Below are 144,179 nucleotides of genomic sequence, written 5' to 3'. Positions count from 1 at the left end.
CACTAAAGAAAGTGGCGAAAGGAAAAAAAGAACGATTTCAAAGTGAAAAATAATAGTTAATTGTACATATATTGGTCATTTAGCCACTAGAAATGTGTGGCATTCACACTTATTGCATAACTACAGTAGAAGTCCTGCTTTAAGTTTTTTAATGAAATAGACTCACTATGTACGTAATGCAGTCAATCATATCTAGTCTGGTCTACTTACCTTTGGCTTGAAAAGTTATCAAATAAAAAGCACACTTAAATTTGGTTGAAATTTAAATTTACAAAATTTAATTGTTAATTCAGTTTTTAGAACTTTCAAATTCCAGTATTTCTAGTATGTAAAACAAAATCCAGTATAATTCAAGGACTTCCACTACAGTAGACACCTTGTGATATCTTGATTCGAACTTAGTACTCAGCGCCCAACATAATGAAATTTTTAACTTAACTCGCGCCCAAACGTCTGGCGCCCAAATGGCTTCGCGCCCAAACGTCCAGTGCCCAAACGGCGGGGCCCAAACGTCCGCGCCCAAACGGCGGCGCCCAAACGGCGGCGCCCAAACGTCACGTACCGACTTTAAATACAGATCACTACGCTCATTTAAATGCTCGAGATCTGTAATTTTTCAGAAAAATAAATTATCTTACATTATTCCCCAAACGTTCATTGGAATGAGGTCCGTTAAACGTGCTGGCCATTCAGTGGTACTTCGTCTATCAGTCCATTCATTACACTAGGCATTTAAGACGTCTCTCATAATGTTTCCATAGTGAGGAGGTGCGTTGTCTTGTTTCCATATGATTTTTTTTTCATAAGTTGGTTATTGTTCAAATGCAGGATTGTTTTCCAGTGAAATAATCTTGTCATATAACATTTCAACGTAAAATTGAAGAAAGAAAAAAAAAAGAAGATTCAGTAAATGCTAGTGTCAAGCGATTTATGGCTCACTTTGTGGAAGTGGAATTAACGGATGACTTTCAGTAGAACACTTCTTGTTTTCTCTGTATAGCCTTTCATTACTAGCATATGCATGCAAATGATCCGCGTATGAATACGGCTAAATGAAGAAGTTTTAACCGTTGTAGTACTAATTGCAAGTTTCTTGTGGTAATTTTGAAACTCTGTACCGGTGGTTCCCGACCTTGTTCACCTTGCTGCTCGTTTTCTTACACTTTTGCGGTTTCAGATGCAGCATTGAATTTTCAAAGCTCTAATAACAATAATCTCATCCATTTATATTTATTTCTAACAAATTTTCTGTATAACATTTTATAGTGCAGTAACAGCTTTGTTCTTAATGGAGCCTCAGTAGCTCTTTCTTTCTTTTTTGTGTGTGCTTGTGTTTGTATGTTTTTATACGGTATTTAACTCGTTTTTCTTAACAACATTCGTTGATATATTTAATTACGAAAGTAATTATTTCTCTCAGTAGTTTGTGCCTCTCCCCACCAGGTGGAGAGCGCCCCAGGTTGGGAACCACCGAGTCTATACTATGTAAATTCAGTTGGAACAAAGATATCTCTAAGCAGGAAGGAAAAACACATTATTTTCCAGAAAATAAAGAGAAAATGTTCATATATTAAAAAACGTATACACTACAAGCTGTCGCTAACATTTTAATCAGATAAGGAGGAAGAGAAGTTGAAAAACGAAAGAAAAAATTGAAACAGAACTAACCAAAGCACCACGTATATATTCATAAAGTTTCGGCAATGTAACGCAAATATTATTAATATATTTGGTGCTTTCATCAATTTTGTTTATTAATACTATCGAATATTTCCAAAGCTTTAATGAACAAGATACAAGTAAATAAATAAATAAATAGAGCCAAGTTATTGAATCGACCAAATGGGTGTTGTCTTACAGTGTAAGGTTACGTGTATGCTATGTACGTAGGTTTTCTCGGGGTTGTCCCGTTTCCTCCCACTATCTTCATTTCACCATTTCATTCATTTCTCATCATCACCGTTTCCTTTAGCCTAGCCGGTATAAGCGTGGGACTAAAACTGAAATATCTCATTTCATTTCATTTATAATCAAGCTAAAGGTATTGAAGAGTTTAGTGGAAGGAAATAAATCTAATTGAACGATTAGGTTGGTAAGAGTGCAGAAGAAGAAAGAATAATAACTTAAGGGAAAATAAAAATTAAAGAAAAAAAAAACAGTAATGAAAATAATGGGAGACACCAGAGTAAAAAGGGTATAGAGGAACAAAATGGCAAAGGTAATGGCAAGATGATAGGAAACTGAGAAAATATATGAGGTAGGGTATTACAGACAGTTAACTTGAGGCTGCGGTGTTACGATATCTTGGTTATGCAGGCGTATTCCCATCTCATTCTGAGGAACATAGAAGTGTCTTGTAAAAATAATTGGAGTATACTTACACACTGTATGCTGGGAAGAATAGATGAGGAATTTATGCTGGAAGAGTATCCTTGAGTATTGATGTCAGTTAATCAAAAAAGTAGTTCATTTTCACTAACGCAGAAACCAGTACATCGAATGCATTGAAGAATGTAAATGAGATTGGAAGAATTGCAGCTACCGGAATTATGGGAAGTGCTACCTTCGTAAATCGAATGTAGGACAAGTTTTGCAAGAGGGTTTGTTGCATTTCGTTCGTGAAAAGTTTTTCAAAGGACTGTTACGTGTAATGAAGGTGTGGAACCAGAGGAAACATGGAAATGAAGAACGATGCGTTTGCTTGCTGTTCCATGAATAGGTTGAGTATTAGGTTTCATGGAAGTGCCCGTGGTTCCTGAAGATTGTGCTTATTTACAAATTATGTTTATGGTTAAATAGTGCTTGTTTTCAAATCATGTTATGGTTAGAACAAGATGAGCAAGTTGGAATTGTGTGCTAAATTTTCTAGATTCGGGACGCATTTTCAGGAATTCTTCAACAGTTCTTGACATCTTGATTAAGCGGAATATTGGTGTAAAATAAAATTGTGTCTTCGGAGGCTAGGATCTCATTAGGAAGTTGGGGTTCGGTGATGTAGCGAATGATAGGAAATGATTTGTGCCTTTGATTTCTGAGTGGGTAGTCGGATGTGGGGCTGGAAGAGTAAATGCATTTGGTGAAGCTACCAGTACTAAAACAAAGATTCTTCTTGAATTATCATTTTCGAAATTTTAGGAGAAAGATCAAGAGTTTCAGGCGATTTTGAAATGAGGTGCAAAATAGTGGCCCTCGAGTAAACCCTGGTTGGCTAGATAAAACTGAATTTTAGTAAGGAAGTCACTTTTTTTTTTTTTTTTTTTCTGAAGGTCTGTAATGGCTGCGATAGGAAAATTTCAGACTGCAGATCCAAGACCGTATAGAGTATGCAAACCGAATCAGAACGCAGTGTCTGGCAGGTGTAATATTGTGATGTATTTGGCTTTTTTTCCTTCCTTGTTTTCGCTCTACTTCTTTCCCTCCATCTGATCAAGCGCTCTATTTATTTATTTATTTATTATTATTTTAATTATTTTTACTATTAGTACTACTACTACCACTATTATTATTATTTTCTATTGAGATAACGTTTTCGCTATTTTCTGTCATGGTATTAGTTTTTCATGTTCGTTTTGTAATTCCTTTGTTCCAGCTATACATTGTTTCGTAGTTGCATGTTTAGTGAAGTAGGTGGATTAAAGTTGTTGAAAACCTGAACATGCTTTATCTGTGTGTAGGTGTGAGTTCTAATAAAGGTTACTGATTTAAGTAGATCTAATGCTACATAATACCAACAATGTTTAAATTAACATATTGAAACATATTTATTATGTATGTAACGTTCGGTACGATTGAAGCTTCATTTTCAGATGGTTAGAGAAATAACATTTCGGTCGTAGTCAATTATAATTGTGTGTGTGTGTGTGTGTGTGTGTGTGTCCCCCAAATCCATACAGTTTGGCATCGCTGTTACAAAGCTTATCTTACGTTAGTCAAAGATCTCAAATTGCATATACGAAGTATTGTAACCGTCCAAATGTTGTGACATTAGCGTATTTTCCATCTGAGCCTAGAAGTAATCAAAATGACAGAATATGCTGTAAATATTGGAAAACATTGTGTCACTGGTCAGACATCGGCTACTGTTGCAATTATTCCTTAATTTTCTAAACTATACTCAGTTTACTGAAAGTTGTTAGGTTATATTAGGCTTGCGAAAATTTCGTGCATCGACCACAAATCGAACCTGGGACTGCTTATATACTAACTAGTCGGCTACACAATAGCAACCCTTATCCAAACCTTTGTAGTTTTTGAATTTTATATTAATTTCCTCTGTATGAAAAATAAATTAAAGAAAATAGTAAAGGAATATGATCTGTGATAGTTTTCTTTAGTTGGGTACAGTGGAAGGATTGATACGAAAGGAACTCTCGTGAGTGAATTGGAGAACTGTGTTGTAGAAGCTCTTGTATCTTTTACCGCCATTGGTACTAGTACTTTAAAGAGTAGATTAAACAAATTATAAGTGATTTACTAATGTTGATTGTAACAGAGATTCAAGTTGTCCTACAAACACCGTGTGCGTGGGTTTTATCGGGGTTCTCCCGTTTCCTTCACTTTCTTCATTCCACCATTTCATTCATTTCTCATAATCACCGTCTCCTTTAGCCTAGCCGGCGTAATCGTGGGACGTAAAACTTAAGATTTCATTTCATTTTTTCAAGTTGTCCTACTTTTCAATCTGATAATAGATACAAGTATTATTTTTATTGAAGTTATGTTTTTTTTTTATTTTATTTTATTTTTTTAAGATAGTATTTGACCATCTCAACTACTGGAAGGGTTATAACTAGACTTAGGACTTCAAATTGTGAACATTTTGTCTTTTAGAGCGAACACGGACTCTCCAAAAGTACTGGAGGTGTGAAATGTTCCTTCCAGTTGGGAAAGAGAGAATTTTCCAGCACCTTTTATCCCTTTTTTTTTGAGCCCGTCATTCCCTTAGTTTGTCCCCAATTTCCTTTCTTTACCTTTCATCTTGTTCTACTATTACTTAAAATTTGTTGGATTGAATGTGCGAGAATTTCGACATGCAGTCAAGCAGTTTGTCCTTTCTCTGGATCCAGACGACACTGGTGCAATGTCCAAAGCACGCCAACTTCTTCAGTTAAGATTCGAGACTTTCAAACAAAACTTTTTTAATATCTGTGATTGGAAATAGTGACGACTGCCATTAAAAACTTGGAACAACAACGTTTACGGAAAGAATGGCAGACTATCTACTACCGTCAAGCAACAATTAAATTGCTTTTGCTAAAGAAATGCTAGAAGTTACGCATAGTCTTTTAAAGAATCACAATATTATCGAATTTGCAACATCTACAAAATTGGCATTCCGGGTGTATACGAAGTTTGTCCCACTGGTTTCTACAGACAGATGTGGAAAGAAGCTTTAACATCTAGAAACTCTGTTTATTTCCAAATAGAAGTGCGCTTACATTTAACAACATATATATATTTATATGTAGGAAGAAGGGGCGGGAGGTTTATATTGTTTTTAATTACAGTTGAGGGAATTATCATTTTCTCTTATTTTAGTATCTTTCCCCCCCCCCCCTTTTTTTTTCTATGCAAACAACTTTTAAAAGAAATCCTAAACGTGTTTACAATTCAGTAGCTAACAATAAAAAAAAAAAATAAAAATAAAATCTCCAAAGCTCCCAAATTAAATCAAAACTTAGGACAAAAGGATCGATGTAAATGAAAACCGCAATGTATAAAAGATTCTTCTTTGAAAACCCTTAGTTAGTTGTATTTTCTGACACGTGCATCATTACCATTTAAGATTTTTTTAAAACTGTTTAGGTAAGAAAATAAAGGACTTGCACTTTTGGCAAGAACTTATTAGATCGCTTCATAAAAGTGAAAGATTGTAGTTGAAAGACTATCGAAGAACTTATTCATACTAAATTTGAAAGTTCATATCAAGAGTTACATAACACTACACTGGAGGTGAAATACCTGTATAATAATAATAATAATAATAGTGTTTTCTAAAAAATGAAAAACTGAAATAATCTGTTTCCTTGCATAGAATGAGTGTGTTTCATCAGAAGGACATAAAATATGCCTTTTTCAAAACTACTATTGGCCAAAACAACTTGGTAAGGTAACATAAATTGCGTGAAACACTGTGTTCTATAACCATTTCTTCAGTCAGATAAGTGGAAGATACTATAAAGTAAGAAAATTCCATCGAAATTAAAGGAACTAAAGAGTAATGATAAATCTTCAAATGAGGAGGCAACACATAAAGTTTCTTATCTGCTTCTAGAAAGAAAAATAGCCAGAATTAATTTCATCTGGGCAAAAGTAACAGTTAATAAACATAGTGAAAATTACAGGATCATCTCATGTTTATGGAGAGTACAGATATATAAGCATGTGTTGAAAGAATGTATACTAGTAATCCTACTTTTGGACCAAAATTCGTACTTGCTTATCATTAAAAATTATTCAAATCTCTTGCATAACATTCCAACCCGTGAATGAGAGCTTTTAATATAGCGCGCAGTCGAGTAGGTTAGAATACATTATATCTCAACCTATGAAACCCAAAAGGAATCAGTCCCCTCCCGCCCTGATAATGTTATTAATCACAAATAGTGCCGAATTTTGAGTTGTATTCGTACATGAAAATGACTATAGATTTACCATATTACACGTTCACGCGATCTTATCACAGTGTCCTGTTTACCACGTAATACACAGATTAAATAAGACATGTTCAGTAATCTTCTATAGTTGTGAGGATTTAGATCAGTGGCTGTGGTACATAGAGATCTCCATTCGAAGCAGCTGTGTCCATTTCAGTTACATACTCTTTCAATTTAGGTTATGTTAACGTACTTTCGATGGAAAATTTGATAGAATATTAATTAATATGGGAGTAGTAAAGGTTTAGATGAATCAGAGAACAAAAACATATTGAAAAAAGCAAAGGTATGTAAGGAGGAAGATGGGTTTTTTCTTGTATAGAGATTGTGTACATCTGTAATTCTGTTGCGAAGTTCCAGGGTTACGTGTATAACGTATTCAATGAATTACAAATAGCTTTTGTACACATTACGAAATTAGGTTTTGTGAATATTATTGTGATTAATATTTTGGAAATTAGATTATTCATATTTTAAGTACTAACATTGATTTTCTGTATATTTTTGTGTTTAATGGTTGTTGTAGAAGCTTACAATGGTAGTTTATTGGGCGCTTTGGAAGTCTGAAAATTCTAATATAATTTTGTAGAGGGAAGTATTGCTCCTAATGTGCATTAATTTGCGCTACCGGGTGAACCAACTACCTCATTCTTTAGGTAGAAAATAGCATGAAGATATTGCGGTTCTTGATGGGAGTCATGTTATTGCTACTGCAAGTCATGTTACTGCAAATTCAAGAGTTACTGCTACAGGGTGTCTATCGGTCACGAAAGTCACGAAAAAGTCAACGAAATCAGAAAACGGTCATGAAAGTCACGAAAAAGTCACAAAATTTAGCTTTTGGGTCTTTTTTTTTTTCTTTTTCTGTACAAATGTAAGTACAAATTGAAAAATTTGTTTTAAAACAAAGTTCAATACCAAAAATGTCTATCTTCGGCTTTAGACACTACCAAATCGCAAGCAAAGTACTTTTCTATCGCATGGATGAAAATTTGGCCTAATTCGCATTGAAAATATTAGGAAATTTTATGATTTGGTGAAGAAAAGGTCACGAAATTTCATTTTGGAATTTTAGTAGACACCCTGTGCTACAAGCGAACGAAAGAAAGCTTACGTAATGTAATAATGCTTGTATACAGATTTCTGAAGCTGTTTGAAGCTTTCTTCTCGTAGTTTGAAGCGCTAAATTTTTTACCGATATGACTTTTTAAGAGCCATCTCAGGCTCTCATATATATATATATATATATATATATATATATATATATATATATATATATATAATATATTATATATTATATATAATATATAATATATATATAATATATATTATAATTATATATTATATAATATATAATATATAATATATAAAATAATACGAAGAGCAGTCAAAAAGATCCCAGAATTCTGCTGTAGCTCTTTATTACCACAATATAAGTATACATTTCCTTAATCCCCTTCAAAATTAGCATCTTTGGAACACACACGCTTGTTCCATCGCTCTTGGAATTGGTGGACACCGATGAAAGTTCTATTTTGGTATTTTCCAGTGTTCAGGTGTGTCGGTGGTTTTGATCTCTTGTGCGTTGGCGAAACGGAAAAGGCCCATTTTTAGCTTTGGGAAGAGCCAAACATCCAATAGTGCTAAACTGTTTTTTAAGATTATCAAAGTACCTGAAGCAGATTGTCCCCAATTTGCACATTAATTTGATGTTTGCACATGTTGCTCGATCTGTGAAATTGCACCAACTGATCACCATAGATTCTTTCGATTAGCTGCATTACTGGTAGACTGCCTGTTATGACGTGTTAATACTTGTCAAATTCCTAAATAGGAAACCTAAGGACCGTACTGTACAAGATTCATTGTAATTGCATCACAAATGCCAAAAATAGAACACCATTCCAGGAACTTTTTTGACTGCCCCTCGTGTGTGTTTATGTTTATATAGTTAGATTTGAGTTTAACGTCCCTTTCAGCAGCAACGTTATATGAGACATTAACCTACAGCTTAACATAGAATCCGAGCCACATAAGCTCCCGCTGGAAATCGATTCTGGGTCTTCCACGCCAAAGGCGTGTACGCAATCCACATAGTCAAGAGGAAGCTCGAGATTATATATATATTGTACTCATGAGAATAGTTCGGGAAACAGTTTTCCTTTTCCATTGATTAAATTTAGAAACTGATAATCTCTTAACAAAAAATAGAAAAATCAAACTTTTGTCTTAAAACGTGATAAATCTCGTAGAAAGCTCGTTGAATACGAAGTGTACGTATAATTGTGGTTTGTTATTACATCGTCTACAAGCTGTATAACCTTGTTTAGCTTGTAAATTTGTAAAATTTTCTGCCATTATTGAATGAATTATTTATCAAAAAATAGTGTAAAATAATCACACACACACTAAGAGAAAGAGACACTTAAAACTCTTTTCCTAAATACTTCATCAGATAGTGCGAGGAATATGCAAGACGAGAGGAAAGAAAGAAAAAAAGAAAACAGTGAAGTAAAACTGTGCCTCCAGTCCAATGCAAATGCGAATTGCGAATTTAACTGTCCCCACTGGATCCGAAAATTCATAGCGAATTACATCATCGTGTTATTGAAGATTCAACGTGAATGTTGTGTCTTTAAATTTATATCGTACGCTTTTGGAAGCGGTGACATTTTAACACTTGGCATTTAACTAAAGGGAAGTAATTTCAGTTTTCTGTCATAGTACTATATTTTGACTGAATGAAATATCAGTTTGCTCCCGATTAAAGAACTTTTATTCCAAATAAAATAGTACGAAGTTTTTTTTTTTCCTAAGAAAATATTATTCGATATTTCGAATACTTTATCACAGGGAGCATATTATACGTTTGGAAACCGAATATGTCAATATTCTACTTCGTTTGAATTCCATACTGCATATATGTGGGAAATTCAAGATAAGTCGAGAAATGTATTAACCCTTAAAAACGCGCCTCTACTTGAATTACGTTACGACTCATACGGGCTAAATTTTTGCCTGCCAATTACTATGTACTGAAACGTGACATTTTAACATTACTAACCGACTATATTTCGTTTTTTTAAAATAGACCTTCAGGTAAACTTCCTGTGAAAGCATATGCACGCACTATTTTCTGTGGTACACAACTCTGTATTGATTTAGAATTGATATTTCAAGAATGAGGATATTTGAAAATTTTATTTCAACAAATTGTAACATAAAATAGTATTGTCTGCGAATATAGTTTCGTAAGTGATGGATTTATAATTATCAAGCGTTTACTAAATTCTTATAAATTCCTGTATATAGCTTTACTATCTGAACTATCACATCGCCTGTAAATAACTAGCTACATGTCTCTATTTCTGGATTTTACACTGTTCGTTTTACGTACACTAGATTGTGCTTTACAATATTATGGTCTGCGTCTTGCATCTTGTTATTCTTTGCACCAAATTCAATGTTATTTCCTGTTATAGGTTTGGGATCATGGACAAGAGGATTGTCACTTTAAAGGCACTTTTCGTGTGCATTATGTTGTCCAGATAACTTTTTGCGTTCTGTGTTGGGTTGGACTTAGTGGTCTTTTTTCTTCTTCTTTCTTTCTTCTGGTGCATAATATGGAAACTACGTCTTCCTCCAAAATTTCGTAGCTCCTAAAATCACCTTAGCTTCCACATCTATATGCATATATCAATATACAAACAATTTAGAAATAGATTAAAAATAATAATAAGCGCGAACGGGGAAAAGTTTTTCCACAGACGAAAATAATTTCCTTTTAACTAGTTGTAACTGTCCAACTATACAATGTATGAAAAACTAACATAAAAAATTATGTAATGGACGATTCCACTTGAAAATAGGTAAGTTCGCAGTCTGCTTAAATGATAACCTGTCATATTGCAGTAGCATGTGTTACGACACCGACAAAAAAATTACTTCGCGCACGTCCACAATGGTTAAAATAAAGTTGCAAAGAATAATAAATTGTAATAGATAAAATTCTATTAGTTAAGTTCAGTTACATTAAACTTAATTTAAAAAAAAAAAAAAAACAGAAAAAAAAAGAGAACGTATACACTCGGTAGATCCTCAAAAATACTAGGGTAATATGTTACTTTTAATATATATAAAATACGAAAATTTCCAGTGAAGTTGAAGCCTTAAGTTTGTAAATATCCTGTTGCTGCATATATTTAAACCTTTACAATCCTTATTAATGGATTGATACTCGATCAAGTATTCGAAATGTAGGGTATTTTTTTCCATAGGAATACAAAAAGGGTTGGTACTATTTTATTTGGTAATGTTTATTCCATTTGATCTATTAGTCAACTTATATTCCGTTTGTGAGAGAGTAATTTTCATCTGGAGAGCCATGAAGATGATGCTGCCCACTTCATTCATTATACCGTACTCTGTAAGGATAACTATGATGATAAAATCAGGGGTAAAAGTGAGGGGGAGCGCGGGGGAACGGCGTGACGTCATGCGTCCCCCCTACCTTTTCAGGTTCAATTTTATCCCTGGGTAAGATAATATAATGTAAATGGAATTTTTGAAATACAGAATAACAAACATGGGTTCGATTTTCAAGGGAAACTTGTTTTCATTAATTTGAATAATGTTGAATTCATACTTAATTTGATTTTATAGACATAGTAAAATACCAAATCTTTTTTTTTTTTTTTTTTAATATATATTTTCATTTCTTTTACTTGTACTTTTGCCTAGATATTGATTCTATAAGCGTTTTCCACGCTGAGAAATGCATCGTTTCGGCGGCAGACAACGTTTTATTGGCACAAGTTCAGATTAAGAATCCCAGCGTATTGAGATAATTCGCGTTTACAACCTTTCATCGATCTTTGCAATTCGTTGGTCGGAACTAGTGAAGGCACTGCAATTAATTTACGCATACTGAGTAATTCGGCTCCCCATATTTTCTTTAATGTGGAGGCGTCCCCTAAATGGAATTTAATGAAGAAAGATAAAATTAATGATTGCCTGTAAGAGTGCAGAAGATTGAAGGAACAATAAAAGAGGAGACACATTTGTGTACTGTAGCTAATAGGTTTGAAAACAGAAATATGAACGAAAATTTAGTATTATTAAGACAATTTATTATTTGCACTAAACTTCATTGAAAACATTGTGTGTCCCTGGATTACAAATTATTGCCCACCTACACTCTTCACAGCTACTTATGCATTCTTAATTCTTTTCTTTCGTCCCTCTTTATGTGATGAAGCGTTTAGCGAAAGGGATTGTGATTTTACTTGAATTGTGTGTGTGTGTGTGTGTGTGTGTGTGTGTGTGTGTGATTGTTAACTATTTTGTGTTTTGTGTTAAGTAATTCATTTTCTATTCCCGCTTGGAAGTTCCTCTGTTACATAATACTTAGGAGTTAGTTGTTAATAATTTATTTATTTTCATTCTTGCTGGAAAGGCAGATTTGCAACCGTTAGTTAATATTGGCATTTCCTTTATGTAAGTCTAAGGTTCTTTCTTCACAGGACTCCAGCAGTAGTGATGAGGATGAAAAATCATCGAAATCGTCAAAATCTTCGGCTTCGTCCAAGTCCAATGACAGCTCGGACGATGGAAGTTCATCGGATTCAGCACCGGAAACGAAGAAAGTACCCCACAAAGTCGTTAAAAAGGTACCAGAAAAGAAAAAGCGAAGCCGGAGTCGAAGTAAAGAGCGAAGTTCCAGAAATCGTGACATAAAGTAAGCAGCTTTTGATTTATTTTCTTCTTACGAAAACATATTTTAAATGTACCACCACACCTTATACCTATTCAGTTTTCTGTCCGTACCAAAATCTATAGCATAGAAGTTGTAAACAAAGTAGAAACTGTTGAAAGGAAAAATATTTTTTGTGGCCCCGATATGTGCAGTCGCTAGCGTGCATGTAGTTCGCAGGCGAACCGAAGACTTGGGGGGACGGACAACTAATCATCATTAAATTTTAAGCATAACGCCAGAAACAAAAAGCAGCAACACTGACATTGCATTTCCTAAATTCCCGCAGTCGAAAGTTAGATGCTTGACACATGTATATGTAAAATTATAATGAAATATATAATTCATTTTGATTCCGTTGTATGAATTGTGATAAAGTTAAAAGAGCAGCTAGAGTCAAGAAAATACTATTGGTGAACCGCTTGTCTTATATATATGGTTATCAGAGTAATATAAACACTTGTAATTTGCAGCATGTAGAATACGTGTGCAGCGCCTACCCGTTGTTAGTGGTATATTAGGTGCATTTCTAGTACGTTAGGCAAGTAGAACGGAGGGATGTATTAAAGCGGACAGATGGTAGTGATTCAAAATGAAAAACCTCTCTGAGTTTCAGGAAAACCATATTATGGGTGTGCGGTAAGTTGGCGCAAGTGGAACTGTATTCGACAGTCTTGTTTACGAACTAAGAATGGAGTTCAGTCCTTTGAAAGTTCACGGTTAAAAGCACATGTTAAAATTCCGTAAAATTCCTGCGAGCAACGTGACATACATATTTCGAAACCGGTAACACGTTGTGTCGAGATGTTCTGGTGTGCGACGTGATGAATTCACAGGGCTGTATTCAATGTCGTTCGTGTTTTGAAAATAAAATATTTAATAAAATTTTTATAAGACGCTCAGTCTTTTACAGTGTTCTGGTGAATAGATTTTTTTTTTTTTTTAATGTCCGCTGTAATATTTCTTGTTTCAACTCATATATGTATGTCTTTGTTTTCCAGGGAGAAAAACCATGACTCATCTAGACGCAATGGTAATAGTCACAAGGACAAGGACTCACGTCGACGGATGGAAGAACGGAAGAAATCTCCACCGGGTAGAGATAGAGATAGGAAGAGAGATAGAGACAGGTAATAACCTTATTATTAATAATTTTCAGTTTTCTGTTTCTTACTTTATGCTGGTCCATTGCGTTGTCAAACAAGAGCAAATTTTATTTATTTACTTATTAAACTTCCAAACTATGCTGTGCATAAGTGTTGGAAATCTTATAGAACGTCTATGTCCGTCGTCTGTCTGTCGACAGATATCAAAGCAGAAACGAAGAGATGTCAAAAAGTTGTTTTCTTGCAATCTATTCCGCGTCCCAAGAATAGGTTCCATCTACTCGGTTAACTCCTGTTCAAACCGGAAGTAGTAGAAATCGACCATTTCCGGCTTCAACATCTGTCGCCATAGAACAAAAACGGTAATAGGCAGCGAGAAGCGGGTTTCTTGCAAATGATCAGCATCTCAAGACAATATATCACAGTTACTCTTAGTTTAATACTCTCATGGGAATACTGATTCCCATAGAGCAAAAATAGTAAAAGCTATCAAGAAGCGATGTTTTGCAATCGATTGAGCATCCCAAGAAAAGATTTCATGTTCTCCGTTAACCCTTTATTCAGATAGGAAGTGGTTGAAATTGAGATATTTCCGGTTTCAACGTTTTTCGCCGCAGAATGAAAACGGTAATAGGTAGGGAGTTTATTTATTTATTTCAAGAGTACCTTCAGCGGTCTGCCAAAAGCGGAAGTGTGTCAGATTTACTCTTCTGAGTTCAGTACTGATTTCTATAGAGCAAAAACAGTAAAAGCTGTCGAGAAGTGGTTTTGTGCAATCGGTACAATATGCCAAGACTAATCTCCATCTCCTCGTTGAACCTCTATTCCAGCGTTTCCCAACCTTTTTCAACTTGCGGCACACTACGGGCGTAATTGAATTCTCGCGGCACACTCATACATATTATTATTATTATTATTATTATTATTATTATTATTATTATTATTATTATTATTATTATTATTTGCAAATATAAAATACCATGGTAATTTTTTTCTGTGATTACTGATCTTTCTCACAGAGATGAAAGCTTGATCACTGGCCTTCCCCTATACTAATTCATTATATTTATTTTTTATTTTAATTTTAAAATAGAAAACAATTGCAATGAAATAAAGGACTTAGAATTTTAAAAATACACTTTCTTTTTCGAAAACTGTATCCAACCTTTCAGTAAGACCGAAGATCACTAAATAACGAACGAACAAACAAATGTCTTGTACTTTTAACTTTGCTGTTTTAACCAAAACCGGATTACATTATTGCAATCACACAGCTTGCGATGCGTCGAAGTCAAAACACAGCTGTTGAACAAAGTGCTGTTCAGTCATTCACGTGCGAATGAGTGTTCTACGAACGTTGACTTGACGCGTACCGTACAAGTGGTTCCATTTCTCGGTGTTAGTATGACTCTCAATTGAAACGTAACATAGCAGCTAACCGTGGAAATATATACGAGCCGAAATACTGTCTGCTACACAGTAATAGATGTAGACAGTAATTTTTTCCATGGTAGAAATTCATAGTAACGTGAAATATAAAAATATACATTTTTTCCCTATGTCTTCCAATTTGGTTGCTATAGAATTAATAATTGTTTCGATTTCCTCGCGGCACACCAGCGGTCCATTCGCGGCACACCAATGTGCCGCGGCACACCGGTTGGGAAACGCTGCTCTATTCGAACCAGAAGTGGTAGAGATCAACCATTGCCAGTTTCAACATTGGTCCACATCCACATAGAACATAAACAGCAGTAAATAGGAAGGAGCTTTTTTTTTTTTTTTTTTTTTTTTTTTTTTTTTTTTTTTTTTTTTTTTTTTTTTGCAATCGATTCAGCGTTTCAAGAGAACACATCACCACCAGCCGCAACAGTCTACTAAAATCGGATGGTTGAAATTTACTATTTCCGGTTCCAATACTTATTTTTATAGAGCAAAAACGATAAGATATTTAAAGCGGTTTTTCCGACACAGATTTTGCGTCTCCCCCGAATAAGCTTCATCTTGAATTTTCTCTCTCTTCAAACTGGAAGTGGTGAAAATTTGCTATTTCCGGTTAGAACACTACCCGCATAACATAAAACTGAAATAGAAAGCGATAAACAGTTTTTTTATATTGATTCAGTAGCTCGAGAATATGTTACGCTTGTGACTCTTTTCAACCGGAAGTGATAGAAATCAATTAGCACTTGGTTTCAATATTAATCTCCATAGAGCAAAAGGAGGACACGGTGGCTCAGTGGTAGAGCGCTTACCTCTGGAATGTGGGGTCTCTAGTTCAATCCCCGGCCAAGTAATCTCGTGGTGGACAACATCGTATCCGTGGGTTTTCTCGGGGTACTTCCTTTCTTCCCACTCTCATTCCACCGGTTTTTCCATCATTCACTTCCTGTAATCATCGTCTCCTTAAGCCAAAAGGGCATAACGTGGGACGTTAAACTGAAAGATTTCATTTCATTTTTTATATAGAGCAAAAACGCTGAGAGAGAGAGCATCCGATGATCAGGTTCTGTTTTTGATGCTATTCTTCAATTGCAACGAAACACATTGTTTATTTATTGAATTTCAATAGGGAATAAACACTGTACTCCTCTCAGTTACAAAGGCGTACTCAATTTCTGTTACAAAATACAAAGGAATAAATTGAAATAAAATTAAAATAAAGGAAAAGTTAAGATAAATACATATGTGCCGAAGCCCAAAATCTACAAAAAACATCAAATGCTGTAAATCATCCCCACTGGTACTAAATATGTCGGTATATCTGAAATTTATAATTATTGATGTTTTTACATGTTATTCTAACATAATGTCATTTTCACATAGCTCTAAACATTTTATTAATTTTATTAATTTCGAAACTTTAAATGGGAATTCTAATTTATTACATCTTTGTACTTCACTATTGTAAGTAGTAGTAATAGAGTTTTCACCTTTTGTCAGAAGTTCAGTAACTTCCGAAAATAATCCTCAAAGTTCGAAACCATTAGCAGTTCATTATTCAGTTGGAAAATTTCCGGCACAATTTTAATGGTAATCTCCACTTCCTCCGTCATGATGGCATCATCTGTGTAAGATGGTCTCACAGATATAGGGGCATCGGAAGTGGTCATGTGTCCATTGAAAATTGTTATTTCCACTTGGATCTCATAGGATTGCTTTCATTACCGTAAACTGCTTTCATCTTCTCGTGAATTTGTTTCACTGTGTCCTGGAAATTCAGGGACCTTCGTTTCTTGAATGTATCGTTAGAGAACTTGCATTGTTCTCTTGTATTTGATTGCGCCGCAAAATGCAACTCTGTCATCACATAAGGCGAAACTCTCTGTTCTATTTCTTCTTTCACTTTCGGTCATTTGATTTCATCCGTTGTGTAATAGCAGTATTGCCAGTTGTTAATAGCAGTAATACCACTTTTGACCAATCCATGTGAAATGGACTTACTGTATTATTTAAAATTACCAATTGGTTCTAGTAAAATTTGATAGTTATTTAATTTATTATTTTCTATTGTATGTATTTACTTTTTACTGTGACAATGTGTGTTCGGTTATATTTTTCAGTGCATATGATTGATTACCTTTACATCCAGAGCTCTAGGACATAATTTTAAATTCAAAAGATTGCTTTTTGTTACAGAACAAATTTTAGTGTTAATTTCATGAAAATAGGTACAATCTCAGTCTGTTAATCTTTGCCAGTAATTAATTAATGTAAAGAATTTTAAATAAAAATCACTATCAGTATGTTAATATATTTATAATAATGTTTGTAATTTGTTTACTTTTAGACGTCGTTCTCGTAGTCGAGAAGCCCGGAGAAGATCAAGATCCCGCAGTGGAGAACGTCGAAGGAAACCAACTCCAAGCCGTAGTGGTAGGAATAGGCGCTCTAGAAGTCGTGACAGGAGATCGCGTAGCCGTGACAAACGATCTCACAGCAGGGATAGGAGGTCCCGCAGTCATGACAGGAGATCACGAACTCGTGAAAAGTCAAATGGTCGGGAGAGGCGGTCGCGCAGCCGTGATAGGAGATCACGCAGTCGTGATAGGCATCGGCGAAGCAGAAGTCGCGACAGGAAGGATAGGAAAGCTGGGAAATTGAAAGGTAAGTGTATTGTGTAGAAAAGTAAATATTATAACAGCAACTTACCTTAAAAATCAACGTATTTTTTGAAATAATAATAATAATGTAAGGATTGGAAAAGAAATAAAACTATTTTTTTAAGTTTTCTTGATAGCAAACTATAAAATTGAAATCCTTTGGAGCGAAAAATAGTCTAAATGTTCTTTCCTTCTTCAAGCAACCACCCGAAGAATTTTTAGAGCTAAGATTTGATCCTTACAATTGAGAATTCAAAATAAGGCGTTAAGCTTATAGTACTTAAGTGAAAATCGGTCAGTGTCGATATGGCTAATCAATAATATTATTCCCTCGCACCAACAAGTACTTTGATTCTTATATTAAAATTGCATTTTTAGTTTTGCATAAATACAACAAATACATTCCTTGTATATTAGAAGAAAACACATTCCATAAGTGAATAAAACACAACAGAGCGATTTTATCTTTTCAGATGTTTTATGTATCAGGTAGTGTAAAAAATAGTGAGCCTTTTGCACACGAGATGGCGTTAGATCCCAAATCTTAGGGTATATGAGATACAGAGAGGCCTAACGTCATTTGATAGCTGAAGTTGCGCTGCATTTTACAATTTTGTTTCGATAAAGTCGCAAATGGTGCACAGGGCCATGAAGAAATTTATGCTGTTTATGGGCAAGTTGTGCTATTAAAACCAGCAGTCAAAAAAATGGTTCAGTCGCTTACGTTCTAGAAATTTCAATATCCAAGACGCTCCTCGCAGTGGGCGACCAATCACAGCAAAAGTGGATGATATTCTAGGTAAAACATCGAACAAAACCGACATATATATATATGCAGTCGTAACAACACCAATGACCTAAACTTTCATCACTAAAAGGTGTTAACTCATTTGAAGAATGCTGGCTACAAAAAAAGAAACTCAAACATTTGGGTGTCACATGATCTGACTAAAAAAAAAAATTATGTGTGCAAATCTCTATCTACTAAAACATAAAGAACTCGAGCCGTTTCTGAAGTGGTTGATCACGAAGGATGAAAAGTGGATAACCTACGACAAACGTGCAAAATAGGTAAGGTCGGAGCAAAGAGAAGCTCTAGAGCCTGTACCAAATCCCACACTAACACTCAGGAAAATTATGCTGTGCGTTTAGTGAGACTGAAAAGGTATCGTGCTGTCAGGTAGAACAGTATATTTGTCCCTATATTATTTGTCGGCAGTTGGCCCAAGTGCACCTAGGATTTAAAAAAATAAATAAATAAAAGGAACTGGTCCCAACAGAAAGGTGTTATATACCACACTGACAACGCGCAGGCCGCATACATCTTCAACGATTGTAGCCCAGAATACATTGACAATACACCAGAAATTGAGATATCTCGGCTGGCATGTTTTAGTGCATTCATTGTATAGCGCGGACATATCGCCATCAGACTCAGTTGTTACTGTCTCTGTAAAATTCCCTGAGTGGTTTCCAGGTAGTTTCCAAAGAGGACTATAAAAAAAAAAAAAAAAAAAAAAAAACACGTGGCACAAATATTTGATCATAAACCATAGAAGTTCTATAGGGACGGGGATTATGATGTCAAAAAATGGCAGGACGTCGTCGAACAGACTAGTGCATATGTGGCTTCATAATGTTATTCTGAAATCACAATTTTTACCTCCAAAAGCTCAGTACTTTTTAGACAACCTGATATGTATAGGATGTGAGATTTTAACTTTGAGACTACGAAATATTTGGCGGAATAAGCGACAGACGATAAAAAATTAGGGTTTTGGAGCGGGAAGTTCCCCTGTGGTAAAATTAGCCCTCCATGGCGTGGGAACAACTTTGAAAACTTAAGTCGGGACCCTGTTTTTTTATTTATTTATTTATTTATTCCAGATGCGAAGTCTACAGGAAATAAGTAGACTTTATTCCAAGCGTGTTTTCGATTCGTGATAGATGGCGCTGTAATCAGTGAAAACTAGTTTCTCTAAGGTTTCTTCAATTAGAAGCGGCTACGTTTCATTTCACGATAAATCTGCGATAAACAATACCATTTTTTTTTTTTTTAACGTTTCCCCGACTCATGGTAGGTGGCGTGAAATTCTCATTGCATTCGATGTGATAATGAAAGTGTGGTAGTATAATCAGATGCAGCGTACAATGGTACCTTAGAGGCTATCTGATATTTTTTATATTTATGATCGGATGTGTTAAGCTGAACAAGTTAAATAAACAGTAGTGTGAAAAAGTCGGAGTTATATTAAAGGCGTAACAGTCTTGAGTAATTTGAGTAAAACTTGTACTACAAGTAAGATAATTTGCAAGGATCACAATTATATAAATACGAGGTTTAAAAGGATATTATGATCCCCTCCCCCCATGCCCAAGTATGATTACCCACCGCATACTGCACCTAATATCACTGCCACATTTTAATTATTTGGTCTAGGAATTAATTCGTGCGGGTGGACAAGAGATGGCGCAACGAACGGAGCGTCCCACAGTTCCGTGTATCCACACATGTGTTGCAAGCCCCTGTCATCGCGTATCGTTCGTAGTATAGGGCAGTGGATTAAAGCGTCAACAACACCAGTTTGTAGTTAAGTGAACATGGCGCAATTTGTGCCTGATAAAGTGTTTTTGCGGGGTGTCCTGCTGCATTACTTTAACATGCAGAAAAGTGCGACTGAAAGTCATCGTATTTTGGTGGCCATGCTCTAGCTGAGCGAACGTGTCAGAAGTGGTTTGCACGCTTTAGAAGTGGTGATTTCGGCTTGGCAGACCAAGAGCGAGCTGGACAGCCAAAAAAATTTCAAGACGAAGAATTGACAGCATTGCTCGAGCAGGATTCGTGTCAAACGCAGGAACAACTTGCAGCAGCATTAGGCGTTGATCAAACAACAGTCTCCAAACGCTTGAAAGCCATGGAAATGATTCAAAAGATGTCACATTGGGTTCCACATGAATTGAAAGACAGAGACGTTGAAAGACGAAAAACCATTTGCGAATTGCTGCTTCAACGACAGAGCAGAAAGGGGTTTCTGCATCGAATTATTACGGGTGATGAGAAGTGGATCCATTACGAGAACCCTAAACGAAAAAAGGCCTGGGTGAAACCAGGTGAACCAGGTCCATCACAACCAAAACGAGATATTCACTGTGCAACGGTTATGCTGTGCATATGGTGGGATATGAAAGATGTGGTGTACTATGAGCTGTTGCAACCGGGTGAAACTATGAATGGAGAACGTTATCGACGACAATTAATGCGTTTGAAGCAAGCTCTGGCCAGAACACGACCAGAATGGGAGAACAGACATGATAAACTTATTGTTCAACATGATAACGCTCGCCCACATGTCGCAAAACCGGTCAAAACCTATTTAGAAAATGTCGGATGGGAAGTTTTACCCCACCCGCCGTATTCACCAGACGTTGCTCCTTCGTACTACCACTTGTTCGATTGCATAAACAACGATTTGATTGGACAGCGGTTTACTTCTTCAGAAGATATCGAAACATGGGTCTCTGACTGGATCGCTTCCAAGGATGAGGACTTCTTTCGCCACGGAATCCGTACATTGCCTGACAGATGGGCAAAAGTGGTGGCTAGCGATGGACAATATTTTTCTTAAGGTATTTATGTATTTTGTGTTTGTACTACAGCTTCAATGTGTGCGTACCAACCGCACGAATTAATTCCTAGACCAAATATCTAAATTCGTGCTGAATACAGAGCAGTCTTTCATGCGATGTTTCACGATTTGAGAAAACAAAAGGTTGGTACCGTTTATCAGAAATTCATTTTGGGATGAAACGTGGGAGCTCCAATTTGAACAAATCTTACTAAAATTAGTTTTCACTGGTTACAGCACCACCTATCACGAATCGAATCATAAAGGTTTGGAATAAAATTTGCCTATTTTTCCCCTTAGAATTTGAATCTGCAATAAAAATAAAGACTCCTATTTTAAGTTTTCGAAGTTGCTTCTACACTATCCCCAGGTGGGGCTAGTCTTACTTCAAGTGAATTTCCCCTCTAAAATATAACTTCTTAATTCGGACATTTTTACGTCCGATGCCTATATTTTCAGATATTTTGCAGTCTTAAGGTAAAACAAGAAAAAAAAAACTATATTATGTTGATCGACAATGTTTCATTCCACTGCACTCATTAGCGTGCACATTGCTGTAGATAGAATAAAATTACACGAAAAACTTTTTAAAGGATTCGCTAATCGCTGTTACAAACAGCATCCTCTTACACTCCAGGGTTCCTACTGGTCAGGGAAAGTCAGCGAAAACTCAGGGAAAAAGACTGGATATCAGGGAAATTTTATAAAATATATTTTTTCTAACATTATTTGTACACCAATTTCAGTACACAGTATGGAACGTTGCTCATGATTTTATGGGTGGTAAGTGGAATGTATGTATGAGCAATTGATTATTGTCTCTATAGAATAAATGTTCTCACATATAAATATTCAGCGTTATTTATTCCTATTTATGTGTCAACGTCATCCGACACCTGTCATGAAAGTCAGGGGATTTCCTGCCAAAGGTCAGAGAAAAAGATTTCTCCAGATCAGTAGGAACCCTGCACTCACATTTTAAGTATGTTGTTGATAGTTAAAAGATCCCAAGACGTGCAGTTTCACTGGACAATTATTTTAGCTTTTTTAATTGTTCATGGGTGATGTGACTGAACGAGGTTGGTAATAGTCGTCAACTAATTTCCACATATGAACTTCACTTGGTGGTATTTTATGCAAACTACGATGTGAGAGAAAATAAGTGTGAATTAATAAATGGATATCAGTAATGTTTTGTGAATTCAGATGTTTTGTAGTTCTTATTACTAATAAAATTTTTAAAATATTTTTAACAGTGCTGGAAAAGTTAGGAATTGGTTTAAAGCCAGAAGCTTTGACTCCTGCCATGACGCCACAACAGTTGCTTCAAAAGTCAATGGAAGCACAAATTGAGAAAGTGAAGTATGTGACCGGAATAGAACTTCCGAAATATTACAATCCAGCAGCAATGAACCCTGTCAAATACGCCGAACAGATGCAGAAAAGAAAGCTTCTCTGGGGTAATAAGGTAAGTATTCAGAAATGTGTATTGTTTTCAACCAAGAAATTGATCAAAATTTGTTGGAAACGTCCCTTTCTACATCGTGAGTATTTGCAAGAAGTATTTTCTGTCTTCAAATTTTAATGCTTAATTAATTAGAACACGATGCCAAAATACCAAATATTTTCTTCCAGTTGAATGTTAAGCACATGTGTCATTGGTGCGAGTAGTTACTAGTTCGATTCACAGAGACATAGAATTTTTGACAGCTTCGTGAGGCAATCCGAGCATTCCTTGAAGTAGCAAACTTCGAAAAAGCAGGAATAACAGCGTTGGAACATATATTTCTATCATTCATTATCTAACATGTATCATTCAGTTGAATACGCTCCGTTAGGTCCGACCCTCGGTGAACTTAGGTTTACAGTTTTACTAACCATTTTTTTTTTTTGTTTTGTTTCGTAATTCACTAAGTTAGAGGAATAGAATTAGGCATATGTATCTAGTATACAATCTGGTTTTTATAATTATCATATTTCATTACCTGTCTTATCCGTATGAGTAATTTTATTTCATTTTTAGTTTCATAAAAACTACGGTGGAACACTTAGAACAAGCTCAGCTCATCTCTACTTACACTTCCAGCCTCGATTCGTGGGTATTTTCTTAATGGCCTACAACCAAGAATAACTGCAACTGTTCTCACAGTTTCCAAACAACTACTCCGTCAAATTTACTTTTCTCTTCGGTGGCTCAGTGGTAGAGTTCTCACCTTTGGTTCGATCCCACCTCCTGCCAGGTGGGATTTACGGTTGGCAAACATTCCCGTTTCTTTCCAATTTTCCCATTCTACCATTATCACCGATCTCATTAGCACCCTTAGCACTTTATCGCTCTTTGCCTCGCTGTATAGTTGTGGGACTTTTCTTTTTCTATGAGTTTTATTCAACATACTCCATTTTTATTTCTTCTTAATTTCTTTATTTTTATTTTTCAAACCAAGAAGAAAGTGATTCAGGTATGAAAGCTTTGCTGGTGTACATATTTCTCCTCTGCAATGTTGGAATTATTTGAGCAAGAAAAGAAAAAAAAAACAATAAATTGCTGATTTAAAATACTAAAGAAGACAATTGCTAATCTACAAGGTAAAAATGTTATCTTTACAGACAAAATTGCAACTTTAAGAAATAAGATCGATAACGATATATATAACGAAAGGAGAGCATTTTGGAATGTTCGTATTGATATCTGAATGTGTAGTTAATAACAAGATTGAACCGTTGATTCAGTACTATTTTATGCTATTAAAAGAGAAGTTGGGTGGATTTTTTATAACAGAATATTAAAAAAAAACAAAAATAAAAAAAAACTTTGACTCTTCAGCACTTTGAACTTATTGAATTAAAGGTGAGGAATTGGCAAATTTAACTACCAAGAATCACTTTTGTGCATTTTTTGAATTTATTCAAGATTTTCCTTACTTAAATAAAAGACCTGTCATCATTTTGCTACAGTGTGTACAACGTAATCAGTATAGATGTATTGGAAAGTATCTTTTTCTGTTAAGATTAATGCAGAAACAATTATATGTGAAACTTTGAGAATATTAGATGAGAAAAAAAGCGTGTAAATTTGTCCTACAACCTACTAAATAGTTGTGTATGTCTGAGAAACATGTTAAGTCTATTATATTTGGTAAGTCCCCTATCTATCTATCTATATATATATATATATAATCTTATCATTATTTCAAGGAGTCTCGTATAAGAGTGAGTACTAGTACGGAGTCTCCATTAGGGAAGGGTTGGAAAGGACTGCGTATAGTCTTGGTACATTTACAAACACTTGCTTCACAATGCTTGGGCTGATTTCACTGCAGGTCTTCTTGTAATAATTTATATTCAGTCGTTCCTATAACTCGAAATCTTTCTGATAATTTGCGTGTAAGTTGTAGAAATTTTCAACTTTTCTTTTATATATTTTCAGGACAAGAAGGAAGGAGAATCAACAACCAGTAAGTGGGAAGGAACTACATTTGCCCAAGATCAAGACGGAAAACTTACAGCTAAGTTTAAACGATTAATGGGAATCAAGACTCCTGGGGAAGGTAAATTTCGTATTTCTATTCTTCGTTTCACGTTTTCTTCCCGGTTTCTATTGTTTCTGTTTTTGGTGAGAGCTCCTTTGTGGCTAAGCGGTTAGCGTACGCGCCTTTGGTGTGGGAGACCCGAGTTCGATTCCTGGCGGGAGCTCATGTGATTCGGATTCCACATTAATCGGTAGGTCCCGTCTCATATAGCCTCACTGCTAAAAAGAACGTTAAACTCAAAATTAACTCAATTTTTTTTTTTTTTTTTTTTTTTTTTTTTTTTTTTTTTTTTTGTGAGGTGTTCTGCGGTTGCATAAGTAAAGTAATCTACCTACAGAGTACTGATCCTGAAGTTTTGCTGCCGTCTACTATTAATCCAGTGTTCTCGGAATTGCTGCCAGAGTGAATATTGCTGTGCTGAGCTTTCGTTACTATACAGCGGTAACATCATCAGAGCTATGAGAGTACCTTCCACTAACAGAAACTTCTCAAGGGTAGGAATATACAGCCATCTCAGGAGGAATTACGTTACACTCTTGTAACTAGGTACATGGCGTTTACTGTTTCTGGATAGTTGCATCCTTTTTTAACGAATAAAAATGATTTATCACTACACGACAAAAAGAGAATCACGATACAACCATTGGAAATTTGACGTATAGAACTCAACAGCCGGATGGCTAGCGTTTACTTAAAACTTGTCTTACACCTCTGAATTTACGAAGTGCGCGTAAATCGTATTTTTCTCTTTACACCTGATTCATCGACATTTTATATGGATATATCAAGAACACCACTTACTTTATTTTGCAACTCATTTAAAACTTAATTAAATCTCATCATATTCTAGTTCTAATTAACATAATTTTGTTAATACTTCTACTAGTTAGTTCTGTTCTTGACTTCATCGCTTATTCTAGTTGACAGTCTTCTGTTTATAAGTTATGTTGACTGTATTCCGGTATTTCTTTTGAAAGGCGACGCTGTTACTGCTCGTTTCAGTGTACACTGAGAAGATCCAGTTTTTGTCCACGATATTAAAAGTCTGCGTCGTCGTTGTTATACCGCCAATGTATAAATGATCCGTGATTGACGTGTATATTGCACATATTCTTCCTTTCCGTTAATACTTTTCGAATCATGAATGTTGCGATCCTCACATAAACTTTCCATACACATAGTGTGAACAACGTAACTTGACGCGCCGTTGTAGCATTTAAACTAATTAATAACAAAACACTGAAATTGTGTACGAAGCAATGTCAGAAGATGGAGGACGTTTGACATACATTGGAATACCACTAGATTAACAGTTCTGCCTACTCAAAGTTACATTATTTCCAATGGCGCTATGCTACGTATTTATGAACTACTTGACCATATTTCAAGTATTTGTTCAGTGTTATATCCCACAGATTTGCTTCTTTGATTGCAGGAGATAATGAGAAGTAAATAAATAAATAATCGAATGAATGATGAAGGGACAATACGTGACATCAATTTTTCGAGCGTGAATCGATTCCACGATAAACAGGCCTTGCGTTCACCAGCAACCGGCTACATGTCAACTAGATTTTACACTTAGGACTAAATATCTGTAGCTATTCTTACCCTCTTATCTACTGTAATTAACGCAACGACGACTTCCACCAGAACTTCAAAATTAGTACTCTTGATATCGAATACTGTTTTTCTTATCAGTTAACCTAGGATGTTCCGTTACTCGTAGCTTGATACCAATGTTTTATCATTCAAGTGGTGGCAGTTTTAGACAATATAAAATGTCATATATTGAATTAAAGGAAAACAGGAGCTAGGCGGTAGGGGAATCATCGTAAACAACGAAAATAGAAATAATATAAATTTGATCCATCTGGTAGCTTCTATAAGCGACATCTGAAATTAAACAGTAGTGCTATGTGTACACGATTTTCTTTCACAAGCAGAGTTTAAGGATGTCAATGATCTTGTTAAGATGGACCGTTTCCGCATATAATTTTGTATGTGAAAAATGACTTAAGATGTACAGATAGTGATTTTCTGCGACGGACAAACGCACACTGTTCTTTGTATGAACTAGACTGATGAATGTTGAGAATACTTTAGACCTACTCTCTGTTTTTATTTTAAATATCATAACTGTCAGTGAATCGTGCACAAAAACTTGATAGCGAAATATATTTATTCATCTACTGATAGTAAAAAATACAAAGTAAGTGATAGATCATTTACTATTATCGTATTCTGTTATTGTAAATTCTTTCTTTTCTGCTCATGTCGAATTTATTTATTTATTTTAATTTTTTATTAACAGGTACGCCGGGACCATCACAAGGAGAAGCCACTACTCCTGCTCCAACGGAAAATAGTGAAATTCTTAAAAAACAAGAGGAACTGTTCTCGTCCATGGAAAAACAGTATGAAGTTGCACGTGTTGCCACACATACTCAGCGTGGTGTAGGACTTGGTTTTGGTTCTTTCCAGTACCCTCGATAATATTGTCTCTAAGAAAATCACCGAACATGTTTTTTGTGCTATTCATGTTTCGTCAAAATGACATCGTAGTGAGGAATAATTGCGCAGCTGATCAGAAGTAACTGATTGAGAATGACTTTTTGAGTTACCTCGTGTATCAGGTTGCTTGCGGTATCGTGCGTGTGGAGATTTTTGTCAGAATGAAGATGATACCCTTCTCTTATTTTCATCTTTGTAAACTGTTTTGCGTCATTCCACGTTATTATGTGTGTGTGCAAGGATGTAATTTGTTTTGACCTGTGATGAACTTAAAGTTTTCTGTGTGTAATGTGGTGTATACGCGAGTGTATGTGTGTGTGCTTTCTTGTTGAAAAGGAAGTTCAAATGAGTCTAAACTGTTCCTTTAATTGCTGCAAGATCATTGTACCTGTGAATTTGTATGTTGGTAGAAATCACAAAAGGCAGCAATCCTTTTATTGTGCAAAATGCCAAATGAATACTAATATGTAAATGTATTTAATTGTTAATGAAAGTTAAAGAAAAAAGAGCTATAAAACGATATTTTCAGAGTCAGTTCCATATTTCAGACTAAGATAGTTTGTGCTACTTAATTTATTCCGACTTCACATATAATTTTAACTTTTAGTGAAGAATTCGAAAAAGATTAATTTCGAAAATGATTTATTTATTTCAGTCTTTGTATTTTCTTATTGCATTGAACGTACTAAATCTCTTGCTTTTAATCAACAAGAATTGTATTTTCGGATTATTCGTCTTTTGCCGTTATTTTTGAAGAATTCGTAAAATTGAAACTTTCCTTTTTTTTTTTTTTTTCAGTCCCTTCATCTGTGTTTTCTCTAATTTTCCGAATATTATAAATTTGATCCTTTAATAGTCAACTCCGTCTCGGTGTGTGTATTCTGTAGAAATTATCCAATGGTGAGAGTTGAGCTTAGAAATTAAAATACGCTATATTTTTTGCAAGTGTAAACTTGTATATATTATTTGTTACCTCATATATTTATACTGAATAGAAGTTCGTTCAGAGTTCTCAGTACGAGAGAATTAAAAGCAATTGCTTTGGTTTGTACTCGTTTATTAGTAAGATTCCACTCAATCGTGTGGTAAGAAAGTGTATTTGATTATTCTAGTGGATTCAGTTTGTGTATAGTGACACATCACCAATTGGATTATTTAATAGATGGTCCTTAGCTAAACTGTTTTTTAAATCAGGGAGCTAGTCTCAATAAGTGTATCAAGTAGCACAAACTAGTTGCATCCTTAAATCCTGTGAATGTTTACATTGGTTGATGACACTGCAACGTGTGTTTGGATTAAATATATACCGAAATAGCCATTATTTTGACGAATACTTATAAAAACGCTTTCTAAAAGTTGGCTTTTATTTGTTAGCTTATGAATAATGAGAGAAATCAAAGTGATTTGTCCTAATCACAGTGCGTTTCACAGATTGTTTCTTGTGATTAGAGTAAGTTAAAAGATCATGCTTATGAAAAACGAATATCAAAATAATGTCTACAGCGCCCATATTTTTTGAAGAGTGAAGAGATTCCACAAGTAGTTTGTTTATATTTATTTTTGATTTCCTATTACAGTTCATTCGTACATTGGACAATATTGTGTTTAGTTCTAATGAAAGTTGCTTTCTGTTAAAAGAATAAGTGTTTAAAATACCAAAATTATGTGAGAAGAAAATATTTCTTCAAAGATTCAAGTTCGCCGGATTAAAAGTATGAAATATTAAGTTCTGTGTGAGATGTTGCTTATATTCTCGCTTAACACATTACGTTGTTCATTTCTATATTTATCTATGTTCAGAGCCAAACGATTTCGGTTTCTTAGGTTTATCGTTTAAAATGTTCGGAACCATGTATAATAGGTATTCTAAAGTGCGTTGCACACCACTATTAGTTCTTGACCTCACTGTATACTAGTACAGTCTCTTATATGAACATTTTATTATTATTAATGAAGACATCCAATTATTTTCAGAGAATTGCGCAAAAAGTTAATATTTGCAAAATTACTCAGGAACAAGGCATCATTTTTTGTTACCGAGTGATAAATAGAAACTAGTTACATGCTCGTTTCGTTTTTCCTTCATCAGACACATATATAGCAGTTCTTTTGTGAAATCATGTTTGTTTTTTCCGTAAATTCAGTTGATTGAAATAGTTGCTGCATTCCGATAAAGAACTATTTTCAGCAGTAGCGTCTGGATATTAATTTTCTGTAGTAGTTCCCTCACTCATTAAGAATTTCCTGTGATCAGTAGAGAGAAATTCGTATTCTCTAATACTTATTTACGTATTGGGTCTCAATTAATCCACTGATAAAATGACTTCTACAACATTTTTGTAGGTGGCAAATATATTGCAAATTCTCTTCTTGTGATGAAAGTTAGTACAACCTTCAGTTTGAATTAAGTGCTCCCATTATTCATTGTTATATATAGGAACGATAAGGGTACGTTTTTGGTTATAATTGTGGAAACCCTTAAAATTGAGCTCGCTTTTATGGAAATCGAAAGGAAACAGTATAGGCAGATTAACATCGTTTTTGTACTTAGTATAAAGTACAGTTAAAGAAACCTAGGGTATATGCGCGTGAATTTGAGTTAATGCGTTAACAAAGTGAAACTGACATTTTGACTTACTTCATTTGTTGATGTAAATATTTCAGTAACTATTGTAGTAACAAAGTACGACGATAATAATATGAGTGCATGTATATATAAAAACTGTACTTGTAACATGCCGTGTGATATAGACATTTAGAACTCTGTCATCTTGTATCATTTATTCTTCAATATTAATTATATTTACAAGTTCCTTTCGTTTGCAGTCCGTGAATCATAGTGTAATTATAACTGATAAAACTATAGGAAAAACCAAAGGTGAAGCATAGTGTAAGTACCCTAATTGTGACATAATCTGTTCTATGATACTTTTGTAGTTAACTTGTGTGGGTACCGTGTGTTTTAACGTTCGTTTTTTTGCACCTTATTCACAGTTAGAGAAGTTACAGATGACAGTTTATTTTGTTTTTGTACTTACAAAGAAGTCTGTCTACCACTGCCTTGTCTGAAAAAAAGAAAAGTGTTGAAAATAAATCTATATTTGAAAGTGAAATATAGTTTTCTTTCACTAGTGGTTTGTTAACAAAGTTCACTTAGTATTTGATGGTAAGCGCGGGTAGACCTGGGTTCAGTTTTTGTGGGAGTAGGGCCGTTTTTACGCATGGACTAACACATGCCCCGGGGCGGCAAATTTTGGGGAGCAGCCGATTTTGTCGTGTAGAATATGACACTGGGTTTGTGCAGTTGTAAATAGCCAAGCAACAAGAATCAATTTCGCTGGAAAGAGGTAATGAACGTTTTGATTATGTCTTTATATTCGTTTTTTTTTTTTTCATTTTTTTTTTCATTTCATTTCATTAATACCATATTATTTTATCGTAATTTCAGAACCTTTCCATTGTTGATTAACTTTCAGAATTATCTACAGTACGTCAGTCCAGCCAGCGCAAGAAATTTACGAGTTTCGTAGTCGACACAAATTTGTATCTTTATTCTTGAGCTTGTTAGTTTGAACATTTTAGTTTACTAGTTGCCAGCTTAGAGGCAGTAAACTATATGTGACTGAAAATTATTTCTTACACAAGTATACGAAATAGATTAAACAGAATTGAGTATAGGAACAGTCTAAACTTAGATAGAACATGTTTTCCAACTTACTAAAAACGATACAGGGGCTCTCAAAGTTTCTGCATGGGTATTTGTCAATGGTGAGGGGACCTGGGATGGCGTTGATCGGCTAAAATATAAATTATACCCTGAGTGAGGAAAAAAAATGGTGTTACTTCAGTATTGAAATGTAATACCATAATTACATATGGGTGGTTGAATTAAGTGGGAATCAACTTCGGTATAAAGAAACTAAAATAATAGCGGTTGCATATCAGATGGCTGGGCATCGCTCTTTGTCCGATGTAGTACTAGGGACTTAACTACTCTTACAAAGCAACGTCTCAGTGGTGATTTTCTTTAGGGGGATGCTATAAATTCGAAGATTTATTGCCGCAAAATCCTTATCCTCACAAGCGTGTTCTTTCCCGTGCTAACTTAACCCTGTCGAGACTGTTTAAAAGACTTTTAAGGTTTTAGTAATCTCAAAGATAAAAATTTTATTCACCATGTTTTTATTTGCATGAATATTAGTAGTGTGTGGAATGGTGGGCCTATTTTGCGGTGAAGCGGCTTTCATTGTTCGACACAACTTGCATTGTGTCCACCTTTTGCATAGTAAGTAAAAATAAATATAAAATGCGATTTTGATTAAAGATTCATCTAACTTTCGAGCGACAATAAGCAAGAAACTATGGTGATAGTGAAGAAGAGAAAACAAAGGAAAGTTCGAGATTTCAACCGATTTACACGTTTCGTGGTCATGCTGGTAAAGTTATTTTTAGATGTTAGTTCGTCCCGATGTATACACTGGTGTAAAGATCATATCTTGTTTAATTTATGCAAATGGAAGTTAAATTTTAGGTTAATAATAATATGAGAGAAAGAAAGGTTGATTCATTTACATTGAGCCGACCTGGAATGCGCCACTTACGTTGGAAATTGCGTATTTCCACCATCAGTTGTATTCGATCTGCAGGCAGGGCCGGCCTTAAGCCGATTGGACCGATTGCACCCAATCGGGTCCCGCGCTAGTGCCGTATACTCTACTGTCCAGTCTAATCTACTCTTCACTGCCGTTTTAACAGCATGTTAGGCCCCAGATCAAACAAATGTGTTGTGGTCTCTATAACTAAATTTTGTTCCTAATACATGCAATTAATACATTCCATTCTGATCGCGGGACCTCCGTTCAAGTAGCTTTGGTGCGTCAAGTACACACAACAACATATTGCAGTACAGGTACGGTACATCCATGGACTCCAAAAGAGGGGGTATGTCCTCTCACTAACAAGTAAATGAATAGTTTGTATTAAATTTCCGGGCATAAGCAAATATTTTTCTGAATTTAACGCTGCAGTAGTTTATTTATTTTTTACGTTTACAATTTCTGTTGTAAAAATAGATATGTCCAGGGAGTATTCTGCACACCCATAAATTTCCTTACACACACTGCTGGGCATAAACAGTTTTCTTTGAGTTTGTGTAAAAATGTATATCATTCTGGGTGCACTCTCTCTTTTATTTTGAACACCCAATTAAGTAACAATTTCTGGTGGTCTTAATAATTAGACCTACGTCATGTAAGACAATCGTGAATATCGAAATCATCCTCAGTGCAATTTCTTTGCGTATCCTTTCTCTTATTATAGCTATAATAAAAATACAAAAGCAGAGGACAAACTTTACCCTCTCCTGTACTAAATAGGTGGCTGCTTATGAAGGTTCGTCTTCTAACACGAATAATCCAATGGAAAATATGCCATTCATCTTCCATCAATTCTTTAAGGTTTGTGATCGTATCATCACCACTTCATTTTGTCTGCAGTCGATAACGATTTCAAGCTGATTATACTTTTCATAAGTAACTACCTACGATATTCTCACTAGCGTACATTAGGTTTCCCTGATTTGAATTCTTTTCAAAATATACAGCTGTTAAGAAATCTTTGAACCAATGAGTTCATATCAATGTGCATTTCATTATGTCTTACAAATATAAACTTATGGAAATATAGACTTCATCATTGTATTTCTAGTAAAATTATAGACCAATTTGGTACTTTACATGACGCCCTTTCTATTTAAAAAAATGTCGAGCGAGATACAAGATGGCCGACTTCAAGATGGCGACCATGATAAGTATACCCTCAAATAGATGTTTGCTTCCTCCCGGTGTCGGTTAATGTGTTTTGGTTTTCCATCCCTTTACCCGTTTTACAAATAAAATGAAATTTTTAAGCACATTGTTATGGCTTATTTTGATCAATCAGGATTTTTGCCACTGCGGCCATCTTTATAGATGGAAGCACCTTAAATTTTGCTTACGCTCGTTTCTTGATATTCTATACTTCTCCTCAAGTGTGGTCAAAAAACTAAATTTCGCCATCGATAGGTTTACTTGTAAGAGAAGAAAACTACAGGGCCACACAATAACGGGCTTCCATTATCTAGTCAAACTCTTCGTGAATATTTCTAAAATCTATGCCAATTGTTTAGCGTTAGTTGTGAGGATTTAAGAGTGAAGTTCAGAAGTTAACCGTTTTCCAGATAAAGGACCGAAAATAATCGGGAGTAACTGTGTGTGGGGGGGCTAACTTCCTCAAGTTAGCTCCCCAGCCGTCACCAAAAAAAAAAAAAGTCTTAAAATTCGTGTGTTGTTTAGTTACATTTATGATAGTGAACAATTATACTTGTGACCGTATTCAGAGGGCCATAGACGGGAGAAAGAGGGAAATCCCACCTCTGATCACATAGTATATCAAAAGTGTTTAAAATAACTCACAATTTTGAATTGTGATTCAATATATTTTATTTCCTTTCAAATCATTTTTAGTACTCAAAGAGCATGTTCCCAACAAATTCCGAATTCTTCCGAAGTAAACTATGAAATACTGGTACAGAACCTTCTTGAAAAATTAGAATATTTCAAATTACATTCCTGTAACCAAACTACCTCTATAAAAATTGCTTCGTGAGTACCTTAGGATTCTAAAACATGGATTTTTAGATAGCGTAATATTAGTCCTAAGTGAAGTCTTGACCCGACTACGGTAGGTCCCATAGTTTTGGAACTATGGGCCTTCAAAGTTATTTTTCATGTTTTCGGAAACCTGTAACTCCGAAAGGAAGCATTTGTACATCCAGGTTGGTCTATACTTTTTGTCTTATCTTGGTGTCAGGAATCACTTCCCGAATTGTTGTAGGTGTTGTTTTGACATACATAGTTAGGTTGGTTCTACAGACCTTAGTTCAAGTTAGTTGTAAACCGAGGGCCTCGCACCATCTAAAGCCGGCCCTGTCTGCAGGCTTCCTCTACTGACTATTGAGTTTACATTGCAGCTGTACCATTGGTATTGCATCTCACTTCTTTTAACAGGCTTTCCACAAGGCGATGAGTGTAGACTCGACGATGGACAGGCGCCACTTGAGGAGTCCGAAAGCACAAGAGTCCATTGGGCTGACATCTTGACTCTTGACAAGGACGTCAGAGAAGGAGAATTACCGCAAATCCTGTTTCCTGTTCCTTACAGCGATAGAATTCCAGCGATATTTTCGCCCTATGACAGGATGCCTTGTCTTGGTGCAATTCAACCTGGTCCACGTCTTGTCCGTACAATGCCGGGATTTCATGTTAGTACATGTAGTCAGGAGATGAGTCTAGTAGCACGCAGCATTGATTTTGATGTTTCACTCCACCTTTCGGAGACGCAATGTGCACCCGTACGAGAAACCGACCATAATCATGAATACTTTCGGAATAACGGTTCTAGCTGCTTGCGTCGGTATATTTCCGTATAGTACGATTCACAGTGGCACGACCTACACGAAAATTATCGTACGCATTGACACATTTCTACGACACCGTCAACTCTCTCTCTCTCTCTCTCTCTCTATATATATATATATATATATATATATATATATATATATATATATATATATATATATATATATATATATATATCGGGTGTTGCAAAATAAGTGTTACAACTCTTGGGAGGTGACTCCTGCCACTGAGACAAGAAAAAGAGTTCTCTTGAACTTTCGGCTATCGGACATAGTTTCGGATCTACAAGGTGCCGAAAGCGTGGGAAAATGACTTTCGGACGCCAATAGTTCGGAAACTATCCAACGTAAAGAGGGCGGGTAAAAATTCACTGAAGAAGTCATACCTGCTGTATTGAATTTTGCATGTTTCACAATCCTACCATGCGCGCGCAAGGGATTCCCCAAAGAAAGTAGGGAGTCCCGGATAATCAGCCAAATGAAAATTGTTCTAAATGGATATGAATTGATAGGGTTTCTACCAGATAACGATAATTCGTTTGCATTAAGTCGATATCTGGAACAAATACAAAATGGCGGATACCTTCATGCCCGTCGTGTGTGGTTGCATAATCGCTAGGTATGGATGCTGGGCAACAGTGACGTTCTGAGTATTAAGTGTAGCGAATTTGTACTCAAATGCTCTAGAAAGACATCTAAAATGTTGGTAGAGCACAACAGATGAAGCAGGGTGATTCACATGTGTGGAAACACTCCACGAAAAATGCCCAGAAATGTACTCGTACTCAGTAAATATTAGGTTAAAAGCATCGGAAATGTAAGGATTAGCGTCAAGTACATGAAAGCCATTACCAATTCACCAATAATATTCCCTCAAACCGATGCAATATTATGTGCACGGTTGCATACCAATAGGGATGCAACAACTGAGGCCAAGTTGAAATTGTGCAAGGGGACTCACTAAGAAACTGGGTAAACTAAATGAATGTTACTAGTGGGATCGCATGATCGATTGAAATGTGGCCAATGTGTGTGTTGATATAGACATGCAGCTAATGAACAAATGTCAACCTGCGTCGGACCTGCGAAATAGTGACCCATTGCACTTGTTTCGAACCATAGTGTCCAAAATGCATGATGAATGATCTTTCTGGTACTGTGAGAAATCACTGATATGAGGTTCAAGTGGTTTAGGAATTAGGCTGAGCAGGTTACTCATCACCAGAAACATCGTCTCCCTTCCGTCTCGGGCTCTTGTCCATTCACTGTAGACCTCTTCACCTCGATATCCGATACGAGATCACCGCTGTCATCCGAGTCGTCATTGTTGCTAATCTCCATGGGTTCATGTGACAGGATGTTTTCTATGAACATCCGCTGGATCTTAGCCAACTAGTTATGTTTCAGGATTAACTTGCCATTTGCGAGCCTGGTAAATGTTGATACAATTCTTGAAAAGGCATACTTCGGTAGGTGAATCTTCAGAATCTACGCGTTGGAGTTGCCTTTTGCGGCCATCAGTCATAGTGACCACATTTGCTTTATCGCGGCAGTAACTGAGGAATGTTGATGTGTGAAGATACAGCTGATACGAATATTATTCCAACTTGCAGAACAAAACGAGGACTCCTAATCTGTGCAGTAACAAACATTTAACAGCTATCTTTAGGATTGCTGGTCTCTATATAGTACGAGAACTCCATATTTAATAGGCGAACAGAAGAGATCCGAGCCTATTTTTGTGACCTCGGGGTTCCAGCCCGATATCACATCACGTCTGTGCTCAGGGGACCAAGACCTTTCCAACGTCACCTACATCCAACAGCTCCATGTTTAATAGGTGAATAGAAAAAACCCGAGTCCAAAATTTTGGGACCCCAATTCTAGAGCTTCGGTTTGATTGATGGCGGAACAGCATTAAATGCGCTACCATGGTTCAGTTCCCGTCCTCTCTTTATGCCCCTCCCGGATGCGTCATAATAAGACGTAAATCCTGTGGTCGCTCGACAGGAGCTTCTAAGGTAGCTAAAACGATAAAACTATTTTTTTTTTCGTCTATGTGAAAATCATTCAGATGCAGTGCTCCACTATATCCTCCGGTTATCATTGGCAGCCTGTTAACAGCAGTTTAGATAAATAATTCCTTAATAAAACAATTTGGCTTAAAATATTCACAACTTTCTTATTATCATTGAAAAGTTATTTTCAGAACATTCTAAGTGTACCGAAAATCTTTGATTATATTCATAAATGTGTATTGTTTACAGAATCAGTGTTCGTAGTTTGAGGGAAATTTTCGTGGATAAGTGTGACAAAAAGTTAAAAAGAGATTTTCTTCCATAAAATGTAAAAAATCAGGGAAATTCTCGCGTATGTGTGTGTGTGTTCACACTTGTATAATTTGCACTAAGGATGGTTAAAATTTTCCGTATTCGGAAATTTCACTTTCCGGATTTCGGAATTCAAAAATAGTTCCAAAATTCGAAAAAACGGGATTTTTCCGAAATCCGGAATTTTTCCAAAATCTGGATTTTTTCGATTTAACTTTCTGATTTCGGAGAGTAAAAGTTCCGGAATTGGCCATCCCTAATTTGCAACCATTGTTGGTAGGGTGTATTTTTTTATGTAAAAAAAAGAAGGAAAAAGTAAAAAACAAACTAGAAGCAATAAACATAGGCGCCGACTTGAAGAAAATATTGGGGGATCCAACCAATGAATAAATATATCATCATCGTATTCAACCGTTTTCAATTAACTGCTTGATGAAGGCCCCCTCCCCCCCAAATCTTGATCCGCTGCAAAATTCACACTGCATTGATCTTCATTTGTCAGGTCAGTGTTGCCAGAGTGTTGGTTGAAGCTTCAGTGCTCTATTCAACACCAGTCTGAAAACCGCCTTTTCTATCGAATAAGAAGGCTGTAGGGATGGCCACGAGCGACTTCGAGCGAGTTTTCTTTGAAACCAGACTCGACTCGAAACAGACATATTTAAGCTCGACTCGAGAACTCGGCTCGAAAAATTTCCTCCAACTCGACTCGAATTCAGGTCGAGTTTCGAGTCGAGTCGAGTCGAGCCAAATTGAGCTAAATTTTATGTAGTTTCAAGTACTCTCTTCAACTATCCTACATAGATAGTGTGATTATTATCAATGATACTACTGTTACTACAGTGGTGCCCCCCCCTTATGTCTATGACGCACCCCCCCCCCAATTGTCTATCCGTAGGTGTTCTTCCATGAAAAAAAATCTTTTCGATTAATTTTACCCCCCTCATCAAACATATTTATATAGATTTTAACCCCCCCCAAATATTTCAATGACGCAGTTTGCGTCATAGCCCCCCTTGTGGGCACCCCTGGTTACTACATATTATTATTATTATAACAACACCGTGTATAAACATGAAAGATAGATGGTTTCTATCTGAATACTAAAAACTAATTGACTGCCGACCTCGGTAGTCGGGAAGTCTACGAGTCATGGCCATCGTTCACGAGATTCTGGATTTGAGTTCCGGAGAAGCAAGGATTTGGCTAAGGCCAAATATTGTTAAAAGTTATAGGGCGCTGGCCAACAAAACTGCTCGGCTCGGGCTTAGGGTTGTCGGCCTGGGTGAGCCGATGTAAGCCTATGGCTCACCCAAACCGTGACGAACAAAGCTGATAGCTCAGTTGGGGCGAATCGATGGCTCATCCCAACCATGCCGGCTCGAGCATTTCGCTCCGTTGAACTAAGCCGAGCAAGTTTACATCACTACCCGGGTTGAGCTTATGTTTGGGCTCAAAAATTCGACCGTGCAAGTTTCAGCCTTGATGATAAGAACTAAAGTATATACTTAAATTGGTGCTAACGACATTTGAGGCCTCGTTATAAAATCCTTTGTCGTCTCGTTATCGAGACGAAACGAGATACAGGCAGTGTCCCCTCTCGTGAACAATACTAAAAGTATTCCACTTTATCGCTTACATTTCTCATGGCTTTTGCTTTCCAGCCTAATCATGCCATGATTTTAAAACGAGTTGAACGAGCGAGCCATTTATCAAACTCGACTCGACTTGAAACTCGATCTACAAAACAGCGACTCGGTTCGGAACTCGACTCGAGAAAATTACGTTTGAGTCGACTCGTACCCATTCCTAGAACGCTATTCCTAACGTTGAATTAAAGGAATGACGAAGTTTACAACACAGATTCTTGCTCCTCTTTAATAATTAATCCTTGGCCAGATTATATTGGAGGGGCGAGGACCCTACCTCTAAATATTGGGGGGGCCAAAAGTGTCCTGCCCCCCAAAAGTCGGCGCCTATGGCAATAAATCAATGTGGTTGACACTTTCTTTAATATAGCTAAACTTTATTCTATGATTTCTGTCTCTGGCATCTAAAATTTGGAGAGGACATCAAAAAAGTTATTTAAATAGTACTACCTAGCCCAAACTGATAATTATCTTCGATTCCACTTGTTACCTTTCTGCTTACCTTCACGGACCCCCTAAGGTACATCAAGAACTCTTTTATATTCGTGAGCTCCCTCGTGGCTAAGCGGTTAGCGTACGCGCCTTTGGCGTGGTAGGCCCGGGTTCGGTTCCCGGCGGGAGTTCATTTGGTTCGGATTCCACGCTAATCAGTAGGTCCACAACTCATATAGCTTCGCTGCTGAAAGGGACGCTAAACTAAAATCAACTCAACTCTTTTATATTCGTTTCACAGCCTGAATATTATATTCCAAATAAATATAGTTACTATTATTTATGTTATTCTGTCGTTAGTAAATAAATTAAATTAGAATAAAATATTGAATGTTTTGTACTTCAAAATATTGGGGGACGCGTCCCCCCGCCAGAGACGCCCATGATTTCTGTCATAGGAATTAGACATTCAAGAAACTAGGGAAAAACTGATAATAAAATTGAAAATTTTGTGTCAGTTGAGGGAAATTTTCATAAGGAAACCTACGAACACTGTACAGAATGACCTTTGACTGTACAGAATGGCATTCGCATGACCTCGGAAAGCGTCACAAATGATAAAATGCATTTGACGTACGTTTACGTTGGTTTTTAAAATATTTATAACAGATAAATTTGCTTTCTTGAAGTGATAGAGAAACGTATATTCATTCCATTACAATTACAATTTACTTTTTATAAGTGAATGTACACGACCACAAGAATTCCGATAAACAAATTGTAAAGATGAAAGACTGGATGTGTATAATGTCTTTCGAGAAAACTTTTTTATTTATTTATTTAGTTTAATTTAACGTCCCATGTTTGTACTCGGAATTTAAGGGAGGCGGTGATGATGAGATGGTCCATTTTACACACTTTTGAAGATATGACAACTATATTACATTATTATTTGCATTCTTTTAAAAAGCAAAAAAATGGTATGACGTCATTTCCACATAATCTAATACTTTTTTTTTAAATGAGCTTTATTATATGTTTTGTAATGACTTTATTGAATGGTCCTCTTAAACCTTAGCTTACCCAAATTTTGTATGGTTGCGTGAAATCAAACACCGGATCTTGTATTTAATTTTGTTTCCATTATTGCATGAGACAAGTTTCTGGTCTACTTAAATGTTAGCAGTTATCCATCAAAATTTCGATCGTTGAAATTTGAACGTATGTAACAAGTAACAGTGTCACGTGTATACCACGTGAAGGAGTTTGGTTCGCATGGTATGCTATTTTCTTAATTAATATTGAAACCGGAAATGGTAGTATTTTTATTTTAGTGGAAAGATTGGAATGGAGATGGATTTGAGCGCTTAATTCATTGCAGAAAACCGCTTTACGCTATCTTTTACCGCTTTTAGTCCATAACGATCAAGGCTCACTGTGATTTAGTGATACCACAGCGTTCACCTCTGATGCGTGGGATCCCTTGGTTCGTTTCCAGGCCATGCGAAGTAGGCTTTGTGGTAGACAAGCCGTGTGCATGGATTTTCTCCCGTGTCCTCCCACTTTCTTCAGTCTCCCGTATCATTCTCTCCCATCATTATCGTCTCCTTTAGCCTTCATGGCATAACCGTGGGACAAACTAAAAATATCATTTCTGTAAAGATCAATATTAAAACAAGAAGTGTTTGATCTCTGCCACCTAATCCTTTTAGGATTTCCACTTTTTGAGGTAAATTTTGGACTTTCACTCAAACAGCTACTGCTTCCTTACTGTTTATCGTAGGATCATGGTTCATACCTCGTTTTTTCTTCTTTTTTTTCAGGATAGAGTATACTTCCCAACAGTACCACTCGCTTGTCCGTATTATACACCAGAAACGGGGAAAACCGGAAGATATTTTTTAAAAATCGAAATTTTTGCTCCCTTCTGGGCCGGGCCTGAGTTAACGTAGGGATCTGATCTTTATATATATATATATATATATATATATATATATATATATATATATATATATATATATATATATATATATATATATATATATATATATAAGAATACACTGTTACGTACATAATACGTGTGCAAAATTTCAATCTTGTATCTTGTAAACTAAGGTCGGGAGAAATTTTTGAAAGTCTGAAGGTGACTCATATATATATATATATATATATATATATATATATATATATATATATATATATATATATATATATATATATATATATATATTCCATAAAGAAAGTTGCAATTGACTGTTATCCCCTTCAATTTACTCCCCTCACCTATCTATACACCGCTGCATACGTGCCTTCCATTGTTCAAAGCAATGCTGTAGGTCATCAGATGTCACCTTGTTCAACAACTCTGCCGTTTTTTCGTTTCACGTCTTCCACAGACTGAAAATGTGTTCCCTGCAATGCACTTTTCACTTTTGGGAATAGATAAAAGTCACAGGGAGCCAGGTATGGGGAATACGGAGGATGGTCGAGCACAGAAATGCGCTTGGCTCCTAAAAATGCTTCACAGTAAGGGCATTATGGGTAGGCGCATTGTCTTGGTGGAGGATCCATGCATGGTTCCTCCACAAATCCGTTCTCTTCTTCCTTATTCCTTCCCTCAGCTTGATAAGGACTTCTTTGTAGTAGGTCTGATTCACCGTTTGACTCTGAGGCACCCATTCAGTCATGATGATACCCCTGGTATCGAAAAAAATGGTGAGCATTGCCTTTCCTTTCCACTTGCTCATTCGTGCTTTTTTCATTCTTGGCGATGTGGGAGTCTTCCAGTGCATGGATTGACGCTTAGTCTAGGGGTCATACTAGAAAATCCGTTTCATTACATGTGATGACACGTGTTAGCAAGTCTGGTTCTGCTTTAAGTCGTTCCATGACGTCACAGCAAATGATCTTTCGAATATCTTTTTGTTCCTGAGAGAGGGTTTTCGGGACAATTTTTGCACAAACTTTTGTCATGTTTAAATTGTCAAGCAAAATTTGTCTTACTGTCTCTTTGTTAATGTTCGTCATGTCTGCGATCATCCAAATGCTCAGACGTCTGTCTTTCCGCACAAGTTCATTAATTTCATTAATTTTTTGAACATTTTCTTCCGTTCTTGAACCCAAAAGGCGGCCGGGTCCTTCATCATCTTCAACCTCCTCCCTACCTTCTGAAAATCGTTTGTGCCATTCGAAAACTCGCGCACGTGACACAGCATTATCACCATTCACCTCTTTTAACATTGCACAACATTCCATCGGTATTTTCTTAAATTTCACCAGAAATTTGATGTTAATGCACTGCTCAACCTTATTGTTCACCATGGTTCCGGCACTACTACAGAACACTGTCCTCTTCATTCAAGCCTGCAAAGAAAAGAAAGCTTTTAGAATCATGAAACAAACAGTAGCTACTCAAGATCAACAACACATCATTAGCTACCTCCCCCCCACACACACACACAATCCTGCGCGACAGGAGGTGAGCAGTCTTGTTATTTAATTGCCACACCTCGTATACAGGGTGACTGGTAATTCGATGCATTCGTTGTAAGGGGATATTCTACAAGTACTTTGGAACATTTTCAGCTATATGAACCGGGGGTCGCAAGTCAATAGTTTTTTGAGTAATTTGCATATGTGTGATTTCTTTGAAATTTGCCGGCTAACGAGAAGTGCGCGAGAAAGTTTTACCCTGCCCCACTTCTACATATCGCAGAGCACTGAAATTTTTCATGTGTAATCCTGTATACGTATGTAGGTCATGTGGTAATGTACAGCTCGTAACTCTGCACGGTTGCTGTGTTATAGGTCCGAACGTGAAGGAAGGTGTAGTGGTCCAAAATCCGTTACTGCACCTTAGAAAGCAGCATGGCAACATCACAGAAGTATTTGCCCCTGGAAAATGACTATATAACCGCTTTCCGGATCTGCCCCCTTCTGTTTTACCAATGAGTACTTTCAGGAGACCTGAACTTACCTGATAAAGACACCAAGAGACATTTCCAAAAGGAGATTACAGATCTTTTTCCAGATTGCTACCGGTTTCAATAATGAGATGAGCATTAGGTACCGAGAGGTTCGGATGTCTCGTTTCGAAATCCTCACGGACGATCAGATGGTCGCTCAGACCACAGCACACACAAACACTATTTATATATGTAACGAAAACACATGGAGTAAGATGACACTATGCTTATTTATTGAAATACTATTTTTAAAAAAATAATGCAATAGATAACTCAACTATTCACTCAACACTGAATATATATAGTTATTTTCACTATGTAATAACACTTCGCTTTTTCACTACACTATAGCCCCTTTATCACGTATATAAATAATTAAAAAATCATGATTGAGATTTCACTATAGATGCTTTTCTCACACCATTAATGCACATGGGAGATTAGCACTGTGGGAGTGACGTTGGGATGATCCCACGAAGTAGTTTGTAGCTGCTGCACAAATCCACAAAGTTGACGTTAGTCTTCAGCAAACAATGTAGACAGTTGTCAAAATAGAATGTTGGAGGTCGCGTTTACAACTGATACGCACTAGGTATGTGAACCTGGGACTTCACTGATTGGGGCTAGCCGTAACTAGGTCCTTGACTGGCTAATAACGTATGCTCCTCAACATAATGTGATGTCCAATGCAACGTACGTGGTTGCTGTTTCGAAATACGGAGTAACACTCCTCGAACTGCAACGTTCGAGATCCGAACCGAATTGACCAACTGGTCAATGTTGGCAGTTCATTCTCAAATACCTGTATGTACATGCAAATTGAATGTCAAAAGAATTAGCGTTAATTTTCAGTCCACTGCAGGCCCGTATCCAGGGGGGTCTAGGGAGACCAGGCCCCCCTAAAATTTTCACGGTAGCCTTGCAAATGAACTATAATATTTTTGGATCGGCCCTCCCTAATTTCAGCCGGGCCCCCCTACATTTTTGGGCTGGCTACCCTTCTGGACCACTGGCCACGACGCACAAGACATTGCGATAACTTGGTTGTGGGAACGTTCAGATAACGAGCTGGCTGAACGATATGGTTGGCGACGATTTGGGGTTTGGACACCTGGTTTGCTCTGGCTCGCAGTATTTCCATAATTGATTGGAAGATACACTTAATTCAGTTCCAAATAACCATAGAACATATTAATAAGTGCATATTAATAAGTGAGGTAGAAACACTGAGAAGCTTTGTTGCTTACTAAGATATTCTCACAGTGAAAAAAAGTTTCAGATACACACACACACACACACACACACATATATATATATATATATATATATATATATATATATATATATATATATATATATATATATACAGATGGTGACCAGAAAAATGGAAACACCTGTAGTTGGCAACACGTCAGATGTATGGGTTGGCAGTGGTGTCCTGGCGCCCGCAGCGCCTGACCGCTGGTGGTGTTGTGTTAGGTCGGTCTCCATACTACGTCAGGCGCAGTGGAACAGCAGTGTCCAGTGGCTGCAGCAGACGAAGGTAGTGTAAAATGGGAGACCTCTCAGATTTTTAAAGAGGGCAAATTGTTGGTGCGCGGTTATGTGGAGTGAGTGTGACGGCAGTGGCTACTGTGTTAGGTGTGTTGCGTGGGATAGTGTCGAAGGTGATGACGGCCTACACAACACACGGGAAAACCACATAGGGGAAGCGGAACAGTGGGCGGAAGAAAATCATGAGTGACAGGTCACGCCGGGTATTAAAGCGCATTGTCACGCATAACCATCGTGCCACTGCGGAGCAAGTGACGGAGGAACTCAATCAGCACCTCCTCCACCCTGTTTCGACAATCACAGTCCGCCGCGAATTACATGACATGAACTTACGGGGTCGTGTTGCACGGGCCAAACCGCTCATCAGGGACCATAACGTTTTCGCACGCCGCACACGGGCCGTGTTTGTGTGGAGAACGCCCAAAGAAGCTTATGATCTGCAGTGTCTCCGCCCAACTGTGAAACATGGCGGCGGCTTGGTGATGCTGTGGGCCGCAATACCATGGTTTTCATTGGGTCCTGTGGTCACACTTAGCGAACGAATCACTGCCAACGATTATGTCGCAATTTTGGGAGACCACTTGCATCCTATGATCCGGATGTTGTTCCCGGACAATGACGCCATCTTCCAGAATGATAATGCACCCATTCACACAGCTGGCGTTGTTGCAGCGTGGTTTGAGGAATATCGGGATGAAGTTCAACACCTCCCCTGACCCGCCCAATCCCCAGATCTCAACATAATTGAACATCTGTGGTCCGTCTTGAAAACACGACTCCGGCGACGATTTCCACCTCCATCCTCTCTCACAGAACTGGCCGATGCCCTGCACGAGGAAGGATGTAAAATTCCACTTGCTAACGATTATGCCTTCATCCCACGTCGCATCAAGGCTGTTCTGAAGGCGAAAGGTGGCTTGACACCATGTTAATCTGGTAAGTTGCAATTTCGTTCAGGTGTTTCCATTTTTCTGATCACCATATCTTATATATATACACACACACACACACATTTATATATATATATATATATATATATATATATATATATATATATATATATATATATATTATTGGATGAAGAAAGACTCCTTTGTCCTATTGCGTGGGAAAGAAACCAGTTCTCACCGAAGGAAGAAATTATTTCGTCGAAACGAAGTATAAATTTCGTCCTTTCAAAATATACAGAGCGTCCATAAAAATAATATCTATAACCTGGTGACGGTTATAACTGCATGGTTGGGAAGAAATGGAATGGTGTGCGGTTAAGAGAAAACACGAACTATGATGAATATCATACTCAGGGTCGTGCGTCTCTCTGGCCAACATTCTAGCAGTAAACGGGTGCGTTGTTTTCCAGGAGACGGACACCTTTTGTCAGCAGACCATGCTCTGGGTTTTCTCAGCATCACAAAACACACTCATCAGTGAATCATAGTATATCCTGTTAATTGTAGTACTATTTGCCTGGAAAGCAAGTAGTAATATCCCACACTGATCCCATATACATATGGTCATCATTTTGGTCGCTCAGAGCTGAACAGAACTTCCTTTGGTGGTGGTATGTCCGCACGTTGTCATTGGTTTGACTATGTTTTCCCTGGTTTTCTTCACTCCCACCAACGTAGGCTAGGATGGTACCTTCTAGAAGGCTCATTCTTTCCCAAATCCTAAACCCCCTAAAAGTCCGATGTGAGCCCAGTGTTGGAGGTCCGAACCCTTCCTTGAGTCATTTCCTTGCATAAATACGTAAAGAAATAAATAAGGAAATAGCAATCGAATACACCAACTTTCTACTTGGTTCAATATTCGTGAAGTCCCTGACATTTAACATCCAATACCTTCCAAACGGTACAAGCTACGGTAAAGTTCTTTTCACCAATGAATTTCCGAGAAAATTGTACATAAATTTGATGTGTCACATGCACCTATTCCCATTTGAAAAACCGAAAGTGGAATCCAGTATGGCGGATCCAAGATGGCGAACAGGGTGGGTAACATGTGTCAGAGAAGCAGTACTTGATCCAATTTGTTTTGCATATGCCCACATATCTAAGGAAACTAAAAGCAATTTTGTCCGAGCGTTATAGTACCTAGGTAGTGTATGATTGAATTCCGGATATATGAAGGCCCATAAATATGCATGTTACTCGTATAAGCCGCTAAAATTAGTACAGTACACATTAGGGTGCGCAGAACTTTGCATTTGTATCAATTTTACACGAGTCTCGAGGGGGCACCTTGCGAATGTACCTTGTCAGGCTCATTTTATGTAAATATTAAACATGTAACATCTAAGATAGAATACCAAATAATTAATAGAACCTGTGTTTCTTAATGTTATGAGCGAGTTTGGCAGAACACGAAATTGTCAACTGTAGATGAAAGGTTTGTATTTTAGTAGGTACTATACTCTTGCCCAATATTATATATTAGTAGGTAGCACTAGCACAGACTGAGATACGAAAGGAAAGATAGGGAAGATCCTTGGATCAATTTCCTCTGATTTCTGATGTCAGCAGACTTCAGTTCTTGAAAATTAACAGTTCTTGCATTTTTTGAAACAGAGCGACCTAAATACAATTTTTCGCATCAGAAGTAACAAACGTAAGTGTGTTTTACGATTGTTAATGTAAACACACCTTTCTTTAACTAGATTGAAGTCAGAGATTGAGATTCAGAGGCCATCATTGACAGAGATCAGGGAGGAACAGTTGTCCCCCCCTGAGTTTGAGATTTAGGGTAAAGGAACCCAAGGGCGCCGATTTCTCTGTAAATTTGAGGGGGCATAATTCAGATGCAGAAGGTATATATATGAGGAATTTAAGACAAGTTGCATTCAAATTATGCCAAATATTGTATATTCATAAATACAATAGGGGGCCTACATGAGCTTTGAGGGGGCCCGGGCCCCCAGGATCAGCGCCCTTGACGGAACCTAATTTGGTGATAAATTTACGTTTTTTGTAAGTAACCTGTCTCTGCATACTAAGTGTTGGTGAAAAATGGTTGCGGTATTAAGTCTTGCATATAATACGTATCATAACTAATTAATTTTATTCGAATGCATGTGAGAGGAGTTATATTGTAAGTGCTTATGTAATTCTATTGCTTTGTTACCTAAGTTGATGATACGGTACCTAATTCGGTGATATGAGTTCTTAATTTGGTTATAAATTAACACCACACATAAACATTATAAATTGTTATATTATCATTCACTCTTCATTACATATTGTAATTATAATGTCATATGGAACACCGTAGTCACGTGGTCCCGGGTTCGATTTCTGGCTGGTGCTTCTCCAATTTTCGGCGTCCACCCAGCGTCGTGAGGCAAACTGGGGAGTCATGTGAAAACAAGACGTAACGGCCACTAAGTCTGAAAAGCTCCTGATGAATCTGTTAAGAGACAGGGCGTCACAGCGCGCTAACCATGCGCTCGGCGCTAGCCTGGACCGTAGTTCAGCCGGTCGCTAGCAGATGGCGTTGGAGGGCTCACGCCCTCAAATGACTATTACACCAAGTGTTTGTTTGTTTGTTTGTTTTTTAAAATTATTTTTGACACATTATTTACAAAATAAGCCAAACTTAAATATAAGTAATTAAATTGGATTTTAGAAAATAGGGAAGGTATAGAAATGTGTTTATTTCTATTTGTAACACCTTTGACAAATTGGAAATATGCTACATAAAATATGGAAATATAACAAATTATTTTTTAAGTATTCTTATTACGATAATAAAGGTAAAAAAAAAATATAAAATAAGTTTTGAATATAGCTATATTCAAACACCACTTATTAACTAAATTTATAAATTGAATTAAAAATATTTTCAAATGAGACATGTCTAACAAGCCTAATAGCTTCAGAAAGTTTCTTTGGTTTAAGTAGACCAGCGTTTCCCAACCTTTTTCAACTTGCGGCACACTTCAGGGTAACTTGAATTCTCGCGGCACACATATTATTATTATTATTATTATTATTATTATTATTATTATTATTATTATTATTATTATTATTATTATTATTATTATTATTATTATTATTTGAAAATATAAAATACTGTAGTATTTTTTTCTGATTACTGACATCCTTCTCACAGAGAAGAAAGCTAGACCACTGTTTTTTCTTCGTGGTAAATCATTATCCTTATTTTTCATTTTAATTTAAAAATAGAAAACAATTACAATCAGATATAGGGCTCAAGTTGTTAAAAATACACTTTTTTTTTTTTTTCGAAAACTGTATCCAACCTTTCATTAAGAAGGAGGATCACTAAATAACGAACGAACAAACGAATCTCTTTTACTTTTAAAACACAAATATAGGTAATTCGTATGCATGTTTACTTTGCCGGAAGGATTGAATAATATTTTAAAATTTCAAGTTACGAAATAGTCTGCAACAATAAAGAAGCAATAATAGTCATAACAATGATAACAAATACTTTTTTTTAAAATTAGAAATGTACAGAAAAATGTTCTACAGAAAAGTAACACAGTATGAAACTTTAAATTTTAGATTCATAGTAGTAATTTGAAATACAAATATACCTTTTTCTGTATGTCTTGCAATTTGATTGCTATAGAATTAATAATTTTGTTCCGATTTCCTCGCGGCACACCACTCTGCCGCGGCACACCGGTTGGGAAACGCTGAAGTAGACCTTTAGAAATATGTAGTCCTATACCCTGACCGGTGAATGATGGTTTCTGACAGATCTGCACAAGGTCACGGCAAGCGAGCAGAAGACAGCAGGTCAATCAACCCTAGGCTCAGAACCTGTCCACGCCTCCATGGTAACCACCGCACATTGCCAAACTTTCACTACTCACCCCCCTCCCTCTCTTTTGTCGCCCGTTCAGTCAAGTCCCTTTGGTTATCTTTTGTTTAGAACTTCGCTTTGGCGTGTTGTGTGAATATTGTGTGGGTTCGTTAATTTTTCTTTTTGATTCGTATAAACGTGGACCTTGAGAGAAACTGACAAGTGCAGGCAGAAAGGAGAAATGTGTTGTTTTAAATAATCAATCTCGGGGACTTGTGTATAATTTGCGGGAATATTTTGAGGCAGAAAGGGAAAATGGAGGACCATTACTTCCACTTTCTAAGGTTGTTTAGAGAGTGTCTGCAACTTTGCATATCGGAACAACCACAGTGACAAGGATCACTAAAGAAAAGTGCCCAGAAATTTTGAATGAGCCGTCAGGGGTGTTAAGAACTCCGGGAAAAAAAATTTAAAAAAAAAATACCTTCAAGAGTGACAAATCTGGATGCATTTCAAAAAGATGCGATCCGCCGGCATCTTTATAATTACTATCAGCGAAAACAATTTCCCACCCGGAGAAAACTACTTGTTTCACTTAAGGATAGTGGTTTCTTCGATGGGGGTAAAACTAGTTTATCGTTGGTATTGAAAGGTCTTGGGTTCAAGTGGAAGAAGTATTCAGGGCGAAAAGTTTTGTTGGAAAGAACAGATGTTGTTGCCAAAAGATGCCAGTTTTTGCGGGACGTTTTACAAGAGCATCGAGAAGACATCGTGTGGATAGATGAAACATGGGTTAATGCAAATCATAATAGGTCGCAGGGGTGGACGGATGATACCATTGCAGGCACAACGAAAACACCTCTTGGAAAGGGCAGTCGTCTCATTCTGTTACATGCAGGTTCATATGAGGGTTTCATACCGAATGCCTTACTGCTGTTTCAGTCAAAAAAAAAAAAAAAAAAAAAAAACTAATGACTATCATGAAGAGATGACAGGAGAAACATTTTATGATTGGTTTGTCAATTCACTCCTTCCAAACATAAAACCCAACTCTGTCATTTTGATCGACAATGCATTCTATCATTCAGTACAACTATGCAAAGCCCCTACATTCAGCAACAAAAAAGCAGAAATTTTAGATTGGTTACAAAAGAATAATATTCCAGATTTCAACACATCAATGACAAAAATCGAACTTATTCAAATAGTAAAGCTTCATAAATACAGATATGTACAATACACAATAGACAAAATAGCCAAGGATAATGGGCACAAAGTAATTAGGATTCCTCCGTATCATTGTCATTTTAATGCTATTGAAATAATTTGGGGTCAAGTGAAGGACTTTGTAGCAGAAAACAACAAGTTGCTCACGTTAACATTGTGCGAAACCTCGTAGAAGAAGCTATACAAAAAGTTTCACCCGAACAATGACGAAAAGTAATTGATCATACATGGGGCGATATAAAAAGAGCGTGGGAATCGGAAGGTATTTTGCAAGAAAGAGCAGTAGCGGCTCGTAGTCTGTACAAGCACCGGTTGCAATGTTGTAATATCAAAGGTATGTAGGTACGCGCAAGTGTTCCCATCCCCCAGCATTCTTGAGTCTTATCCAAGAAATATTCAGGAAATATGAAGAGGAAAGTCTTTTAAGCTCTATTTGTATATTATTGATTAAATTATTTCTCTAATATTAATTTAATATATAAGCTATTTCCTTTTTTTTCCAACATCTACTATCAATGTATGTTTATACACTATTTATATACGAAACCTCTACACTCATGTTATTGAACACGAGATAAATCGAATATATAGTGTGTGCTGTAAGCCATGAATGATGGCGTTAATCCGAAAAGCAGAAACATGGCAAGAAAATTGCATGCACGCAGTTAAACAAAATTATTTAATTATATAAACTATGCATTATTTTAGAATGGAAGGTCTTTCTTCGATCTTTCGGGCTTCAAATTTCTCTATTACCTTATTGAAATCTGAAATGCTGCTCGCCAAGTTTCTCTGAATAGAAAGCATCGCTACCGCAAATATTTTCCGCTTTATTTTCTTTAGGGTCCAGAAACACCTCTCTCCTCCGACAATATGCATTTTTTTTAACATTTCTTTGTATAAATATACGGAACAAAAAGTCCATTTTCAGGAACCACGTATTTTTTGTCTGTAAAGAAGCATGAAATCTAAGATGTTTTCCTTTGAAAATGAAAAAAAAAAAATAGTTTAACATTCCAACAAATTAGGCTAAAGAAGACAGATGAGTATTGGAAGTGAATGATTTGATATTAATTTATGCTCTCCGCCGGAAATCGAACACGGAATCATGTGCACGAAAGACACAGAGCTAGGAATTAGACCAGTAGTAAGACATTTTCTTCTTGAAGACTCGATTGACGCCCCCCCCCCAGAATAGGATTTTTTTAAAAAATAAATCTTATCCCAAGAATTTTCACCTATGTATTATAAATGTTAAATAAAATCTATTGACTTCTAACGACCGCCCCCCAAACTTTCAGCCTGGATCCGTCCCTGCTACCACCAGACTTATATTTGTTCTTTGCGAGTTTATGTTTTGTGAATAACTTCTTTCTTCCACGCATCTGTATCTTCCTCACCCTATCAATTGAGTCAAGCGCTGCTAAGCGGAGGAATTCGTAACTATTACAGAAGCTGACCAGTTGTGGCAGAAATTGCAACCGCAAGGGACCAATACGGGAAGATAGGAGCGTTGCAAGAATAAATCCACTTCCCCATGTTAAGAGATAGGAGCTCGCTGCCATATGCTCAATGTTACTGCTTCCAGTGGCAACGTTCGCTGCCACCGGAAAGGTAAATCTCTCTCTTTCTTTCCGTTTTTTTAATTGACTTTTTTCAGAAATGCATCAATACTGTTTTGCGCTCAAGAGCAAAGGTTTATTTTTTACTGATACACTACTTTAACACTTAAAAATATTTTTAGTATTAAAAAAAAAATGTCCGGTTGCACAACCATGCAACATATAGTACCAGCCGCCACTGAGAAAGAGTAGGCAGACTTATAATAAACGTTGGAGATAGTGACAGCAATAGTGATTCTGAGGTTGAAACATCTGAAGAGGAAAGTGTTCCCTCGGGCGAGAATGAATTATTCGAAGATTGTGGTGCTTTCCCTCTAGAGGAGCAGTGACAGTGTGTAGGAACATTTTTCATTATGTATATATATAAAAAAAGAAGTGCTACATTTGGTGTATATTATATTCGATGTTCGCTGTAGGGTTTTTCACACTAAAATTTATTTTCTTTCTTACATGCAATGTAGATTTCAACTCTATCGTATTGCTGTTATCGTATATGAGCGACTAATACATAATTAATATTATACAATATATTGTGTTTTTTATTCGTTTTTCATTAACAATTAGTACGAAATGTTAAAAATCCCGCCGCCCGCATAGTTCGGTCGCCCTCAACGATTCTCCCCTTGCGCGAGAAGCACATGGCAACACCGCACTCCTCAGTTGTCCTCGCGAGCTGAGCTGTCAGAAATCATCATTCACCGGCCAGGGTATAAGTGCTTCTAACATTAATGACAGGGCGAAATATTGAATGTGAGCTACATTATTAAAAGAAAATAATCATATAACAAGTTTTGAAAGCCTAACACTTATGGTTAATCCATACGAAGTGGTCCGGAATAGGTCGCTCGACCATCTCCGAAAATTATAAAAATTTGAGTATGATGAACCTTGTTTATGAGAAGGTCAATAACACTATTCACGTTGTCGTATGTACAAGTGTTCGTGAATGGCGGTCATCTTTGTTGTCGGTGGAGTACCAACTTTCGCATTTGTAAGCGTTTACGGAAACTACAGTTGCTCAGGACGTACGAATCAGACAAACACCAAACGAAAACAAATGTTTACAGGAGAGACTGAGGTACACGAACAATATAAACTTTTACTTCTAAATAAATATGCAGGGTTGCAAACCAATAGATGAAATCACCAGAAAAACTACATAAAATTATACTTTTAGAGGGGTTGTATTTTGGAATGACATAATGTGACGGGTTCATAAGTTTTGTGCTGAATACTATTGCATGTAAAGAGTCTTCAGAAATGTCCACAACTATGATACTAGTGACACTGTAGATTTATGGGGGTCCGAAAATTGAAGTTTGACCTAAACTGATCTGAAATAGCCTAGATTAACCTAATGCGAACAGAAAATACCGAAATTGTAACTTCTTTTTTTTTTTTTTTTTTTTTTTTTAGAACAAATAGCTGGACCCCTTCTGCTAAACATTGTCCGGGCTTAATGCCGCGGGCTCGACACGAGCCCGTGCGAAACTCTACTCCTAATACCCAATGAGCAAAAAGACTCACAGCCAGCGTTGCCAGATTACACAAACAAATTTATCATCACAATAACTAAAAATTATCGAATATCAGAAGAAATTATCGTATTTTTCGTGCACACACAATGTATAGGGTCTATATATATATATATTGTGTGTGTGTGTGTGTGTGTGTGTGTGTGTGTGTGTGTGTGTGTGTATGTATGTATGTATGTATGTATGCAGTGGCGTATTTATGATTTTGTTTCGGGGAGGCTTTGCCTGAAAAAGTGAAAATTCTGCAAAATATTTCATATACTTTACTATAGTAAGTAGGATTTTGGGGGGGATTAAGCCCGGAAGCCCCCCTAAATACACCTCTGTATGTATGTATGTATGTATATATGTTCCACACATGACTTATAAAGCTGTGTAATGGTAGGGAAAAGTGAAAAAAAAAAAAAAAAAAACAGGATCATCAATTCCCTTGTTCTCCTTGCCCACCAAAAAGAAAACCGAGTTTCACTATGATTTTATGATCATCTTGCTGACCTGAGATTTGTCCGCTGAAGGGGTTGTGGATTCAAAAAGGAAAATGTCATTTTGTTTGCTCTTTCGTTTTACAGTCGATATTTTTGTTCCTGCCCATCTCCGCACAAACAGCTGTTCTTCCTTAAGCACAAAGAAAATACCAGTGGAAAATGTTCATTCTATTCAACTCTAAAATTATCGTACGTTCTATAATTATTATTTTCTATCAACCGAAGCGCAAAATTATCGTATGTTTTGATAATTATTGTACATTCTGGCAACGCTGCTCACAGCATAAATTTCTTTATTTCCTACTAGCAGCGTTCACCCCGCTTCGCTGGGGTCACCCCGGAACGCAATAAACCTTGTTACTTAGATAATTTTTACTTTTTCGCTTTCAAGTGATATGATAAAAACCATAGTAGATTGCAGTAAATGTTAACATTATATCGCCTGTCATTTATGTTAACCGCCGAGTGACACGGTCATGCGGGTTGCATATAAATACGTTTATTTTTACCTATGATGAACTAACAAAGGATTTGTACGTTATGGACACTTGAATGGTCAATTATCTCAAGACACTGGTAATTGAAAATTAAAGTGATATGATAAAAACCATCTAGGGTCCAAATCCTAATAACCCCCCAAAAATGAAAGAAATTGGTTCAGCCGTATTAGCGTGATGAGGGAACAAAGGATTTGTGCGTTCTCTTTTATATATAAGATTATTTAATCTTAGGCATGGTAAAATATTCAAGAAATATGTAATTAATTTGTGGAACTATTTCCTAAAGCAGAATAAAAGTTCTTGTTCATTACACAAAAAATATTTCATGTTTAATGTAGTGACTTTTCAAGAATGTATATTATTACACTATGGTATTAAGTATCTTCGAATGTTGGCTATGGCTACATTGATACATGGTGTTTATTGGACGAACAACCAAGTATATGTTTGCTGTGTTGTCATGTAGGTACTGGCAAGGTTAGAATTAAGGAAAATGACAAATAATATGTGTGACTAAGCGTTTTGTTAGGTATAACACTAATGGAGTGAAAATTTATGATAAATTCATTATTGATATATAGTGACATTGTGTAAGTGAAATTGTTCGTGTAGGAGTGTGGTACGTCATATGTTGTAATATCTATATAATTTTCTTCAGAATGTTCGAAGTGCTTAATAAATGCTTTTATTATGTTGGGGAGCAACTAGTACTTTCATTTTATTTGCATTTAAGGTATATTTCTGCAAAAGCACACAAAGTGATATGACTTTAAGTAGGCTACGGAGGAAATAGTGTAATCATTTCATCAAAACTGTTTGGTAGTAGACTATTACAATTTAGTTATTTTGATTATATACTTTATTAAAAATTAATTTTAAAAAAATGTTTTGAACCAAATTGAGAATACCTAAGCATGAAGTTGGAAAAGTTTAGGAAGTAACATGTTGGGTCGCAAAGAAAGATTAGGTTTGCTAGCGTAACACCTGTAATTAAAGTAACGTAAAAAATAAACAAAATATTATTTTCCATAAAAGAAGACCATATGACGAGATCTTGTATATACTTCCATGTTTTTTAAGCCTTGTTGGCTTTAAAAAATGAGCCCTGCTCTTGTGTTTTCGGTGTATGTTCGTGTGTGCTGCTTGTCTACTAAACTTCGATCAGACTTCCCAATGAATTATAGACAAATCACATCATGTAAACTTACTTCGTATAAATGGGAAGCCATTAAGACTATTTAAGCATTTGGGGGCAAGTTTTGCCAAACCATAATTCGTGCACTCGAGTATTCTCAGTTATAATTTGAGGAGTATGTTTAGTACAAGGGGTCCAGAAGCACGTAAAAACACAAAATTTACAGGAGAAATGAATGATGCAAGTACTAAAGACATAACATATAGTAACCAAATCTAACATAAACTAACCTAATATAAATAGAAATAAGCGAAATTCTATCATTTTTTGGAAAATTATACGGGACCCCTGCACTAATATAACACAAACTAACCTACCCTGAACTAACCGAATGTGAATAGAAGTTACCAAAATTGTAACATTTTTTAGAGAGAAAAGCTCGACCCCTTCTGTTAAACAGAGGCCTAATTTGAAAGTGTATTGGTTTACTTTGGGCGCATCACTCGAAAGAATTGTTGAAAACTTATAATTCTTTCACTAATTTCCTTATTGTCTCGTAAAAGGGTTCCGCTGGACGACATGATAATTTCTCACTTGGCGTAGGTTCAATTCAAGGGGACCACCAGAAGTAATTGTTTAAAATTTGCAATTCATTTACAATTTGCGTATAAATACGACTTCCGAATGTGTGGCATAAGAACTACAGTGCGAAAACAAACAAACCTGTGCTAGGTTGCCACTAAAAAGCAAGAAAGGACGAGGCTGATGAGCCCGCAGGGGTGCGTCCGAAGTGAGCAGGCGCGTTAGCGATTATGGGTATGCGCGTAAGCGAGGGGTTTTGCAATAAAATGAGTTTCAATAACACTTGTCACAGTTTCATACTGATATCGCTCCACTTGTAAACATACAGTAAAGGTTCTGTACACTGTGCAGAAATATACGGCTTTGGAAAATAGCATATAATGCAATCGTCTTTTATATGCACTTACCTATTTTATTCGTCGTAAAGCACTTGTAATGATTTTGCACTAATACGGTAAACCTACACTTGTAAACCGAAAATACAGCTCTGTTACTGTGTATTTAATTATGTAGACTAAAGAAATTTGTTCCTTATAAACATGTCTTCTCATGCAAAGTATTGAATTGTAGTGTAACTTTTCTAAAATGTGGAGGGCGTGGTGGCTCAGTGGTAGAGCGTTCACCTCCGGTACTTGGGGTCCCTGGTTCGATCCCAGCTCGTGCCGTGTGGGCTTTGTGGTGGACAAACACCGTGCTCGTGGGTTTTCTCGGGTTCTCCCGTTTCCTCACACTTTCTTCATTCCATCATTTCACTCATCTCTCATCATCACCGTCTCCTTTAGCCTAACCGGCATAAACGTGGGACGTGAAACAAAGATTTCATTTTTTTCTAAAATGTGGTGTACTAAAACCATACCAGTACCATTGAAAGGGTGGGTTAAGGCCTCGAAGTAGGTTCAGGAATATTGAGTCTAACCGTGAGTGAGCTTAAATAACCTAATCTATCTGCCCTTCCGTAAGCGAACCTAACACTTAAAATGATGGGCCTATTCTGCAGCACAAAGGCCGAAATCATGCTTTCAAAATACTGCGGATTTCAAAGAAAAAGTGAGCAAGTACAAGAAATATTGCGCATCTGCAGTTGTTTTTATTTATTTTCCATCAACACAACAGACATAAGTCCAATTATAGTGTTGGTGTATTACATCTTAAATATAGATTTCCTATTCGGTTACATATGTCAATTTTTTTTATGTTCGATACATATTTTGTTATAAGTAGAACACATTCTCCAGATTGATGATTTCAATAATACGTTGGTCCTTGCTTTTTTGCAGTAGAACAGGCCAGAGTTATCGGGACGAGTTTTAAGTGTCGGGACACGAAAATTTAGTGTTGATATAAGATCCGTACAATTAAACTCGTTTTGTACTATTTTATGGAGAAAAATCATATCTATCACATTTCGTCTTTGTTCAATTGTAGGAATATAGAAGTTGTCTATTAATGTTAGATAATTTTCATAATATAGATATATTCCAGTTTGCTTGTACGTCAAGTATCTGTTGTGATGGGTTCCAGATCACAGCAGCATATTCCAGTTTTGATCGGACATAGAATTAATACATTTTTGTTAATGTGGTAATATTGTTGAACTCCTTTCCAGTTCTAATTATGAACCCTAACATCTTGAGATTCTTTAATTATGTACTCTATACGTTATTAAATGTCAGTTTCGTATCAAATGTAACTCCAAGATCTTTGACTGAATTTAATCTATTTAGCAAGATCTGATTACTGACTGTAATAATTATCAAAGCATTTCTCTTCTGTCAACATCCTATAAAATCCTTTCAAATATTCTATTAGCAAGACTGACCCCATGCGCAGAGGAAATTATTGGAGATTATCAGTGCGGATTTAGACGAAATCGATCAACTATCGACCAAATATTTACCATTCGCCGAATACTCGAAAAAAAAAGTGGGAGTACAATACCCCGGTACATAAACAATTTATTGATTTTAGAAAGGCGTACGACTCGGTTAGAAGAGAAACATTATACAACGTTCTTACAGAACTTGGAATACCAAGAAAGCTAATTAGATTAATTAAGATATGTTTAAATTAGGGATGGCCAAAATTTTCCGGAATCCGGATTCCGGAAATTTTGTTTTCCGGAATCGGAAAATTTACTTTCCGGAATTCGGAAAAATTCCGGAATTCGGAAAAATTCCGGAATTCAGAAAAATTCCGGAATTCGGAAAAAATTCCGGAATTCAGAAAAAATCCGGATTTCGGAAAAATTCCGGAATTCGGAAAAAATCCGGAATTCGGAAAAATTCCGGATTTCGGAAAAATTCCGACATTCGGAAAAAATCCGGAATTTAGAAAAAATCGGAATTTTTCCGAGATCCGGAATTTTTCCGATTTTACTTTCCGGATTCCGGAAAGTAAAAATTCTGGAATTGCCCATCCTTAGCTAGTAGCTGTTAAAAGGAAACACAATAATGAATAGGCTATATATACTGTATTAATTTCTTGTAGTTGGATATGTCTTTATCATTTACGTAGACAATTGCTACTGCAGTTATTTACTACTTTATGAAAAAGGTCTTATTTTCACACACAAAAAAGTCGCCGGTATGTCTCAAAATTATCGCGTTCCCACCTGCAGCTGCTCCAAAGCACTGCAAACTACTTTTTAAACAGGCGAAAGGCAGTGAAGGAAAATAAATCTCAACAAATATTCTAATAACATTCGCTTATTGTCAACATACCTACAGTGAGCGCAGAAAGTGTTCGTACACCGTGCATACTTTATATTGAAAACAGCTAGCATGAGAACGGGAGGTGGAAAATATATATATAACCAGAATTAAGACTACACATTCATACATTTTATTTCTATATACAAGAGAAAGGCCAAACAAACACAATCACTGTTTTGTTCAGAAGAAAGAGAGAATTCCTTTTTTGTAAACGCAAAAAGTCACCGTACACTTCTGCTTGAATTAATGCTTATAAAGTATATTACGTTATTTAATATTTTGTGGGAATACCCTGTGCGTTAATGATTGTCTGTAGTCTTCGTGGCATTGATTTCACCTGTAGTAGTTCGTAGTTCTGTAGTTTCGGGACTGATTATGTCCCATTCTTCTTGAATAGCTTTTCTTAGGCCTTCTTTGGTAGACGAGCTGTGCCTTCTGATTCTTGTCTCCAGAACAAATCATAGATGTTCTATGGGGTTCATGTCTGGGGATTGGGGAGGTGTGCGAAGCTGTTTCAAGGTATTATAGAGTCAGGGGCGGATCCAAAGGGGGGCGATCGGGGCGATCGCCCCCCACAAGAGAATACTTTCTTATTTTATATATAAATAAACCCATCCATAACAAGTTTGGAGCTCTTAAAAGTAGCAGTATTACCGCCGACCGCCCCCCCCCCCAGAAGTCCGTCCTGGATCCGCCCCTGGCAAACCTTGCAGACAGGCCTCGTTCAACAGTACAAACAATAATTGCGATGTATAATGTTTCTATCACTGTGCGAAACCATAAAAAAATAATAATAAAAAAAAGAACTGGAAGACCAAGAGTGTTGAGTGAACAAGGTAAACGTTACATTATTAGGGAAAGAAAAAAGGTTCCAAAAAGTAGTGCTGTGCAATTGGCAACGGATCTGGAAACACGCGGTTTTAAAGTATCAGCTAGTACAGTGCGAAATATTTGCAGGGTATCATGGTCGGATAGCCAGGAAAATGTTCTGGGTGAACAAGACAAATCATATAAAGAGACTAAAGTTTGAAATAGAGTATAAAGATAAGGGATCAGGCTTCTTTCTGGAATAGGGTCATATTTTCGGACGAAAGTAAATTTAATTTTATCGAGTCCAATGGGAGGCGTATGGTATGGCGCAAGGTGAATACAGAGATGAATCCACAAAATCTCGTCCCTAAAGTAAGACACGGAGGAGGGTCCGTGCTCGTCTGGGGTTGTATGAGTGCCTCAGGAGTGGGTCGTCTCCACCTTATCGATGGAGTGATGATCCACAAAGTGTATATTAACATATTAAAGGAATATCTCCATACTAGTGCGCAGAAGATGGTTCTTGAAAACAATTTATTGTTCAGCAAGACAACGACTCCAAACATACAGCGGAAAATACTCGATTGTGGCTACTCTATACAGGGGCGGATCCAGGACGAACTTCTGGGGAAGGGGCGGTCAGCAGTAATACTGCTACTTTTAAGAGCTCCAAACTTGTTATGGATGGGTTTATTTATATATAAAATAAGAAAGTTTCCTCTTGTGGGGGGAGGGAGCGATGGCCCCGATCGCCCCCCTCTGGATCTGCCCCTGAGGTTTGCTATCATTCTCAAAGACTTACCCTTCTTATGCACTTTAATAATTACTTTTCTTGTCTTCTCATTTGTTTCTGTTCGGTTGCTTCCCATTTCGACAGCCCACCGTGCAGTTTTTTCACTCCTATTCACAACTAAACTTATTCTGTTACTCGTCATGCTATACAGAGGTGTATACTCAGGTGAATACTAGTGAACCCCAGTTGTGGTATCTTTGTTTCGTATTCGTACGTCAGGTGTACGATCACTTTTTGCGTCTACTCTATACATTTTCTACGGAATTTATTTACTTTCTGACCATTAAACTTCTCTTTGTGGTTCTTTATTGATATATTCATAAAGCTTAGTTTTCATTATTCATATTGCGTGTGTTATTACACTTCTTAAATTTTCTGTTTCTTTTTCGCAGGCATTCTCGTTTCAATAGCATAGGTGTACGAACACTTTCTGCGCTCACTGTATGTACAGTAAATACAAATTTATAATTTTTGACTTTACGAAGTATACAATGTTATCATCATAGGTATTCTGCCTTTATTGGCAGGTCACTTGCCGCAGCTGAGAACCTTCCATGCTCCACGGTCCTCCGCTAACCTTTTCGTCTTCGCGTATGATCTTTCTGTTTTAATATCATCCATTAATTGTAGTCTCCTTCGCCCCCTCCCTCTCTTTCCCGCCACCATACCCTCTAGGATGTCCCTCATGATACAGTCTCTTCTTAGGCAATGTCCCAACCAGTTTCTCTTCCTCTTCCTAATAATATCTAGAAGTGTTCTTTTCTCACCCACCATTTCTAACACTCTCTCATTCGTTTTCCGCTCGACCCAACTAATTCTTTCCATTCTTCTCCACACCCACATTTCGAAGGCTTCCAGTCGATTTTCGTCACCTTTACGTAATGTCCACGTTTCCGCCCCATACAGTACAACACTCCACACGAAGCATTTTATGAGTCTTTTTCTCAACCCTTTGTTCAAGGTCCCACAAAACAGACTTTTCTTTCTTTTAAAGGCTTCTTTCGCCATTCCTATCCTTGCTTTTATTTCACGTTCGCATTTCATGTCATTACTAAGAATTCTACCCAGGTATCGAAAACTATTCACTTGTTCTATTTTCTCCTCTCCTACTTTTATATTTGACACAGACCCCTTCGTTCCAATCGCCATGGCTTTTGTCTTTCTAACATTTATTTTCATCCCATATTCTTCAAAGCCCTTTCTCATTTTTTCTAACATTTTATTGATTTTCTTTTCAGATTGTGCAACAAGCGCCATATCGTCTGCAAATCTTATACATCTAATCATTCTACCTCCTACCGAAATGCCATCATCATCATGTAGGCTCTTTTTCACTATCTCTTCTAGATAGACATTAAATAGTGTTGGCGAGAGGCAGCATCCTTGTCGAACTCCCCTTCCAATTGCACTCTCTTCCGTCAGTTCTTCCCCTATCCTAACACTTACTTGTTGGTTCATGTATAAGTTTCTTATTAGTCTTCTATCTTTCCATTCCAACCCTATTTTCGTTAGAACTCCCAACAACAATTCCCAATTCACGCGGTCAAAAGCCTTTTCAAGATCAATAAATATAACATACACCTCTTTCCCTTTTTCTATAAATCTTTCACCGATCGCCCTTAATAATCCAATTGCATCTCTTGTGCCCTTGCCTCTTCTGAGCCCGACCTGCTCCCCCTCAACCTCTTTATTTGTTCTTTCATATAACCTTCTGTTCAGTATTCGGAGCAGAATTTTAGCTGCACGACTAATAGTTCTATAATCCTCACATCTCTTTGGGTTCGATTTCTTAGCCATCGGTATCATGATCGTTTTTAGAAAGTCTCTTGGCCATTCTCCTGTTTCATATATTTCATTGCATAGTCGCCACAATTCTTTCTTTCCCTTGTCTCCTATATTTTTAATGAATTCTATTGGTATGTTATCTATTCCTGTTGCCTTTCCATTCCTAATCTCTGATATAGCCTTTTCAAACTCATCCCGAAGAATACTAAATCCTTTATCATTATGTAATTGTTCAATAATTAACATAAGCAGGCATTCATTAATTTATATTAATATAATAATTAACAAAACTAATAAGCGGGTGATTGATGACTCAGTGGTAGAGTTTTCATCTATGGTATTCTAACCCAGGACATGTGGGTTTTTGATGGCTAATTTTGTGTTCGAAAATTTTCCCGGTGGTACTCTTGGTTCCATCATCACTCATTAACGAATTTAGTTTATCAAAACTCTATAGCCATATATTCATTCTGTCCGTCAGTGAAACAAACAGTCTCAAGAACTATCTGATGGATTACCAATGAATTTTGGCCATGATGTACAGAGTCAGTAGTTAAGAATCGAGTTCCCTGATGAATGTAATATTCAAACCGGAAGCGGTACAAATCAACCATTTCCGGTTTTAACGTTAATCATTATATAGTAAATATGGTAATAGATAGCGAGAAGCGGTTTCCAGTAATCGACATATATAACATTCATGTAGATAGAATGTTACCCAGTTTGTGCATCTGCTGAAAATAATGAGCTTAGGTATTTAGAGAGCATTTTCCGCTTTAGAAAATGTGTGCTTGGTAAAGAATGTAGAGAATTAGCTGAGTCAGGCACGTAGCTAGAATATGATAATAGGAAGGGGGGGGGGGGGTCTGTCACGAAATACTGTGGTTATTTACCAGGGGCTCAATCATTCTAAACTATTTTATTGGCAACATATATTGGTTCGTTTAGCCAAGATTTCTAATGGGGGCATGATATGAAATACTGTGGTTACACACCAGAGGCTCGATCAATCTAAATATTTTACTGACAACATACCCATATTGATTGGTTAGGACAATAAAATGAGGATATATTAGTAAGTATTTTAATAAGAAGCTATGAAGAAATCTCGAGTAAAAGAATATAAAAAAAAGTATTGAAAAAGATATCGTCTTCCGAGGTCATTCGAACGGTGTCGAGAATTTTGCGTCTGGGAAATTTGCGCCCTACCTCAAGAACAGGGAAAATTGCGCCTGCGATGTACCTCCACCGGGAAGTTTGAGCCCTGCGAAATAAAAGAACCTATTGGAGCTTACGCATTTGCTCGGAGGGGCTGACATTACAGCATAAACAATCCTCCCCCCACAACCATGCCATTTGTGATTTATTTTCATTGTGGCTATATAAGGGGAGAATAAACTTCAATATAAGCCAAAAGAACACAACGGATCAACGCAATCACTGCTTCTTCCAAAGATGATTTTGGGGGAACACTGGCCTCCCCAGAGCTCTCAGAGTGCCCCCTCGGAGGAGACCAAAATAATACGTCTATAATATAATAATAAATAGAATAGTACCAGCAGTGACCCCCCTCCGGAATACTAAATGTGCCCCCCGGAACATTTTTCCTGAAAGAACGACTGAACGCAATTGTGTGTTTGAAGTGTAATTCCAGCAAGTAAACACACTGTACATAGTTTTCTTGATAATATTACTGAACTGATTTTACATTCACTTTACATTTTCTTTTCTATATTTTGTGTCCTGAAAAGCCAAAAAACTCGCAAGGATTGTGAACAGAGATATCTGGGTAGAGCCAAACAGCCTTTTGTAGATTAAATTATACTCTTTGATTATATTAATAAATAATTATATATCAGTCATTTATACGTTTATTGTAAATTTTGTAGTATAATGAAAAATTGTATTTGTATGGATTGCCCTTTAGTGAACTAAAATTGTATTTTTTTCATTTGTTCGGAATATTATAACGGATGGAGTAACTCACTGAGACGATGAGAGGCAAGCCTAGTTCAAGTGCGAGTGGAAGTTACTTTAAACAATACAATAATAAGTTGAATTGTAGGGCGCTAACATCCCAGTGCAAATATATAGCCGGTGCATTTTCCCCTCTTTTTGGGGTAGGGCGCAAACATCCCAGTGCAAACATATTGCGAGTGCATTTTTTCCTATTTTGTGGTAGGGCGCAAATTTCCCGGGCGCAAAATTCTCGCATTCAAGGAAAATATAATGTCCGTGAAGTTGACAAGCCACTTATGTCAGACTCCAATTTCGACTTTAAACGTCGCTAGTGCTACGTTAGTGTTCGATAGTGATGCAAATCGTTAGTACTCCAACTGCATGCCAACACGCCCACTTCTAAGAATCATCTCAAAAATGAGGTTAACCGTTAGAGCAAGTAAGTGCTCATTGGTGCCATTAACATTAACGTTAATGCCTCCATCGTACGGCCCTTTGAGTAATAATAACACCACGTTTTTTGCTAGTCTCAATGCGTCCCTATATTCTCGCAAACATTCTGACGTGCCCAAGTTAGTTACTTTTTTTTGGGGGGGGACTATTGTTTATCTGTTATTGTTTATTGTTTATTGCTAGTCTGCAGAGTAGTCCTTACATTAATATGCCATTGTCCTTGATAATCATTGCGTATTTACAAGCAATTTGTTATTACTGTTAGAAAATATCAAAAAACAACAGATAAAATCTACTACTTAACGGTTCATATTTTTCTTTTACAGTACATAAACAATTAATAATAATAATAATAATAATAATAATAATAATAATAATAATAATAAGACTATTCCAGCATAAAAGTTATCAATTGCATCACACTGGCAACAAGCGACGCATATTTTAACTTCATAAAAAATCGTTTCTCACGATTTTCTGGAAAACTACGTATGATAACATCTTCATTATGTCAAGTTGTTTATCTCAGTGTGATATATGTCTTACCTCTGGACAATATCACAGTAAAACAAAAATTAAATATTAGGAGTACATCGTACTTTTGGACTACATCTCATTAACCATGGGAAGATTGAGTAGTGTATACTTTAGGATGTAAGTTTCAGCTTAACTTGCATCATACATTCTTACGATTACAAAAAGGAAATTTGTTCGTTTGCATTGAACAAAATTCTTAGGATTACAAAAAGAAAAAATAATTTTTCCGGATTCCGGAATTTTTCCGAAATCCGGAATTTTTCTGAATTCCGGAATTTTTCCGAATTCCGGAATTTTTCCGAAATCCGGATTTTTTCCGAAATCCGGAATTTTTCCGAAATCCGGAATTTTTTCGAATTCCGGATTTTTTCCGAAACCCGGAATTTTTCCGAATTCCGGATTTTTTCCGAAATCCGGAATTTTTCCGAATTCCGGAATTTTTCTGAATTCCGGATTTTTTCCGAAATCCGGAATTTTTCCGAAATCCGGAATTTTTCCGAATTCCGGAATTTTCCGATTTTACTTTCCGGATTCCGGAAAGTAAAAATTCCGGAATTGGCCATCCCTAGTTTAAATGAATCCCAATGTAAAGTCCGGGTAGGAAAATTTTTGTCCACGAGCTTTCACGTCGAAAATGGTCTGAAACAAGGAGATGCGTTGTCGCCATTATTATTTAACTTCGTTCTGGAATAGGCCTACGCTATAAGGAAAATCAAAGATAGCAACCAGGGCCTAGAGTTGAACGGTATTCACCAGGTTATGGCATATGCTGATGATGTTAATTTAATAGCGGATGATAGGAGAACAATAGAAAGAAATGCAGAGAACAATAGAGAGAAACGCTTGCAGGGACATGGGTTTAGAAGTAAATGCAGAGAGAACTAAATTAATGGAAGTGCGTCGGGACCGGAATACGGCAAATTATGGATGCGTTAAAATATTAAATAATACTTTTGATGAAGTGGATAGTTTCAAATATCTAGAATCAATATTAACAGAGGAAAATCATATTCACGGAGAAATTAATTGTCGACTAAAAGCAGGGAATTCGTGTTACTATTCGGTTCAAAATCTCTTGTCGCGTATTCTGTCGAGGAATTTGAAGCTTAAAATATATAAAACGATAATCATGCGTGTTGTTCTGTATGGCTGCGAAACATGGTCACTTACTCTGAGGGAAGAACATAGACTGAGAGTATTTGAGAACAAGATCCTCAGACTAAGAGGAACGGGAATGGGGAATAGCGGAAACTTCATAACGAGGAACTACATAATTTATATGGTTTACCCAACATTGTTAGGGTCGTCAAGTCTAGGAGGCTTAGGTGGACGGGTCATGTAGCTAGAATGGAAGAAAGTAGAAACGCTTTCAAAGTCTTGACTGGAAGATCAATCGGAAAACGACCATTAGGAAGACCTAGGCGCAGATGGGAGGACAATATCAAGATGGATCTAGCAGAGATTGGAATACAAAGTAGAAACTGGATGCAGTTAGCTAAGGATAGAAGTCAGTGGAGAGCTTTTGTGAACGCGGCATTGAACCTCCGGGTCCCATAGGCCATAGAGTTAGTTAGTTAGCAAGATCTGATTCATTGTGTAATTGAACTTTATTTGACTTTTGTTTCTGGTAAATGATAAACTGTTACATTTGTTGAATTTTGCATTAAGTTTAAGAGAACACCAATTAGCAATATTTTCCATGTCACATTGTAAATTGAGACAGTCATGGATGGTATTTATCCTACTGTATATTTTGAGGTCATCAGCAAAATGCAATTTGTTACGTAATAATATATGATCAGGGAGATCGTTAATGAGTAAAAGGAACAATAACGGACCGAGATTAGAGCCCTGGGGAATTCCAGAATATGCAGCATATTTAGTTGATTTATATTCTTTGTAGATAATAGTTTCTTTACGATTATTTAAATATGATGAAGAGAACTTAATCAAGGGAGAAAAAAAAAATTATATTCACCTAGATTATGCAGTAGTACTTTGTGATTGACCCTGTCAAACGCTTTTTCAAAATCTATATCTATTACATCAACCTGACATCCCACATCTAACGAATTTGCTAAAAAGTGTGTGATAAGTGCAAGGTGTGTTGTTGTTGATTTGTGTGGAATAAAGCTATGTTGATATGGTGAGATTACGGGTTGGATGTGGTCAATTATCCTTCGGTATAGGATTTGCTCAAATATCTTTGCAAAAGTAGGTAAAATTGATATAGGCCGGTAGTTATTTATTTCCTGTTTATTATTGGTTTTTGGTATTGGGCAAACTATAGATGATTTCCATTTATCCGGAAAAACGCATGTTTTTAAAGCGAGGTTGAATGCAATCCTTAGCGGATATGTAAATGCATCTATACACCCCTTTATAATATATGAAGGTATTCCATCAGGACCAACAGCAGTTATGGGCTTTAATTTTTTTATTGTCATTTCTACTTCAGATTGAGTGATTTCCTCAATGCTAAGTGACTCTAGTTTTTCATTTATATATCGTTTGTAGGAATGTTAGTGACACCTGTACACTGGCATATATACTGACGAGAAATACTGTGCAAAAGCATTGGCTATTTCATCATTACGATAGAGTTTGCGTCACTCATAAGTTAACCCCCCCCCCTCAGGAAGATGTTTAGTCTTATTTTTAATAAAGTTTCACAAACGACAGAGGTTTAATTCATAATATACGTAACAAAAAATACAGGTTATTGTCCTGAAATCAAATGTAAAAAGATTTATTAGGGATGTGCCGACATCACTTTTTCACCGATACTGATACCGATATTGAAGAGGTCGATACCGATACTTTTGGACGTATTTCTTATATATTATCAGGAATTTTCAGAATAATGAAATGATCAACATTGTAATAGGGTATATTAGATATAAGGCCAAAATTTGATATACAAAGACAAAAGGCAGAATTTCATATTAGGTTCCATAAAAAAAAAAAAATCTCTAAATTTAATCCAGCTCGCATAAAATGTACTAAAAAGCAGCGAATACTTATATAGTGTAAACTTAATTCTAAGAGTCAGTAATTGATATTTAATGATAATGTGCTTTGATAGTTACATTGCATTTACTAATCTTTATTACATATGTACAGTGGCGGCGATTGGACGTTAAAAGTGGGGGGAGGGGAGCAACACATGATTTGAATATTTGTATATCAATGTTAGTTTTCCTGATTGTTTCTAACACTTTGTTTTACGAAAGGTTGTATAATTAATAGGATACTATTTTTTCAGTTAAAATACCATATATCGTATTTAATACTTCATTAAGTAAATTGACAGGAACAACGCAAGTAGGTACTAGCCCTTTGTACTCGTAAACAAGGAAGATCTAAGAAGAGATTTGATTCCTTGCTCATGAACATCTTAAAGTTCTGTCTGGAAAATTGTGTGATTTGGCCATTGGCCAGTTAGTCAGTGGCTACCTGTCACTATTTGGTACCAAAATGTCCACCATCCTCTTAGGTATTGATCAACGCCAATATAATCTCTTTATGAGATATACCGTTCCCAAAATATTGGCCAAAAAAGTTCCGATTTCGAGAAATTTAAGAAGCCATATCTCGGGAACTGTAAGTCATAGAGAGAGGATATTAGCGTTGATCAATACCTAAGAGAATGGTGAACATTTTGGTATTAGATAGTAACCCAGATATTGACCGAAAAGTTCCAATTTTGGGAGAGAGATGATATTGGTGTTGATCAATACTTAAAAGGATGGTGAACATTTTGCTAACAAATAGTAACCAATGGCCACTGGTTATATCTTAATTTTCAATATATATACGGTGATAAAAAGTGACAGCTGAATATAGCTAATTCAACGTATACCCTAATACAGGTTCATAATATGTAAATGTATTATCTATTGAATTTAATCAAATACATTTAATTTACAATTTCATGTAAATTTCGATAAAATTAATTGTTCTTAAGTTCGTTCTGGCAATGCTCTTCGAGCATTCTCAACTGTTTCTTGTTTTCTTTTTTTCTTTTTTTTTAAGCCGACGAAAAGAGCTTTGCTGCGTCTGCAGAAAGGGCATTGTTGTGTCTCCTAGTAAAAAAAAAAAAAAGTTTTTTCTTACAACCAATTTGTAACTGTGGAATATCATAAATGCTGTAGGCAAAACAATGGAAAACCTAGAAGTAGATTCTTATTACTCTCTTTTCAATCAATATTCCTTATTATTAGAAAGAAAAAAAGACATTTTAGAAACTGTCGATATTTCTACAATTAAAGAATAACTTGTGAAAGACTTTTTTTGTTTTGCGAAATGTTCTCTCAATTAGTTTCAAAGCGGCTGACTAACATATCGAGCCCTTGTAAGAAGAAATTAAAGTACGCTGGAATTATTGCACTCTAAAAGGTTAATTTTTCGGCCATTCTCCGTGGCAATTAAAACGTAATTCATGTAGCTTTCTTAACTCCACGGGAAGATAAATCACAATTACATACTGACGCCACAGCGAACATTATATGGCAGTATTTTTTCTATGAACCAGTAATACGTACAAAAACTTTAAATTCCCAATTGAACTATATACATTAAGGGGTCACTTCAAAAAGTAGAGGGGGCAAATGCCCCCCCTAATCGCCGTCCTGCATACATAGAAAGCAAACCTATACTACCATCACAATTTTTTATTGTTTAAAAAATTATGCGTGGTGAACCAGGTGTTGCTGTGTATACCAGAAAAAAAATAAAGAGGGTTATTTAAGCGGGCGAAAATGATAAACCTACTAATTAACTTTAGAACTAATTGTTAATCAGCAAGTAGGAGAAAATAATGACAAAGTGAGCGTCTTGTGGGTTTCTTCCATAGCATTTTCTTCTGAATCGAAACTTCTGTCTCGTTTGAGATTCCAATTCGACGAGTTTGCTGCTATCCTGATCGTGAGTGTCCGAAGGGGGAGGGCAGGGTGGGGCCCGGCCCCCCTGGCTCACGAAAATGTATACGTACTATAGCAAACCACGTATATGAAATACCAGACGTAATATAGCAACCATGGAATGGGCCCTCCCTAGAAGACTTTCGTCGGGCGCTCATGATCCTGGCTGAGGATCTTTGGCTTTTCTTCACGAGTATTTTGGCATCGAGGGACTAAAAATATCAGTTGAGTACGAGTAGGGCAAATCAAAGGCGTGCACATGAATAAAGAATTCGATTGTACAATTGATAATAATTCAGATCAACTTTAAATCTAGAAGAAATCTATGAAATATAAGTGTCACTGTTAATACTAAACAAATTGAAAGTAGTTCGGAAAATGTATCGGTGTCCACATGCCGATACCGATACTCCCAACAGTGACCAATATCACCGATACCAATAGATCCGTATATCCCTAAGATTTATGCTGGTTAGGTTTCGCAGGGGCTCCCCAAAATTTACGGAGGAATTGATAGAATTATATTAAATTTAAGCATCAGGTCTGCAAGTGAAAAAGGCAATAAAGGTATCACTGTATGGTGACCATTTACGAGAGAAGTGAAGTTTAATTTTCGACTGTATGAAGGTGTGGAGTGAGGCCATATTAGATAACTGCCGGTAGAGTGTAGTGTGCCACTGTTCCAAACTCACTATCTTAGTAACTAACTTAGAAAGTGTGTAATGCAGTAGGGAGAGAAAGGTGCCGATTGATTGCGGCAAGACTTGATACTTAGTGCCCCCCAGCGTATCGCCCAGTCCTTGTTCATGGCTATTCTATTTTACGAGGGCCTGATTGTAAAATCTACGGAAGACATACGTGAATTGATTTGAGGATTGTATAAATAATCCGGATATATCGAGATCTTACCTCTCGTATGTATAATAAGGTAGAAATACGAAATGCAAAGTGTGCTCTTTATCATGTAGTACTCCATAAGAAAGACATGATGAAGTGAAGTGCCATACGAAAGGCATGTGTTATTTTAAGTCGTATGGAGAAGTGTTTTTCCACTATCCTCGTATCCGTATGACTACCGTTACTGTCGGACCTGCTTCCTACGTACGGCCCTTGCCTGACTCGGTTAGATAGCATTCGTGCTTTTTTTTGTTGCTACCTAGCTCAAGCTTGTTTTTAATTTGGTTCATGTTTTATACACTGTAGTTTTTATGCCAAGCTGTATCCTCCCTGATACTGATATGATAAGTAAACAAGTTTATAATTCCGTGAAAACATCGTTTTAGTTATTTATAAATATGTCGGAATTTGCAACACTGAATAGTTGAGAGGTACTACTTTTGCGCAGTAATACGATATGGATGCATACGCAGTTAATGAAGAGTAAAGAATGCAGAAAATTAACAAATATTTGCAAGATATAACTACAGCGGAAGTAGAAAATTAAAACAGGAGGAGTTTGAGTAAGGTATATTAACATAACCGTGTGTAATTAGGAAAATAACATTTGAAACAGCTTTATTCCTCCGATCTTGGGGATCTTTCAGTGGAATGTTAGCTATTTATGCTTAAATTTTTGTGATGTGACTGCTTAAAAGATTCCACTGATGTAAGATAAATCAGTAAGGTCTCCATGAAGAATCAGTTAGTTGCCCGCAGAACAAAGTAGGGACACATTAAGCAGGTGTACTCGACATAAGCGTAGCACGTAAATCTGAAAGATTTAAGTTCAGTATTTTTTTCAAATCTGTTACGTTATATGCTTTCGCAATGAAGTGCTTAATAATAAAAGAATGATTTGCCCGGCCTTTATTCCACAGGAGTCCAGACATTAAGTTCATTAACTGCAGCTTAAGTTAAGGAAGGGTGGGGTAGTAGTCGAGAATCCTGCTATGAAACGTACTCCTTTTCGTCTAGTAAATACTATTTTGTAACCACCAGAAAATTAAGATTTTACTTTAACACAGATATAATTTGATACGTTTTGTTGAGATCAACGAACATTTATCAATAATGTCCTCAGTAAATTCTAAAGAAAAGAAATGAAATAGAATTATAGTTTAATATCTGACGGCTATTCCCTTTAAACTAAAGGAGACGGATTATTATAGAAAATAAATAATTGTGAAATTAATTTTTTGCGCTCTCCCACCGGGAATCGAATCCGGGACCACGTGCACTAGAGGCACATGCACTAGCTACTAAATTAGCGGGAGAGCTGGAATCCTGAAAGGATTATTTATACGTAGTGTGATTTCGCCATCTTTCGTGGTGCCTTCAAGAGCTAAACAGTAATAAAAGCTTCGGCTTTGTAATTATTCTTTTACATTTTATTGTATTTAGTCCTCTTTTAACACTAACACACAATAAAATATTTAAATTTTAGAGATGACTGTGTGCACACTAACTTACAAGTAACAGCAAGATCTAGTCTGAAGACCAAGTGGGTCTAGTCCGAAAAAAAATCGGGTTTGGCCCACTTGAAAAAATGGGGAAAGAATGCCGATTGGGTTCATATTGTAAAATATACATAGAAGAAAAAGGTAACTCGTTCCCGCTCCCAGCTGGTAAAAATTTACTACCAGAATGAATCGATTTGTGAATCCAAAACTAAGAACTATTAGTGGTTAGGGTGCATGGACGCTCTAGTTTTCCTTGAATAGACGAGCTTATCTGTTTATGCTGTGGACGGAAGAAAAGAATAAAAAGTGTGCCGTATCGTTTTTTAGGTTAAAAGTACAACATTTAAATCATAGGATGGGAATGGAAAACTATATGTAATACTTTTATATTGCACTTTCGGTTCTTTAAGATGAAATTTTCAAAGTAGAAGCACGAGACACTGTAAGTTAGCTGTATATGCTTTGGCGGCGATCCAACGTAAAATATCAAAATGGCTGCCATTTTTTTTCAAAACAGCACTGAATAAAAAGTTGTTGCAAGTTGTGACATTTATCCCAATGACATTGAAATATTTCGAAAAACCCAATTAAACCCGAAAAAAACTGTTTTTTTTGCAAACCCTGCATGATATGTAATATACAGCCTACGGAAAAATGACCACCAAATTCCAATAGGTGACTCCTTATATCAAGTGAAAAAAAAAGTTCTCATAAGTAATGGTCAAAAACAAACTAGCTTGAAAAATATGTGGGACTGTTGCAAGCTGTTCAAGGAATTATACAGGAACTAGTGTGCGCTGTAAGTATTCATGTTTCAGAATCATCTAGTATTAGCACAACGAATTGTATAATATAAGTTCGGATACGGGTGTAAGTGCTAATTGAGCATTCGTGTCGCCGGTACCAAAAGGGTGTAAAACATGGATATTTAGGTAGGGAATATATTAGTTCTTGTGTAATTCCTTGATCTGCTAGCGACAAGCCCCATAGTGTACAAGCTAGAGGGTTTCAAAAGGTGATTTTTCTCATTTTCGGTGGTTTGAAACTCTGGAGGAGGCGTATTTCAATTCATGTTTATTAGAACTTTCTTCTGTGCAGGTAATACGTAATTGCTTTAAAATACATTTATTTTCTGTAACTTTTCAATGAAACCGATGTGAATGTAAGTATGTTTGATAGTTTTTAGTTTCTGATCACAGTTTGGTCTTTCGGCCATAGAAAATTGAAATTTACTGAGTTGAGCGGACGGTGACAAAGCGCGGAGTATTTTTACAAAATAATATATTGATTTTCTTATATACCCAAGCGCTAAACAGCTCTCATTGTTGCCCTGATGGTTAGTGGGCCTTTAGTGCACTTGGTCCTAGGTTCCATTCCCGGTCGGAGAGCGTTAAAATTTGAACACTTTACGGTGGTTCGGATTTCACCTGAAACTGTAGGAGGACGTCTCAGCCTCAGCGCTAAATTTCAGTACATAACCAAGCAGACGTCGAGCGCCAGAGGAGCACAGACTTCAATTATTAGAATGGAAAAATAGAAGACCTTGAAGTCTTTGTCTGTCAGTGAATAGAAAGTGGGTGTAAGTGATGGCAATTATGTTGTCTGTATATGCTGTATAAATCGCGTTTTCAAGTTTTTGACCCCAAAAAACTTGAGAAAATCCGAAAATAAATAAATAAATAAAAAACCAAGCCAGTGGACTTTTTCAAACCTTGCTTGGCCAACTTAAAACTGGGAGAGCTTTTTTTTTTTATCAAATTAGCCTTTTATATAATTATATAATTAAAAGATTTATGGAAAGCTTTTGTATATAATTGTTATGTTCCCAATAAAGAACATAGGGCGTTTTCAGGAGTTGGATGGAACTTGGGATAATAACAACATGGAACTTGTGATGAGAACTAGAGGTCCTGGGGTGGGGGCGCGGTGGCTCAGTGGTACAGCGCCTACCTCAGGTGCGTGGGGTTCCTGGTTCGATTCCCGGCCAGGTAAGTTTGTGGTGGACATAATGTCCTTGGGTTTTTTCAGGGTACTCCCGTTTCCTCCTACATCTCATTTCATCATCTTTCACTTGCGTTAATCATAGTCTCCCTTACCCCCACGGACATAATCGTAGAACTTTGAACTGAAAAATTTCATTTTTAGAGGTCCTGGCCTTGTGTAGTTCGTGAATTTTGGTAAACAAGTACAGCAGATTTCCTCTTCCAACATCCAAGTTAAAAATTAAAAAAAAAAAAAAAAAAAATCCCACGAAGTTCTTCATAGAGAGTAAGTTTGAGTTAACATTTTAACTTTTCACGCGGATGAGGTTTGTAACTGACTATAATCACACAATGCCGCCTATCATATTGTTTGTGCTTACATGCTATGTGATGTTCAGGAACGTGGATTCTCTTCTTTTGAGTTACGAGAGCATTATTTTGTTTCTCCATTGGTAAGGGGTCTGGTAGTAGTTCGATGCCAAGGTGGCTACGGAGTTGTCATTCCATCTGCATATGTAAATAATATGATCACATTAGAAATCGTAATCTCTCATCTCTTTTTTTCATTTAATTTGCGCGGACGAAAGCACATTTACCAGTTCTTCATTGCAGTACTGTACCGTCTATTTTGAACCACATGATTTGCATTTTTTCCAGCATTGATTACGAGGTGAAGAGATTATCAAAGAATATCTCAGCTGGAAGAGTATTAGTCACAATATCCAATAAGATAGTTACCATTTTAGTCCAAGTAGAGAGCTAGATTCATCAGTAACCTTCCATTCCTAGATTTTCGCATGAAAATATACTAGTTATTTTACAGATGCATAGTATAGTATTGTTTAATGCGATTTTTCTTGAGAAAAATCGTAAAAGAAGGGAAGTTATCAGTATGTCTTCAAATGCCAGGTTTTACACCAAGAAGCAAATCATGAAATATCATTTTGAAGGTTAATAGGGTATTATTTTGTTAAAAAAGAAAAACTCGGAAGAGATTGTAGTCATCAGCAAAAGAGAGAGATGTGCTTTGAAAATAATCAGACAGATCATCTATGAATAACACGAAAAGTAAAAGACCAAGGATACTTTTGTGATTAACACCAGTGTTTACATAGAGAAATTTGGATGTATCATCAGAAGTGACTACATAGAAACATAGCTTGCAACGTGCTATTATGTTGAATCTGTTCATTAAAAAAAAAAAAAATGTATTGCTTCTTGTTTGATGATTGTTTTTACTCAGGAAAGAGAGGGAGAAGAAAATACTTAAAGAATCATGTGCCGAAGAAAAATAAATTGTAGCACAATGTCCGGTTGCTGAAGAGAAGAAATAACATAATCTAGATTACTTTCCTCTCTGGTATGTCTAGATTGTTTCAGTACCAGTGCATGAATAAATGTGTCCGGAGTGTTAGGGTTCGTAATCGTGTTATTTGTTAAGCCACTCTTTAGACACATTAAAATCACCATATAAAATTATGTTATCGTAGGAAATTGCCACTAAAATAGTCACGACAGGTTTCTAGGACACGTCCTAGAAGTATTTTCTTCGATTTAATAATAAATATGTTCTTTTACCCGAGATCTGATTTTTATCTGCTTTGAAACATGTTTATACACTCAACTTCATCCTCTTTGGAGCCTGTATCCTGTTTATAAATGTCGAGATACCGTGTCGTTTAACAAACTTTCGCAGAAAACCAAACCTTCGTATTGCTTAAGCTCAGGTAAATGAAAAGCACCGTCGGTTATTTCATTCTTGATTGACTTTGGATTTTGCCAATATAAGAATTAGCGAAGAAGGAGCGAGATTTATCTTTGTCTCCACTCAAAAACACAAGAAGAAAAGATGATCTTTCTTGTGAGCTCCATGTCACTATTAGAAACCTTAGTGAGAATCTAAGCGTTTTAAATAAACATATTCTCTCAAAGCATAATAATAATCTTTCCGTAGTTCCGTAAGTAGGGTAACAGTGATCATAATGTAATCAATTATTAATTTTGACTTGTACCTGCTTGAAAGACGAATTCGTTCAGGTAATGAGAGTACATACAAAATACTTGGATACTAAAGCTTCTGGTTATTTTATGCTTTTAATCGAACACTTGAACTTGTAATATGGCCGATATGCTTAAAAGTATGTTTTATTTTGTTATGGCACCATCTACGTGAATGTATCTTTCTTAGTGCGTCCAGTTCAAATTATTTCTTTCATACTAACACCAAATGTTGCAGAACTGAGAGTATAGAATAGAAACATGTTCTAGGAAGCAGTAACCATATTGAACGTTTAAGTCTCAGTTTTCGGATATGTAACCTGACCTTTTCTTATCCTGTAGTTTCACTGATTAATAGTAATAATTCAGTATTTCAGAGTAGTATGTTTGTTTTATACTTTTTAAAAATTGAATTGGCGAGTGGAAATAGGACATTCCGCAACATCTTATTTTTGGAAAACAAAGTACGAAACCGATTACTGAAAATACCAATGTTTATACAAAAATACCATCATCGTAATGAGATTGATTGTTTAGTTAATCAGAAATTGCTATCGCGGAATATTCTTCTTTATTTTTAGAATGCGTTTCTTTTTCCATTCACCGATTCAATTATTAATTCTTTTGGTGATAAATTTCACTGCTATAGTCTCATTTAAAAATAATAAACCATGTAATTTGTCTTTCTTTTCGTTATTTTAGGAGCAGTTTGTAAATAGGAAACTATGGCTGACGAGGCTGGTGGCAATGGTGATGGCCATGTTTCGAGGAACCTTGGATTTCACTTCAATCTGAGACAGATCCAACCTCATTTAGTTCACTTAGGACATGTGCAACACGCTACCACAGAAGGCTCTCGTCGAATAAGTGCAAATTTAAATACAGTGATTCAAGAATTAAGACCCCTTGTTGCGCAAGCTGGAGCACAAAATTTATCATTGTCGTCCATATTCCGACGAGCTCATTCTCATCTACCAGGTTATAGCATCATGTCGCGAAATCCGTATCAAACACGCAGTGGCTTCCGTCTAAATAATCCTCCTCCTCCGAATTCAGAACCTGGTCCTTCTAGCGACAGTTTTGTGATTACCGTGGACGAAGTGGATGTTGAAAGTCAGCAGCAAGTACCAGTTAGTAGTGGCAGTAGTAATAGTAATATTGCTGGTGATAATAGTGAAAATAGATCTTCGAGTTTTAGTCAGAACAGTCAACGGTCTGGAGACATTAGAAGAGAGATAGGTCCAAATGCTAACAATACTGGTAACAATAATAATAATAACAATAACAACAGTTCTCAGCGGACACAAACTGCTTCAGATATTCTCCAACAGAATCCAGAAACGAGGGAATTCCTTATCCTCATTAATCGTTATATACCGTTTTTCCTTATTCTTTTGGCCAAAGGAGTTTATGATCACAGAACAGGTAAGCTCTTCTAGTATCAGAATAATATATTTGGAAAACAACTTGGAGTCGATTATGGACAATTTTATATCACGAAGAAATTGTAGTTTAACCATACAGTTTCAGTGTACGCTGACACCTTTTTCAATTACTTCCATATGTTTTTAAACTGGATCCATATGCGACAGTTTCTCCCATCCTTTGTAACCTTCATGAGAGCGAAACTAAACAAAATCATTTTCAGAAATAGTAACGAAGTCGGCTTCATGAAAAAGCAGAGCTTGTTACAATTGTGAAAAGTGGTAGGAGTTTTTATCAGGAAGGCAGCAACCATTGCATATGAATCCACTTTAGTAATATTAGAAATCATAGACAAAAGTGTCAGAACACACTGAAACTCTATAATTAAATTACAGTTACTTCTTGGTACAAGATAATGCCGTATAGCCTAAAGCAGACGGTGATGATGAGAAATGAATGAGGCCCGAAATGGTGGAATGAAGAAAGTGGTAGGAAACGGGAGAACCCCGAGAAAACCTTGCACATAGTGTTTGTCCACCACAAAGCTCGTTTGGCGCGAGCTAGGATCGAACCAAGGACCTCATGTTCATATTTGAGTTACTCATTTTGTATGCTGTAGCATCTATTAGATTCTTCTTGTAGTCTGATTTCTTTAATCGCAAGGCTTTTTTCCCTGGATAATGTCACTGTAAAACAAGCTGTTTAACCCTTTAAGTTAATTAATTTAATTTGTAGAGTTGTTTTTATGTGAGTTGAAGAAAGCAGGAGGGCGTTGGAAAGACAACAGTAGATGGTTTTCTGTACAGACCTGGATGGTTTTACCTGTGAGGATTGCTAAAACAGATGTTGGTTGTCAGTCAGTTTGAAGTTACTTGTTTAGTTGCTTTAGATTGTTGGAGTGATCTACAAGCAGTGATGTAAATTTTCCGATTCATGAAAACATACTCCACATATTCCTACATCGTTGTTTAGCCGTGAAATTTATTGGTAATAAATATTGTCTGAAAAAAGTTTCATGAAGTGAAAAGCTAACGATTCTTCATTTCTGCAAAAATATTTTATAAACTTCAATGTGTTCTTCCCTCAAAATTCACCTCTGATTTCACAAAATTATATTTCGTCAGTTTAATACGCGTAAGACGAAGTTCCCTCATAGCTTTAAACACAATAAAATCAAAGCATTTCTTCTTATTTTCTGTTACAAAAATAATCTTCATAAGGAACTGGAATTTCTATGTTTTATCTAGCTATTTCATCACATAAGGAGGCCTATATGTGATGAAATAGTGGAATCTTCTGTTTTTGAAGTAATGATAAATTCACAAAGGTTCCTTTTTCGCTTTCTTGTTCCATTTTAAACAATGGGATGGGATATTTGTACTCTACGAACTCTATTTATGTTCTTTGCACTTTGCGTGCGCGCGCACACAGACACACACACACGCATATATATATATATATACAGAGATTCACTATGAAAGTTTTTACTTGCCAACTCGAAATATTAGAAAATTTTCCAGTTCCCGAAAGGTAATTGGAAATTTATAATTTGTTACTCTTTAACTTTCCTCTACAGGAATTCAATTTTATAGATCAATATGCAGTTAAATATAGTGGATATTTTTCCACCTAACATCAGTATACATAATATTCAATTGTCCGGGTTATGTATGAAAAGTTTTTCCGCTTGTTTATATATCATAATGAAAATTTTCCGATCCATGAAAATTCGTTTCACCTGTTTCGACAGAAAAATAAAACTTTCCGATTCACAAAATGTTGTTTTACTTTTTGCTTCAAAATGATGAAAATTTTCCTACTTACGAAAAGTTTTTCCTACAGAGAATTTTTCGATTCATGAAAAATTGTTTCACATGTTCCTACATAGTACCGGAAATTTTCTGAGCCATGAAAATTTTCCAATTAAACGATCTTCCACTTTCAAAGATCTCTATATATGAATTCATTTAATTTTACGGTTAATGAGGAATCGTTACTTGATCAGTGATATTTGTTTAGAACGGAAAATTTTCTACCTCACATCACTATCTACAAGTTTTATATATATATATATATATATATATATATATATATATAATGTGTGTGTGTTTGTTTGTTTAGGATCAGTAGAGAACAAAGAAAATAAGACAAGAGCTCGTAGTACGATTTTCGTTAAATAAAACAACGAAAAGAACTTCATATGTTACAGACAGAATTATATGGTCAAAAGATTCAGTGTAGAGTGAGGGATGGGCATGAGAGGAACAAGCATATGCGTTAGCTGATTTTGAACTTGATCCTTAGATTCAATATATTTTTATCATTCATGTTGTGCAGAGCAAACTTACTGTATATTTTCTCGAAAAAGAATATATAATATGTAAAGTTCTTTTCATTTGGAAATCCTCAGTTAGTAGCTTCCGTGATGTTGTTAATATTTGATTTGCTTTTAAATAGTTTTACATGTTCAGTGCAAGACCGACGTGAGGAATATGTACATGACATATCTCAAGTTGCATTGCTCTTACACAATATCTTTTGCGGTATAGGGTGATCTTTTGATTAGGTTCAATGTATCCTTTTGTTTTCACAAACTAATGCATACTCAAGAAATCCTACGCAAAGCTACAGTTCACAACCATGGCGCGTGCATAGACGTAAAATTAGTCTCCCCTTCTCATGTGGTTTGGAAGCGACGTTAAGCTGTAGATCTACGTTTCACATAGCCTTGCTACTGAAAGACGCTAAACCAAAATCAAATTAATTCTGTTTCGGCTTTCGCGTAGCCTCAGGGTAGCGCTGGCGCTTTGTTTGTAGGTTTTAACCTGCTTGGGAGCATAGAAGCTTGATAATTCATCCCATTTTCATTATAGCTCACGTCCTTCATAACCTCGATCTTGCATATGTAAGTGAAAATCCAAATCAACTAAATGTCAGTTAGCTTAAGAGAATGGTGGCTTTGTTGCACAGCAGTTATCTCCGATGCTAAAGGTCTGTTTCGATCCTATCCATGTAAGCTTATAGTGGGAATGTTTTTCCTACCATGCGTATCACGAATTATCATTATTATTTGCAGTCACAAATTACGGGAAATAAACGTTTAGTTCATTTTGCAACTTGCTGAAATACGAATTTGATGTTAAAATGCGTATTATTGAGGAAATACATCAGATAATCACTATTCAAATAGTCTTAGATTATTCAGTGTAAAGCGTCTTGAATCTTTGAATCGCAGTATTGTGACAGTTCATTTAGATTTAGTGATTATCAAATGTAAGTGGCAGAGAAAGTGGTCAGTTTGATTGTACATTCTTAAGTACGTAGTGTGTGAGGTTCCTTTGATAATATTTAAAGATGAGCAAGTATAAATAGTCTTCGGATTTTGGCGTTTTTTTAAATAAAGGAAATCTTAAGCACAAATTATAAAGCATGGTAAAGTGAAACCTGTCAAGAGTCTGTAGAGAGGAATCGAAATTGTTACTGTTACAAACGACTGAAACAATACTAAATAAACAAAAACTAATAGGGACATTCCATTTCAGATCAATAAACTTTAGGGCAAAAATTTTGATCAATTCAGATTTTGATGAAAGTTCTTTCCTAGTAAAATAGTGAAATCGGCCCTTGATCCAAATTGGATTGCTATTCACCCAAAAGGTTACCCTTGACTTAAAACTACCCCAAAACAATTTTTGACCCTCTACCCCTCCTCTTTCCGAATTATCGTATCATACATGCCCAAAATTGAACATTTTTTAATTTTGGTGGGGGTGGTCCAAAAATTTTGAAAGTTTCACAGATTGTAGATACCATGTAGATGCAAACGTGCAATCTTTTTTTCAAAACTATCAATTAGTATTTTCTTTATTTTTTGCGTGTTGAAAATTTTTTAAAAAATTGTAGAAAAAATTGGGGGGGGGGGTACGTTCCAGACTTTTTGGTTAAAAAATTTGTTATAGCCTTAGGTACAACATATATTTTTTCGGGGTCTTAAAGTGAAGGCAGCATTGTCGAAAAGAAATAAAACTAAGACAAACGTGTTTCTCGCACAGTTTTTTCAACATTTTAGGGCCCTCAGGGTGAAAACCTTTTCAAACAATTCTTTGCCGAAGTTCACAATTTTCCTTTCTCTTGCATCCCTTTTGCTTGTGTCGTTCTTTGGCTGCTTCGATTCTGTCCATTTCGAAATAAAAACTCCAACTATATATATGTTATAATGCTTCCACTTCAACCGACTCTTGCAAAGTTAAAACCTCGCGTCGGTTCCTCGAATCTATCAGTGCTTGCCTCAGTGGTCACACACAGTGGTGCTCTCTACCGGTAGCACTCTCTACCGCGAGCTGTGTGTAACTTTGTTGTACAAGAGTCGGGTGAAGTGGAAGCACTGTTGCGGAGATATATTTGGTATTTCTGTTTCGAAATAAACACACAGCCGAAAAACGACAGAAGCACAAAGAAAGCAAGAGAAAGGAAAATTGTGAACTTTGGCAAAGGATTGTTTGAAGGGGGTCCTCACCTTGAAGGCCTTAAAACAGTGAAAAAAAACTGTGCGAAAAACACGTTTGTTTTCAGTTTTATTTCTTTTTGACAATGTTGCCATCACTTTCAGGCCCCGAAAAAATATATGTTGTACCTAAAGGTATAACAAATTTTTTAATTAAAAAATCAGGAACGTGTCCCCCTCCAAAAGAAACAACAATTTTTTTTTGAAATTTTCATCGCAAAATAAATAAATAAATAATAAAGAAAATATTAATCGATAGTTTTGAAAAAAATTGCACATCTGCATCTAAATAGTATCTACAATCTGTGAAACTTTCAAAATTTTTGGACCACCCTCACCAAAATTTAAAAATGTTCAATTTTGAGCATGTATGATACGATAATTCGGTAAGGGGAGGGAGTAGGGGGTCAAAAATTTTTTTGAGGTAGTTTTAGGCCAAGGATAACCTTTTTGGGCAATAGCGACCCAATTTGGATCAAGGGCCGATTTCACTATCTTACCAGGAAAGACCCTTTCGTGTGTTAGTAGGGCTTGATGAGAAACGACCAGAAATGAAATTTTTCGTTCCTGGCTCTTACAGTTCTTGAGTTGCAGCATCACAAAGTCTGACTTTTTGTAAAATATTTGAGTCTAATTCATTATTAAAAAGGCTTGTAACTTTGGTTCTAATTAAGATAGGAACTTCATTCGAGTGTCATTTTAAAGTTCTTGGACAGACCTTTCGTTTGATATGCCACACTTGACCTTTCCTGTAAAACTGAAATTTTGACCTTGATCTTTGACCTTGAATAGTAGAAAAGACGTGGTCATCGATTTTCGTGATAGTTTTACAGGATAATAGCTATTATTGGTGATGAAATTTGGAAAGTTTCAGAGTGGGACAGCCATGGGATGCTGAGTTATGAACTTTTAAATGAAAGTCACTTATAGTAATTTTGACCTTTTGCCGAAAATTTAGCCACATTACTGATTATAAATGCTTGTAACTTTTGTCCTGATTATGATAAAAACTTAATTCCGATGTCATTGTTAAGCTTGTAGATAGACCTATCATTTGATATGTAACACTTGATCCTTTCTGTAAAACTGAAAATTTGACTTTTGACCTTGAATGACACAAACAATGACGGAGTAGCTTTTACAGAATAATTGCTTGATATTGGAGATTACATGTAGAATTCCATAATGGGATACGCATGGAATGATAATGTATGTATTTTTAAGTAAAGGTCACTTATTGACCGAGCGAAGCGGAGGTTAGTCGATTTGTGTTGTCTGTCTCGCGATAATTTTCGAACGTGTGAATCGATTCGAATGAAAGTGTCACAGATTGTTTATTGGTTCAAAGGACAAGTCAAGTTCGTTGGGTAGTAAATCAGATGAAGACATGAGGGTGAAATCTCCTCTGAAAAGTACAAAAATGTAGAAAACTATTATTAAAAGCGAATTTAATGGATTATTTTCTGTTATTAGAACTTTATAAGTGTTAAATACAAACATACCTCGGGGATTCCGGGCTAATAGTTGGGAAGGAGGGAGAATCGGGCAAGAGCGTCGCCAGAAAATGAAAAGGGGATGATAACAAATCAGACTAACTAATTGCAATGATAATTGCACAGCTTTATCGCAAGGTGTACTTTTCGAAGAACCGTAATACTAGTAGTAATTAGTCATTTGTTTATAATTACATTGTTCGTTATTCAGTGGACTAAGTGTACTTTAACGTAGAAATAGCCGTGAAAAATTCTCTACATACCTGAGGACGAAATGCCTGCACTAAAATTGTTTCTCTAGCATAGTAGTTGATTTTTGAGAGTCTCCTTTGTTAAGCACATATGTGCGTCCAGTGGCTATTAGCGGATGAACTGTAGCTAGTACACATGTAGTAGGACGTGTTAAAATGTCTTCCTTGCGGGGATATGTGAAAGATGGATTAGGCCCTGCAGGATGTAAGAATGTCACAGTAACTTCCTGCTCAACTTCGTCTACAGACAGTACATATCCTAACCACCATTTGCCTTCATAAGCACATGTAACAAAACCTTTTATTGCTTCTGTGGATAGATGTGCTCTTAATTTTTTCACACAGTAAGTTCGGTATTCACCACTGTTTGAGAATTTCTTCGCATGTAAAGTATTTACAGTAACAGGTAGGAAAGCATGTAGTTTCTGAGTTCCAGCTATTGCAGAGGCACTGTTGTATCTTGAGGTAAGCAGCGATTCTTCTGCAGCGTGTGACGCTCGGCATAGCTGTAGTAGCCCAGGTATAAAGTTGTTTTGGAGTCATTATTTGTTCATCACACGGATTCTGGAGACTAGCTTTGGCGGCAAGTCGTTTTAATGTTCCACCCAATCCATCACAGGCACTTTTACCACGTGCCGTGGCGAAAAAGTGCCACTCAGCTTTAATTCCGAAGTCGTCTTCGTGCGAACACAGGTTAATGAAATTTTTCTTATTTTTGTATTGTGCTGCAGCCCCGTCAGAAAAGTAGAAAATCTTTGACCCTATTGAAAACTTAGATTTGAGGAAGTGTGTGATTTTTTTTTTGGGGGGGGGGGGGGATATGTGTACTGCTGTAGTGTTGTGTATGAGGGAGTCAGATATCACAACAAAACTTACGTGAATTATAGAGTTTGATTTGTAGTATGCGACGAAAGGATGTATGGTTGCCTGGGAATGGTTCCAATGGTAGCCTTGCACAGAGTCTTGCTCAACAAATGAGTAATTTTCACTGAAGTCACAAAGAGCAATGAATTCACCCACATAAAGATTGTCTTTGAAACCTGTCTGTTTGTTGCTTTGCGGTAAATGAGTGGCACAAAAGAATCTGTAATTTCTCACTGAATTTTGGGCAGAAATCTTCTGGTGATTCTTGGATTGTGCATAGAGTGGATCGGTCTGTGACCCATTGACGGTATGTTATACTGTCTATATTATGTTCCTCCATATGGTTTTAAAGACTTATTATTAACCTCTCTGTACCAGGACAAGTTTTACAGTCACCAAAGTAACATGATATATTAAGTGGATTACAGACAATCTGTACAAGGCAGTCGTGATATGATATAATGGGATGTGCATCAGCTGTAAAAGTGTCGATAGTTTGGCTCCTGCTATCATTAGTTTCACATTCTGATGCGTGCTGCAAACCAAGCAAATAAAACACAAACCGAATGAGTTCCAGCAGCCCCGCTAAGATACACTGCTTGGTTCTCAGTTCTGAGAAACCAATGGAAATATCAGGATACTGATTCTTAAACGCCTGGAAAAGTTCTTTCAAGTTGCAAAGAATGAGCCTTTTTTGTTTGTGTATTTTCTGGTCACCAATCCTTACAGAAACAAAATCTTTTTTACCAGGCATTATTCTGCTGACAGAATCTGCTTCATAGAATTCTCTGACCACTTCTACAACTGACGTAGGTAATGCCTTCCCAGGTACGATGTTAGGTGTTGCCATTATATACCCTTCTCTTGAACCTTTTTTTGCACTACGTACCATGTAATTAGGTGCACCAAATTCTCGCTGAATTTTACGAACTGACCAACTCCGCGGCAGTACTGTTAGTACTTGAATTTTCTCACTTCTTTTGACACAACTTCCGAACTTGTCTTTAAGTTGTTGCAGCATTTCTTGAGTAGAATCCTCTTTGTCACTACTGGAACTTTCACTACGTTCAACATCGAAAATTTTCCTCTTCAGGGCAGATCCAATTTTCTTCACTTTTTGTCCCGGATATTTCTTTTGTGAGATCTTAGTTTTCAAAATTGGAGACTCGCCAATAGAGAGTAAGCTTTCATTCACAGCCTTCAAATTTTCATCGTCGTGTATTTTTTTCTCTGGTGTACTAATCTCAGAATTATTGTCTGTATATTGATCTGTTTCAGTCACATGTTCATAATCAGGCAACTTCGCGACATCTTTCCTGCACATGTCACATATTTTATACTAGCAGCGTTCACCCCGCTTCGCTGCGGTCACCCCGGAACGCAATAAACTTTGTTACTTAGATAATTTTTACTTTTTCGCTTTCAAATTGCATTAAATGTTAACATTATAGCGCCTGTCATTTATGTTAACCCGCCGAGTGATAGCAGCGTTCACCCCGCTTCGCTGCGGTCACCCCGGAACGCAATAAACTTTGTTACTTAGATAATTTTTACTTTTTCGCTTTCAAATTGCAGTAAATGTTAAAATTATAGCGCCTGTCATTTATGTTAACCCGCCGAGTGACACGGTCATGCGGGTTGCATATAAATACGTTTATTTTTACCTATGATGAACTAATAACAAAGGATTTGTACGTATGGACACTTGAATGGTCAATTATCTCAAGACACTGGTAATTAAAAATTAAAGTGATGTGATAAAAACCATCTAGGGTCCAAATCCTAATAACCCCCCAAAAATGAAAGAAATTGGTTCAGCCGTATTAGCGTGATGAGCGGACAAAGGATTTGTACGTTCTCTTTTATATATATAGATGTCTTCTGCAGTACTGGTACCTTCTTGATCATCCATTCTGTGACTGACCTTAGACCTCTGTTGCAATTATGGCCGTTAATGGAAAAAGGATTACAACAGTATTTTTAGTACAACAGTTCAGTACCTTTCACACTGGAAGTAGTTGCCATTTTACTTCATTGATGACCTGGGAATCCATATTTCAGAAATGATAATGATAAACTCTGAGGAAAAAAGAAAAACATAGTAACAGTATATCATTAATATTATTATTAGTATTAGTAGTAATACTAATACTAATATTAATAATTTAGAGCAAATAAAACATATACTAACATTTTTTCTTCTGTCATCACCAATAACAAGCACTATTCTGTAAAAGCAACTCAGTAATTTTTCGTGCCATTCAAGGTGTAAGGTTAAGATTAAATTTTCAGTTTTATAGAAAGGGTCAAGTGTTACATATCAAATGATAGGTCTATCTACAAGCTTAACAATGACATTGGAATTAAGTTTCTGTCATAATCAGGGCAAAAGTTACAAACATTTATAATCAGCAATGTCACTAAATTTACGGCAAAAGGTCAAAATTACTATAAGTGACTTTTACTTAAAAGTTCATAACTCAGCATCCCATGGTTGTTCCACTCTGAAACTTTCCAAATGCCATCACCAATAATAAGTCATTATTCTGTAAAAGTTTCACGAAAATCGATGACCACGTCTTTTTTACTATTCAAGGTCAAATTTTCAATTTTACGGGAAAGGTCAAGTGTGGCATATCAAACGAAAGGTCTGTTTATGAGTTTTAAAATGACACTCGAATGAAGTCCCTATCTTAATTAGAACCCAGGTTACAAACCTTTTTAATAATTAATCAGACTCAAATATTTTACAAAAAGTCAAGCTTTGAGATGCTGTAACTCCAGAACTGTAAGAGCCAGGAACGAAAAATTTCATTTCCGGTCGTTTCTCATGAAGCCCTACTAACACACCAAATTTCATCAAAATCTGAAATGGTGACCAAAGTAGCTGTGTTGATCTGACATGGAATGCCCCAATATGATTACGGGTAAGCGCAAGCAGACACAAGTGTAAACAAGAAATCATCAGTACAATCTCGGGAGAAAAACTCATCTTGTTTATTCAGACAGCGTCATTTTTGCAACTCGCTAGAAGTACATGAGTTTGTCGGTAAGATGCTCATTATTCAAAATGTAAATCAGGCTCTCACTGATCAAAAAAGTCTTACAGATTAATCAATGAAGTGTCGTGAATACTGAAATTAACCTTAGAATAATTGTGTTGGCACCGATAATATAATAATAATAATAATAATAATAATAAAAAAAAAGGTTGCTGCTTGAACTATTCCGGCACTTCAGTTTTGAGCTCATCCTTGTTGTGAAAATGTTCAAGCTCTCCGCCTGTCCAGTAATCAGACTCTTCAGTTGTTCCAATATCGTTGATTTTATTATTATTATTATTATTATTATTATTATTATTATTATTATTATTATTATTATTATTATTATTATTTTGTAATAAACGTAGTATACCGTACATTTAGACTATATTATGCTTTTCCAAAAAAATAAAGCTTTCCAAATGATAATTTTCAGAAATTTGTATATGTATTTACTCCCGCTTCAAATACTTGGTTATTGCTAAAACATTTGTCAGGTGTATCGAGAAATCAAGTTTTATTTGTGTACGTGTGTGTCTTTACGTGTATATATATATATAAATGTTCCAATTATTTGTTCTCTTTTTCTTACAGGAATTTTAATCTTTACTGGACTTCTAGTAACTTTCAGCCACGCAAATTCCATAGTAAAAAGGGAAATTTCGAAGCATAGCAAAAGAAACCTAGTGTCGCTACTTGTTCTTGTTCTCAACTTGTTGGCGTGCATTATTTTCATTTATTATATCTTCGATAATGATAAGCTGTATCTAAGGTATTTTCTTTTAACTATTAGTTTAAATTTTGGAGTAATGAGTTAAATTGCTATTTACTGAGGGGAAAATGTATTTTTGTCTGTTATATAAGGGAACATAGTGGCTTAGTGAGTACTCACCTCTGATGCGAGGGAGATCATAAGCTTGTAATGGACAATATTGATGTCTGTTGCTTTTCTTGAGCTGTTTTCATTTCCTTTTAGCTACATTTATGATCCAAATCCTTTAGTTTATGAGACATTGTGTCCGTGGGTTTTCTCTTGGTACTTACGTTTCCTCCCACTCTCTCATTGCACAGATTCTTCGTTTATCGTTCACTTGCCTTAATCATCGACTCCCTTATCCTAAAAAAGGCATAACCATGGAACGTTAAACTGAAATATATATATATATAAGTTTATAGGTCATACCCGTTTGCCTTTTTTTTTCTGATTTAAAAGTTTTATACACTTAAATGACGACATAGTGACTGTCGGATGTCTGTCTGTTCATGCCGATGTATGAGCACTCTTATAGTGACCATACGGTTCAACTTATCCGGTCCGAATTTTAAACTCATTGATTATATTAGATTCTCGAAGTTTATTTTTTCTTTTCCTTGTTTCTTCCTTTTTTCTGCCAAAAATGATAGTTTATTAGAGAGTGAAAATAAAATATTACGATTCTCTTGAAAATGGTACCGTGGCCCCGAGTAGCGTAGTCGCTAACACTTTCACCTTCGGTGCGAGCGATCCCGGGTTCGATACCCGGTGGAGCACTCGGTCGGAAAAAAATGTAAAACGCTTTTTCAGGGCAGCCACCCTGAATGAGGTTTTCCTCATTCACACCAGGCAAATGCCGGGATGAGACGTAACATGTAGGTCTCAGGCCGCTTCCTTCCTTCCCCAGTTTACACTATAAATTAATGTTCTAGTAACAACAACTCTGTAATATGTATGTCATTTGTCCTAAAAATATCGACTCATTCGGTTCTTGCCTTAACGAATATTTCATTAATAGCCTTATCATGTAGCATAAGCTTCAGCAATTCATGCTTATTCATTTTTATTAATGAGGATTAATCTTACGTGATTGATGGTTTACGCACTTACAAACTGAACTGAATTCAAGCCCAGGTCGTCGCGGTTCAGATCTCACGTTAATATTAGATTCTGATCTTTCATAACCTTGATGTTGCATGAGAATATAAAATTAAAACTTATATACAGTATGTCAAGTTATCTCATTAGTTGAAATCGCCCACAGGAAAAGTGACTTTCGGACGATTTTCTCAAAAATGACTGAGAAAATCACGAAGACTCCGCCTCTTCTTGACTTACGTAACTTCTACGAGTCTAGAGCTGAGGTATAGACTTGAACTGTATGTTGAGTGAACGTAAGTGGTCCTTTTATATAAAATTGCGGAATGCAATCCGCATGCCTTTCATATTTACTTGTCAGAAAGTTCCATAGGTATGTCTGATAGAATAAAATAAGTTTTGTGTTTATTTCAATAAAGCGAACTATATCCTGGAGACAACCTTAACTTAACTCATTCAATTCAGGTAGTTCATATTTTTCACTCAAGCCAGCCTTGAATTGTTGACATAGATTTTTTCAAAAGTTAATATTTACCTAGGTACAATAATTTGGGATTTTTATAGTTTGGTATACTATAATGATTTGGGACCGGCATATTGAAAAAAAACAAAAGTGGTAGTTTGGTGGAAACAGTATTATTTATCGGGAGGCTAAATGGTAAGTTTTTTTTTATTGTGATATGTAGTTCATATCTTTTAGTATCCCTCCTGTTCCTCTTAACTTTTCTTACTATGTATTTATATTTATTTTTAAATCTTTCTGCCCCTAATAATAGAATGCGAAGTATACCGACAGTTAGGATGCTTGTATTTTTGAAAAGCTGTTAAGCTAGTGTTAGCTACAAGCACTAAATGATTTGAATAAAGAAAAGTCAGAAACTAAGAACCCGTGTTAAATTTATTTGTGTTTTATAAGTCGTGTTTATTCATATTTATTTGTGCATTACACTGGTCTACATCAACTTTGCTGATTGGAGGCTACCAGCTGTTCTTTAATAATTCGAGTGTGCTAAATCCAAAAATGAAATCCGTTTTTCTTTATCACGTCAGGTATTTTCACAAAATGAAGTTTTATCTAACATTTCATGTATGCTTTAGAACCATTAATCGTAACGTAGTTCTACAAGATGTCACAAGATGGCAGCATATACACTGATACGTTTAATTTTATTTTTACGAGTTATTACCTAAGAATTAAATAATATATTAAATAAATTATAGGTAATTCAAAATCATGTTTAATTACAATTGGAGAGGATATTACGTATGTAAAGGGTTGAAATAAGGCAGCACTCGCAGCTGAATTTTTATGCAGGGTGACAAATTATGCTGTACTCTTTGTTTATGGAAAACACGGCGAGTTAATAGATTGCGAAAGGTGTGCTAGAATTTTGTGGAAGTTTTGCGAACATTTTCTGATCTGGTTATTTCTTGTATTGGTGTAGTGATATCTACAGGATTACAACTACTATAGTGTAGACTACACACATTCTGATCAAGTTGGCAGCTGTAACGAGTTTAAATAACATGACGTCTATTCGTAGAAAGGTTAAGAACGATCCGGATATATTTTGCTATATTTATGGTTCTTTCACAACCCCGAAACAACGAACAAATATTTCGGAATTTATACGAAAAGTGTATCATGCATATTTCGTAATTAAATTGGGTGACCAAGATAAACCATGGGCACCACATAAAGTATGCAGGACCTGTGTAGAAAATCTGAGACACTGGAGCAAGGTTCGAAGAACAAGCCTTAGTTTTGGAATCCCAATGGTGTGGCGAGAGCAGCAAAATCATGTAAATGACTGCTATTTCTGTATGGTAAATGTGTCTGGTATGAACAGGAAATCTAAGCATACTATTCAGTATCCTAATCTTTACTCTGCTAGAAGACCTGTTCCTCAGAGTAATGAAATTCCTATCCCTACATGCAGCACGTTTACAACTTCCAGTGATGATGACGATTGCTCTGTCAACACAAATACAGAACGTAGTGACGAGGATTTTGTGGTATCTGATGAATGCAATTCATGCAAACCCTTTACTCAATCAAAATTAAATGATTTAATTCGCGACCTTGCTCTACCAAAAGCATCAGGAGAATTGCTGGGTTCAAGACTGAAAGAAAGAAATATGTTGCACCAGGAACAACTATCGTATATCGGGACAGAGAGAAGCATCTATTACAATATTTTCAAAAAGATTAAGAACTTGTGTATTGTACAGATGTAGAAAGACTAATTGAAGCTATGGGATGTGATTATGATGCGAAAGAATGGAGGCTCTTTATTGACTCTTCGAAGAAGAGTTTAAAGTGTGTATTGCTGCATAATGGCAATAATGCACTCCTGTTGGCCATTACTGTTCCTGTTGGCCATCCATTCCCATCCAGTCTCCCATCCATTCCTGTTGGCCACTTCACACATTTGAAGGAAAGCTACCAAACATTGAAAATGCTCCTTGAGAAGATAAATTATGAGAATGGTAGATAGCTTGTGTGGGGGGACCTCAAGATAATTTCAATTGTACTGGGCCAACAAGCAGGTTTTACGAAATATCCTTGCTTTATTTGTTTATGGGACAGCCGTGCAAGGATGAACACTGGGTACGAAGATTGTGGCCTGCCAGAGTAGACTTTGAAGTGGGAGAGAAAAAATATCCGGAACGAACCGCTTGTTGACTCTAAGGAAGTGTTACTCCCTCCAGTACACATAAAGTTGAGATTTATGAAACAGTATGTAAAAGCTTTGAATCAGAATGGTGCTTGCTTCAAATACATTTGCTCGAAATTTCCTGCATTGACACAGGAGAAAATGAAAGCTAGTATTTTTGACGGCACCCAGATAAGGTTGCTAATAAAAGATAGAGTTTTTACAATCCATCAACCTCACAAAAAGAGATGCATGGGATGCTTTTTGTGCCGTTGTTACAAATCTTCTTGGAAATTTTCAAGCGGACGACTACGAGGAACTTGTTGACAATTTGTTGGCCACATTTCAGAAGTTAGGAGTAAACATGAGTGTGAAGCTTCACTTCTTACACAGCCATCTAGACTATTTTCCTTCCAATCTTGGTGCCGTTAATGAAGAACAGGGTGAACGATTTCACCAGGATATCAAAACCATAGAGAACCGGTACCAGAGAAGGTAGAACGAAAACACGATGGCGGACTATCGCTGGTGCTTGCAGCGTGACGTTCCGGAGGCCACTTACTCCAGAAAATCAAAGAAACGAAGATTTTTGCCTAAGTAGGTAAGCACGTTGTGTTATTTTGTTGTGTGTATTTATCAGTTCGAGGTGGTAAATGAGTTGGATTTGCTTAACTTTCCATCAAGTCTAAATTCATAATGACAAATAGGTTCGTAAAACTATTCCATACGTAATATTCTGGAACCATAAACATCAAATTTTATATATATCGTATCGTAATTTGTTCCGTATCTATATTAATATTAAGCCAATAGTACAATATTTAATGTAAGTTTCTTACTAAGATATATGGAAAAAGTAAGGAATTTCTGTCAGGGTAAGTATGATCCGATTGTGTAAAATTCTGACGTGATAGGCAAAAACTAACTACACCACTGGAATCAGCGACCTCGATTTTTTAAAAAACAAGTCAAATATCTCAATCAGCAGAAAAAAAAGTTTTCATATGTAGACCAGTGTTATCGATGTTAAATAAATAAATAAATAAATAAATAAATATATATATGAGAGAGAGTGAGAGTGATTGATTGTATGTATGTATGTAATGTATGTATGTATGTATGGTTTTCGACACATCGACTTGAGACACAAATTGCACTATGCGGCAGCGTCGCAGATAAAGAACCATAGAGTAGACCTACCAATGTATAAAATGGTTACATCAATACTTTCCAGATGGCAGTTGAAGTCGATAGACCTTGACACTAGCACCATTTATTAGAGTAACAATCAATGCTGCTTGATAGATTCTTAGAGCAATGCTAATGGTTTCCAGGTTAATCTACGACGTTGCCACATAGTGAAAGTTTTGATCGTCGTTGCAGCTGGAGGAGGCCTCGGATGGTATATCATTATGTAGCATTTTCGCTTTATTTTAACCTGAGAAATGGCGCTGTATTGTCGGTGTGCACCATTTTTATAGAACACCCTGTACATAAATTCAGTATTACTTAACTTCGATCAGTTATTAAAATTATTTATCACAAAATTTATTTTTCCCGAAGTGAGAGTCGTTTAAATAGATTTGAAGAGGAAAATTCCAACTCATTTCAAAGGAAGAAAGAAAAATAATTCCTCTTATAAATTACTGTATTCGTACTAATAATAATGGGGCAGATTCAGCACTGCTAAGAATGTGTGTTCTTTGGTGTCACGATCTCTACGAAGTGTATGACGTAAGAAGTGGAACTTCTTCAATCACACTGCGAAGTATGTGTTGCTGTAATTGTAAATATTTTTTTCTTTTTTCAGTCTAATATTCATTCCTCCGTATACGCAACCGTTAACTGTTTGGAATCTTCTGTGGATTGTTGGCATAACAGATTTTATACTAAAGCTTATCACCATCATGCTAAAAATTTTAGTAGCTGCCTTGCCTGGTAGAATTATGTCTTTTCAGAAAAGAGTGAGTTACTTTTTTTTTTTAAAAAAAAAAAAAAAAAGCAAAACTAATTTTTTGAATAGTAGCCTGTAAGATATATTTCGTATTTTTTGTGTAGCTGCAGTGTATAAATGTTGATTAGTTTTTGTATTTTTGTTAGCGGTATTAGTAGTATTTGTATATTTGCTGCTGCAAAAGTCATACCTTGTTCATAATAGTAGTTTTAGGATTAACTTCAGAGTTCGTGGATCGATTTTTTTAAATTATTATTATTATTTATTCATAAGTTGCGTAAAGTGTATTTAGAAATTGAATGTAAAGTTCGTAGATAAAAGATTAATAATATTTTCATTAAGATTAAGTAACTCTCACCTTTTATATGCCCTAGAAATCGTGATCGAATGATTATATTCGTAAATGATTTCGGCAGCCAACTCTGTTTTCTTCAACAATAAAATGGAAAGCTTCGGTTTCATAGATTTCTTTTTTCTTCTTCTTTCTTCAGATTTAACTAATTTTTTTTTTCACAGTAGTGTCTTTGTTTTTATATTGGAATCAAGAACGTTCTGAAAGTAAGTTTGATCTTTTTCTCATACGGAAACTTTATTTCCAACATAAATACACCATGGCATCATGAACTATGCACCTTGCACTATTTTTCGACATAGTCTCTACCGACATTGAGAAATTTGTCGTAGCGTGCAATCAGTTTGAAGAATCCACTCTGGTAAAACTCAATGTCGTGCGGTGCAAGGAATTGTCGCACAGCATCACGTCAGCATTGGTTTGGAAATGACGTCCCGAGAGCGGCTTTCAAGGCAGGGAACAGATGAAAGTGCTATGGGGCAAGATCGGAGCTCTGGGCAGGGTGATCCAGTCTCTTTCATCCGAAGCGACGAATCTGATCTTGTATGAACCTTGCTGTGTGTGATTTTGCGTTGTCGTCCAAGAGCACAACACCTTCACTCAAGAGTCTCTTTTGTCGAATGGTGGACCTGAGTTTGGTGAGGGTGTCGCAGTAGTGTACCGCATTAATGATCCCTTCATGGAGGAAATCAAGGAGAATCACACCTTTCGCGTTCCAGAACATTGTGACCATAACCTTTCCTGCGGAGGTTGACATTAATTTTTTTCCCCACTGGTGAACTGGGATGCTTCCACGTCATTGAGGCGCCTTAGTTTTTGGGGTAAAGTGGTGCATCCATGTCTCCATCGCCTGTAATGATTCCGAACAGAACTCATTTTTCTCTCGCGTTTACCGCATCAAGTGATCGAGGCTGATTCCCATTCTCGCACTCTTTGTGATGATCTGGGGTCAGATTTCTCGGCACCCATCTTGCAGACACTTTTCAATAACCCAACACATCATGGAGTATGCGATGGGCCTGAGCGTGACCAATACACAGTGTGGACGCCACCTCTGACACCGTTATTCGCCTGTGCGCTAACACCATGTCTTGCACTCTGTCAGTGTTGTTTTCATTCCTGGATATTCAGGGACGCCCACTTCGATCTTATCCTCTACACAGCCTTCTTTCACCGAACATGCAACACCAGCAACCAACCATTTGACGAGACTTGATCTCTTCATCATACACGGTCTGTAGGCGTTAATGGATAACGGACACACTAGTGCCGATGTGCCGATCCATACCGGATAACAGCACGCACTTCCAATGGCGACCACGTTGTCAGCACACGTCTGTCTGCCATCGTGATTTGTACTCGAATAACCTCGGGCATACCGGTTACGCTCCTTCCGTCGTTGAACCTACAGTGGGTGTGGTTTCTTATGGCCTGGTGTACCATCTTCTCGTTTAAGGCAAATGATGAAACTTACTTTCGGAAGTCCTTCGTACTACCAAGTTGAGTAGGGCTCGGAAGTTGAAGACCTAAAAATTGCCCATAAAGAACCTATAAGAAGACATTAAAAAAATTATAAAAAAGGACCTAAATACTGGAGAAAAGGACGTAAAAATAAGACCCAATTTAATTAGAATTACGTATTTAATGAATATAATGCTCAAGAAATACAAGCTTCTGGTAGGTTAACAGTCTGTCCTTCCACAAACTGAAGTATAAAGTAAAAGAAAACTTCCCCACCCTCATCCCCCTTGCTGGAGGACATTGTTACGCCTCGTTATCTGACTTGTGATTGTTACAGATCTGGTCTTATCAGTCCAGTTGTTGAAGAATGTCATCTTTTGAAGTTTCTTTACTAAATGTGGTGGTTATTCAACTTAATGGCCAGTAAATTTATTGTCGAAAGTTGAAGTGGAAAAAAAAAAGTTCTATGAAAAGCCTAAAAAAAAGACCAATAAACAAAACAAAAAAAAAGAAGAAACGCCAAAAAAGGGGGAAGAAAAAGGACAAATGAAATCCACCATTTTGTGGCCTACAATGACCCAAAATCAACATTATGTTAAGCCTCGTCTTCGGGCACTCGTAAAAAGGAGGGTTTTTCCTCAACTTCCAGGCCCTAGTTATGAGTTAGTGTGAGCAGTGATCAAAACAGTTCAAGAATGTAGACTTCAATGTATCCTATGAAAAAGAAAGGATTAAATTAAAGAATATGTATAATCAGGGGTGTAGCCAAGGGGGGGCCCATCGGGGCCCGGCCCCCCCAAACGGTTTCCTGCCCCCCCCCCCCCAAATGACCAACTTTTAAAACATCATAGTAAAATTATCTCGCTTCATTCATTTAAAAGTAACAAAGTTTATTGACAATTAATAATTTATGGTAAAATAGTATGGAGAAATATTGTTTTTCCATACCGATCGAAAAATAGTATATATAGTATCTCTTCCTTATACCGATCGAAAAATAGGATACTTTTTTGTGACAGCAAATTACACAATTTACTGCGATTTATATTTGACAGTTTGAAGACAAACGTTTTAACAAGGTACTACAAATACAGCCATAAAACAAAGGTACTAAACTGATTTGTAAGTACAGTATATTTTATATGCTTTAACAAGTGTTTTAAAAGACATAGAGGATGGAAAATTTGGTGAGAAACAATGCATTTATTCAATTTGGATTTCATTCGCTCTCTTTTCTTTCTACTCAGTATAATAAAATAATTCTGTTTTGTTTTAGTCACGAATAATATAAATTTTTTTGTCAGGAAACCATAAAGAAATTAAGTGAAATTTCAAAGAAAATCCATTTTGTGTAGATAGGTTCTGTATACAAGGTCTTAAATTTAAATATAAAGGTAACCAAGAAAAGTCTTGTTGCTTTTTGACCCACCACCTTCGAACATCGATATGTTACCTAACCTGGAAGATCAAAAATAGTCCCCATCAGCATCGACGACCTTCTGAAAACGTTCTGGAAGGCCATGCAATCCATCGCGGTAGAACTTGGTGGGCCGTGAAACGAAGAAAATATGAGATGCATTTTGGACTTTTACTAGGGATTTGAACTGGCGTCCTCTAAGGCGATTCTCCAAAGAATGGAACAGGTGATAATCGGACGGTGCAATACCCGGGGAATATAGTGGTTGCAATATTGTTTCCCATCTAAGGCGGAAAATAGTGTCCTGAGTCATCCTAGCCGTAAACGAGGACCCATTTGCAATTCAGAAGTGATGGCTCTAGAGTTTTGAGTTTTTGTTGAGCACAGCTCAACTGCTGACAGTACACAGTTGAACTGGTACTCTGACCAGCTGGTAGCAGTTCCCGATGCACGATGCACCAAACACACAGAAGGACCTTCTTCTGGTACAGTGCTGGTTTCTGCTGTTTTGAAATCGGTTCATGGGATGCTAACCAATGATGACGGCGCCGTGGAGCTTCGTATAGGACACACTTTTTATCACATGTCAACTCCCTGTCCAGAAATGGCTCCGAAACAGTAAATAAACACAGGCGACTGCCGCGTTGCCTTCTGGCCCGTAGTCAAAATATGAGAGACCCATCGACCCAACTTGTAGTGCTTCACAAGTTGATGGATGTGCTGCCGAATGGTTTCACTACATACTGAATTGTAGTCTCAGTTCCTCTTTGTACATGTGTTGGTCTTCTGGCACGTGGTGTTTTCGGGTGTTTCGTCACCGTCCTTAAACTTGTTAAACCACCGCTGCACTGTCCGCGTCGTCACGACACCCTCACCAAAGGCCTGGCATATCTTATGACCCGGTCAGCGGCGTTTGACCTCCATTTGAACTCGTTCAGCATACATGCTCTTATGACGCTCTGTGGATGTCCCATGTTCCCTCTGTCACTACGCAAGTTCACGGTGTGTCTGAATTGCCACAACCAGGTAGTATGTTGGATATACCCACACCAACAACTGACGTTCGCCTTACCTCCACTTGCATTCAACTCACAGTGTGAGGTCCAATTGAACACAGACCTTCACGAAAAGGGACAGAAATTTCTTGGTTACCTTTATAGTTATGCACAAAAGTATAGCGTTTGGTCCCGGGCAGTAGTTCATGATTAAGCATAATAAAAACTATATTGAATATAATTTATGGATAATAATAATAATAATAATAATAATAATAAGAAGAAGAAGAAGATAAAGAGGTGTTTCTAGTCTTCCAGAAGGAAACCAAAATTTTCCTTTCTTTCAGGCCTCAAAAACGCTAGCAGCAACACACTTTTTTTTGGCTTTGTACATTCTAGCTGCCCCCCCCTACAGAAACCTGCTGGCTACACCCCTGTGTATAATACTTGTAAAGCCTAAGGTCTTCTACATTTACTATCTGGCTGTCAAAGACAATAGTATTGGTTGCTGAAATCATACCAGGAAAATAATCACTCGATTAGAATTCCCGGTGTACATAAACGAAGAATGTTATCTTAACAAAATATTTTAGATTGTGTATATGTTCAAGGTAATAATATTTATTTGAAGAACTCGTATAACTTTTGCGGTACTTGGATGCCTAACAATTGTTTACCTTATTTATCTTTTAAATGTCATGTATATACAAGCAGAAATACAGGATTCCGAATTCAAACGCTCTGATTTTAACTGACTGTGATATCATACGTATTGTAAATTCATTAAAAACATATATACAACAATGAATGCAGATAGGCATGAAGTTTTGCGTGCGTGATCAGTAAATTTCTGTGTATGCCTCACGGGTGGCACAGAGGATGTCTAAGCAATATTCGATTTTTCTCCAAGTTACCTGCATAATCTGTGGCGTAACTACTGTCTCAATTGTACCGTAAATCCTCTTACGAAGCTGTTCCATAGCTATCACTGTCGTTTCGAAGACCATGTCCTTAATATACCCCCACAGGAAGAAGTCAAGGGAAATAATGTTAGTCGCCCAGCGTAGCCAGGGTTGGTTAGAATTCCTCATCCAATACGTTCCGGATTTCCAGATGCAAATGTGGAGATGCTGCATCCTGCAGGAAAAGCAGGTTTCGGTATCAGTGTTGTATTTGTGAGGACGCAAAGTTTCGTAACATATCAAAATACGCGAAACTAATGATAGTTTCTTCTGCAGCGGCTTCATCCATCATTAACCCACACAACACGTTAACCTGGTAACTCTCGTTGTTACCCGACGGCCCTTCGCGGGTGTTTCACTATCCCAAATTCGCATGTTTAGCGATACCACTGACCATACCGTTTAGGTGAAATGTTACCTCATCAGAAAAGAGAACCTTTGCTTAAAATTTTTTGCCGATCTCGATGCTCTCAAGAATGTCTACAGCAAATATTCGTTTTGGTTTGTCGCCGAGTTTCAACTTGTAATGTATATGCATAAAGCTTAAGATGCTTGTAAAGCACATCGCGGACTTTAGAGGCAGAGCAAGCTCATGCGACACCGTATGAACGATTTTCTTTTCTTTTTTTTTTATTTTTATTTATTTATTTATTTATTTTATTTTATTTTTATTATTAAAAGACCTTGCAAATGCATCTGCAATACACCAAACGTTTTGCTTTGTTGTTCGTAATTGATCATCCCACTCTTAGTTTCTTAACGACAGACCCTGTCTGTAGAAACGCTGGTTCCCATGCCTTGAGCCTCTTGGTTTTGGGAGGGTTTCTGTGATACAATACACAGATCCGTCGTTGAACTGCAATAGTGAACCCTAGTTCTGAGTGCTACTCGCTGATTACGCTTTTTCACCATTGGCTGTCATATTCACTTGCACCACCTGGAATGATAAAAATAAACGAATCCTTACAACTCATTAACTGTTGAAAATTTTACAGCTAAATTACCATTCTACCACCTAACAAACTGTTGTTCCCATTTCTTATGGGTATTTGAAATTAGGGCGTTTCAGTTCGGATTTTTTTTTTTTTTTTTTTTGAAAAGGTATTTATTTTAGTTTTTTATGGGTTTTCGCTACATTTGGTCCCATTTTCTTAAATTTTAGTGAATAACATGATAATGAAGCACATAAAAAAATAAGCCAGATATAAAAAAGTAACCCAGATAATATCTACAAAATGCTAAAATTATTGCGTAATTGGGCGAAGCAGCAGATCTTTACTCATCGGCCGGAAATCTTGGTGCGCAGTTTAAGCAACTCAAACTTCCGACCGTACGAAAAGTTTTGAAAACAACTAGTAGTTCATTTAAAAGCATTTTGTAGCTTATCTGGGTCACTTTTTAAACTTCTGATGTTCATTGTCGTTAAATATATATATATATATATATATATATATATATATATATATATTTTAAATGAGGAGTTAAGCTAGCGAAAACTAAAAGCATGACATGCTTAAAAATTAGTCAATAGTGAAGAAGCAAAAGAAGCAATTTCTCTCTTACAGTTAATATTAGCATGTAAGGATGATATATATCTTAGTATGTGAATTTTACTTAGTATGTGAAAGTTGTTTTTAAAAAATCAAGTTGTAGCGCAGAATTTTTTGGCAGGAACATAACAATACATAACAATCATGTTTAGTAAGTAAATGTAGAACTAGTACTAGTTATTATACCAGCTGTATATATTTGAATGCACGTTGCATGTTAATTGAATGTTCCCGTACGTACATATTCTATTCTTACATCACGTTGCGTATGTTAAGGTGAATAAAAAGTGAACCTTTAATTCGATATTGAGTAGGTTTGTAAATATTCGATCCATTTAAAACACCTCAGCCGAGTGTATTTCTCCAGAATTTTCTCATGCCATTTCCAAAAATAAGGTGGTGGTTTTAAAACATAGTCTTCGTTCGGTTATTTCGTGATGAATTTCTTAATAGCCAACTGCAGTTACACGAGATATAAAGCCTCAGGCGCGTATAAAATAAATTAAACGTAAAGCTTCTAAAAGATAAGAAAGGAGAGACACTTCTGTTGTTGTTAGTCAACACTGCTTCTGATCCATGCCTTAATTTGAATAATGTAGTATCGATGCTAGCATCATAGCTTCATCTATGAATGTTGTATTAAAAAGAATGGCAAACGAATGGAGGAATAACTATAAATAAATTATATACATAGTTGCATTGTCACTGGTGTGTCATCAGTATAGCAGTCATTGAAGTTTGTGGAAAGAAAAGCGCGTGCTTTTTAAAGTTATATTAACTACACTGATAGGTGGCATAGTATATAATCACCAGCAAAAGTTGATATTTCCTATAATGACTTCTGGCGCAACAGCCCTTATGGGGCCAAGGCATACCAGCCGGCTTGTGGCACTCAGCTGTTAATACTGGCTTTCCAAACCGGAGTTGGCCATCTCTTTCTTTCAAGTAGCTGCCAAGTTGTCCTCACGACACATAGTAGACACTACAATATAATACTATCTGGTAAGTACAGACGGTCTGCTTGTACGGTCTTCATCTTCCTTCTAACCATACCCGGTACTGCTGGACCTCGCTGATCTCACGAGAAACGATATGCTAGTGCGGTTAGGACGTTGGGTGGTATTTCCTGAACTCTTATGTATGTATTTCGTTCTCTATTTATTTACAAAGAATATATTCAATTAATCTATCAATTCATTCAGTTATTTATTTATTTATTTATTTATTTATTCATAACCCAAGGAACGAATATATCGATTATGATTTAAAAACTTCCTTAGCACTAAATCCAAAAACAGGAGTAGGTTCGGCCAAATGATACATACATTCAACAGAACAATGTTGAATAATCATCACATCTTTAGAGGCTGTTCCATATATGTGACGAAATTGTACTTATCAAATACTTACGAAAAGCCTTGGCGCGAGCTGTGGTAGTGCCCGATGTTTCTCCCTTTAGTTCCGAGGTATGGCCCGGCAACATAGTTTCCATTGCAGAAGTCTCTGTTGGAAGACAACGAGGGAGACCTTGCTTTATTCCTCTGTTACAGCTTTCTAGAATCTGGTCACGGTTGTCACACGTCTCTCGCCAAAGCCCTTGTAAGCAATCCAAGTCCTCAGAAATCCATTGACTTCACAGGTATCTCGTTGAAAAGTGTGGCCTGTATTCCAGTAGTTCCTTGATATTTTGGTAAAATGTGAAAGACGATCGTGAGGTGTGTGATAAAGCTTTGTCATGGATGCAGATCATGTTGATCATTTTACTGTAAATTTCTGGTCTTTATAGTTTTGAGTATGAAATCGTACGCTTAGCTTGTGTGGCTTTAGCTTCACATAACATTATTGCAACATATTGGTGAAGCAGCATTGTAGCTTTTATATTTTTTAAATTGACAAGTTGCGTACGCCAAATGTATGATGCAGAATATCCATTGGAAATTTTTATTAACCCCGTACTTGCGTAGCCCGTAAATACACGGGCCCCCGTATCTTGTATCTTCTGAACAAAAGTGTTGCTTGAGTGGCGTAATTTTTTGACATTTTTAAAACTTTTCTTAATTCTGCAAAAATGTATGTTGTTTGAAAAGGTTTCACCGCTGAGTAATTTACGTGATACGGAGAACACAAGAACAGAACCATTTTTCGTTTTATTACGGGTTAACACCTCTGCCTAGAAAACGGCATGCGTAATGTTACGGGCAGGGCCACTACTGCAACAAAATTTTCTAAAACTTACGCACGTAAGGGGTTAATTTGTAAATATGTTTAATGCATCCGAAGGTATTATTAAAGGTATACACTCATCTTTCGGTTTTAGGGATCTCTATTCAACGGATTTCGGAAACAACGGACACAATCTGGAACAGCAGATTCAGTCTGAAAGTCCTGACTAAAACTGTTGAAGTTTTTATTTTTTTACGCAAGTTAGTTGTAATAAAAATAAAAGTATTTCATGTGTCTTGTGCGAACTATTTATATTTTCTTCTTTCCTTCTTTCAATAGTTCACTTACTTTAGGAAAAGTGTTAAACTTCGTAAAAGCTGACATTTCTTAAACTATGTGAAATATTAGGAGAGGTAAAGGATATAGTACAACACTTTTGCGCAAGGCCCGTGAAAAACTATTATTAAAAATGTTGAATTCAATATTTTGTAGTATATATTCACAGTATACGAGGTATTTTACACTGTTATATTGGATCGTATGCATGATTAAAAGTACATTATTGTATTATTCCTGTCTCCTTGGGAATGGAACTGTGGATATTGGACACTGCAGACTTCGTGTCAGACTTACGGACAGTCGGACCGCTGTTGGTCACTTTTAGTCCGTTAGAGCGAGAGATGAGTGGACTTTCTGCGCTAGAACTAAGCAAAATTGATTTGAGTTGGATGGAGGTGCGTAACATACCAAAGAACATACAAAAATTGTATTTAAAAATAGTCAGAATCAGTATTCCTCTATTTCTGGACAGAATAAAGATTGATGAAAATAGGCTTATGATGATCTCATGTACATTGTAGATTGAGAAATAAACATACAGACATACGCAACAGTAATACAGTTCTGCAAGTATTCAAATTTCCCACCGAAAGTATATAATCGTTACTTTTTGCGTACCCCCATCTCATCACTAGAATGCGTAGTCGTTAACACTCTCGCCTTCGGCGCGAGCGGTCCCGGTGGGGGGCACTCGGTCCAAAAAGTATCAAAAGCTTTTTCAGGTCAGCCATCCTGAATGTTTCCCTGGGTTTTCTTCATTCCCACCAGGCAAATGCTGGAGTGGAACCTAACTGCCAGATCCCAGACAGCTTCCTTCCATCCGCCATCATTTCTTCCTTCCCTTCTCCGGATTAGTGTGCTCGGCGAGGGACATCATCCCTCATATGTGACGGGCTAAATGGCCATAGATACCGAAACCCGATAAATCTAAATCCTAAATCCCATCACTAAAACTAAATTTTTAAAGTGTTAATTGTGATGAGTGAGGTGGATATCCTACTGGTCCATCCATCCAGTCCAGCACTAAGGTAAATTCTCGTCAGCACGAAACTAAATAAGGTAAATATTCATCCAGATAGAGTGCACGGTCCTGTTCGGGAAGTGTCCGTCCTCATGGAACACAAGTGAAAGAATGTACGAATTGAAAATGACGTTTGCGAATGTATGCTTATTAACGAGAACAGCATATTGACCACTCTGGTGAAATACGCAGTTGCTAGAAAGTGGAATGGAATTTAGAAAAGAAAAGAAAAAAAAAAACAAGAAAAGAAAACCAGTGACTGAGAAAGCACCCCCGCTGGTCCACTAAAGATGCATGTGGTGCCGGGTTCTTTCCTGGAGGGAGAGCATAAGAACTTTCATTAATCACCCGTCTCCTTTAACGCAAAACCCATAAACTAAAGTTATTTTTTTCTTCAGTGACTCCTCAGTTCGGGTCATATACTTATATTTTCAGTCTATAAATATATTTCTCTCGATAATGAATTCAGTAAACTTCTCTCGGTAAACGATGTTAAACACATACCAAACAACAACAACAACAACAACAAAACGAAAGATCAAATACACACCAATCGATGAGATCTCATAAACTGAACAAAATGATATAGGTGTAAATTCTCATCAGTAGTGTCTCAGAAAATCTACATTTTTCTATTATTTATTTTTATTTATTTATTGTAAACCTAAAGTTAGATGCTGTACGACAACTACCCTACCTATGAAGATGAAACTGATACAGAAGTAAACATAAATCAGGCTTTTCATTATGACGGTATTATGGTGTGGTTAATGAGATAATAACATTAGTTATGATTAATTTCTTTTACAATATTATTATCCAAAGATAACGGGTGTATTAATCAGTATTTCACATCGAGCTCATACAAAATGAGATGCTTGGGAGTAAATCCTCATATGTACTTTCCGAAATAATAGGGAAATTCTCATACATACTTTTCGAGATAATAAAGTAATTCTCGTACGTACTTTTCGAGATAACACAGAAAAACGAATGTTTATGGCGTTAAACAGTCCATTTGATGCCAGTGTAATGGAGTTGATAGTTTTTATTCAGCTAGAATAGATTATTTATTTATTTATTTATTTACTTTATTAAAAATACACACTGTTAAGTAGAAGATTGTTTGATTCCTGCTAACAGTGACTCACAGTACTTGTAGATTTCTCTTATATTGTTCGTTTGCTATACGTTTTTGCAGGGAAAATGCTATTTGTTCCTCGAAACTTCGTCCCAGTTGTATCGGAGCCTTGCACCCATTCAGCCATGGTTATACTATCTCCTGGAAGCTTACCAAGGACCTGGTAAAATAATGGGTGTGTTCCTGTCAGCTTCCTATATGGTGGCCAAAGGATCGGATTTGATGCGAAGAGTTTCTGCCTTGAAGACTGCGTTTTTTAAACTTCTTCAGAATGTCGTAAGTATTTGTTATTGGATGAGGTCGACGGAACGATCAGAGGAGCTTGCAGAAACAAACTTTCTTGTATGCTCACTGTTGCTTTTTTAATTTTAATGAATAAGTTAGGCAATGAAAAGAATAGACATTTAGAAAGTGAGCCTGATAATATCTACAAAATGCTGTTACATGAACTAATAATAGTTGCGAATACTTTTCGTATAGTGTAAAATTTGGGTCCAAAATTTATGACGTCCTAAATTGTGCATCCAAATTTATACAATATACAAAAAGTATTGGAAACTGTTATTAGTTTATTTGCTAGCGTTTTGTAGATACCACGTGGCTCAGGTTCTTTATACACAAGGTCAACTCAATAAATAACCGAAAAAGTTGTATAAAAAAACACCAAACTTCGACAAAGTGTGTGCTTTGTTGTTACTTTCTGGAGGTGTCTTAGAACTATTATCAGATGGGCCTGGCACGCCGGCCTGGCGAACGAGATGCTGGAAACCAGTGAAGTAAGGTGGGCGCCACCCTTGCAGATTTGCACCAACGAGCAGCGGAGTGTCATTAGATTGATTGTTACCTAAATGGTTGAAACCAATGGAAATTCAGCGTCGGATGATAGTGAAATATGATGAAAGTTGTTTGAGTCGAACACAGTGTACAAATAAGCCTATTTTTCCGTATCAACTTTCGTAATGATGTTCTCCGTGACTGCACAGACAGAGCGTCCTCACGTGGTGAATCTTCAACACTCGTTACACCTTGTTTAAACTTATCTGCCCACTCGTTCACATGTGTTCGACTCTTAACTTTCATCATATTGCACTGCTATCCAATAGTGAATTTCGATTGGTTTCAATCCTTCAGCGAACAGAAATCTTGACACTCCGCTGCTTCACATTGGTGTAAACCTGCAAGGATGCCGCCATCTTGTTTCATTGATTTCCAGCATCCCGTTCGTGAGGCAGGAGTGCAGGTCCTCTGATAATAGTTCTAGGACACCACCAAAAAATAACAACGAAGCACAAACTTTGTCGAAGTTTTCTATTTTTTCCGGTTATTTATTGAATGGACCATATATATATATTTCTTATATTCTTCATTGTCTTTAAGTTATTCACTAAATTAAAAAAAAAAAAAAAAAAAAAGTAGCGAAGAGACTATAGAACTAATAATTATAAATTTTGTTAGTAAAATAAAATTGAAGTTGTAATTTAACGTCCCATGGTTATGTCCTTTAGGCTGAAGATATCATTAATGAAAATGAATGATTATGAAATAAGTAGCGAGATGGGAATGTTGAAGGAAAGCAGAAAATCCCGAGAAAATCCACGAACGCTATGCTGTCCACCAGAAACTCTGGTAACCAGATTTCGAACCAGATACCACTCTTACCAGATTTCAGCGCTCTACCACTGAGCCAAAATTTGTTAGTATCTATAATGCATAAGGAAGGAGTGAAACGAAAGTCATATTGTGCAGGTACGGGATGTCAGTTCAATACTCATGAATTATTATAAATTACTCAAATAAAGAGATGTGAATAGAGATGAAAACTGACAATTCACACGCAGCTCTTATGATGAATGGTTATGCTTTAATGCATGAATGAAACTCAATAATTTTAAATGACAAAATAGCGACTAGGTTGGGTAGAAAGTAAAAAAGGGAGAGAAGAAGAGATTTAACTATTCGGATAGGAAATGACCACTTGCCTTAATTGCCCTTCGTTCTTGACGATGCTGAGGTTGTTTTAATTGATGAGATGACTCTCCTAAGTGCTGCTTGACTCCCTGCCTGGTAAGCAATGAAACCAAAATAATGTTGACTGGATTGTTATAATTAAGCTTGATAATATCTGGATGGTAGACTGGATTTCCTTCATGGCCTGCTTCTGCTGCGATGAACTTTGAACTTCCAAGTCTGGGACAGCCTGGAGACGGGTCTAGCTTCCAGTGGTGATTACTTGCTCTTGCACTCTAACTGCACAATTCACGTCTAGCTACATTCTCGATCACGAGAAGTGTGCTTCAACAGTTTTATTAGGAGAGGACAATAACATTTTAGATCATTCAACCAGAAGGCTCTTGAACTCCAAAGGAATGTGGCGTGATGGTTGAAACAACACTAGTCTAAAGTTTATGGGATATTCTTACAATGATGAAATGAATGTAATGATTTTACAAATACTTGGCTGGCAATGTACAATCAGGATAAAATGTTCTTTGAGACTAACTTGAATCAAATGAAATTTAGAAAAACTTAAAATGATTCAATTTAACAGTAATTTAAATAGTCCAATAAATACGTAGTCATAATACAGTAATTTCACAGTATACAGAGTACTGCAGAATATGTAGTATCTCAGAAGTATAATAGTTGGGGTAAAATTTCGTTAGAAAATATTGCAGTTTCCAGAACGGACTGGCAGAGTATGTTTTCATGTACAGGGTTATATTTATACTAGGATGGTCCTTATTGTTCTACTTTCTGGTTTTATGAGTCTTACTCCTAAAAGGGTTTCATATCAGACCTAAGTAACGCATGAGAAAAATTAGCTCAGTTGAGTAATATTAAATGGTCTCAAGCGACCTCAAGTTTTGATTGCCTTTACAGTAGGTTTTGAAATGAGGCAAAGGTACCTTGTAGGTTTGAAGGACAATTGTAAGCTAATAACCATATGCTATGAAGGCAATAACTATTAATTGATTGGAGATAAGTTGGGAATAACGTCAGATGGTTTGTGGTGAAAAGCTACTTCAAAAGTATGTCACATGCCCCCTTCCTATTAAAAAAAAAAAAAAAAAAAAAGTAAATCCGATATAGCGGACCTCAAGATGGATGGCGTGATGGTACTATAAAATACGGTTCTACTTCCATTACTCCTATCTAACATACGCTGTAACTTCTAGCTGTTCCAAACGTACAAGGTATCTTTGTTTCATATGGTATACCGTACTGTAAATGCAATCAAAACTTGAGGACGTTTGGGGCACTATTTAATAGTACTTATTTGAGCAAATTTTTCTCATGGTTTAGTTGGTCTGATATGAAACTATTTTAGGGGTGAGCCTTAAAAAAACTGAGAAGTAGAAAAATCAAAACCATATATATCAACTGGCAATATTCTCGGGAGGCAAATATACACATGATCATGAGTAGGAAGGTGAGAAGGGTATGGAAAAATGATTGATCGAACCATTGTCAAGGTGAACAGTACTGACAATAGTCGGGGAACCGAATAGCTTTGCTGTACGTGGTTGAAGTGGCCAATGCTACGTGAGGTGTCCTAAAGCATGTTTGCAAAACTTGAACAGCATCCGTGGGTACGGATACAATTGATCCGTAGTCAAATTTGATGTCAGTGATATGAAGGGTTGCAGGAAAGATGTGCAATGATACGCTGCCGTATCGGAAGGTTGCACGATGATGTGCAATGATAGGCTGCCGTATCGGAAGGTTGCACGATGAGTCAAGTTGTTTTGTTAAGCCAAGAGAAACCAGTAGATTGGGCTCGTAGCGGTTGTCTGTATGTTATATAGGAACAGATGGAGTTTGTGCGAGTTCTCTTTCAAAACTGATCGTCACTGGACTATCAGGGAGGAATTCTTAGAAGTTGGACTTAAGACATCAAACTGTGTTGCTCATCCTGAAGGAGAAAGTGCAACGCTCGTTTTCCAATGGCAGGTGTAGTGACCTAAATGTTGGCCAGGCGGCCTTTTGACGTCGGGAATATCCGCCATACGTGTGCTCATACGCTTGCAACCTGTTTCCGTAGTTGGAAAAAAAAAAAAAAAAACTGCGAGGCACTAGGTTTCCATATATTCCTTCCGTGTTACGCGCCATAGTGTGGTCCATCGCTGAGATTAACAAAAACCACTTCACCATTGGTATAAAACGACTGCCACATATTTAGGAACAGTACAAGGTAACGCAGGGAGTTAATCGAAGACTTGTGATGTGATTATCAATGTCCGTTCAATAGCATGCGTTTATTAACTATATTGCCAGTACTTTATTTATAACCCACGTATAATCACCTTTCTATTGCTTTGTTCTCTCTCTGCATAATCATTAAAGATAACTCGACTGTTTGACACATCATTCAGGTTTGTTTAAACACTCTAGAATAATCTCTTCTAAAGGCATTTCTCAAGATTATTGGGAGGAGAAAGGAAGTAAGTTCAGTTAAACCCTTTGTGAGGAAGTTTTATTTAGTGTCACATATCATATCTACATTTAAAGTTACATTCTACGCGCCATTTTAAAATGTACAGTAATTGAATAAGAAATAATAAACAATTTTGTGATAGTATTTTGATCTTTGATGAACAAATTTCACTACATTATTTATATCCCAGATTATTACTTTCTGCTACTTTAGTTGCTTAATGGGAGAGGGATTGAGTAGCCTGTTCGTGGATGTACTATTGACCTCTTCCACTTGGTTTTTTTCTTCTTTTAAGTCTAAGCCTTACGTATGTGCGTCGAGGCTAAGGAAGACGATAATAATAAAACTGATGATAATGGGGGAATGAAGGAAAGTGGGAGAAAACGGCACACGCGCTCCCCTTTAATTTTGTATGTTGGCGTGTCACATGCACCGACTTGTGCAATCTTCTCATGGCTTCGTCGATTCTCGTACGAATGTAGAAAATGCCGTAGAAAAGACTTCTAAAACATTATATGTTTCTCAACCTCAGTTAACATCCTAGGTATAAGTGATATTGGGGAATTGGAGTGTGTTTTTAAATGAATTTGTTTATTTTTGTTCCATTCATTCAAAGATTTGAGAAATTATGTTGTACGCAACGGTCACAAAAGCTAGAAAAAAGGCCTAGATCTCCCGTGCAGTCAGTCATATTTCTACAAATAAATAAATAAAATCTTCAGAATACATATAGCATCGTAAGGTCGGCAGCATATTGATCAAAGGATCAGAGATAAAAAAAAGCAAAAATTTGGAAGCTTTTGAAATGTATTGACGCAAGAGTCTGCGGATATCCTGAACAGGGAATGACGAAATTTAGAGATAGATAGAGAGAGAAACACGATAATAATATAAAAGATGCTTGACCATCAAATAGGACGTTCGATTTTTTTTTTTTTTTTTTTTTTTTTTTTTTTTTTTTTTTTTTTTTTACTTGAAGAAAATACTTGTCAAACTATGAAAAACAGTACTTTATTTAACTAATTTATTTTCAGTAAAATACTTTTCATAATTATTTTTTCTTCTTTCAGAACTATGGCATTAGCCCAAGTAAAGATCAACTGGACTGTGCTGGGGTTCAGTGTCCAATCTGCCATGATGAGTATCAGGCTCCCGTAATGCTCCAGTGTAAACATATTTTCTGTGAAGATTGTGTTGCAACATGGTTTGACCGAGAGCAGACATGTCCATTGTGTCGAGCCAAAGTTGTGGATGACCCGTCTTGGCGAGATGGTTCGACCACGTATTTTTTTCAGTTATTCTAATAATAATAATTAAAAACAAAACTCTATATATATAAAATTTGTCATTCCATATTTTGCCCTTTTTATGTGGCTAAATGTGATGTAAGCCTAGGAAGTTAGTATTTTGCGCTCCCCGCTTTTTTTGTCTATCGAAATTTATAAAAAAAAGATGTGAGCTTATTTTTAAAACAGATATTATATTCTTTCTCTATGATGTTTACCTTATTTTTTTTAATGTTGTTCGCTACAGTACTTCCAAAAATAATCTACTTGGGAATGAATTTACAGATAGATGTGCTCACATTGTTGAAGATTATTGGAATAATGAATGTATGTGAAGATGAACTTTATTTTTAACGAATTTCTTCTCTTGTATTAATTATTGTTAAAAAAATGTATGTATATGTAGATAAACCTTTATTTTAATGAATTTCTTCCTATTTGTAGGTAGGTTTATTATAAAATATTTACTTTGTATAAGTTTGATGGTCCTATAAGTGTTAAATATATTTGTAGTAAAAAAAAATGAATAATGTGTTATACTAGAATTTTTGTAGATATTTCTGTATAAGGATTTTGTAAATATTGATTTCGCATTGTGTATTCGAGCTTATATGTTTTGGTTTAACCAAGAAAATACAGAATGTTTATTTTTCCTTATTGTGTTAAAGGGATAATTTTAAGGAAAGAATCAAAAAATCCTGAGACAAGAAATATATTTGATATAATTGAAAGATGTCTTTATTTGTAAATTGCTTCCGTTTTAGTTTCTAAAAGTAATTGACATAAATTTTGAATTGTTTTAGCGTAATTTGGTACGTTATATGTGGAGATTATAAGCTGAAAAGGTAATGAAGAATCATAATTGTCTACAAAACGTAACTATAAAATCGTCTTTCCTTAGATTACGCTAGTGATAAACAATTACAGGGTAAAGAAAAAATATGTAACAGTCGTATTTACAAAAAAAAAAAAAAAAAAAAAAAAAAAAAAAAAAAAAAAAAAAAAAAAAAAAGGTCACCCTGCGTTAATTTTTTTTCTTTAAAAATGCCTAGGTAAATAATTAAATGAGATGTTTTAAAAATTGGGCTCGTCACGGTCTGAAACAGTCAAAAGTGAGACGCTATGGTTATTACAATTAGTCATATGAAGAGGACTCACAAATTTTTTAAATGAACATATATTCAAATGTCTATACAAACATCACATAGTAGTATGTTCTAAAAATATATTAATTATCATAAATCACTCAACGTAATATTACTGGATTCGTATTTTAAATAATACAGTGGAGTCTTTTTAATTCGAAGTCCAAGGGGACACGAAAAAACTTCGAATTATCCAACAGCATTCATTTTCACATATATAACAACAAACAAACCAAAGTACTGCGCATCAGAAACATATTCATATGGTATAGACTTTACCTTTAAAGCAGCTTATTATTTGCGTGATCGAATACCGCAAACTAACAAACGACATTGACTCCACACACTTCAAATTACGTGTACAATGGAAAATGTATTTACGTACAACACCACAACATACATTAAATAGCCCAAACAGTTAAACACCAGTAACAATTTGAATATTCTGTTCTCCTGTTTTAAGAAGTCGTAAACCTCATTTGCTTAAATTTTATTGTTTTTGTACGGTCAATAAATCTTGAATTTCATGTATTGTGTGGAATACGATATTAATAACATTTGATTGACTTTATCAATAATTCATCTTAAATTTTCAACCAATTCTGAAACAAGTTGAGATTGGCACACGTTCTCTATCTTTACTTCTTCCCCAACTCACCTTGATCTTTATCATTACATAGATTTTCTATTTATCGTTTGTATTACTCTTCCCTATGGCTGCATCTGAATAACTGAAAACACGTTAAAACTGTATTCCTCTGTTTACATCTGTCCAACATTAAAAGTTTTCAACTGTATTTACTTCGAATTATCCAAAACATAGGTTCAAAAGTTCGATTTATCCACGATTTTTTACTATTGTTTTCAATACAGCTTTCAAGGGGAATGGACTTCTGTTCGAATTATCCAATATTTCGAATTATCCAAGTTCGAATTAATGAGACTCCACTGTATATAAATTACGTAAGTTATTTAGTGGACTCTTCATGGTTCCAGGGAAAATACAAACTTGTACAAGTGGCTGAATTGTACGGAGTAGTACGAGGTATACCAAAATTACATGCCATTTTGCGTGTAACTTAAAAGCTGAACACTGAGGGAGTTGCGGGAAGAGTGCACGTAATTTTGGTATGCACCTCGTAATAGCAAATAATTATATCTACTTGCTTTTACAAGTATACAAAGAAGTAAGCAGATAGCTCAAAAGCAGTTTTCACTTTCTATAAAACATTTAGAAAGCATTCAATTCTGGCAAAGATATTGAGAAATGATAATCAAATAAAAAAGAACTGCTGTAACCTGTCGTACAACTTCCGTTCAGTGCCTAGGATGAGTCGTACAAAGTTCTTAAAAAAATCAGCTGTTATGGGCTCATCCTTTGTCCTTATGTAGCATAAGTTCAAAAGAACTTAGGCGTCTTTATTTTCAAAACTTCCATTTCAGTTTTAAAAAAAAAAGTTCTGGCTATATCTTCCAGATTGCACAAAGTTCAAGTGTGTTTTATAGATATTTGAGTTGAGTGGTACATACAAGTAGCGATTCCAAAGTAGGTTTACCGCCCCTTTTAGTTTTTGTATGTGTAAAATTAGAGAAATACCATTACACATCATTTTAAAATCAAACTATAACAATTATTTTAGAATGTTATCTCTAAATAACTCAGAATGTTTTCAAGCCATTAACAACTTTAAAAAAAAATCATGGGCTACGTTTTTCTTTCTTTCTTTCGAAAATGCTTAAGATTTTTATATTTAAATATACATAGACGTTTTCTTTGATTTACTTCTTGAGTTCAAATACAGGGAGGTCCTGTATAAAGTAACTGAACGTACGAATCCAGACAATAGTGCGAGTTGTGTTTAACTCACGCAGTCTTTTGACCAAATACACCTTGAGTTACATTTATCTTACATGACGTCCAGTGTGTTAACGTTGCCTAAATTTAATGTTAAAACTATTGTTGATGTGTCTATGTTGATAAGTTATGAAAAGAAACGGAAAAATTAACTTTACGTTGTGAAAAAATCTACCAGTAAGTTTTGGTGCCCTTTGTTAAGTAGAAAGAAAAGCAGCAAAAAACAGTAAAATTTGCGAACCTAGAATATCAGATAGGAGAGAAATTATGTTCAGCAATTTTGGTCACCCTATACTGCTCCTGTAGGTAAGATTTTAAACTTTTAATACACACATATCTTTAAAGAGTATTTGGTTATGTGTCACTTTTAATGACAGATAATTTCACTCACGCAGCGAATTCCAGCGTTATCTCTTGATTCATTTAAATTATTTACTAGAAATTTCTGCAATATATCTGTTTTTCGAACACGAGTCTTCATGTACGTTTTTTAACTTTAAAATCTTTAACAATTGATACTTAAATATTAGTAGACCTCCTTTGTACTGCGGAAAAAGTATCCTATTATTTGTGTATAAATTCAATGTAGTCAGTGATCTTAGTCATCACTGTCACCATATCTGGTTTTTAACTTGATATTTAATTAGTATTATTGATGTTACTGCCCTGTAAAATAATTTGAGAACATAAAATTTTTCTGTAAAAGTACTGAGTGGTGATAGTGACTTCTTGTAATGGTAATGATGAAAATCACAGAGCTGATCGAAATTGTTCACAAATAACAGGATATTTTATCCTTGGTACAAATGCAGCTCTACTGATATTCATATAATATGCATTCTATAGATTCAGTCAATGAATAAATTGATAGATTATTTCCTTCGCGTGTCATCTTTAAATGTAGCTAAGAAGATACTTAATCACGATATCCTAACGAATTTCCTTTAAGTATCAGACAAAATATTCAGATTAGTACGTAAACGATTGTGTTCGAGATAACTAAACTACAGGGATTTCTTAAAATTCCCAACATATTTGTTCAATTCCTTCAATACCCAACTTTGCCAATGGGTCATTGATCAAAGTTACGATTAATATTATTTGAATTACTTGCTTAATAACTGAGAATATCGAATTTCCGTACGAAAACAGCAGATTTACAATATCGGCACAATTACTGTAATTTCGCCATGTCTATGGTTTGATCCTAATTGTTGTTGCTCAATAATTTAGGTTGTGACAGTTACTTGAGAGTAATGTCGGCCTAATTTGGTCATAGTAATTACCCCACATAAATATTCTGAGCTATAAAGGTTTAAGAATTCCACAAAACTGTTGCACAACTGCAATCTTAGATCATAGTTTAGGCTGCTGACACACACACATACTATAGGAAAGAGAAAACCGTATTTTTCTGGAAAATTTATTGTTGTAATAATGCAATTGATGTTAATTTTTAAGGAAATAGGGAGTATGAACTTCATCAAAAATTAGTTGTTTTAAGAGAAATCGAGCCTAGAATGTGTGGCGTAACTCTATAATCTAACCCTCGTAGTAGGGAAGGACCGGTGTATACAAGCAGTGCAGTATGTTTACTTTCCGACGTGGTTCGGAGCCCACGCATGTAGTAAATCCCGTCCTCCACAGCCCTGAAGTAACTAACACAGTAACCAGAAAGCAAATATCAATCGGAAATACTAAGAACTTTACAAAATATGTTAAGGCTCTCAAAACTTACCCTTAATTCCTGCTAAAGTACTACAACCCTTGGGTGCTATCAAGGGCGCCGATTTCTCTGAAAATTTGGGGGGGGGGGACTCAGACGCCGAAGGTATATATATATATATGAGGATGTTAAGACAAATTTCATTCAAATTATGCCAAATATTGTATATTCATAAATACACTAGGGGGGGCCCAAATGAGCTTTTGCCCCCCCCCCCCCCTCCCAGGATCGGTGCCCTTGGGTGCTATGGCTGCATGAAGAAAAGAACTGAAGTGTGAATGGACATTATAGTTGTAAAGGACATTTTGTTATATTTTAAATACCTGTCCGATGTACGGCTAGAGTATGAGCGGTTCAATTTTACCGTGTTTGTTTTTCTTCCGTTTTAAGTAATTGCATAAAACTTTAAAAAAAATGTAAATGCAATGTAAATTCTAGTGTTTCCAGGGTATCGAAAAAAAAAGTGTGTCGTTGTGGGACTGATAGCCCTAAGAATGGGAGCAGAACGTGGGTATCCACGTTTTCGTTCACTTCAATATTTTTAAATTACATAGAAATTCTTTGGGTAATTTTGTGATTTTGAAATAATGAAATATTGTGTTAAAAGTTATATTTGTCTTGATGTTATTTAGTTCTTAGATATTTAATATGCCTAATCTTAGTTTTCAGTTGATCCTTCACTCCAGCTTCCGAATATCCAATTTTCCATGTATTCTTTAGAACTACAGACGAATGAAATGCCACCCGTCACACTTCTATTTGTTTTGATGTAGAGTTCGCCGTGTATTCTGATTAGCTTATATATATACAGTATTTTTTATATTGTTTATGGTAATATGATGTTTACAAATCAGAATCAATAACTAAAACAATAAACAGAACTTTCAGTTCCATTTTATCTCAACAAAAGATTACTTTCAGAAGTATATCAGTAGACTACATTTTATTATTTCTATTTGTTTGCCAACTTGATATTTCTTTCTTTTTGTTATAAACCCACACATACCACAAATTCTGTTACCATTGTAGATTCATTTAAAATGTATATGAGAAGTTTTGTGTACTAAGGGCTTATAACGAGAAGTCATGTTTTGAGATAATAACGTGTAAATATTTCAAACATGAATATTTTTTCTTTTTGTTTTTAATGTTTGCACATGTATGCACTCAGCAAGAAGAACATATTTATTCGTTTTCTTCTACAAAATAAGAAGAAAGTAAGGGCTTATTCCGTTGTAACATAAATATGAACATAGGACCTTTTTAGAGAGAACAGCTTCGTATGATCCCCTCATACATGTATCTCTACAGTCGTATGATACATTTTGTGAAACTGAAGAAAGAAACGTAATAATCACAACAAGGAATGCAACACAAAATAAACAGAAATATTTTTGTAAGAATAATGATGCGAAGGGGTCTACGTAGTATGTAGAAACTGAGGATCATCATCTGCATTCCTACTGTCTGGTTCTTGGTTTTCGCTTCGAACTTGACCAAACAACATCATCTGAGTTCAGAAAACGAAACGTACTCCGTACATTTCTTTGGCTGGGTTTAGCGGTAGTACTTGGCTTCCCAACAATGTAGTTTCAAGATTCATAGCACAGTTCGATTGCTTATAATACCTGAACGTGGTGTACACACCAGTATACGTCATATCAGCAGATAGAACACCACTTGATAGTTTGAGGCGAAGTCGTACGTAAGACTGAATCTAGAAAGCATATCGAGCTCATGTTGGTTTAAGTTTCATTATAGTTTTGAATACATCCTTCCATCGCTTAATAACATAGGCCCCATTCTGTTTTACCGTAAAAAGAGACTGGTTTGTTCGAGTTCCTTCCAATAAGCCATGTACTTGTCAAGGAAATGTATAGTTTGTATTATGTGTGAAATATTTGTGTTTTGTAGCTCATTTTCAACGCTTGTATCTTTATAATACTTTTTAAAAAGGAGTTAGGAGTTTTAAAATACTGTTTTCGAAATCTGTGGCACAGCTGCTGCATCTCCTCTAAATGTACAACTACTTTCGTATATTTTGCGTTATGTTGCCCTTCATATTAGAGAATGTTCCATCTCGAACTTTTTTTTTAAACTATGCGAATTCACATTACTGATATCTAATACAATCCTGTTACAAATGAACGACAAATGAGCCGATTAGTGCCATTTATTTTTACGAAATGTGACCGAATAATATCTCTCCTACTTGGAACGCCACCGATTTTGTGTGTTGACGCACATTTGGTCTGTAGTAGGTCTTGTTCTTTTGAACCACTTCCGTAGAATTGGGCAAACAACTCCTTTTGTTCCCTAGCGCTCCAGTTCGTGAAACATTCATCTTCACAGTATCTGTCTTTCTAATGCAAATTGTTTTCCGGGAATATCTTGACCACTATTAGATGTGTGTATCTCTCGCCTGAGTTGTTTTTCATCTTTGTACCGCGGTCACTTTTTGAGTCTGCTTTACGTTTCTTCGGAGCATCAGTACCCCACTGTGAACTCGTGCTACTACATTGCGACATTTTCTCGCACTGTTCCATACAATCGCCCCACTAACATAACTGCAGCTGGCATTTGCTTCCGTATTACGACGACCTCTTTCCATTTACTGTAATAACATCGACACTTGAGATATCGAAATAAAAACGTTGCAGGTGTACCAATCTAATACCAAAGAATAGGTATGAGTCCTTATTACATAGAACTCTTCAGTTATGTATGGATTCAAGAGTTAAAAGCTGTTTCGCCATTTATATTAAATAATAAGGTTTGAATCAATGTTCACTGTGTTGTAGATCAACTTTAAGCAAGGGCGTCCATCAGGGGGACCAAGGTGGGGCGCTCGCCCGCCCCCCTAGAGGAAATTGTACTTCGGAATATCGAAAACCCAATAGAATTTTTAGAATAGTTACAGCAAAATTTGAAACTATATTTGAAATGTCGCTTTTTCTTCCCCCCTTGGAAACCACAACATGGGCGCCCTTGACTTTAAGTGAATAATATTTAATGATAGTATTATTTTTGTGTTACTAAAATTTATACACACAGAGTAATATTCGATTGAAGTTAAGGGATTTAAATGAGAAATAATAATATCAAAATAACAATAACCTTATAATGAAAGAGGTTGCAATTGTTTTGTTGAAACTATCTTCATATATGTTAATCATTTACTTCTGGTACTTTTATCTTTTTAAGATGAAATGAATTCGATTGCTTATAAAAAAAAAATCTTATGTACTTTTCTAGATTTTACGAAATCTTGTATTGAGAAAATATGAGTGTCAAAATTCAAGCAATGGGACCATATCATTTAATGTTAATATATGTTTTGTAAATAAAGCTGTAATTCTAAATTTTATTTTCATTTAATTTGTAGAATAATTGTTTAAATTTTTTTGTCACAAAAATATTTTTAAAAATGACCCTGGTAGTTGTAAACTAGTTCCAATATGATGCATTTTCGAGCAGTGTTTGAGCCCAAACTCCGTTTAATGATAATTTCACAGCCTTGTTTTATTAGAAGTGTAAACTCTTTAGTCAGTGGATAGGAGAGCGTGGATCATGGCTCAGAGTTGATGACAATGGGTTTTCCTATATATAAAAAAAAATATATTAGGTAAGTCCATGGTGTTAAACCTTGTCAAGTTTTTTCAAATACGATAAAACAAGATGGCTGTATTGCATGGAAGTATTACAGTGATTTGTGATGTAGTTCAGGAGAGTAAGAACTCATCAGTAATGCTGAAATTTGGACGAAAACCTGCTTGATATGATGGTAGTAAGATGTGTATTAAGTCGTACTACCTAGGTAGTTCGAAGACCACTGAAAACTGGAGTAATTTGTGTGGGCTGGTATGATGAGAGACAGTCAGCGGGTTTGCTGGGTTTGAGAAACGTGTCTGTCAAGTATTCCATTGTAATTACCGATGTGCAGTCCTGCCAGTCCGAAAATTATTTTGAATCTGATATATTGTAAAGTCTTACTTCATGGATGGATTCAAAGTTAAATCATAACATTTTGAACCGATTTCTGGTGTGTTTTTTAAGTGAATACACGCTCTTCGTTTTCCTTAAATTCTCTGTTTCTTTGGTGTCTGGTAAGGTCATATTCATTAGAAGAAAAGATATTGGTGTAAAACTCATGGAAATTTGCATGACAATTTGAAACTGTTAGAACGTGATGTGGACGATTTTCTCTGTCGATTCATCACTATGGACGAGTGTTTGGTACACCATTACCAGCCAGAAACAAAACAACAATCCAAACAATGGAAGCACCCCTCCCCCCTTTCCCAAAGAAGGCAAAGGTGATTCCCTCCGCTGGCAAAGTGATGGCCTCTGCTTTTTATTATTATTATTATTATTATTATTATTCCCAAAGTGTGATATTCATTGATCACCTGCAAAGGGGTCATACCATTACAGGACAATGCTATAGTGACCTTTTGAAAAAACTTCGAGTGAAAATTCAAGAAAAATACCACAAATGATGTCCAGAGCCGTTCTCTACCATAATGACAATGCTCCTGGCCACACATCAGCAGTTGCCATGGCTACTATTCACGAATGGGGCTTTGAACTCGTTCTTCATGTACCCTATTCTCCAGATCTGGCCCCCTCAGACTTCCACTTGTTCCCTAATCTAAAAAAGGCTCTAGCAGGACGATGTTTTGCAAGCGATAATGACGTGGAGGAGTTTCTGTGATCACAACCTAAGGATTTTTTCTACTGGGATAAGAGCACTGCAGCACCGTTGAAGCAAGTGTGTTGCTGTCCAAAGGGATTATGTTGAAAAATAAAGGTATTACCAAATTTGTACGTCTTATAGTTTCCTCAAGGCTCAAAACTTTTGTCACTCCTCCTAGATAGACATAGATATAGATAGGTACAAGAGGTGTGTTCAAAAAGTATCGAATAATTTTTTCCCGCGTAAACCAATGAAGCACGGGAGATTTTCTTCATTGTAGATGTAGAGGGGACACACACACGCGGTCGTGAAATTTTTCCCGCCTGCATAAAGCGTCACTCACTGGCAGTCGGCCAACGACTGAAGACATGTAGTGCAGTGAGCGGTCGTCAGATTTTTTTTTTTTTTAATGACAAAAGTTTGAGCAGCGATATTGCATAAAATTTTGCCAAAAGCTTGGCGATACCCGAGCGGAAGCGATTCAATCGGTTCAGTACATTCACTTTTGAACGAGCATTTGGGCATAGAAGATGCTCCGCGAAATTTATTCAGGCTTTCATCGCCATGCACGATATTCCTTGTCTGTCAGGCTTCCTACTCACCCGATATGGCTTTTGTAACTTTTGGTTATTTCCCAAACTGAAAATGCCACTAAAGGGACCTGATTTGAGTCAAGAGAAGACATCATGCGGAATGCGACGGCACGGTTGCTCATGGGCATCGCCAGAAACTTTCGCAGGGAAGGGGGTCAAGAACAAACGCTAATAACACACACACACACACAGATAGATAGATTAAACAAAATCACAATATTATAATTAGGAAGTCATGCAAGTACATATACTATGTTGACTTTAGAAGAACTTTCCGAAGGCAGAATCGTATATTCCCTCCTTAATACTTCATAATAATTCCTGTTTTCAACATCTCAAATGTTTAAAGAATCAAGGAGAGAGAGAGAAAGAAAGAATGCATGTTCGTGACTATGTTGCTACCGTACGTGCCTTTGGTGTGGGAGATTCGAGTTAGATTCCCGGTAGAAGTTGAGCTCATGAAGTTTGCATTCCATATAATGCTTTAAGTCCACATCTCACTTTCGGGGCTGTAAGGGACACTAAACTCAGAATAACCAACCCAAAAAGAGAAAACTTTACAACAGTACTGTGTTTCTTGATGTTTATTTATCAGTCTTTTGCGAAGTCATGCAACAACGAGACTGATCTCGGGATCTCGATAAATACAAGAAAATATTTTTTGTGCATGAAAATCAGAACCTAATCATTTCACATAAATAGAAATTTTAAAAAAATAACACATGCAAAAATGTATTTACGAAAATATTACGGTTTTACTTATCAAAGAGGAAAAGAGCAGATTTTATAAGATAAAACTGCCATCATCTTCGTGTTTGTAAATAACTAAGCCACCAGGTAGAAATAATTCCTTGTCTTGTTTCATAAAGTTCACACAAAATCTTTCTTTCTTACGTAACCACTTTACAAAATCAGAACAATCAAATTATATTTATATATATATAAAAAAAGCGAACACACAATATAAAGGAAAGTGCACATAAAAAATCTCTCTATATAGATAAGCATTATTACGTGTCATATAGGTCTACTTCTTGAATATAGAATTGCATACGCCTTGGTTCTTTCCCAAAAGCATCGAACACGTCTGATATGAATTGTGTTTTATTTTTATTTATAAATTCGCGATGGAGACTCATCATACACAATCCTGTCAATCTTTCTTCAGAGATAGTTGACCTTAACCAAGTTTTCACACGTCTTAGGGTGCTAAAACTTCTCTCAACACTACATGTTGTAACGGGGAGGGTAACCATTACTTGTATTCCTTGCTTTATTGCCGGATAAAATGTGGCGTGATCCATCAAATCAAAAAGAGAGAGTTTCTCTAAACTGTCTGCATCTAGATTTCTGTGTTTCCATAAATCGTACCAGCATTCAACTTGAGGAAGGAAATTGTGAAATTCATAAATTTCATTTATTTCATCCATCATCTTCATGAATTGTAGTTTAGAGGTGTTTTTTATTTCACGGGGATGCAGTGTGAAGAGTGAAAAGCCTGGACTATGCACTTCCGAAAATCTATTATTTAGCGACTGAAACAAAGAATCTATGTACGGTATAAATATGGTTCGCCGATAATATTCTTCCACATTTGTGTATGGAGGATTAGCACGATGAACTTGTCGAGATGCAAGTCTGGAAACTGACAGCTGAATATTCAGTTCATCAGCAACACGAATACACTTTTCGAAGATCGAATGAAATGTAACTTTAGCTGTATCTCTCTGTTCTTTGAACATACAAAACAACTCCGAAATGTGTGATTTTGTCGCCATTAAGTTCAACTGAACTCCTTGCAAGATTTGTGCTACTGGCTCAAGGTACGAGGAATATTGACTGATAACTGACAAAGAAACAATAAAGGCTCCTGTTGTTCCTGCACCAAAAAGACGATAAGTATTGCTTCTAGTTTCAGAAACTAGAATTTATTGACAGTTCTTCTAACGCACACACTATTTCTATGAAATGTTCAGAAAATTTTCTGATGCTGCTGTATTCGGAAGTCCAGCGTGTTTCAGAAAGAAGTGGGATATTTGGAATATTTTTTCTTCTTAATGGGCTCTCGCGAAAAAAAAAAATGTGATTTCTTTGATAGTATCCACTGTGTTTCGCATGTAAGAAGCGGAACATAGCTTATTAACAAGATTAACCTTGTGTGACGCACAATGGTTAAAAAAAAAAACGCTTTTGGGAATTGTCTGATAATGCTTTGTACACCGTTACTACATCCAACCATGGTGGAACAACCATCGAAACCCTGCCCTACAAGTTCACACTGAGATAATCCACGTTCTTCCAATGCTTTTAGAATTATTCTAGCAATATATGCGGCGTTTAACTCTCCTAATGGAATGAAACCTACGAAATCTCGCATCTGATTTTCAACAGTGTCATAAAACCAAACATCTAAAGACAATTATTCTACACCCCCAATATCAGCTGTCTCATCTGCAAGCACACTATAATAGTGGGAAGAAACTATTTTAGGCTTTATATACTGTTCATATAAAGTGTTGCCTGCAACTGGTATAAATTCATTTTGAGTCTTCACAGATAAGTATTTTGCATTTTGAGCAGCAGTTTCAAAGTGTTGCTTTAATGTTATATCTCCTGAATCTACTTTAAATTGGAGAAGATCGTAGAAATTGCCAGAATTAGCATTCTTTCCTCGTAAAGACAAACCATGTATCGCACAAAAGACAATTGTCTCAATGATTGATGACAGTTCTTTTCGGTTTTCCTCAACTTGCTTCCGAGCCGCTTCATCAATTTTCAAATCGACGGGCAAACTTTTTGTAGACATAACATTCGAAAATAACTGAGTACGTTCTGTGGACGCCCAATGCCATTCAGATTGTACGTGTTGTCGAGCAGATGCAAAAAAATCATTGTATTTTCTAAACGGTGTTAGTATTAAAGACTCTTGCAATCCTCTTTTTACCGGAGATCGAAAAAGAACACACTGTTTGCATAATCCCTCTCGCAACTTTCTAGAATATGCTAGTCACGGAAATTCAACAAACCACATAAAAAAGGAGCGTTTTCCTGGCATAACATCTTGTTTAAAATCATATGTTTCGGTCGGGTGCCACGGCGACATCAATATTTCACATCGACCAGTGTCCGCCTAACTTGACTGCAAATTTAAGTCTACATAATTGCCAATGTTTTTTGGGTCACAGGACGTCTCCTCACCTAATAAAGTTGCACAAGGGGACATTTGGGGAAAAGGTACGCTAACGATATAGGACTAGCTCAGGAGAGTAATGCTCCCGGAAGTAGGAACGGAAAACACAGTTCTGATTGGTTGGCGTTATCTATGTCTTGCCACGTTGCCTTCAAATAGCAGAATTCAGACGATCGTTGTTGTCGGTCCTCGTGTCCGAGTGGGCTAGAGCTATATGCAAGTAACGAAAATCTGTTTTGGCGTGAGTTCAAACCCGGCCCGAGGAAAGTTTTTTAACATTTTTATAACACTTTTTAAATTAAAATAATACGAAAATAATACTCAAAAATGTGATTTACTTACTTTTGTGCAGATAAGTAGTAGTAGTAGTAGGAACGGGTCAGAAGCCCCGCAGGGCTCGTTTTGTTGCCTTTGTACTCCATGATATAAGGATCTTTTTGTTCCCCTTGTACTAAATGATATAGATTTTGTGACCAACTTAAAACAACTGACTAGGATAGCGCGTAAAACAGCTGGCTAGAGTAGCGCGCGAAGAAACGTACTTCCGGGAGTATTACTCTCCCGAGCGGGTCGTAACGATATTGCCCTCCGGTAACTCTTTTTCTTCGCTCAGATTTTCAACACACAGAATATCACGTTTGGTGTTTTCCAGTTTTGAGGATACTTGCTGTTTTAGAAAAACATCGAGTTTCATTTGCTTATGCTTATGCATGATCAATTTTTAAAAAGCAATTCTTTCTAATTCACTCACCTACACATGAGATATTAAATAAATTATAAACTAAGGGGAAAACACCCACTAAACTCTGAAAGAGACCAGAGATCGAAAACCACACACATTTATCACTTTCCGACACTCCCGAGCAACTTTGAAGTTTTGAAAACGAAAATCGCCTATATGACACACCAGAAACACGGATTTTCAATAACTGCGCACAACCAACTATGCAAAACTAAACCTTTCTCTTCTTTGAAAAGGGTCAATCTCCATCCTCCCCGCTAAAAATAACATTGTACAATAAACCGCGGGGTCTCATAGGAAGAAAAAGCTCAATTTCTTTCTGCTCAGAACGCTACTAAGAACAAGGAAGACAATGTTTGACAGCATTAGAATCATTGTTCCTGCTGCTCCATTTGCAGTTTTGTCTTCTCGACCCCTTCCCCTCTCTGTAATTCATCAAAATTCTTGGTTTAAAAGGAGGCGGGGTCATTCAGGATCACCTTGCTACAGCCAGAGGGCAAACAGGTGCAGAGGAGTCGGTGACATTATTGCCTTCACAAACAGAATTCTTGGGTTATTTTTAACATCAATGTGTGTTAAATGCTCATACTTTTCCGATTGTTGCAAAGGTTAGACAAATGAGTCAGAGAAACACTTTTATTCTGCTTTACAAAGGAAACCACTGCAGAAGTATTAAAAGATGTGGCTCTTCATTTTCTATGGGAACGATTGAGGATAACTTGCTTGATTCTTTCAACGTTTGATGCCCCTTTCACATTATCCGGCGATTTGCCGGATCCGGTTCCGGCGAATTGCCGGACGAGGTAGAAAGACATTGCAAGCAATGAAGCTCTTCACATATGTGCGGCGGTCGCCGGACATTCATCCGGCGAGCAAAAACAGCCGGATCTCCCTGCTAGAATCCGGCGCGGCAAATCGCCGTGTATAGCCAAGCGGGACATTACAAGCAATGACGCTCTTCACATATACGCGGCAAACTACCGGATGGGTGTTGGGGGAGGAAGCAAGTGTTGCCAGGAAAGAGCAGAAAGTGGCTGCTATAATATGGGAGCGTGTGGTTTTGTGTGTTATATTGAGTGTGTTTGTGTATGTGGTTATGTTCTAGCCCAGTACATCTGGAGTAATTAACCAAACCTGTATATACAACATATGGGGAAAGATGACATGTAAAATTAATTGAAAACGACCAATACTACCCAAGTGTCGAAATCAATATAAATTATTATTTTTCTATGTACTGTAATAGAAGATTGGGAGATGTCCGTGTAGCACTGGACAAATGACCTATAAATTTGTGGTGACCCAAATTTGAAATATACACTATCAAATATTTCAGCAATACAGTCTTTTGCTATATATTTATGTACTATTTTGCTACGCAAAGCAAGAGAGAATTCATGATGTGATATTTAATAAATATACCGTACTTTATATATTTTATAATTATCTGGCTGTAATTTCTTGAATAGTCCTCTGAATTCAGAGACTAAAGCAGTGCTTTAAAGAGACTTGAGCCAATAGTCGGAACGCTTAAAACAAAAGAATAAACCCGAAATAGTATAATAATAATAATAATAATAATAATAATAATAATAATAATAATAATAATAATAATAATAATAATAATAATAATAATAATAATAATAATAATAATCTAATATAAATAAAATAAAGAGTTTATGTGTCTGTCTGTCTTTGTGCGGCCTAGGGACCATACGAGTGGACCGAAAGTTACCAAAGTTTGGTCACGGGTACCTTGGTCCAGGCTCCAGATCAAAACGATGCGTTTTTTTCAAAATTCGAACCAGGGGGTCTCAGGGGGCCTTTTACCAGGAAATGTAAAAGTAGTAGAAAATGACCGATATTAATGTCAAATCCATAGTTTTCGCGGTCGCTGAGATCAATGGTAACACTACCATTAGCGATGACTTCAGCCACCATTTGTATGCGGGCCGGGGATCACCAGAGGGGGGGGGGATTTCGAGACGTAAAAATAATCGAAAATGACCGATATCAATGTCAAATCCATAGCTTTCGGGGTCACTGAGCTCAATGGTGAAACTCAAGATAGCGTTTACTTTCACATTTAGTCCCCATCAGCTAAGGAACTTGGGCCAGGAGATCACCGAGACACGTAAAAAATAATCCACAATGACCGATATTAGTATGAAATTCACAGTTTTCGCGGTCTGAGATAAATGGTGATACTTTCATTAGCGACGATTTTCAAATTCAGCCACCATTATATGGGGGCCGGGAGTCACCGGGCTGGAGAATTGCGAGACATGTAAAAATAATCGAAAATTACCAATATTAGTGTCAAATCAATAGTTTTCGCTGTCGCTGAGATGAATGGTGATTCTCCCAAGGCGTTGACTTCCAAATGCAGCCCCCATCGACTGGGAGCCAGAAGGGTTGTATTTTCAAAATTGGAACCAGAGGATCACAGAGGCGTTTACTTTCTATGTAAAAGTAGTAGAAAATGACAGTTGTTAGTGTCACATTCATAGTTTTTGCGGTATCGGCTGAAGACCACAGGCGAATTTTTCACAATTCGAACCAGGGAGGGGTCTCAGGGGGCGTTTACCGGGACATGTAAAAGTAGTAGAAAATGACCAATATTTGTGTCGAATTCACATTTATCGAGGTCGCTCAGATGTATATTGATACTCCCGATAGTGTTTACGTTCAAATTCAGCCCCCATCGGCCTTCCCAATGAAAACACACGTACGTTGTTGGATATATATTCACACAAAATGTATCTAATTTTAGAAATGTTTCTTAGTTTTTCTCTCATTGTTCAGTTTGTTTACATTGATATTTTATCTGACCCGTGCGAAGAACGGGCATAACAGCTAGTAATAACAATAATAATGCCTACAGACCAGTCTTCGGGTCAGTGGCTGAATGTTGGCTTGAGATTCTCGGATAGACCTCAACGGTTGACTATCCCGAGAGTTCTTTAGCCTGATTTTCTCAGTCACAACAGTTGAATACGGGAACGGTATTTTAAATATCCAGAACCGGCCGCTATTTTGCCCAAGTTTATCAATTGTGGAAACATTATAGAAAAATCTCTTCCAAAATACCGCTTCTCTAATAAAAAGTGCACATCTTTTCTGTATGTGGCATGTTTTCTCATTCGGTAACAAACAGGCCCGTATGTGTCTCTGACGTTGTTTTTTTTCTGCCTGTGTCTTAACAAGGCGAGTAGAAAACATTTTGCGCCTGTCCATTACAACCACCACAACACGACAAAAGTCACAGAGTTTTGTTTCTTCAGTTGCATAGCAACCCTGCTCGCATATTTTTCGTCCACGGCAAAACGCCGGATAATATGAAAGGGGCCGAAACCGGATCCGGCAAACAGCCGGAACCGGATCCGGCAAATCGCCGGATAATGTGAAAGAGGCCTGAGATTTTGAAAACAGGAATTATCATGAAGTGCTACGGAGGGAACATACGATCCTGTCTCCGGAAACTCCTTCTAAAGTTCAATATATCTATTTGACTACTTCAAGATCAAGGTAATATTAACTAGATTTCCAGGGGGTCGACCGACCCCTTCGACTCCCCCTGCCGACGCCCATGCGGTTGCTCACCATTCCATAAACTGCGTTCCAGAACTGTTTCCAACAATAGCGGAAGCGCTGAGATAAGTGAGTGCATTACCGAGAAGGCTAGTCTGTAGGGGATTAGTGTTTCGGATAAACACTAATCAATAAATGTATTTTTGCCAACCAAATATATATATATATATATATATATACAAGGGCGGATCTAAGGGGGGGCTACGGGGCTATAGCCCCCTCTTGACGCTCAGGTTTACACTGGATAAAATGGGCTTCAATTCAGCTTTACACTGGATAAAACGGCAAATTATGGTTTAGCAGTGGCGGCTGGTACTATATGTTGCATGGTTGTGCAACCGGATATTTTTTTAAATACTAGAAATATTTTTAAGTGTTAAAGTAGTGTATCAGTAAAAAATAAACCTTTGCTCTTGAGCGCAAAACAGTATTGATGCATTTATGAAAAAAGTCAATTAAAAAACGGAAAGAAAGAGAGAGATTTACCTTTCCAGTGGCAGCGAACGTTGCCACTGGAAGCAGTAACATTGAGCATATGGCAGCGAGCTCCTATCTCTTAACATGGGGAAGTGGATTTATTCTTGCAACGCTCCTATCTTCCCGTATTGGTCCCTTACGGTTGCATTTTTTTCGCAACTGGTCAGCTTCTGTAATAGTTACGAATTCCTCCGCTTAGCAGCGCTTGACTCAGTTGATAGGGTGAGGAAGATACAGACGCGTGGAAGAAAGAAGTTATTCACAAAACATAAACTCGCAAAGAACAAACATAAGTCTGGTGGTAGCAGGGACGGATCCAGGCTGAAAGTTTGGGGGGCGGTCGTTCGAAGTCAATAGATTTTATTTAACATTTATAATACAAAGGTGAAAATTCTTGGGATAAGATTTATTTTTTAAAAAAATCCTATTCTGGGGGGAAGGGGGGTCAATCGAGTCTCCAAGAAGAAAATGTCTTACTACGGGTCTAATTCCTAGCTCTGTGTCCTTCGTGCACATGATTCCGTGTTCGATTTCCGGCGGAGAGCATAAATTAATATCAAATCATTCACTTCCAATACTCATCTGTCTTCTTTAGCCTAATTTGCTGGAATGTTAAACTATTTTTTTTTTTAATTTTCAAAGGAAAACATCTTAGATTTCATGCTTCTTTACAGACAAAATAATACGTGGTTCCTGAAAATGGACTTTTTGTTTCGTATATTTATACAAAGAAATGCTAACAAAATGCATATTGTCGGAGGAGAGAGGTGTTTCTGGACCCAAAGAAAATAAAGCGGAAAATATTTGCGGCAGCGATGCTTTCTATTCAGAGAAACTTGGCGAGCAGCATTTCAGATTTCAATAAAGTCATAGAAAAATTTGAAGCCCGAAAGATCGAAGAAAGACCTTCCATTCTAAAATAATGCATAGTTTATATAATTAAATAATTTTGTTTAACTGCGTGCATGCAATTTTCTTGCTTTTTTTCTTCTTTTCGGATTAACGCCATCATTCATGGCTTACAGCACATACTATATATTCGATTTATCTCGTGTCCAATAACATGAGTGTAGAGGTTTTGTATATAAATAGTGTATAAACGTACATTGATAGTGGTTGTTTGAAAAAAAGGAAATAGCTTATATATTAAATTAATATTCGAGAAATAATTTAATCAATAATATACAAATAGAGCTTAAAAGACTTTCCTCTTCATATTTCCTGAATATTTCTTGGATAGAACTCAAGAATGCTGGGGGAGGGGAACACTTGCGCGTACCTACATACCTTTGATATTGCAACATTGCAACCGGTGCTTGTACAGACTACGAGCCGCTACTGTGGTTTAGCCCCTCCCTTGATCATATTCTGGATCCGCCACTGTATATATATATATATATATATATATATATATATATATATATATATATATATATATATATATATATATATATATATATATATATATATATATATATATATATATGTGTGTGTGTGTGTGTGTGTGTGTGTGTGTGTGTATGTGTACCTTGTTAAAACGTTTGTCTTCAAACTATCAAATATAAATCGCAGTAAATTGTGTAATCTGCTGTCACAAAAAATTATCCTATTATTCGATCGGTATAAGGAAGAGATACGGTACTATGCTATTTTTCGATCGGTATGGAAAAAATATTTCTCCATACTATTTTACCATAAATTGTTAATTGTCAATAAACTTCGTTACTTTAAATGAATGAAGCAAGATAATTTTTCTATGATGTTATAAAAGCTGGCCATTTGGGGGGCCAGGAAACCATTTGGGGGGCCTGGCCCCAATGGGTTCCCCTTGGCTACACCCCTGACATTAATACACTTTAATATTCATGCTTCATTCATATTACACTGTTCTATTTGTGATTTCTTTTATAATTTCTATATTTCGTATATCATTCTTTTACTATTTCCTTTGTTACAAGGTCCTTTCGTTTTTTTATTAACATGATCAGTTCACACACTCACTAGTATGTTTCTTCATGATTTTAATCATGCGTCACTGGATTATAGAACAGGTATTAACACTTGACATTATTACTTTTCCATACAGGTCTTGGAATCTGTAGTTGCGCACCAGGTTTCACGTAGGCAAGAGTTCGGCTATGATAACGTTCGTACTCACTAGTAGTTACGTATTTTCTTGTGATTTCATAGGAAAGGCTCCATTGGGTCACTGCAAGGTTTCTCTCAGTGTCGTCACCATTATCCCGTGGATATCTCGGCAACATCCATTCAAGCTATAACGGCATTCTTACTCGGCTTCCTTGTCAGCGAGATGTCAAATTCACTTTGGGCATTTCCAGTTCAGACCGATTCCAGGTTCATAATATAACGTTTCCATGGGGTTATAGTCTTCCATGGGGCTTTTTAAGTTATGAGAGATTTAGCCCCAAAAACAGTTGGGAGGCGTGACTGTGCCTCTAGTAATTTAAAGAAGCTGGCCTACCCGGTCAGTAGACCAGGTTGGCTTAAATTGGCAGTATAGATGCTAGAAAAGGCAATGTGTGCTTAGGAATGTGACTTTTTCCTTAGCTTGCTTGCTTCGATTTGATGGCCTGTCTTCCCCGTTAATTTGGATAGATGACATTCTGTAATTCAGTGTGGCGTAACGTATACTGCCTCTAAGGTTATATGAAATTCAGCTCCACTGATAGGGGCTATTAAAAGTTATACGAGATTCAGCCCCCAAAAAGCAGATGGGAGGCATAACTGTGCCTCTGGTATTATAACGAAATGCTGGTCCGTAGACCATGTTAGCTTATATTGGAAGTATAGATACTAGAGGAAGGAAACGTGGATGTGTACGAGCGTGGTGGTACGTCTTTCTTAGGTTGTCTTCTTTTGTTTGGTTCAGAGTGGATGCTCTGACTTTTCTCCTGCTTACGTCCTGTACTTGTAAATGATAAGACGATAGATGTCTTCCAGCTTAATTAGTGGAAGGCTGATTAGTGGATTTTGAAGAAGGTATTGTCTCTCAAATGGGGAGCTGTTAACTTCTGTTCCGTCATATTCACCCAGAGCATAAAAGACGAGAAATGAGACACGGAGCCTTCTAGGATTTCCTTCATTTAATGCTGGATGTCCACATCGTAGCCTCCTATCGACGGACCTGGTATCCAAGAAGGGTTTACCAGTTTGGTCTTGATCATCCTTAACAGGTTGTCTGGAATGCATAGGTGGACATCGCTCGCCTCTCATCTCTGTAGGAGCCCCCCCCCCAAAAAAAAATATATATTATACTGGATCCTATTACATTATTTAACATGTTTTTAAAAATAATTTCAGTTCTTGCCTCAGTTACTCCAAACTAGAATCTCTTGACTATGGTGAAATTTAAAAAATCAACACGAGTACATTTCGTCTGATGGCCTTTCGCATGCATTGCGTTTCAAAATCTAGGTCAATAAAAATGAAGAAAATGTCAAGTGAACAGAATGAAAAAAAATAATAATTCCCCCGTTGAGATGATTTATATCACCGTTATCTGCGTTAGTTGCCATCCAGGAGCTAAAATCGAATTCAATTATTATTATTACTATGGATACTGAAGTTCATTCCCTATATTTTAGCATTTTTTTTAAAAAAAAAAAATATCTAACGATCAAATTACAATTACAGGTTGTCTTTTTTTATTTCACTACTGATGGTTTATAGCCAGGTCCTGCTGTGCTTGAGACGAGACGAGACACACTAGTCTCAAGACGAAACAACGTTTTCTCTTGCCAATAGTGTTTTGATTCGGGATCCTAATATTATTATTATTATTAATATTATTATTATTATTATTATTATTATTATTATTATTATTATTATTATTATTATTATTATTATTATTGTGATTAACCTATAATTTTGAAAGTATACGCAATTTTTACACTGTCTATATGAAATGGTCTACATTAGATGTATCATACCTGATATAAGACGTATCTAGTTCTCACCTCTTGCACAATTATGATTATATACTACTGGCTATGATTCTAATATTTATTTGTATGATAACTGATTGTGCTACTCTTGAATATACAAATACTTTGAAGAACGTTTTATTATACTTCGTGTTTACTGCTTCTGCTCAATACTCTTTGTGGTTGCCTTCTTGGTCTTCTTTCTCCATCATAGGTTGTAACCTTTTCTTCCATATTTTCTCCGATGAACTTTGCTCCTTGGACATGGTTAGGACACATCTAGAAATAAATTCTCAGCACAAACATAGACATGATATACCCACTTATTACCTACAATCGCACCAGTGTGGGAGAAATTAATTGCCGGGGATTAATACTAACAGAATAGTCCTGAAAGGAGAATATTTCTGAGGAAACACTGTTTATTATGAACTTCCAAATATATATAAATGTAGGCTTCAATTATTTCGGTCACCCAATAAATTGGAAGAGGGTGCCTCTTGGTTTCGTACCAGATCCGCCACTGGGTGGTACTGTTTCAATATAAAGTTCTATGTTTTAATTAAGGGGAGTGCACAATATATATATATATATATATATATATATATATATATATATATATATATATATATATATATATATATATATATATATATATAAAACACATTTAGTATTTTAGCCTAAAGAGGACTCGGCTGTATATTTCCATCCCGAAGTCGCTCGTTCTGACGAGACTAAAATAATTTTATTCTGAGATATATATATATGTTAACTAGTGCTTTACAATGTTAAGTTATTTAGAGGTTTAAAACGTGCACAATGAAAGATTCTATGAATAAACGGATATGTGGTTTCCGGTCTGTGGTTCATTGATATAACAGACGTTCTCAAGATTCTGAGTTGTTTTAGTCTTTCTTCTTCGGATTTTGTACACTTACAGCGGTTGCACTCGAAGGGAACTTTTCGTCTCTGAATTTCAGCTCCTAGGCTGTAAGTGACATGTACTAATATTGGGAATTAAAATCATTTGGGGAAAATGATTTCTTGTTTCTTTATATCACCGGTCACTATACTAATAGTGAAGGATTTTATTCGCGACTTTTGACCTAGGGGAGGCGAGACATTAGGGTGGGGAATGGCTCTCCACCAAATGCCAATTGTGGACCATGCCTTGTTTGGCAATCAACTCCGAGTAGGTTTCTTTTCTTTTTTTTCTTTTTTTTTTTTTACCAGATACCGTTCTATTTTTCTTGTTCACTACCCTCTACAGTTCGTCTATGCGTCCATCTGGCTGTGTACTACGGTTACCTGCGCATTTGTCGAGGCGCCATCTTATTTAACGTATTTTGCCCGAGATTTCCATAAGGTTTTTATAGTACTCCTCAGGGGAAGTCTTCACGGTACATTCTTACTCCCAACACCAAAGTTAATTTGCTGAAGGTTGTAATACGCGATTTTGTCTAGAATAGTCCTAAAAAGTGTATCTATTTTCCACAAACATTTCTAATAAAATCGGTAAGGAGTAGTTTATTCTTAAGGGATGGCTTTCTGATATTCGAAATTTCCAGATGTAAATTATTTTGTTTGTATCTCCTGGCCATATACTTCAGTAATGGCGATGGTTTACACAGTTTAGGAAATTCGTAAAACAGAAGTTTAGTGCGGTGTACCGTACCTTCTTGTTTTCTCTTTTACTTCCTAAGTCCATGTATTTTATATGCAAGGGGAACAATATAAGTCACAAAGTGTATTAGTGGATGCCCGTAACCGCTGACAAACGGGCCTTTGGATCTTTATTTCCTGTACTGGTCCTCCCTCTCTACGTCACGATTTACTAGAAGAGCAACTGATCTTACCTACTGAAGAATTATTACAAGGTCTATGACTGCTACTTACGGAAGTTCTAATCTAGGTTAGTAAGAGCAAGATTACGTTATCACTTCCGCTGGGTTTGTAGTCTATTTAATAAACATTGCATAGCTGATTGCATGTGACATTGTAATATTACATAACCTGGAACTAGCATACATGAACATTGCACCGCTTAAGACCAGCGGATCTCTACTCTTTCGATGCTATAAGTGTCCATCTGTGGATAACTACTTTTTCCTTTTCTGCCTATACTGGTCAGTATATTTATATACATTATTTCAAAATAAGATGTATATGGATTTACATTCTTTTATCCTTACTGTACCCAACTATATTATCTTATTCCTATTAACTATAAGAATTAATTAATTACAGTCATCTACACTGGCGTCTCTGGCATGTAAAATTTGGGGGGGGGGGACATAAAAGAAAGTGATTTAAATGGTACTACCTAACCCAACTTGTTTATTATCTTCGATTCCATTTGTTACCTTTCTGCATACCTTCAAGGACACCTAAGGTATAAGAACTCTGATATAATCTTTTCACAACCTGAATATTACATTCCAAATAAACATAATAATTAGACTATTATTTATATGTTATTCTGTTGTTAGTAAATAAATTAAATTAGAATAAAATATTGAATATTTTGTACTTCAAAATATTAGGGGGGACGCGTCCCCCCCGCCAGAGACGCCCATGGTCATCTATAATATATTATTAATACTATCAATTATTTTATTCAACTAAAATTACTAATTCCGTAGAGTACGGTTTATGTTTGTCTTCGGCAGTGTGCTTGGCATTAAATACTAGATAACTGTTAAACTGTTAACAATAATTACTCTCGACATCACAGTACTATCCCGTCGTTTGTTCCATTCTTTAAGGAAATTACATTCATGTATGGGGATGGATTTCTAAGACCTTCCTATTAGAGCAGAGCGTTGTTTCATAAGCACTTCGCTTCATTTTATGGCAGGCTAAGGCATCATCCCACGATTCGTTCCGTGTAGGAATTCTGCGGCTGAGCGCTACACAGGAATGGATATTCTGAGTAATTAATATTTAGTAGTCGCCATTGGATCATACCATATGGCACGTTAATTCGTATCGAATACGAGTTTCTGTATTGCACACTAGAAAAAAAAAAAAAAAAACGAGTTAGGAATACTTCGCGGGGTTACATGTCCCCACAGTATTTTCTCCCATTTGCCGTATAATCGCGCTGCAGTGTACACCTTCCATATTATTCCAATGTCGCGTGCAGGTGGCTTTTAATAGTATTATACGATTTGGATTGAATATTCAGCAGAACAACACCCAGACTTCCTCTTATGGCATCAAACCTACAACTCCTTTCATTGTGACATTCCCTATTTTCGTTGAACAATATCTTAATCATACTATCATATGTTCTTGGGAGCTAGTGTTACGTCATTAATACGTTATGATGTGAACTTTATTTATCGTCGGGCAAAAAGAAAGAAAGAAAAAAGAAAAACAGTATTATCTTGTCGTTGATAAGCCTGTATTTTGGTTGAGCGGATGGAAGCCGTTTTGTTTTAGGTGACGTACGCTTTGAAACTCTTCGACTATTTCCGTCTGAGAGCAGAGGAGTCACTTCCCATGTAAACAAAATGAACTTAGCGATTGCTTGCGAGCACATACCAAAAGATTAAACATTTCCACTGTTTACATTCCATTTTAATTATTTAACTTATAGTATTATTATAGTGACGCCAACTTAAAACGTTATTTAAATAATAATTGCTTAATACAGCGGATCCTACCCCGTTTCACATGTAACCATGGGGAATTACTCTTCTCTTTATAACAGCTTTCTTACATTGTCAATCTGTTGTACTATGTCTCGCACTGCGCACCGAAGGAGTGGTGTTCGCCTATTCCAATCATTGAGTATTGCAATTAGTGAAATTTAGAGTAGTACGGGCCGTTCCGTAGAACATTACAGAAATCGGAGAATATTTCTAACGTCGATTTATGTCGTTTCGTCCATCTTTTTAACATTAATTTAAGACGGATATTGCGAATCTTATCTTTACATATCATAATATATTTCATCGGGGTATACTTGTGTTAAATAGTAAAGTGCTGCTCTCAGAGAAAGAGGGATGTGTCTTTTTACTGTGTCTTTTGATGTTAGTCGGTATACCGTTAATTATTATTGTTATTAAGATAATCACATCCTTCCTTCTACATGCCGGGATATTCAGTTCATGCTTCCCTCTTTCGGTAACCCATTGTTATTTCTCACTTTAGTTTTAATGTCATTGCCCTATTCATCTTTCTCCTACCTTAACTCACATGCTAAACTGAACACTCTGTGTTGTCCTGTCTCCCAACCTTTTTATCCTCCCACGATAAGAGCACCTGCATCATTCTTCCACTCTTTTCCCTTCCTACTGTTTCCGTCTATCTCGATTGCATTTATTGTACATATTAACTAGCTCTGGTAGTAATTTAGGGGGTCTCTCTCTTATGCTGGCGCCTAGTGCCCTTTCCAAGGAGGTCGCATGAATTTTTCCTTTTTTTCTTTCTTCAGCGTATTTATCAACTAATACCTGAACTTTCGGACACATTCTCCTTTTTCATATTCGGTGTAATCAATTTCGGATTCACTTTCTGTGTCCAATCGTCATCGTAACCTTCCGGATCAATATCCGACTCCACTACTATCTCTGATCCTGATGAGATGTCACTATGATCGTCCTCATTGACTGGTGGTCCTAGCGGTATGGCCACTGCTGTGACTTCTTCATCGCTGGAGTCTAGGTCCTCTGGCGGAGTTTTAGTTTTAGTCCCTTTACGCGATTGCCCATTTATTTTCTCGGTATTTCTACCAGAAGTCGTAACGCGAAAGAACATGTCCAACAGACATTGCGGTTGTGGGGATGAACTAATGGTTCCCTGTTCCAAATCGAGGCGATGTGAAAGGGTTCCAAGCCACAGCCCTCTCTTTAATATGTCCGATTGATCCGCGTTGTTGAACAACGTTATTGTAATTCCTCCATTATCGTTATAGACAATCGGACGCGCAGAGAATTTTCGAGATCCTGATCGTAACTCTGGAGAAGGGGTGAACTCCCACACATAAGTGTCGCGTTTGGGGGTCGTAAATATCACATTCCGCCAAGATCGGGCTGGAATACGCAAAGTCCGTAGTGCAAAAATATAATACGTTACTTCCTCATCTTCACTCGATTCACTTTCTTCCCACGATGTGTCCTCATGTAATTTTGTCTGAGGGACATGGGGCTCTGTCACCGTATACAAGTCTCCTTCTTGTCTTGTGTCTTTGAGCCCAAGAAATCATTGACTTTGATTTTAAAAAAATAACAAAACACGTGACCTGTCGTGGCCTATTTTGAAAAAATCACCATCGCTCGGTCCCTCACTTCTAGCCGCAATTGGCATCAAAGAAAGCGGCGATCAACGGATTTCGATAAATGCTCAGCAGCTAGTTTCCTTAACCATTGCGGAAGAAAAGAAGGAAGAAAAGAAGGAAGGAAAGAAAAGAGGGGTTTTCCTTCGCTATTTTGGTTTCATTCAGATGGAAACTATTTGCGGAAAAATGGTTAACAGATGAAGGTGGAAAACAATAGTAAAGACTTGTAGCGTGTGACTATCTCACAGCGATCTCCGATGTTTAATCAATTAGAGCAGTTCAAAAGATTTGCTTGCGTTATACGTGTTCAGGATGTCCAAATAAGAAAATACTTTACAATTGCAAAATGTCGCAAAACGTTTTATAATAAGTAGTTAAAGAGGAAAAAAAAGTCAATTGTGCTCATTTCGATGAGGAAAATGTACAAACAAAGAAACCAAAAAAGAACGGAGAAAAAATCTAAACAAGATATTAATTCAGGGAAAGACTCAAAAAACGTCTTAGAAACATGGCTAGAACGAAAAGAAACGGTAGTGGTGTTAATTTTGGCGAAGAAACTGTGAAAAAAAAAAAAGAAAAAAGAAAAAAGCAATCGAGGAACAACGAAGAAATACCAAAAGAAGTTAGTACTTCAGAGAAATATATAAGTATTATTATTATTATTAAAACTAGACATTCTGGCGCAGCACACACGTACGTGTATGTGTGTATCAACACTAAGGCCCCCCAAACAAAAATCCTGGCTACGCTACTAGATAAAGATGAAAGGAGTAATGTAGCTTGGATGATTTAGACTGTAATATTCATAGACGTTTGACCAAAGAGAGTAGGATAGTTTTCAATATCTAGGCAGAATTATTAACAAAAATATGAAATGTAAATTGTAAGCAGAAAGCGAAGTGATAAATGGTTAAAGATGGAAATTGCGAATCTGACGCAATTTGGTAATGTTTTGAGTGTGTGTGTGTATGTGTTAAGAATGTATGTATTTGCTTCGATTGATTTAGGGAGATATAGATTTCTCTTTTCTTTTCTACCTATCCAACTTGTTTCAAGAATTCACAAATTAATATTTATTTTAATAACACTGACATGCAACTTTCTTTCCTTTCATTTTTTTTTTCTTTTTTGACCAGCGATAGGGATAAATTCTGTATAGTCTTCGCAAAGTTTGCGGATCACAAAGCAACGCAAACGATGCAACAAGCAATTAGAAATGTTATTCCGAGAATCGCAAACTAAAACGAAAATTTTATGTTCCGTTGACGCAAACCATGACAGATAATATCCCAAACCCAATGATGCACATCCCACAATGATGCAATATCCCAAACAAATGGTAGCTTCCAAGATATGAAAGTAGCTGAAGCAAAAATAATCATATTTGCCATCAGTGTTGTAAAAAAACGGCTTTTTTCTGTGAAGTTTTTTTTTTCAATAAAAAACATCGTTCTTTTTCATGTTTTTTTTTCAAAAGTCTGTTTTTTTTTCTGGCCACTATTATTTATTGATTTATGTTGCAGTTATTGAAACAATCAACAGAACTTGAGTCGAAGCCCTCGTAGCTTACAAATCGTTTGTTTCTTTGAACCTATACGAGCAAAATTGTGTGATTATTCCTTTCGGTCCCAGGTCATTTTTGGCGTTTTTCTGCATTTCCAGTTAGTGACTTATTGTTCAAAAACTATTCATTCGATTGATATGGTTAAGGCCTTTTTTTTTTTTAAGAAAACGGATGTGGCTATTTTTTGGTGTAAGTTGCATTGCAGTGTTACCAACGAGTGGGAAATTATTGAGGGAAATGTAGGGGTGAAAATTTTTTAAAAATTCCCTAACCGAATTTCATAAATTTTTTGTATCTAGCACCACTGCTGTTATATGGGTTCAAGTCACCTAAACAAATCTTTGGTGTGTTGACAAGGTACAGTGAAATCCTGAAGTCGCTGGCTTCCATTCAAAGAGGGAAAGAAAAAAAATTCTGTCATACACATGAAATTTTGACACTTTTTACGCCTCAGAGGCAAAAATCAAATATGCCGGATACAGCTTCTCTAATTATCCTATTGAAACTTTTTATGGTGCGTTCTGTAGGGCAAAGAAGAAGCTTTCAGGTAGTGGTACGTTCGTCTCAATGTAGCCAGTAAGAGGGCAATAATAGAAGGGAAAAGTGAAATTTTCGAATTTATCACCTAAAATCGGGAATTAATTGTTTTGGCTGGAAACACTGCCATCAGACAGACGAAAGTTATTTAAAAATAAACCGTAGTACTCGAAGAATATATCCTACAAGTATCATGGCGATATATAACAAAGTAAGCATGAAATTAACAAAATCTCATTCTACCTCAGAAATTCACCATTTTCTTACCATTTCCAGAACATGGTTTATTATAAACCTCAACTGTACTTCCCCTAATTATTCTAGTGAAACTTTTTATGGTGCACTGTGTAGGCTAAGGATGAGGCTGTTAGACACTGGTACATTTGTTCGAATGTAGCCAACAAGAAGGAAATAATAGAAATAAAAAAGGGAATTTTCTCCAAAATTTACCCCTAAAATCTGGAATTAAAATTTTTTGTAGCTAGCAACACTACTCTCAGACACACACACACAAACTATCTTAAAATAAGCCTTGGTATTCCTCTAATATATCCTACAAGTATTGTGACGATATCTAGTAAAGTAAGTATGTCAATAAAATATATCTCATTCTACCTTTAAAAAAAATTACAGTTATCTTTCCAATTAGAAAACAAGGTCCACTGTAAACCTCAACTGTACTTCCCCTAATTATCCTATTGAAACTTTCTATAGTGCGTTGTGTAGAGCAAAGGCGAGATTTCCAGATACTGGTACGTTTGTTCCGATATAGCCAACAAGAGGGAAATAATAGAGACAAAACATATAATTTTTCCAAAATTTCCCCCTAAAATCTGGAATTAAAATATTCTGTAGCTGGCAACACTGCAACCAGACAGACGCAAACTATCTTAAATTAAACATTGGTACACCACTAATATATCTTACAAGTATTGTGGCGATATTTAAGGAACAAAGCTTCTAATTACCAAAAATATATTACGGTAAACAGAAAAATAAGGAAAAACTAGAAAAATCAAGGGCTAGAACATAAATACGAATTTTACGTGCGTCCCCTAATTACCCCATTGTAACGATCTGTACTTTCGTTAGTTAAGTAAGGACAAATGTTCGATTGGCGTAAGTTGACTTGCACTCGGACGTATAGCTACGGATTTATAAACAAAAATTTCTAATTTTTTGCCCAAATATAGGAGAATTTTAATTTCCCTAATTAGCAACACTGCGCGCAGGCCCGTCCAATTGATGCCAATAGTTAGGTATCCATCCGAGGTATCTACCTGGCAAGTCTTAAGGATGTCTTTCTACAACGAAGGAAGCTACAGGGGGAAAAAGTAAAGGTAATTCGAAATTAGAAAATTCTTGAATTTTTTACTGGGGTGAAATTTGAGAAGAAAATTCGACACCAGAAGAAAAAGAAATTAATATGATAAACTATAGTCCAACCACATTTTTCAAGAATAATATCCCGATATCTTAATTAGTGTCCTAAACAAGTGGCACACCTGTGTGTGCCACTTTGGCCACCTGGGCCACCGAGTACACATTTGATTACATTTTTTTGATTACTAACTCGTGTTGTTGTTGTAGTTATAGTCTCGACTAATAATAATATCGTTGTAAACAATAACTTTATAAGGAAAATTTTCTCTCCTTTTTACATCTTAGTTCCAACATTGTTGGTGAGAAATGTAGGGTGTTTCAAAATAAATTTTGGGGTTTTAAGTCTTCGTAGTACTTATTACATTTTAGGTACAATTATAAGCAATGCATGAAGTAAAAGAGCACCTCAAACAGTCTTTGCTACAAGTGTTCAATGTGAGATTCATTCATCACACGGCACACATCTAGCCGATAGGCGAGAAAGGCTCATAAACTTTCTGCCATATGGCACAAAACACATTCAATTTAGGGGAGTTTCGTTTCAATTGTACCATCTCCTGAGGATTTGCTGACGTCCAGATGCAAACATTATGAGTGTTCACATTAGCTCTTAGGTGAAAAGTCGATTTATCACTGTAGACGACACGATCCAGAAAATCTTCATTGGTATGCAGGAATATTTCACTTGCGAAATTGGCACGTAAACCGTAGTCTGTAGGTTTTAGTCCTGTAGCAACTGCAAACAATAAAGACGTAGTTGTAAGCGTCTCCTTAATATTCTTCACACAGACGGTTGCACTGTAAAGGTTCAGTCTTTACTAAAACACAAAAAGCTTTCTGCTCTCTAGTCTCCATCTTTGCTACTTGCTCTTTCTAACGGCAGACAGAAGAAACAATGCATGTACATGCGTGCGTACAAAACTGTTTGAGTTGCTCTTTAATCTGATATAATATTTATAATTGTAAGTTAATTGTAATAGATACTACAAAGTTTCAAAACCCTAATATTAATTTTGAAATACCCTGCATTACTTCAAATTGAGTCATCCTATATTCAGGTCCTAGTCAATTTGTCGCCTCGTGCAATGGCATAATTTGCCGCCTCCCCCTTTCTCCAGAAAGAACAAATCTTAGAAGTCATGATTTTAAGTATGCTACTCCAGCATGAACAACAAAGGTGAGGGTAAGTACAGGCGCACTCAGAAAGGCTTAAATACTTACTAAAAATTCAATTCCGTTGTCTGTTTTTTTTTTTTTTTTTGAAATGTTAATCTATTATGATAATGAAAGATAAAGCAAACACACCTGCTGAGGAAAGATGGTAATCCTTTTTATAGAATTCACTATCGAGCTTCAATCTCAATGTATCAGTTTGCAATTCCAGTGCAACTAGCTCTTTTATCTTTATTTCTTG

General features: G+C 36.4%; 2 protein-coding genes across 9 annotated transcripts in view; both read left to right on the top strand.

The window, feature by feature from the left end:
* Nucleotides 1–30,400, top strand: part of LOC145692891 (uncharacterized) — a 78,057-nt gene extending 47,657 nt beyond the window's left edge. For all 4 annotated transcript variants that reach the window (XM_081768446.1, XM_081768445.1, XM_081768444.1 and 1 more), the window contains 6 exons: nt 12,179–12,393; nt 13,410–13,538; nt 17,305–17,621; nt 22,500–22,711; nt 24,671–24,791; nt 27,088–30,400. In XM_081768446.1, coding sequence (XP_081624572.1) covers nt 12,179–12,393; nt 13,410–13,538; nt 17,305–17,621; nt 22,500–22,711; nt 24,671–24,791; nt 27,088–27,269 — 1,176 coding nt within the window. In that variant the 3' untranslated portion in view covers nt 27,270–30,400. The remainder of the gene's footprint in view (nt 1–12,178; nt 12,394–13,409; nt 13,539–17,304; nt 17,622–22,499; nt 22,712–24,670; nt 24,792–27,087) is intronic.
* Nucleotides 30,401–55,199: 24,799 nt separating this feature from the next.
* On the top strand, nt 55,200–114,574 carry LOC145692890 (RING finger and transmembrane domain-containing protein 2-like). Of its 5 annotated transcripts, none has more exons than XM_081768438.1 (6): nt 55,200–55,271; nt 77,578–78,300; nt 89,048–89,225; nt 94,773–94,926; nt 106,378–106,593; nt 111,823–114,574. In XM_081768438.1, the coding sequence occupies exons 2-6, from the start codon at nt 77,601–77,603 to the stop codon at nt 112,054–112,056; spliced, it is 1,482 nt and encodes a 493-aa protein (XP_081624564.1). In that variant the 5' UTR covers nt 55,200–55,271; nt 77,578–77,600; the 3' UTR covers nt 112,057–114,574. The 5 variants fall into 5 exon arrangements, with proteins under 5 accessions (XP_081624564.1, XP_081624566.1, XP_081624565.1 ...); XM_081768440.1 differs by having other exon boundaries at nt 55,231–55,286; XM_081768439.1 differs by having other exon boundaries at nt 55,265–55,399.
* The last annotated feature ends 29,605 nt before the right edge of the window (nt 114,575–144,179 follow it).

Source organism: Thermobia domestica, chromosome 8 (genome assembly GCF_964235325.1).
Source record: "Thermobia domestica chromosome 8, izTheDome1.hap1.1, whole genome shotgun sequence".
NCBI lineage: Eukaryota > Metazoa > Arthropoda > Insecta > Zygentoma > Lepismatidae > Thermobia > Thermobia domestica.
This window is presented reverse-complemented; position numbering and strand designations above follow the sequence as displayed.

Coding starts and splice junctions, on each gene's coding strand:
- LOC145692890 (XM_081768438.1), top strand. CDS start 77,601: ATGGCTGACGAGGCTGGTGGCAATGGTGATGGCCATGTTTCGAGGAAC. Junction 78,301..89,047: donor AGTTTATGATCACAGAACAG/GTAAGCTCTTCT, acceptor TTTTTCTTACAG/GAATTTTAATCTTTACTGGA. Junction 94,927..106,377: donor TTATGTCTTTTCAGAAAAGA/GTGAGTTACTTT, acceptor ACGTTTTTGCAG/GGAAAATGCTATTTGTTCCT.